The sequence below is a fragment of the Schistocerca nitens genome, chromosome 4 (assembly GCF_023898315.1).
Source record: "Schistocerca nitens isolate TAMUIC-IGC-003100 chromosome 4, iqSchNite1.1, whole genome shotgun sequence".
NCBI classification, from domain to species: Eukaryota; Metazoa; Arthropoda; class Insecta; order Orthoptera; family Acrididae; genus Schistocerca; species Schistocerca nitens.
The window spans coordinates 192,777,152-192,921,330 of NC_064617.1; positions in this window are offsets into that span (position 1 = coordinate 192,777,152).

Below are 144,179 nucleotides of genomic sequence, written 5' to 3' on the forward strand. Positions count from 1 at the left end.
TCCAGTTACAGTAGCACCTTCGAAGAAAAAGGGACCAAAAAATTTATTGGCTGAAATGGTACAGAAAACGTTCACCTTAGGCGAGTCACGTTCATACTGAGTTGTTTCCCGCAGATTCTCAGTGCCCAATATACAGACATTGTGACGGTGTACTTTCCCGTTAGTGTGGAAAGTTGCTTCATCACTAAACACAATCTTTGAAACGAAAGATTCATCTGTTTCCATTTGAGCAAGGATAAAATCACAGAAATCGATTCTTTTAATCTTATCAGCTGCAGACAGTGCTTGAACCAATTTCAGACAATAAGGTTTCATAACTAACCTTTTTCGTAGGACTCTCCATACAGTTGATTGTGGAATTTGCAGCTCTCTGCTAGCTCTGCGAGTCGATTTTCCTGGGCTGCGAACAAATGCTTGCTGGATGCGTGCTACATTTTCATCACTCGTTCTCGGCCGTCCAGAACTTTTCCCTTTGCACAAACACCCATCCTCTGTAAACTGTTTATGCCAACGTTTAATACACCACCTATCAGGAGGTTTAACACCATACTTCGTTCGAAATGCACGCTGAACAACTGTCGTCGATTCACTTCTGCCGTACTCAATAACACAAAAAGCTTTCTGTTGAGCGGTCGCCATCGTAGCATCAACTGACGCTGACGCCTAAGTCAACAGCGCCTCAAGCGAACAAATGTACAACTAAATGAAACTTTATAGCTCCCTTAATTCGCCGACAGATAGTGCTTAGCTCTGCCTTTTGTCGTTGCAGAGTTTTAAATTCCTAAAGTTGTGGTATTCTTTTTGAATCACCCTGTATTTCATTGCTACCGCAGTTCGTAAAACACTTCCAGACTAGGGGTGGCACCACTCTGAAATACAGCAGATGTCCGAGGACGACAGCGAGAAACTACGGTATAGCTCAGGTGAGAGCAAGTTTTGCACATTGCACGTACACATGTACCGTGCAATGTACAAAACTTGCACATGTACCGTCTAATAGCCCACGCCACATGGAAAGAGATACGTTATCGTCTCTGCGTTGTTGCACCGATTCTTATGTCATGTCTCCGTTGCTAGTTTCTATCTGCAGGCGTTATTATTAAAATGGAGCTGATCACTTCTCCCTATTTCTACAATAACGACAATTTCAAAACGGTGGAAAAAATTATTTTTTAAAAACCAAAACTTTTAGCTCTGCTGCAATGGAAAATTGATATGCCGATTATTTTTACCCATTTGCTAGTAAAAAATTGAAAAAAAGTGTTATAAACAAGATATAACAAACACTGAAAAGTCCCGGTTATTCAGTACTGAAATACCGGCACTGGCTTTATCGGTCAGTTTTTTCTATCCCTAGTTTCACGGCGTGCTACTCCGAGCTGCACGCGTATTTACTGGTCCCGATGTCAGGTGGCTGCTGAACAAAGGGGCTTCAAATAGGAAATTACATGTTATTATAGCTGGTCAAGTAACTTTCATTGAATGTTCGACTACAATTCAAAGAGGCGTAGGTAAATGGTCCTGTTTTTCAATATGGTCACCAAGTCTTTGTAAACAGCGGTCGGAACGTTCTAACAACCATTCAGCACCTCGACGATGATCATGAAGCCATTCAAAAACTGCTGTGTGAACTTCCTAATCGATGGAAGATCCCCTTTCACGCAAGAAATTCATCCGCATTGGAAAAAGATGGAAACCGTACATTGCAAGATCAGGAACTTCTCGATCGGCACTATCCACGTTTGCGCGGTCTTGGTCAAATGATTGGGTGTATTTAACTATGCCTGGATGCGACATAGCATTTGGTCCATACACCGCTAGCACGTTACGATCAATCTATGTGCAGTTTAGACGTTTTTGTCCTCAGGAATCGTACTGTCCCAAGTACTTCAACTTCGGAGTACGGTTACAGTTGCCTCGCCCTTTCACACTACGCTGTGACGCTCCTGTTACCCGTACCGCAGCAGAACTGTCTGTAGGAAAGCCGGAACACAACTCCCTTCTGACAAGGTGCCTTTCTTGTTACACCACGATCTTAGCACGGGAGGATGTGCATAACTTACTTCCTCAAGTCCTTACCTATCTTGCAACGGGCTGAGCTTCTCGTCCGGGCGACATATTACCTCACACATCTTCGTCCCGTAACTGAAACTGATGGAGAATTGATCGCTCACCTCCGGCGCCACCATATCTACTACCACAATCTCTGTGTCGTTGATTACTTTATTCGACAACAGATTGTATTAAAAAAATACTTACAATGCTATTTTTTTGAAAAAAGAAATTTTCAGCATTTTATACAGGTAGTTATCGAACAGAAGCGTAATGTTTGTCAAACACGATTTTTTAAAGAAATACTCGTAAGATATTTCCAACAAATATACGCAGGAATCAGATTCGCTTTTCATAATGCTAATAAATGAACCCGCACTCAGTAATGATTGAAAGCTTTGGTCCTGCGAATTTATCCACATACTGCATACGTTTCCCATAAACTCTTATCATTACATGCAACTGTCCAAACGAGCGTAAACATCACGCTCTGCTGCATATCACTTTTTGCACTGTAGATCAATGAAACATTTTGACCTGTTTCCATTCCATTACTGCAGGAAGGAGAATATTCAAGCGGAACTGCTCGACAAACGGAACCCTCTGTCTTCTACGGCTCGCCCTTTAGAGTGGACACAAGATTCTCCGTAACTGAGAAGAAGGAAGAAAATGTAGAGAGCTGCAGAAGGATGAAATATTTATCGACAAACAGGGTACTTCAAGTGGCAGCAAAGAACCAGCGAAAGCAGAAAATAATCACAGGGCTACCTCATGCCTGATTGATCCAGGTAAACGTCAGACGGATAAAGCGCCCAACAGTAAAAAGACGCATATTATTACTAAACTTGGAAATGTGATGTCAGTGAACATATTCTAAGTTAATGAACATGATGGATACACTAAAAATTAGTCGAGAAAATGGAAAAAAATTACGTAACGTTTGAGTTATGTATTATTATTATTATTATTTATTTTAAGCGCCAATTGAAAGAACTGGATAAGGCATGCTGATTATTTGTTCACAAAGGGAAAAGTTCTATTTCGCTTTCTGACGTAATCACAAAACATTGTGGTTGCGAGTATCGCTTTGTTTTTCTTCCTGATATTTCTAAAGCACACACACACACAAAAAAAAAAAAAAAAAAAAAAAAAAATGCAAGGGCAGTCTTGTCACAAATGAACATTGCGAAGTTCGTTATTCTTTTAAAACAAGATGTCAGCCTGATATATGTAACAGCTGCAAACTACGACGTTAGAATTAAGTTTATTTCATACCAGATTCACGTGGCATGTGTATATTCTTCAGTGAAGTTTTCACAGATACTGCTTTATGATAGGGTCTATTGTCACGCTGTCCGCCCCGATAGCTGAGTTGTCAGCGCGGCGGTCTGTCACGCCAAGGGGCCCGGATTCGATTCCCGGCAGGGAATGTGTGTTGTCCTCATTATCATTTCATCATCATCAGTGGAATGCAACTGGAAACCACCACTGGAATCACTTCCCCAGACGCTCATGCGGTTCACCTCTCTGACGAGGCATCCTCCATGACAAGAACTGCCGTAAGGCAGAACACAAAGTTAAAGTTATTGTCACGCTGATACAAACAGCCGTCATGCACGAACCATCCTTCCAATGTACGCAGTATGCAATGCTTTAAAATGTGTCCGTATCTTTCCGCATTTAGCGTCGTTAAGCGTAGTAAGAGGATCGTAACTCAACCCCAAAAAACACACCCATTCCGTAACATGACCACACCAGACTTCGCTGTTGGAACTACACGTGATGTTAGGTAAACACTTCCATACGGTTACTGCAGGATATAGCGTAGTTCATCACTCCAGATCACTCGTTTCTAGCAGTCCACTCTCCAGTGGCGTTGCTCTTTACAGTACCTCAAGCATCGCTTACCAATAACCACAGAAATGTGTCCCTTATAAGGAGCTCCTAGACGATTTTGTGCCGTTCTTTTTAACCCTCATCACACAGCCACTGTGGTCGTGGGACTGATGGTATCACTTTGGAGCTCAAGAGTGATTTCCTCCGCTCACTGCGAGCGGTTTTTTTTTTTTTTTTTTTTTTTTTTTTTTTTACAACTAACCGCCGCTGCGCTCCATGGTCCATGTTCGTCAGTACATGGATTAGCTGTGGTCTTCCTTCGCGTTTCCACTTCACAGTTGCATCACAAAAACTCTGCTTGGGCAGCTTTAGAAGTGTCGAAATGATACCCAGCTAACGTTCAGTGTCTAGTCCACGTTCGGAATCGCCGAGCTCCTTTGATCGGCATATTCTACTGTCATTATTTCTCTGCTGATGACACAGTACTCCCCACGACCTTCCATACTAGCGGGTCCGCCACTTGTGGCCTCTAGAGATCAGTTCCGCTTATCATATACACTATGTGATCAAAAGTATCCGGACACCTGGCTGAAAATAACTTACAAGCTCGTAGCGCTCTCCACCGGTAATCCTGGAATTCAACATGGTGTTGGCCTACCTTTGGCCTTGGTGACTGCTTCCACTCTCGCAGGCGTACGTTCAATCAGGTGCTGGACGGTTTCTTGGGGAATGGCAGCCCATTCTTCACAGAGTCCTGCACTCAGGAGAGGTATCGATGTCGGTCGGTGAGGCCTGGCACGAAGTCGGCGTTCCAAAACATCCCAAAGTTGTTGTATAGGATTCAGGCCAGGACCCTGTGCAGGCCAATCCATTACAGGGATGTTATTCTCGTGTAACCACTCCGCCACAGGTTGTGCATTATGAACAGGTGCTAGATCGTGGTGAAAGATGCAGTCGCTATCCACGAATTGCTCTTCGACAGTGGGAAGCAGAAAGATGCTTAAAACATGAATGTAGTCCTGTACTGTGATAGTGTCACGCAAAACAACAAGAACTGCAAGTTCCCTCCATGAAAAACACGACCACACCATAACACCACCGCTTCGGAATTTTACTGTTGGCACTACACACGCTGGCAGATGACGTTCACCGGACACTCGCCATACCCACACCCTGCCATCGGATCGCCACATTGTATACCGTGATTCGTCACTCCACACAACATTATTCCACTGTTCAATCGTCAAATGTTCCTTACACCAAGCGAGGCCTAGTTTGGCTTTTACCGCCGTGATGTGTGGCTTATGAGCAGCCCCTCGAGTATGAAATCCAAGTTTTTTCACCTCCCGCCTAAATGTCATAGTACTTGCAGCGGATCATTATGCACTTTGGAATTGCTAGTGATGGTCTGGATAGATGCCTGCCTATTACACATTACGACCCTCTTCAACTGTCGGCGGTCTCTGTCAGTCAATAGACTAGATAGGCCTGTACGCATTTGTGCTGTACGTGTCCCTTCACGTTTCCACTTCGCTATCACATCGGAAGCAGTGGAACTAGGGATGTTTAGGAGTGTGAAAACTTCGCCTACAGACGTAGGACATAAGTGACGCCTAATCACCTGACCACGTTCGAAGTCCGTGAATTCCGCGGAGCGCTCCATTCTGCTCACCTGACAGTAGATGGCAGCACAGTGCTCATATTACGAGAAACGTATGTTTTATCGGGTGTCCGGATACTTTTGATCACATAGTGTAAGTGTCTCGATACTTCTGGTCAGATGGTGTACCACAGCTGTATTTCTGAGAAACTGAAAGGGAATAAAAGCGCAGAGAGATATACTTTTACTTCTTACATGAAGGTGGGTTAGCGTCGGATTGCATAGGACAAAGGTTCAGGGTTGAATTCTTACTCGCTACTAGGACGGTATTTTTCTGTTACGAGTCACCTCTTTCACTTTCCCGAAATGATTTGTGTATGTGACAAAATCCAAGTTGCATCGTAGTCTGGAGTCCACGTTAGAACTGCTCATAACTATTCATCTCTTGGATCTGCAGCTCTTGTCCTTCCTTTCTGCGTTTGTAGTTACATTAGAGGATAGGAGTTCCGCATTTCTGGAAACACACTGTTTTTGTATTCAGTAACTTGTCAGGGCCTATTAGAAACTCTGTGAAGGTTCTAGACTGAATGAAGGAAATTTCTTGTGCAACTTCTTTTACTTTATTTACGATTATCTCAACAGAAACTCTTAAATTTAATATTTTAGGGTGTTTTATAATTATTATAATCAGCAGTGAAAATTTCTGGCAGATTCGAACCTTGTGCTGGGCCGGGTCTCGAACCTGAAACCGACTGAGCAATCAAAGTGCGACTCAAGACCCGCCGAATACGAAATCAAATTTTCGTTGGCAAAGTTCATATTGACTGAGCGAGCCAAGCACGATTCATGACCGCCCTCACAGGTACGCTTCTGCCAGTACCTTCATCTCCTAACTTCCGAAAATCACAAAAGTTCTCCCGCATAACTAGCCGGACCCGCACTCCTGGAAGAACAACGCTGTAGATAAAAGGCATATTCACATCCATCATGTACACCTATATACTTACATACTCCACAAGTCATCGTACGGTGCCTGGAGGAGGATACCTAATAACCCCGCAAGTCGTGCTGTTCCTGTCCATGCTATTCCTGCTGCAAATACAAGGGGCGTTCCATAAGTAATGCGACACTTGTTTTCTGAAACTACGTTGGTTTTATTCAGGATCCAATACGCCATATTATTCTCCACTCTTTTGGCTACGAAACCCCATTTTTCAATGTCATCTCCGTGTAATGCGACTGCCTTACTCCACCTTACTTGTCCGCCCCCGGTAGCTGAATGGTCAGCGTGACGGATTGTTAATCCTCTGGGCCCGGACTCGATTCTCGGCTGTGTCGGGGAATTTTCTCCGCGCAGGGACTGGGTTTTGTGCTGTCCTCATCATCATCCTATCATCCTCATCAACTGAAGGTCACCGAAGTGGCTTCAAATTGAAAGACCGGCACCCGGCGAACGGTCTGCCCGACGGGGGGTCCTAGCCATACGATTAAATAAATAAATAAACTCCACCTTACTGAGAGGGTCTGCCTGTCCGAATGTTACCACTCTACTGGTCAACGTCGGAGCCATCCTCCACTTACTGCTTCCCGCAGAGTGCATGTTTCACTGGGCCAAACAGATGGATGTCGGAAGATGCGTAGACGGCCCCAGCCGGCTCACACATTTGAGTATGCCAACTGGTGGACGAGTGTGTCAGCACTACCAACAAGATACCCAGTTTTGCAGCGAGGTGTTTGAGTGCCATTCGTCGATCACCTCGAATGAAAGTGTCCTCACTTTGCAAAATTGCACGAGTCACAGCTGTGTGTCGACGGCCGGGCTCGCAGGAGATGGACAGATTTGTGCGACCTCGTTGCGATGGCGACAGATGCCTCGCCCAACGACTCGCCGTGCTTTCGTTCGCTGCCAGGTCTCCGCAGACATTCTGCAAGCGCCTATGAATATCTGCAATCTGGTTTGCCGCGAAAAGAAATTCAATTGCAGCTCTTTGCTAGGGATACGCCTCCTGAACCTGACCTACGGACGCCGTTTTGAAGGCTAAGTACGGTGCTGACACCTTTCTGAGCTTCATGAGACTATAGAGGCTGAAGCGAGAATACTTCACAGTTTCCCGCAACAAATTCCTCATTTTATAACCTAAATTTGTCGAGAAAAAAGTTTCGCAATACTTATTGACCGCTTCCCGTAAATATTGAGATAGGGGAAAACGATTGTGTTTGTCCCTCCATATGAATGCTGATTTGTCTTATCTTGTCTTTGCGGTTCTTCCGCGAGTTCTGCATTAGTAAAAATAGAATTGTTTTGCAGTCTGTCGCAAATACCGGTTCTCTATATGATTTCAGTAGTGCTTCGCAAAAAATGTCTTCTTCACTCCAGGTGTTCCTGTTTGAGTTCACGGATAATCTTCGCAATACTCGCGTGTTGATAGAATCTACCGGTGTCTAGCAGCACACCCCTATTATGCTTCGATGTTATCCTTTAATCCGTCCTGGTGGGCATCCCAAACACTCGATCACTTCTGGAGAATTGGTCGTAAGTGCGTTCTGTATTCGGTCTCCTTTATAGACGAGCTACACTTTCGTAGAACTTTTCTAGTAAACGGAAATCGACCACTCGCGTTCCTTCCGACCGATCTGATTTGTTTGTTCCATTTCATGTCGCTTTACGATGTTACGTTTAAATATTTAATCGATGTGATCAGGCCAAGCAGCTCAAAACTAATATTCTATTATATATTTCAGGGTACTTTCCTACTCATCTTCCTAGGAGAGAAGTGTTGGTGCAAGTAAAATTTTGAACGTGGGGGGGAGGACGAAAGGAGTTAGCGGGGGTCCCCAGTCCTGTCTGAAGACCAGTCAGTAGGAGCATTGTAGTCCTCGTTGGAGACATTGTTTTAATTTACCAGAAAGTTTCAAAACAGCTCGCACCCACTGCAGAATGAAAGATCTATTCTAGATAGTTATCATTGCAAAATAAAGGGCAATAAGAAAGTTTCAGTCTGAAGGCGTTGTTACAGCGAATCTGCAACGTAGAACGTAGCGCGACTCCGATTCGAGTATATAAGCACCGACATGCAGGCAAGTAATTTGTGTGGCATTCGTGTCCTTCCGACGTGCATGAGTTAAACGCAGTAATGTGAACTATGGCGACGTTATTACAAACTGGGTAATAACGTGATAAACGCATTCTCTGAAAATTATTTCGAGCAGTTAGTTCATGAGCCCGCGAGCATTGTAAACGGTTGCGAACACACACCTGACCTCTTAGCAAAAAATAATCCTGAGTTAATAACGAGCATCAAAACCGACATAGGGGTTACTGAACACAGCGTTGTAGTAGCGAGAGTGAATATTGTAACCCCCAAATCCTCCAAAAATAAACGATAAATATACCTGTTCAAAAAAGCAGATAAAAATTCTCTTGACGCCTTCCTGAGAGACAATCTCGATTCCTTCCAAATTAATAAAAAAAGTGCATACCAGATGTGGCTTGAATTCAAAGAAATAGTATCGGTAGCAATTGAGAGACTTATACCAAATAAATTAACAAACGGCGGAACTGATCCTCTTTGGAACAAAAAACGGGTCAGAATACTGTTGCAACCGTTGCAGAAACAACGAAACAAACATGCCAAATTCAAACAGACGCAAAATCCTCAAGGTAGGTAATATTTTACAGAAGCTCGAAATTTAGCGCGGACTTCAATGCGAAAAGCTTATAACAGTTTCCACAATGAACCTTTGTCTCGAAACCTGGCAGAAAATCCAAAGAGTTTCTGGTCGTATGTGAAGTATGTTAGCGGCAAGGAACAATCATTGCCTTCTCTGCGCGATAGCAATGGAGATAGTATCGAAGACAGTGCTGCCAAAGCAGGGTTAATAAACACAGCCTTCCGAAATGCCTTCACAAAAGAAGACGAACTAAGTATTCCAGAATTCGAATCGAGAACAGCTGCCAACATGAGTAACGTAGAAGTAAATGTCCTCTGAGTAGTGTATCAACTTAAATAACTTAATAAAAGCAGGTCTTCTGGTCCAGACTGTATACCAGTTAGGTTCCTTTCGGAGTATACTGATGCATTAGCTCCATACTTAACAATCATATACAACCGTTCGCTCGACAGAAGATGCGTACCCGAAGACTGGAACGTTGGACAGGTCACACCAATGTTCAAAAAAGGTAGTAGGAGTAATCCACTTAACTACAGGCCCGTATCATTAACGTCGATATGCAGCACGATTCTGGAACATATATTGTGTTCGAACATTCTGAATTACCTCGGAGAAAAGGGTCTATTGAGACACAGTCAGCATGGGCCTAGAAAACACCTTTCTTGTGAAACACAACTAGCTCTTTATTCGCATTAAGTGCTTAGTGCTGTTGACAAGGGATCTCAGATCGATTCCGTATTTACGGATTTCCGGAGCGGTTTTGACACTGTACCACACAAACGGCACGTAGTAAAATTGCGTGCTTATGGAATATCGTCTCAGTTATGTGACGGGATCTGTGATTTCCTGTCAGAGAGGTGACAGTTCGTAGCAACTGCCGGAAAGTCATCGAGTAAAACAAAAGTGATTGCTGGCGTTCCCCAAGGTGTTCCCCAAGGCCCTTTGGTGTTCATTTCCTATATAAACGATATGGGAGACAATCTGAGCGGCCGTCTTAGGTTGTTTGCAGATGACGTTGTCATTTATAGACTAATAAAATCGTCAGAAGATCAAAACAAATTGCAAAACGATTTAGGGAAGACATCGGAATGGTGCGAAAAGTGCCAGTTGACCCAAAATTGCGAAAAGTGTGAGGTCATCCAGATGAGTGCTAAAAGGAATTCGTTGAAGTTCGGTTACACGATAAATCACCCAAATCTAAAGGCCGTAAAATCAACTAAAAGCATACGAATTACTATTACGAAGTACTTAAATTGGAAGGAACACATAGAAAATGTTGTCGGGAAGGCTAACAAAGACTACGTTTTCTGGCATGACGCTTAGAAAATGTAACAGGTCTACTAAGGAGACTGCCTACACTACGCATGTCCGTCCTCTTTTAGAATACTACTGCGCGGTGTGGGGTTCTTGCCAGATAGGACTGACGGAGTACATCGACAAAGTTCAAAGAAGGGCAGCAATTTTGTATTATCGCGAAATTATGATAGACAGTGTCACTGAAATGATACAGGATTTGGGCTGGACATCATTAAAAGAAAGGCGGTTTTCGTTGCGACGGAATCTTCTCGCGAAATTCCAATCACCAACTTTCTCCTCCGCATGCAAAAATATTTTGTTGACACCGACCTACATAGGGAGAAACGATCAGCACGATAAAATAAAGGGAATTAGAGCTCGAACGGAAAGATATAGGTGTTCGTTTTTTTCGCGCGATACGAGGTTGGAAAAATAGAGAATTGTGAAGATGGTTCGACGAACCCTCTGCCAGGCACTTAAATGTGATTTGTAGAGTATCCTTGTAGATTTAGATGAAACAGAACTAACTTGCTGTTATTCTTTTCTTGGCTGTCGAAGGACAAACACCAGTAGACATGCACTGGATATTGAAGAATCTTTATGGTGCAGCAAATCTGTCGAAAATCACTATTATGGAGTGGTGAACCAAGTTCCGTGCAACAAGGGGTGCTGTTGCTTCATGGTAACAGAGTCCCCGTATCGCAAATGCCGTAATGCAGACGGCCGGCCGGGGTGGTCTTCGGTTCTAGGCGCTACAGTCTGGAACCACGCGACCGCTACGGTCGCAGGTTCGAATCCTGCCTCGGGCATGGATGTGTGTGATGTCCTTAGGTTAGTTAGGTTTAAGTAGTTCTAAGTTCTAGGGGACTGATGACCACAGATGTTAAGTCCCATAGTGCTCAGAGCTATTTGAACCATTATCTTTGCCCGAATTCCAGTTACAGCACAGCGGTATTACAGGGAACTTGTTCTGGATTGTATCCGTGTGTATAGGGGTGCGGTCGGTCCTGACTTTCAATTTGTGAACGACAATGCCACCCACACAGAACCACTGAGCTATCGGACACACTGGAAAATGAAGATATTGGACATATGGAATGGCCTGCTTGCGCCCCGGATCTAAACCGTATAGGGCATAGCCTAAATGCTCTTCTCAGACGTGTTTCGCAACGAACACCCCATCCCTGAACCGCCCAGGAACTGAAAACCACCTTCAGAGAGGGAAGTAACATCCCCATGGGCTCCTTAACAGTTTGAGGACAGCATGAGGCCGGCCGCTGTGGCCGAGCGGTTCTAAGCGCTTCAGACCGGAACCTCGCTGGTGCTAAGGTCGCAGGTTCGAATTCTGCCACGGACATGGCTGTGTGTGATGTCCTTAGGTTAGTTACGTTTAAGTAGTTCTAAGTCTAGGGGACTGATGACCTCAGACGTTAGATCCTATAGTGCTTAGAGCCATTTGAACCATTTTTATGACAACTTGAATAATACGTACAAACTATACATTAGTGTCCTAGGAGCGCACGTTCCTTACTTAGCGTCCGATATCGATCTTTATGTTTCGAGTCTGACCTGTATCAAACATTAACGTTATCTATGTCTGCTGTCCTGCGTTCCCATGAGGTGAAATCTGTTTAGTTTTTCGTTACAAATAAGCCGCTCCGCCTCTGTTAAGTGAGTACTGTGTATCACTTTCGTCCATCACTGTCCGTGATTATTCTTGTCGAACAATATCTCTGTTCCTTAGCAAATGTCAGGCAGTGTAAAATTATCTTCCGTAATGTTCAGTTATTAGTATTAATATTCATCATTTGGATTTGCAACTCCTTGTGCTGACCGTGTTTGCAGTTAAAATTGTAAGATGTGAGGTCCGCCAGTTACGCAAAAAACGCCGTTTTTTCTGTGTACCCAAACATGTTTCAGCACCACTGTGCCATAATCAGAGGGTTTTCGTTTTATTTATTCTGTAATGTCAACATTTTTGTAAAATGATTACAAAATTATGTGGATGTTTAGTTCAAACGGTAGTTCGTTGCCTTTTTGTTAATACCTTTACACTTGGTGTGCATGAATTTCCGGATCACTTGTATATTTTTTACTACAGGTAGCTTGTCATCTGCAACCGAACGATGTTGTTGACAAAATTTTGCTGGGAGTTAAACTATCATCTAGAATGTAATTTGGTTTGTCGCGATGTTTTCGAACCTATATACGTTTTTACTTACGTTTTCGTGTGACAAGCCCTTTTATTCTCCGCATCATGGTGAGGTGTCGTGATGCACACGTAAATATATCAGGTATTTTCCACAAATAAGGTTGTAAAACACTTTTCACTTCACCGAAACACAGTGTGATTGTGGTTTGTTGTGTGTCCCAGCCGTCAGTGTTCATTTGTTCACCAAAGATTCCGGTGCCAAATATGAATTTTGTTTACATTTTATCTTTGTTTGTGTGTGTGTGTATGTATTTTCTGTACGGTTCTTAGCAAAATTTTGTCAACAACATCGTTCGGTTGCAGATGACAAGCTACCTGTAGTAAACAATAGACAAGTGATCCGGAAATTCATGCCCACCAAGTGTAAAGGTATTAACAAAAATAAACGACCTATCGTTTGAACTAAACATCCAGATAATTTTGTAATCATTTAACAAAAATGTTGACATTACAGAATAAATAACACGGAAACCCACTGATGATGGCACAGTGATGCTGAAACATGTTTGGATACACAGAAAAAACGGTGTTTTGCATAACTGGCGGACCTCACATCCTACAATATTAGTATTAAACTCAAATTTAATTAAATGCATATACTTGTCTGCGACGGATCGATGGAATGTCCCTAATGTAACGTATCAGAAGTAAACGGAGTTAATATTAGTAAATTCAAGGTGAGCACCTATTTCTCAAATATGAAAATTTCGCACGCGCTAAGGTGACATGAATACTAGTTTTCTCCACGTAATGTTCACCGTATACGACAGAAAAGTGCCGTCGTGTGTTAACTACAGAGCTACACAGAACGGTGTTAATTATCTTTTTTTTTTTGTTTTTTCAGCATGCTTAGTTGAAATCGTAGTTGATTGGTTCAAAAAATGGTTCTGAGCACTATGGGACTCAACTGCTGTGGTCATCAGTCCCCTAGAACTTAGAACTACTTAAACCTAACTAACCTAAGGACATCACACACATCCATGCCCGAGGCAGGATTCGAACCTGCGACCGTAGCAGTCGCACGGTTCCGGACTGCGCGCCTAGAACCGCGAGACCACCGCGGCCGGCCAAATCGTAGTTGAGACCATACCACTATAAAACAGTGTGTTAAAAACGACGGTACAAAAAACTCGATGGACACAAATTATAGTCGTCGGAAAGTACCGAAACGTATTCGAACAGTAGCAGGGGTTTGAAGCACCAGCACCGCAGTAACTGTAATCATACACCATACCTGCGTAGGCTGCATTAGTGAAAACGTGTGGCACTTTTTTAGCGACCACTTGTGCGGTGTAACCGTCACCTGACGCTTTCACCCTGCTACACTCGCTGGCGATGGCACTCATACAGCTGCAAATAGTGAGATTCATCTGCATTTAAACGGCGCAGTTTAATGTTAGCAGTGTTGTTCGGTGCATAAATATTCGCAACAAAGAGGACAGATGAGCAGGATAGTAACCAGGCACTACAATCTCTGGAATATGCAGAAAAGGTGATCGGTTCTCGGAAAACGTCCGGGGCATTCACATGTGAACTTATTCATTTCGAATAATTGTCTTGTTACATGAGTGGATATTCATATTTTCTCATCGGACGTTCTGTGTGTGGTGTGCGTACTGTAAGACCTTTCGTACACACACCATCAGATTATTTGACTTGTCGCTCTAACGAAGTAGGCGAGTGTCAGCAATATGTCTCGTGGTCTCATCGTGGCGTGTTTATCTTCTGCCGTTAGGTCAGACGATAGAAATGATACTTGCACGCTTAGAGTAGCAGATTGACGGTGACCAACTTTAAACAGAACTTTATTAATTTTCACACACATTTATTAAAATAGTAAAAAGCATAGACATTACGTAACTTGATTCTGGATGCTGTTTATAATTGACGATCTGAAGCTCCTTTGGTCTTGGTATGTTAATCTTATTTTCACATATTTCTGATACTTAAAGTGTCTATACATTTGTCTTCATGGCTAGGTACAGGAATATGATAATCTTATTAGGCGCAGACTGAAACTTGACTATAGACTGGTACAGACAAATGTAGACTGGTACAGACTGGTGCAGACAAATGCAGACTGACTAATCGGAGTTTTTTTTTTCCTTTATTGTATTTCAATTCCCCATCGGGGCGGGCTGGCAGCAGCATAGGCGCTGCTCTTCAGCCGAAAGACATAGAACAAAACAATAGAAGACATTTAAAAACAGCAAAGGAGAGAATAAGGTGAACATAGATATAAAAAAGGGGAACATAATGGAAGACAATAGACAAAAAACGGGGTGACTGTAAAATGGAGATAAAAAACAACTGTCTAAAAGTAGCACACACAAAAAGCCACACACTGCGACGGTTAAAAGAACACAAGGCACAGTATGACTGGAGCATAAAGGTAGCGACGGATGGCATAGCACATAACGTAACACTGACGGCGAACCTCAAGGCAGGACACAATTAAAAGCACACCTCTTGACGCACACGAGAAACAGCACTAAACAACACTGATGTGGCACACTGATGAAGAGCAATACAGAGGATCTGCCAGGCGCTAGGAGATGGGGGAGACCTGAAGAAGGGAGGGAGGGGAAGAGATGGGGGAGGTGAGCGGGGGGCGCGCGGTAGAGTGCCAGGTAGGGAGGGATGTGGGAAGGAGAGAGGCAAGTATGGGGTGCAGGGTCTCAGGGGAGGGGGGGACGGAGGAAAATCCGCTCTGGGAGAAGGAGGAAAGAGGAAAAGGGGGCCCCGGGGAGAGGGGGGGGGGAACAAGGCCAGGTTATAGTTGGAAGGAAGGGTAGATGTCACGGCGAAGTTCGTCATCCGGGAGGGGGAGGCGTTGGAAATTGCCCCGATGAAGGAGATGGAGGGTGTGGAGATGGAGAGAGGGAGGGATACAGTGATAGAGGCGCGGCAACGGGCAGGGGGTGGAGAGGAAGGAGGAAACCAGAGGGTGGGGGGGATCAAGCCTGCGAACAATGTAAAGGATGCGGAGATGTTGGTCTAACCGGAGGTCTGTACACTCGTTATAATACCTCGCGCGTTCATGTATCACTGCGTGAGTGTGATCCGCGAGGAGAAAAGGTTCTATGTTAGCAGCAATCTCATTGGCTGCGTTACATATTAATACGTGGATCGGCGGAAGCAGAATTTGGTCCGTCTCTAAGGCAGCGCCATCTCGTAGTGAGAAGACGGACGAGCACTGCGCCTGCACTGTTGTGCTTAGCGGGGCGCACTCTAGTGGGAAAGTTGCGTACGCACTGACTATGCGGAACTATGTACACAACACTGTATAAGCTTGTTTATGAGTAGCGGGAATGTGTATTACCTGCATAAATCCAAACGGATGTACATCGGCACATGAGTGCTTCCCGTTGGCAACAGTTCGAACCCCAGAGATTTGGGACGAGTTACAAATGTTATGACTAACATTGAGAGTTGTGTTGCTGTAATGAAACCACTCTGGAAGCTATAAATCTCGATCGGAAAAACCAGAAACATTCACAGATAAGGATCGATGATTCTTCTGATATGTGATGAACACATTTTGATTTATTTATTATTTTATTTATTTGTTGCTGTTTAACTGGCTGCTGTGAGCGAACGGTTCTAGGCGCTTCAGTCCGGAACCGCGGTACTGCTACGGTCGCAGGTTCGAATCCTGCCTCGGGCATGGATGTGTGTGATGTCCTTAGGTTAGTTAGGTTTAAGTAGTTCTAAGTCTATGGAATTGATGACTTCAGATGTTAAGTCGCATAATGCTTACATGTATTTGAACCAATTTTTTTGTTGCTGTTTCACCAAAACCTTCCGTCTAGAAACAGCACCTGTTGCAGAGCGTTTGACGCACACGTGGCACTATGTTAGCATCCAGTAACGTTATTACAATCAAAACGTTACATGTCGCAAAATAAGATGTTTAACGTAACGCAAATAGGTGATAAGTCATGCTGACAAACGTCGCTGTAAACCATAGCCAGAGACGTTCATTTCACTGAGAACCAAAAAGAGTTGAATTATAAACAGACTCCGCAGTTGACATCACTACCGTACGCTTGTGGCCTGGCGCTAGGCTCTGACACAACTCGTTCGAATCCTGGTGGTGGAATAAATTTGCACCACCAGTGTCTGACCGAAATTGGAGGAGCGACGTTGGTGCAAAGTTTCTGATCACTAGAAATTTGGAAATTTGTGGTACGTTCCTATGGGACCAAACTGCTGAGGTCATCGGTCCCTAGACTTACACACTACTTAATCTAGCTTAAAATAACTTACGCTAAAAACAACACACACACCCATGCCCGAGGGTGGACTCGAATCTCCGACGGGGGGAGCCGCACGAACCGTGAAAAGACGCCTTAGACCTCACGGCTGTCACGCGCGGCTTCTGATCACTAGACATTGCATCAACAGCCACCTTTAACCCTAGGACGCCTAAGGGGGGGGGGGGGGTTCGTTGAACTCACAATTTTTTTATGTCCCCTGCTTTTGCCCAAGTAACTTTTATACTTATTCCCTTTGAGTTATTGTTTGTTGGTTATTTTATGAAACGTTTGTGTCAATATATTTTATAGAAAATTCCTGCTTTGAAAGAAAAAATAAATAAACTTATTATGGGTCCAACAAACCCCTCCCCCTCTCTTTAGGCTTCCCTGCTATAGAGAATTTCCCTTAGTAGGATTTCGTATTTCTCATCTCTACAACAATGCAAGTTTGTTTCTTGTTGGTTGGTATTCTTGATATTCACAACAATCGGTTTACTTTCAGAGGAAGTGATTGTTGATGTCAGTCAGCTGTTATTTATCTTGTAAACTTGCAGTGAGTTAGTGCAGTTCCCAACAGGTAGGCCTCCAGTAACTTTGGTGTCCTACACAGCAAAAACGAAACAAGTAAAAACTTACTGATGTCAACAATCCACCAAGATGAAGGCACTGTTGGAGGAGAGCAGAATAAAACAGAGATAAATGCATATTATAATTCCACTAAAGGTGGAATTGATACCATTTATCAAATGGCGCGTATGTACACCTGCAAGAGGGAAACAAAGAGATGGCCTCTATCTGTATTTTACTCTCTCATCGACATTTGTGCTATCAATGCAACCACCATATTCATCCAGCGACATCCAAGATGGAATGAAAAGAAACACAACAAACGGAAACTATCTTCTGCTTTCTAGGATGGAAGTAGTGAAATTGCAGGTAGAAGAAAGAAGTGCCAATGCAAGAGGGTTATCTAACCAAATTGTTCGATCAATGGAGACTATTCTACAAAATAAAATCAAAGAAGTGACAACAGAAGCACGTCAGCACGTCACGCAGGGAAAGGTCGGTGCCATGTTTGTGTAAGAAAGGCTAAAAAAAAGAAGCAGAAGTACAACAATCTATGTAAACCAAAACAGTATTGGGGATAGTGTCATAAACATGTGTGTAACACACATTCAGAAAAAATTGTGAAGTGTGTCTCTTGTCTTGATGTAGTCTATTGTATATGAACACATCTGTATTTTGTATTGTAATATGTCAATTTTTTATTCACTCAATCCAATATTTATAACAATTAACAACATTTATAAACCGATGCCTTAGTTAAAATACATGAACCATTTTGAAAGTTGTGATTATTCGTCAGTAAACTTATTTAATACCTGTGGGCTCGTCGAACCCCCTCCCCCCTTAGGCAACCAAGTTAGAAAAAAAGGCTTGGGCCTCCTAGGGTTAATTCCAGACCTCTCTACAAGTATCTCAATGAGTGAGGGTACGTGATACTGTTGATGCCTATTTTCCTGTCGGATGAGGAATTTAGCCCTTCGGTGCCCTTGGTGAGAGCTGAATACGAGCAGCCGGTTTCACCCTTTTGTTCTCCTCCTCATACAACAAAGACACTACACACACACACACACACACACACACACATACCACTCATCTACACTTAACAGATATACCTGATATTCCATTTGGAAAGGTATAACTAACTCTCTACAATTATACAGCTGAACTACCTCTCGGGGTCTCCCACAATCTATTCACTTTCTGCTTGGATTATGGGCCGGCCGCTGGTGGCCGAGCGGTTCTGGCGCTACAGTCTGGAACCGCGCGATCGCTACGATCGCAGGTTCGAATCCTGCCTCGGGCATGGATGTGTGTGTTGTCCTTAGGTTAGTTAGGTTTAAGTAGTTCTAAATTCTAGGGGACTTATGACCTCAGCAGTTGAGTCCCATAGTGCTCAGAGCCATTTGAACCATTTGGATTATGGAAGTGCAGTTTTTGAAATTGGCAGTCGCGTGATTGTGTGTTCGGAGATGGCGAAAGTCAGTAATCGTTGCTTCTTCATGTTTTCGCTGCACAGTGACTGCTCCATTAAATTTCAGGTGTGCAGCCTCTCTCCTTCTAATATTCCGGGTGTAGGTCGTTTAGCTATCTTCAGAGTGGACCGAAAGATTAACACTCCAGCATTTGCCCCGTCCTCTTAAATTCGCGCTGCCGATCAACATCCCTGGCGACTTTGTATCTGTGGCCACATGCTCAGTGGCGCGGTCCGCGAGTTCAATAGGACGGACCGAGTGTGGGAGCGTCAGTACTTCGGATCACTCTGAACATGGCTGAACGATATACAGCCGAAATGTTACAATATGAAGCGAAATTTATGAGGCTGCACACGTGAAATTTAATGGAGCAGTCAGTCATCGTTGCTTGCCAGAATACATTATTTTTGTATAGAAATTTCATAGCACTTCGACGTTCAAATCCAATAGTTTTTGTGTGAATATACCCTATTGATGAAAAGCTTCCGGGTTTTCAGGCCGGTTCCAGCGTTCAAATACCAGGACGTTTCGAAGAGTGTTATACTGTGACTATGACACTCTTCGAAACGTCCTGGTATTTTAACGCTGGAACCCGCCTGAACACCCGGAAGCTTTTCATCTCTAATAGTTCTGTCCGCATACTTGTTAACTCCTTCAACAGAAACATATACGAGGGGTAGCAATAAAAATTCAGTTGTCTCATCGAAAAGATAAAGATGTGTCGTGAATCTTGCTGATGATATTATTTCCCATATATTAACTCTTTGGTGCGACTCATTTTTCCGAACTATGGATTAATGGTTCAAATGGCTCTGAGCACTATGGGACTTAACTTCTGAGGTCATCAGTCCCCTAGAACTTAGAGGTACTTAAACCTAACTAACCTAAGGGCATCACACAGGTTCATGCCCGAGGCAGGATTCGAACCTGCGACCGTAGCGGTCGCGCGGGTCCAGACTGAAGCACCTAGAACCGCTAGGCCACTCAGCCGGCAACGATGGATTACTTGGTGGAGATGTCGGTTTTGTAAGTCTGCGTTTTGGCTATTCATGAATCAACTAGTCGTGATTCTGGAAATATCTGCCTCGCAATGATTTCTTTATCCGAAAAAAGAAGAGCCACTTTGGGGCATACTAGGAGAATAGAGAGTATGATGCAAGATTTGACACACCACAGCGGCAGCTTTCGTGACTGTCATGTGCAGAATGACCTGGGGCTTTACCTGTGATATTAAAAACATCTCCTTGGACAGTTTCGCGTGACGCACCGTCTAGATATCCTTCTGAAAAACCTCGTCGCGAGGTTGCAGTAATACGTTCCTGCGACGTTTTGCCCCGCATCGTGGCAGACCCTCCCTCACATGTCCCCCCCCCCCCCCCCCACTCCCCCCTCCCTCGCAAAAAAATGTTTCCGCTACTTGCTTTCCTTCATTCTCTCTGGGTCATAGTTACACGCCCAGCACTTATTCACGTACGAGGATCCCTCCAAAAGAAATGCACACTATTTTTGTTAAAATACAGTTTTCATTCTGCATGTGTGAAAGTTTTACAGTGTGTAGATACATCCTTCCCGCTTGTTTTCAAACTTAGTTCAACCTGTTCCCGTGAGTGGCGCCGTCACAGCATGTCTTCAAGATGGCTGCTACACTTGACGTTCGTCAGAAGCAACGTGCTGTCATAGAATTACTGTGGTGTGAAAACGAGACAGTGGGAAACATCCACTAGAGGTTGAAAAAGTTGTATGGAGATGCTGCTCTCGATCGCAGTACAGTTAGTCGGTGGGCAAGCAGGTTACGTGATGAAAGCGGGCACGGCAATATCGAGGATTTTCCTCGCAGCGGCAGGCCTCGTACTGCACACACTCCAGACACTGCGCAGAGAGTTAACGAATTGGTGACTGCTGACAGACGCATCACAGTGAACGAATTGTCACGCTACATTGGGATAGGGGAAGGAAGTGTTTGCAGAATACTGAAAGTGTTGGCGTTAAAAATGGTTTGTGCCATGTGGAATCCCAGGATGTTGACAGTGGCTCACAAAGAAACAAGAAAAACGGTATGCAGAGAACTTTTGGAACAGTACGAGAATGGTGGAGATGAATTTCTTGGAAGAACTGTGACAGGTGTTGAAACATGGCTCAATCATTTTTCACCAGAGACGAAGAGCTAGTCAATGGAGTGGCATCATGCAAATTCACCCAAGAAAAAAAAATTCAAAACCACACGTTCTGCTGGAAAAGTTATGGCTACGGTGTTTTTCGATATGTCTGACTCAGCTGCAACACTCTCGCTGCTGCCACCGTTCGGCCTGCTATTTGAATGGGTATGAGTGTGTGTATAGCGCAGCCGGGGAGGGGGGGGGGCGCAGTAGTATTCAAAATGTAGTGCAAGATGTTAAAATCTAATCTACCAGTGATTCTGGTTTTGACTACTATCACCTCGATTGTTATAACGAGGAACAGCGCCCTCACTTCTCTTGTGATTGCCAGTTCTTCACAGAAATATGTTGTAACACATCGTTGTTTGTAATTTAAACTTTATTGGCCACAATGGAAGCGCCTGCTGCGCGTAACTAATGCGTCATATGTTGGAGCATTGCTCCTATAAGCGTCCACCAGTTCAGAACGGGTTGTCGCAGCGTTGTTCCCAATGAAATGGAGAACGCGAATAACCACACGATACGCTACTTTATCGACAGGCTCAACCATTTTGTTTTAGCTTCTCAAGCGGAGTGTTAACGATTTCAGTGCTCACAAGGATTGCAGACAGGTACTTGGAAACAAGCAGAAGGTTGATTACGTTAGTTATTTATTTCGAGGTGATGATTACAAGGTCATGACTATCACTCGTAAGTTAACAAACTTTCTGGCAGACTGAATTGGACCAGGAGTCGGATCCTTTCTATTTGCGGGTAATGCTCTTTTCGACAGAGCTATACAGCAATTTCTCTCCTTCCGCGGTGGTTAACTTACTAGACTCACATGTTGCAGGAAGGCGGTTGAAATCACAGTCGAGCTAATCGAAATCGCTTAAGGCAAATACCATCATGGTTCCTTTGAAAAAAAATACGGCCAATTTGTCCCCTCATCCTTCCCCATTTCTAGTTTTTACTACGATTGTAATGACCTCGACTTCGACGGTGCTTTAGATACTAATCCTCCATTTTTGCAATTTTGTCAGTACTTCCATCTTACTTTAGAAATTCACGGAATCTGTCTGTACACATTTGTGGATTAGCAAAGAAAACAGCCAAGAAATGGCTTACGTGGAGAACATGACAAGTGCCATAACCCGATTTCCCAGACACTTCGCTCAGTGGAAGAGGAATCAAAATAAGCTAACACGTCTCTCGGCTTATCACTAGATACTCCACGATTTCTGAGAAAACGTCGGACAAATTTTTCGTGGTACTTTATGTTCCTTTTAGACAATAACTAGTTCATCTGAAGCGGTAGTATATCGGCTAGCGTCGCGGCCTAAACACTTTTGCGCCTCGTTTTCGAATTATAATGACTATTTTTCTTTTTCAGTTACCTACCCATGTCTGTAGGAGATTACTACTCGAATTTTTTCCAACGTATATTGAAAGAACGTTGTCCTTATTCGTTTACTAATTGTATCTCTGGTGATTGAATTAAAAAAATAAAAAGAATAACTGAATGAGGAAATAATTTGAAACTGTTTTCTGTGAAATTCCTGCAGTGTATCTTGCATCATAATCAACTGAAAGAGCCAGTTTTCGATGAAGTAATCCATTATGGGTGATTTTCCGCGAAATTAATGCCAAGCCTTGAAATCTTTGGCAATGTTAACGTCGTTAATTTCCCGCGTGGATTTAATACGAAGAAATATCAATGTCGCAAACTTTCCTTTCCATGATACTCCTGGTGTTCGTAATTTCTATGATTCGAGTGTTTCATCGAGAGATATCATCCAAGGGAATGCACCAAATCTTCCTGAGGAATAAACATAAGAATAAAATATAACAACTAACATAAGAATATGAGAATTTAAAAATGTTGTAACCCCTGAAAATACCATACACACATTAAAACGATTGTAAGCCCTGAAAATAGCATACAACATATAATATACACTCCTGGAAATGGAAAAAAGAACACATTGACACCGGTGTGTCAGACCCACCATACTTGCTCCGGACACTGCGAGAGGGCTGTACAAGCAATGATCATACGCACGGCACAGCGGACACACCAGGAACCGCGGTGTTGGCCGTCGAATGGCGCTAGCTGCGCAGCATTTGTGCACCACCGCCGTCAGTGTCAGCCAGTTTGCCGTGGCATACGGAGCTCCATCGCAGTCTTTAACACTGGTAGCATGCCGCGACAGCGTGGACGTGAACCGTATGTGCAGTTGACGGACTTTGAGCGAGGGCGTATAGTGGGCATGCGGGAGGCCGGGTGGACGTACCGCCGAATTGCTCAACACGTGGGGCGTGAGGTCTCCACAGTACATCGATGTTGTCGCCAGTGGTCGGCGGAAGGTGCACGTGCCCGTCGACCTGGGACCGGACCGCAGCGACGCACGGATGCACGCCAAGACCGTAGGATCCTATGCAGTGCCGTAGGGGACCGCACCGCCACTTCCCAGCAAATTAGGGACACTGTTGCTCCTGGGGTATCGGCGAGGACCATTCGCAACCGTCTCCATGAAGCTGGGCTACGGTCCCGCACACCGTTAGGCCGTCTTCCGCTCACGCCCCAACATCGTGCAGCCCGCAGCCCGCCTCCAGTGGTGTCGCGACAGGCGTGAATGGAGGGACGAATGGAGACGTGTCGTCTTCAGCGATGAGAGTCGCTTCTGCCTTGGTGCCAATGATGGTCGTATGCGTGTTTGGCGCCGTGCAGGTGAGCGCCACAATCAGGACTGCATACGACCGAGGCACACAGGGCCAACACCCGGCATCATGGTGTGGGGAGCGATCTCCTACACTGGCCGTACACCACTGGTGATCGTCGAGGGGACACTGAATAGTGCACGGTACATCCAAACCGTCATCGAACCCATCGTTCTACCATTCCTAGACCGGCAAGGGAACTTGCTGTTCCAACAGGACAATGCACGTCCGCATGTATCCCGTGCCACCCAACGTGCTCTAGAAGGTGTAAGTCAACTACCCTGGCCAGCAAGATCTCCGGATCTGTCCCCCATTGAGCATGTTTGAGACTGGATGAAGCGTCGTCTCACGTGGTCTGCACGTCCAGCACGAACGCTGGTGCAACTGAGGCGCCAGGTGGAAATGGCATGGCAAGCCGTTCCACAGGACTACATCCAGCATCTCTACGATCGTCTCCATGGGAGAATAGCAGCCTGCATTGCTGCGAAAGGTGGATATACACTGTACTAGTGCCGACATTGTGCATGCTCTGTTGCCTGTGTCTATGTGCCTGTGGTTCTGTCAGTGTGATCATGTGATGTATCTGACCCCAGGAATGTGTCAATAAAGTTTCCCCTTCCTGGGACAATGAATTCACGGTGTTCTTATTTCAATTTCCAGGAGTGTATAATAATCTATGACAATTATTTTAGTGTAATTTTAAAATTAATGTGACGCTCTTGTGTCACCTATGATTCGCTTAGTAACGTAGTACGGACATGGTTAGATAAAAGTGTAAAACAAATAAAGACAATAATCAGATTTTGAACACGGGGTGCAAAAGTGAGACAGCGCGACCCTAGCCACTGTGCCACGATTTCGGGCAACTAAATTACATCATCGCTTTGAGCGTTATTTCCTCAGAAACAGTCCGCTATCAACTGCTACGACGAAACAAGTATTCGCTTATTTTCACTCCTCTTCTATTGGCTGAAGTTTCTGGGAAATCGAATTGTGTCACTTGTTGCGTTCTCCTCGTTAGCCACAGAATGGGCGCTATTCCCAGAACATCCATTTACTCTGCGGCGAGATGTACGCTATTGTCCAGCTTCCTGGAAGATTAAAGCTGTGTGCTAGACCGAGACTCAAACGCAAACCTTTGCATGCAGGGAGGATTTTCTCATCACAGTCTCTCACAGTTTTAACCTATTAGGAAACTTTACATTAGTGTATAATCCGCTGCAGTTAGAAAATTCTTTCTGATGTATCACGTAGTACTGGACGATTGCGAGCTCCTCTCATTGGGAGAACCGTGGGTAACTAGACGTTTGAAAACTACAACTCAACGATTCGAGGAAATAAAACAGGAGGAATCTACGTGGTTATGCTCTAGTCCTACCTGCCCTCTGCTAAGTATGCCTGCATCTGGTATGTATTGCAGTATTGGTCTATCACCAGAGAGCAGGAAAATGGACGCAGGGCTATTTTGTCAATGGAAGAGAAGAAGCGTCCATTTCTGAACAAATCAACTTTATCAAAAAAATGGTTCAAATGCCTCTGAGCACTATGGGACTCAACTGCTGTGGTTATCAGTCCCCCAGAACTTAGAACTACTTAAACCTAACTAACCTAAGGACATCACACACATCAATGCCCGAGGCAGGATTCGAACCTGCGACCGTAGCAGTCGCACGGCTCCGGACTGCGCGCCTAGAACCGCGAGACCACCGCGGCCGGCGACTTTATCATAGTGCCAAATTACAGACCTATACTATCTGATCAAAACCATGCGCGATTGACGACAGAATGTCAAGAAAGGCGGACTGATAAGTATAAAAGGAGGCAGGGAGTATCGTGTTGTGAGCAGAAAATCAGCACAGCAGAACGGCAGATTAGGTCGGTCAGCACCGCACAGTTACTTCGAACGTGGACTAGTGATAGTAGATCTATAGGGGGCATTTCAACGCATCTATAGCTGACCAAGTCGGCTCGGTGATGTGATTCTTGACGTGGAAACGCGAACAACCACAGTTAAACCGAGATCAGGCAGTCCTCATGCACTTACCGACAGTGATTGTAAAATATAGCATGAAAAATCCAAAAGCAAAACCTCGTGACTTCCAAAATGCTACCAGCACTCTAACTGGCACAATCACTGGGCGGAATAAGTTAAAAGAAATGTCATTTTAATTGAAACAACTGTGGGTTCTTGGTGAAACGTTGTAAATTAGTTATACAAACACTGTTCTTTGCCTTGTTTCACAAATTTTATTCTGGTTACTGCATAACCTAGGTTTCGGATTATTAGCCAGTTTCAAGTACATTACTGATTCCAAGTATAATAATGCAAAGATAAACATGATGAGAAGCCAAAGATAGTCATCTCAACTTCTTGATGTATCGATCCTTGGGTTAACGTAAAATGACTTCAGTGGCCACTTTTGACAAATAACGTATGGAATTACACAATTCAGCAACTACACTAACATGACTAAACATGCTGGACTGATGCATAACTTTATTCCTAGGTATGTTCAGTAATGTTAGTGTGATAACTGATGCATAAGTTTTTCCTAGGTACATTAAGTCATGTTAGAGTGATTGCTGAATTGTCTTACTCCATATGTAATTTGTCAAAAATGGCCACTGAAGTAATTTTACGTTAACCCAAGGATCGATACATCAAGAAGTTGAGATGACTATCTTTGCCTTGTCATGTTTATCTTCTTTGCATCATTATCTTTGAAATTAGTAATGTACTTTAAAATGGGCTTATGACCCGAAACCTAGGTTTTCCAGTAATCGTAATAAAATCTGTGAAAGAAGGCAAAAAACAGTGTTTGTTCCACATGTAATTTGACAAAAATGGTCCCTGAAGTAATTTTACGTTAACCCAAGGATCGATACATCAAGAAGTTGAGATGACTATCTTTGCCTTGTCATCATGTTTATCTTCTTTGCCTCATTATCTCTGAAATTAGTAATGTACTTGAAAATGTGCTTATGACTCGAAACCTAGGTTTTGCAGTAACCTTAATAAAATTTGTAAAACATGGCAAAAAACTGTGTTTGTTCCATATGTAATTTGTCAAAAATGTTCACTGAAGTAATTTTACGTTAACCTTAGGATCGATACATCAAGAAGTTGAGATGACTATCTTTGCCTCATCATCATGTTTATCTTCTTTGCATCATTATCATTGAAATTAATAATGTACTTGAAATCTAGGTTTTGCAGTAACCATAATAAAATTTGTGAACAAGGCAAAAAGTAGTGCTTGTTTAGTTAAAAAGAATGTGGTACGATGGTCGAGCAGCTCATCATACGCCACGCGTTTCTGTAGCCAGTGCTAAGAGTTATTTGATGCGGTCTAAAGAGGCACGTCACTGGATTGCCGATGTCTGTAAATGAGTGATTTGGGGTGATGTATCACGTTTAGCCTGTGACAATCCGATGAAAGAGTTTTGGTTTGGCGAATGCCATCATGTGTCGTGCCAACAGCGAAATACGGAGGAGTTGGTGTTACGGTATGCGGGTGTTTCTCATCGATAGGGTGCTGTCCCATTGTTGCGCTTAATAAATCACTAAATGCGGAATAATATAAACATATTTAACAGCACAGCATACTGAATAGAGAAGAGGAACAGCTCGGAGACGGTGACTGTTTATATCAGGATGATTATGAATCCTTTCATAAAACAGCATCTGTGAGGCAATGGTTTGTGGACAATAACATTCCTGAAATGGATTGGCCTTCCCAGAGTCCCAATCTGAACAAAGTGGAACACGTTTGGAGTGAGTTGGACTGTTGACTTCGCTTCATCGTCCAACATCACTACCTTCTATGGGTTCGGCCCCTGAGGAAGAACTGCCAGTCCTCCATAGACATACAGACACCACAATGAGAGTGTGCCCAGTAGAGTTCAAGTCGTCATAAAGGCGACGTGTGGACACACCCCATATTAACATCCGCTAATAGTTCTCTGGACGCTTTTGATCAGTGTATGAAAGAGATGGTATGATACCCCCACACAACGTTTTCTTGTGCCTCTGCTTCTATTGCTGCCAACATAGTGTACACCTTCTGATAGCGGTATCCAGTTCAATATTAATCGAACGAGTGTTGGAAACCATCAAAATTCCGCACTCATTATGTATAACATTAAGGTCACCGCTTCGAGCCTGATACCTCATAGTTTTGATTCACAACTTTCTCATCAGTTCGGAAAAATCAAGTTACGATTTTCTATGCAACGTGAGACGTATAGGTATAGCGGTGAAAGGGTATCTTCTAAGGAAAATGGGAATTTTTACTAAATGCAGGTACGTCAATTTGAAAGAAACGTTTACAGTAGAGAGAAAAAGTATAAACAGCGAGCAAATGTGACGTGGCGACAGTAATTTTATTGTTACAATTTTACTGCTAAAAGCAGGGGAGTCAGTACACTGAATGATCCTTAACATATTTGTGTGCAACTCGACTTTTATACGGGGTGTTCAAAAAGTCTCTCCGCAGTGCCGTATGATTGTTATACGCGCGTGCCGTATGCCGCAGTGAATATACCGAAATGAATCTCAGTGAAATACAAGTTATTAATTTAGTGAATATTCATTTTTACTGAGATAAACGAAACAATGGTATGTTGGAGAGTCCACTTGAAGGGAAGTAACCCAGGCAGGCGAACAATCATACGGCACGCGCGGCTAATAATCATACGGCACTGCGGAGAGACTTTTTGAACACCACATACTACAGTTCAGACAAGCAACGGTTTCCTTCCACAGACTAGAATAACGCAGGATAGCACAAACCTTTAGTTACAGATCCCTCCAGTGTGCAGTGACGGGTACTTCCGATATGAATGTCGTTTCCACACACTCTTGTTCCAATGTGAAATGTTGCTGGTTAGATCGTCTGTCGCTAAACATTCGCATGAACCCCAAATTGTGTTAATTCGTCGTCGTGGTCATTTCGCGAGAAGTACGTCGGATAAAATAATAAGTTAACTATGCCTCTTTATTAGAGTCAGCCACTGGAATTCGATGAGCGTCTCCATAACGCTGTTGCTTTAATTAAGTGAAGCCGTGAAAAAATGTGGTCACCTCCTTTGGAACTTCTCTGTCTGCTCTAACAGTCCTACCCAGTAATGATCCTAGGATGACGAGTACTACGCAAGAATCAGTCGCGCGTGTTCTCTAAGCCACTTCTTTATTGTCAGTGTTCTCAACGATTTATTTGCGATAATACACCCTTGGCCAGAAGTATTGATCAGTCTAGGTAACTTTGAATCATGTAAAAAATAGGAAAATTAAATAAAGAGGAACAATTTCTTCGAGGCTATAATGTTTAAAATCAATATTTCGTGAGCCCCTGTTTTGCCCTGATTACAGTAGAAATTCGTTTTGATTGGGACCACACTGGCTTTTCGCAATCTTCAGCACTTACGGTGTTCCACTCAAGGCGCTGGTGGTCTTTTAATTCTTAATTGTATTTCGCCTGACTTTTCACTTCAATAAACCCCGTAAATGCTCCATGAGGTTCAGATCTGCCGATTGAGTAGTCCATTCCTGAAGCTCGATACTATTTTCCCGAAGCCAAAGGTTCAGATCTGCCGACTGGGTAGTCCATTCCTGAAGCTCGATACTATTTTCCCGAAGCCAAGTCATTGTGCGGAGAGATTTATGGCAGGTTGTGTTATCCTGCTGGAATTTAAGACCGTCCATATTTGTATCGCCAAAAATGTTGGTAAAAGAGGACATTAAAGCAGATTCTAGGACTTCTATGTACTTTGTGTAATCCATACGGCCTTCACATCCGACCATTTGTCCGACACCTGCAGCGATCAAGCTGCCCCAGATCATGACGCTCACTCCTTCGTGTTTTACGGTAGATACCACACACTCTAGATTATGTTCCTCGGCCATCCGACGGCGGACGTAGATCACACCCAGTGCACCAAAAATCTGAAATATGAATCAAAAATGGTTCAAATGGCTCTAAGCACTATGGGACTTAACATCTGAGGTCATCAGTCCCCTGGACTTAGAACTACGTAAACCTAACTAACCTAAAGCCATCACACACATCCATGCCCGAGGCACGATTAGAACCTGCGACCGTAGCAGAAATACGAATAAATATTGTAGAGAATTGTTCGATGAATTTTTAAATTAATACATTTTGATTTCTATCCAAATTGATACGTGTTGTTAGACAATCAAATTGACAAACCCGCCTGAAAGTTTGCGTCATCAGATCACGCGATATTAGAATGTTTGGTGTTCTAGAGCCTGCTCATACCGTGCCTTTCTATTTTTGTCAAAGACCGATGGCTAATTCCTGTCTTTACAGCCTTTTAGTCAGGTTCCTGAAGTTGTCTACGAGTGGAGCGAGCGGATATTGTGTAGTTAAAACTCTCATGCAACTCAGCAGCCTGCTGAGATCCGCTTGCGCCCGGTTCTGGGCCTATTAACATGCGACCTGGTCATGGCGAATCGCTCAATAGCATGTTGTACAGATCGGAGCGAACATTTCACAGTTTTCGAATGTGATTTCGCTTGCTCATGCAAAAACTGTATCTGCGCTTGTTTTTCTAAACTACGTTCGCTTCTTTTAGTCATCATCTAGCAGTATCATGGATGTCACAGATTCAAACAGGAAAAGAGTACTAGATTATTGGTAAGTGTCGACAACGAGCGAATGTAGAAAACTGTCTAGTACACAGAAAAACACTCAAAGGACAAATTTTATTATACCAGATGTTTTATTGGTGGTTTTAAAATCGACCATGGTTTTTGGTCTTTATCAATGCCGACAAACTACTTCTTAAACCAAAAGGTTCATTTATTGTTATGTACGAGTATATCGCAGACGTGCAAAATTTCTAGGGTGCTCAATACTTTTGGCCAAGAGTGTATAATCGAACTGTAGCGGCTAATCCCGGCTATTTGTGCACAATAAGTTAAATATATTTCATTTAGGGTCAGGAGTCAGTACTCTACTAAGCGTTGATGTTCTGCGGGTCTTTTCGCATTTCATTCTGGAAACATTTAGGAAACACATTGCGAGATAAGCCATTGAAAATGTAAAATGCTGGTGCATTAATAACCGTTGTAACCGTCAGAATGTTGAATGGAAGTATGCAAACGTGCATGCACTGCATTATTTTACAGGTGCCAGATGTCAGTTTATGGGATGGGGCTCGGTGTCTGTTGCACTTGATCCGTCAATACAGGGAATGTTAATGCTGGTTGTGGGTGACGCTGGAGTTGTCCGATGATGTCTCATATGTGCTGGATGGAAGACAGATCTGGTGATCGAGCAGGCCAAGGCAACATGTCGACACACTATAGAACACGTTGGTTTACAGCAGCGGTATGTGGGCGGCCGTTATCCTATTGGAAAACATTGCCTGCAATGCAGTTCATGAATGGCAGCACAACAGGTCGAATCATTAGATTCATGCCCCAATTTGCAGACATGGTGCGTGGGATAAGCATGAGAGTTCTCCTCCTGTTAACGAAATAACCTCAGGTATAGGTCCAGCCTGTCTAGCACCCAGACTGGTTGGTTGCAGGCCATCATCTGGCCTTCTCCTAACCAACACAAAGTCGTCACTGGCACCGAGGCAGAACCAGAAAACACAAAAGACTTCCACGCTGCCCTAAAATGACATCTCGCAGAAGTCGAAAATGGCGATAGTTTGTGACCAGTAGAACGCATGTTACATGGGACCCGGCTCGCAGCTATCCTTGAAGTAACCGATTTGTAACAGTTCGTTGTGTCTCTGTGGCTGCAACTGCTGCTCAGATTGCTGCTGCAGATGCAGCACGATGTTCCAGAACCATACGCCGAACACGAGGGTCTGCCCTCTCGGTATTGCACATGGCCAGGCTGCTTGAGAATGCACAGTCTCGTGACTACGGCTGTCAGCAATCGTGCACAGTGGCTTCATTCCTGCCAAGTCTTTATGCAGTATGTAATATACTGATTATTCCTTGCTATTGTCGTGTTATCTTGAAGCTGTGAGAAAGGAGGACAGGCGTTCGAAGGCGCTGAAGCAGAGACGATGCTGAGGGCAGACGAAACTAGGAGAGATATTGTTATGTGAAGTAAACCGTAAGGGGAGAGCATTGCGAAAATGCAGACGCCCCCAGAAGCGGTCCTAGGGCGTTAGTTACTCTTCAAGGAATTAATATGTAACTACACATGTCGTCTAAACGCTGTAGTAGGTTGCAACCGTAGAGCTTTGTAACCAACAGGCACATAGTAGCGTATAAAGCCAGCTTGATACCAGCCCTGAGAACAGCAACGTCAGTAGGCTCACAAGGGCTAGAAAGATCGAAAACCCAAAAAACTGTTTACCTAGTGTTGTGTACATAGTTCCGCGTAGTCAGCGCGTACACAACTTTCCCACTAGAGCGCGACCCGCTAAGCACAACAGCGCAGGCGCAGCGCTCGTCCGTCTCCGCACTACGCGATGGCGCTGCCTTAGAGACAGACCAAATTCTGCTTCCGCCGATCTGCGTAGTAATATGTAACGCAGCCAATGAGATTGCCAATAACGTAGAACCTTTTCTCCTAGCGGATCACACTCGCGCAGTGATACCTGAACGCGCAAGGTATTAAAACGAGTGTACAGACCTCCGATTAGTCAGTCTGCATTTGTCTGCACCAGTCTGTACCAGTCCTCATTAGTCTGTACCAGTCTATAGTCAAGTTTCAGTCTGCACCTAATAAGATTACCATATTCCTGTAAATAGCCATTAAGATAAATGTATAGACACTTTCGTCAAGTATCAGAGATATGTGAGAATATGATTAAGGTACCAAGACCAAAGGAACTTCAGATTGTCAATTGTAAATAGCATCCAGAATCAAGTTATGTAAGGTTTATGCTTGTTACTATTTTAATAAATGCGTGTGAAAATTAATCAAGTTCTGTTTAAAGTTGGTCACCGTCAATCTGCTATTCTAAGCGTGCAAGTGGCATTTCTATCGTCCGACCTAACGGCAGAAGATAAACACGCCACAATAAGACCACGAGACATATTGCTGACACTCGCCTACTTCGTTAGAGCGACAAGTCAAATAATCTGATGGCGTGTGTACCGAAGGTCTTACAGTGCGCACACTACACCTAGCAGTCTCTGCTCCGGAGAGCCCGAGGGGCGGGGCTAAATGACGTATAACAATAATGTTGCAAGCCTTATTTGGCAGAGGAGGTACGTTTAGCTTTCAGCTGAACAATGTTGATACCAAATACGGACTTAGTGCAGCTGCATTAACATCCCCGCCTTAGGAGCAGCAGAGGGGACCTAACTAAACCGTGATTGGCAGGCACCTGCAAGAGACCTGCGGGATTGGCTGAGTGGCTTTATGCGGGAAAAACAGTGCCTCCACGCGACTCTTTAAAACCCCTAGATCCCTCATTTTGGAGGAATTCTCAGTCAGACGATCTGGGCGCCGAATCCACGTCAGTCGACTCCAGCCTCGGTCCAGCTCCGCGTAAGTCTGCTCTTTTTTCTCTCTTGGAGCTCTTCAGTGAACAGTTGCATGGGGGCTTAATTAAATGAAAATGCAAATAATTTTAATTTTTTGCGTCAGTAGCTGTCTGTTCGGCTACGAAGTCTCGTAACGGTTGGCCCTGACTAGTATTATTACGCTATCTGACTGCATAGAACAACAACAAAGAATGAAATGGAAATTTTCATTAACACAATTAATTAATTAAGTCCCCAGCAACTATAAAACCTACGAAACCAAAGCACAAGTGTAACTGTTCTGTGTGTGGAAGTATGACTCAACGTACGCATCTGGCACGGTTCTTCTTCAACAACACAAGAAATTTTAAATATCATTTATACTGAATTAATTAAAGAAAATAGAAATACCATAATTACTCAAGAAAACCAGAATTACACTCTAATACAAGAACACAAGCCAGATGCTTTGTTGACTGAACCTGTAATGACGCATTATTCAGGACATTGAAATAATGAAAAATAAATCAAGTTTCGTTACCTTCATATATTGACCAAAATCACTCTAATCATTACAATATATCTCCACACCGACTCGCTATTACCACATCTCAACAAGAACTTTTCAGTATCACATCTCAGCAAGCACTCTCTACTAGCACATCTCAACAAACACTCTCTGCTACGAGTTCTTAACAAGCACTACCCTCCGCTACATCTCAATAATCACTGCCAGTTGAGGTGGCAGAACAATACTCTCTAGCGCGATCTCTGGCGCTGTGGCTCAGTGTAGCCACCTTTCACAGTGTCACATTCAGTATGTTTTGTTTTGCAACTAAGTTGTTGCCTTAAGATGCTGCTAGTGTTTGCTACTGTGGTTAGCACCCACTCCTGGGACTTCTGCACTGGCTTCTGTTGTAACAGTGTTATTCATGCTTTTGCTAACCCTAGAATGAGCCTCCAGTGTATTAGTTAGTCCTGTCTCGAATAAACAACTATTTCAAAACCCTGTTTGTCCAAGAGTCTCCACAACGAGTTCCCTACCGAGTCTCACCACCTGCATTTCTAGTAAATGTCTGTACCAGTGTTGGCTCAGATAGAAGAAAACAATAAAATGCCTTCACTGTGAATTGCCCTTTTGCCTTCTGCTCTGTACCGCTCGGAAGCGCAGACTGACCAGCAGCCCCTTTTTCCCTCTCCCACCTATGACAGGACACGACAAAACTCTCAGCTTCTCGTAGCCCTATTACACGACGTCGTTCAAGCTCAGTGGGGTGTTGACAGTGGCGTCTTTGTCGCCTTAATGGCACTGTTGACTAACATCAACACGCTACATCCAACCCCAAAGGTAACTAATGCTCATGACCGTTACAGCGTGTACTTAAAGCAACCTGTTTTCCATCCTAATTGTGGCGCTACTAGCGCCGCTCTTATGCGACTGGTGCTAACTTTGAATAGGCATATCTTTCAAATGTAGAATACGATCTTTTCCGTCATCGTGTATCGTTAACACTAACGGCTCCGAAGCATTCCGTTCAGGCGACTGCACGAAGTACTGTCTCCTTTGGCGATCGCACTCTATTAAGGATGACCTGTTGAGTTCTATGTGCTAACAACCCGTTAATACGGTTACAGAAGTCGTCCGGCATTCCTTAACATTGCATTTTGTTCAATAAGTGACAGAACGAAAGTGTGGCGAAGGTTTTCCTGAAACAAAGTCACTCGGCGTGTAGAAATTTCAAGTAGAAATAAACAAAAATATGTAGTTGGACACGCCGGCCGCTGTGGCCGAGTGGTTACGCCGGCACGGTAGCTCAGCGTGTTCGGTCAGAGGGTTACATGACCTCTGTAATAAAAAAAACTGAGTTAATCGATCAACAACGAACTTCAATGGATGTCTTACGACGTCCGCCGCGAGCAGATGCAACGAACAAAAGCGAACAAAACAGTGATTTTAAAAAAAAGCTGTTCTAGGCGCTACAGTCTGGAACCGCGCGACCGCTACGGTCGCGTCGGGCATGGATGTGTGTGATGTCATTAGGTTAGTTAGGTTTAAGTAGTTCTAAGTTCTAGGGGACTGATGACCTCAGAAGTTAAGTCCCATAGTGCTCAGAGCCCACTCAAATCTCATTACGCTCGAGATCTGTTCGTTACAATATTTTCGACAGCATTCCTGAGAAATTTACTGTTTAGTACAGCAGATATGTCTCTGTGACAGAGTGCCTTTCCGTTGTATTCGTGTTCGTATTTTTCATTTCATGCTGTTTCTCACGTTGAATAAACTGTAAAGCTAAGGATTAATGTTGCGTAACAGGTGATAATGATCAACAAATAAAAAAAGAGTGTCTACGTTGGATCATACTCTGAGATTCCATTACGACCGATATCTGTTTGCTATAGTATTTAAAATCGCGTTCCTGTCAAATGTCGATGGTAGGCAATGAAAACCTCGTAAGTCCATTTCTAATATTTTACAGGAGAAGCAAACGTCGATTTTTTTAAAAAAATAATATAAAGCGATACATATAAAGTTGCTACATGTCTAACTATATAATAGGAGCCTAGCTATTAACATATTAGAGAAGTTTTCGAACTGTCAAATCTCTGTCTGATAATGGAATTACGAGGATTCCACAGACAGAAGTTGCGAAGTTTTCATTGGTGACCATCGATATGCTTTTGGGCAGCCGGATTTCCAGAGCGTAAAACTGTCAACGTGTATCCCTCTGTGCGTAGGAAAGCTAATATTTATTTTTTGCTTTTACTACTGTTCTATACCCACAACACACACAGTCTCAGTTTCAATTTAGTCAGTCACCACCCCCGTCCAAACCCCCCCACCCTTCCAACACCTATTCTTTAAGGAATCGAACTCTAGCGTATAAAACAACTTCAGATGGCTCATTAACTTTAGTGTTCGACTTATTGCGTTCAATATTTAACATAGGATTACAACGAAGTGACAAAAGTCGAGGAATGGAGATATGTACATACACAGGTGGCTTTAGCGTCGCGTAAACAAGGAATAAAAAGGCAGTGCATTCGCGGAGCTGTCATTTGCACTCAGGTGTTTCATGGGAAAAGGTTAAATGTTTCCGACGTGATTATGGCCGCAAGGCGGGACTTAACAGACTTTGAACCCGAAATGGTAGTTGGAGCTAGACGCATAGGACATTTCATTTCGTAAATCGTACGAGAATTCAATTTCACGAGATTCACAGTGTCAAGAGTGTGTGGAGAACACCGAATTTCTGGCACTACCTCTCACCGCGGACAACACAGTAGCCGACTGGCTTCACTAAACGCTGAAACCAGTGGCTTTGCGTAGTGTTGTGAGTCCCGAGAGATAGCCGCAGGAATCAATGTGGGACGTACGACGAACGTATCCGTGAGGACAGTATGGCGAAATTTGATGTTAATGGGGTATGGCAACAGACGGCCTACGCAGGTGCCATTGATAACAGCACGACATTGCCTGAGCGCTTCTCCTGGGCTCGTGGCCATAACATTCGGACGCTAGACGACTGGAAAACTATGGGTGGTCGGATGAGTCCAGATTTCGTTTGGTAAGAGTTGTTGGTAGGGTTCGAGTTTGTCGCAAACCCCACGAAGCCATGGTCCCAGGTTGTCAACAAGGCACTGTGCAATCTGGTGTTGGCTCAATAAAGGTGTGGGATGTGTTTGCCTGGAATGGTCTGGGTGCTCTTGTCCAACTGAACTGGTCATTGACTCGAAATGGTTATGTTTGGCTACAATTTTCAGACATTCATGGACTTCATGCTCCAAAACAAGAATGCGCCATGTCACCTGATCACGACCTCTCGGGACTGGTTTGAAGAACATTATGGACAATTCGAGCGAATGATTTGGATGGGACACGATCGAGAGGTCAGTTCGTGCACAAAACCCTGTACGGTCAGCACTTTCGCAGTTATGGATGGCTATAGAGGCAGCATGGCTGAATATTTATGCAGGATACTTCCAACGACTTGTTGAGTTCACACCACGTCGAGTTGTTGCACTACGTCGGGCTAAAGGAGTTTCGACTCGATATTAGGAAGTTCAAAAAATGGTTCAAATGGCTCTGAGCACTATGGGAATTAACATCTGAGGTCACCAGTCCCCTAGAACTTAGAACTACCAAAACCTAACTAACCTAAGGACATCACCCATATCCATGCCCGAGGCAGGATTAGAACCTGCGACCGTAGCGGTCGCGTGGTTCCAGACTGAAGCGCCTAGAACCGTTCGGCCACACCGGCCGGCAAATAGGAAGTATCCCATGACTTTTGTCACCTCAATGTTTACGTATTAATGAACAGATTATAACGGCATTTTTAATTGTTATGTCCGGTCAATAATTAAATGAAATAGTGGAAATCAATTTTTTGCCCTTATAAGTTGTTATATTGACTACCCGCAACTGGGATTGGGTGACAACTTCAGCAATTTCATGGCTGTAGACATCCGTTCTCGGCTGGCTGGAGTGGCCGAGCGGTTCTAGGCGCTACAGTCTGGAACCGCGTGACCGCTACGGTCGCAGGTTCGAATACTGCCTCGGGCATGGATGTGTCTGATGTCCTTATGTTAGTTAGGTTTAAGTAGTTCTAGGGGACTGATGACCTCAGATGTTAAGTCCCATAGTGCTCAGAGCCATTTGAACCATCCGTTCTCAGTAATGACAGTAAACATCTGTATCGATATCATAGTGTGTCTGCCTTCGAATATGAAACAAGTACAGTAGTAGACATTCATAATGCACGTCAACCGCAATGTTAAAAAGTCTATTGGCGTTATTAAGTAATTTTGAAGCAACCTTACAAAAATCACACTAACGCCGCTCAGGTAAATAATAAAGTTGTTGATAAAGGAAAGACGTATCTGAAGATCAGAGTATTAATCTTGTAATATCTCTTTATATTCGATGAATTATTCTGATACAATTCTACCCTTGAATGACGTTTACTAACTTTCTATGTTCATATTCTCAGAATTCATGCGCAAAGTAGTTTCATACAATAGCTATGCCATGAGCGCATAATTTTTCTTTGTAGTACTCTCTCTGGTGGTGGTTAGAAAAAAAAGCTTCCGGGATTGTCTTCGTGCCGATTAGCTCAAAAATGGTTCAAATGGCTCTGAGCACTATGGGACTCAACATCTTAGGTCATAAGTCCCCTAGAACTTAGAACTACTTAAACCTAACTAACCTAAGGACATCACACACACCCACGCCCGAGGCAGGATTCGAACCTGCGACCGTAGCAGTCCCGCGGTTCCGGACTGCAGCGCCAGAACCGCTAGACCACCGCCGTGCCGATTAGCCTGAGCATTGTTTGAAGAATTGTAATCTGAATATTGAGATTAATGACAAAAGATAACTGATACGAAATTGTACGATTAAAAGGGATATATATATATATATATATAATATATTGCTCCTTCATACAAAAGATGTGTAACAATTTCCATTATTTGACATTTGAGAATTAATGATATTCATCGATATATTGCGTAGTTGTTAATCAGAAGGGAACTTCCGAAAGACTGGATACGAATCTGCAGTTAATAATGCAAGAGCTCCATTACTTCATCGGAAGGTTAAACTTCATCAAAGCCAAATATCCGCTTGATCTGAGGTTTCCCGACTGATTATACAACGCTCCCAAAAATACGAGGCATTTTATTTGTACAGATTAGCAGACTGCCGCAAAGCACGAGCCTGCAGAGAACAAGAATCATCGCCTGATTTCATTCTAACAAGTAAAATTTCTGAATCATTTTGAGTGACTGAGTTATGACTGTGTTTCCTATTATGAATGATTGATTGCTCGAACGAATTGAGAACTACATAATTACATAGATAGGAGGAAAAATTACAATCTTCCAGCGCTGAGTGATGACTGCATATTTTGACGTTATAATTGCGAGAGTATACGACATAGGATGATAAGACCGAAAATTTCTGGCTGCGGTTGAAGCAGTGCGCGCCTTTGTGTGTGGGCGCAATGTAACTCCTTTTAATGCGCTCTTCTTATAGTGCGTGTGTGTGTGTGTGTTTTTGTGTGTGTGTGTGTGTGTGTGTGTGTGAGAGAGAGAGAGAGAGAGAGAGAGAGAGAGAGAGAGAGAGTGTATGGGCGCGCGCGCTTGCTAGAGAGCGAGCGAGTTAGTGTGGCGACAGATACAAAGCGGCAAAGCTTTAATCTTCCCCTCGGCGCAGAGAGTTTCAGAGCGGCGGCAGGCTGAACACCAACGGTGACTGTGGCCGTACGGTTCCTTTGCAGGGCTCCAGATGCGTTCTCGCCATTGAAGATCATAAAAAGCTGCTTACAGCTTCCTTTCCACCTACGCAGTATTTAATCACACAGAGAAATGGCCGTACATCCAATCCCTGACATATTTTCGTTTTTATTATTCTGCACGAGATGCCCCTTGCCTGAATCTAACTGCAGCAGAATACTTCTCTGCAAGAACAAACAAATACAAAAATAATCGTACATCAAAAATTCGAGCATTTCATCGTGAAGGGATGTGTGAAAAACACTGACGATGGCGACGAAAAAGTAATTTTTGTGGTGTCACCGCCAGACACCACACTTGCTAGGTGGTAGCCTTTAAAATCGGCCGCGGTCCATTAGTATACGTCGGACCCGCGTGTCGCCACTGTCAGTGATTGCAGACCGAGCGCCGCCACACGGCAGGTCTAGAGAGACGTCCTAGCACTCGCCCCAGTTGTACAGCAGACTTTGCCAGAGATGGATCAATGAGAAATACGCTCTCATTTGCCGAGACGATAGTTAGCATAGCCTTCAGCTACGTCATTTGCTACGACCTAGCAAGGCGCCATTACCAGTTTATATTGAGATTGTAATTATGTATGATCAAGAGCGATGTTCTCCAATTATGGATTAAAGTTAAGTATTCCAGAAGCTATGTACTATTTTTGGCTACTATAATTACGTTACCTTGTTCCAGACCTCACGCCAGTCTGCGTGAGCTTAAACGCGTGCATTTCGGCCTCCTCTAGCAACACGGTGTTGGCTCTTCTGCCAACACATCAATTTTCACACAAATTACAGCGTCTTACCATTACATAGAGTCACTTTTGGGTAATAACACACGACGTGAGTCCTTCTACAACTGCTTTTCCCTACTTACCGCTGTCAGTATAGGCTGTACTGCAACCATACTTTTTCCTAAATCAGCACGTTGAAAGTCTACCCCTTGTTTCTTAAGCTGATTAATTTTCATGTAAGAAGTATCTCCCTTTAATAAAAGCGGACGCAGTGCTCCATGGTTACCATTTCTACCGCTATGTGTCTAATTCTTTCAATTAGGCCAGATAAATGGAGATATGGGTAATCAAACCCGCTAGAAAAGATAGTATTCTAATTTAAAAATGAAGCAAGGGATAACGCAACATCGGTGAATGGCCATGGAACAATACGTGCACATTAGGGACGGTAAGACTTTGTTTTTCTGATACTTTGAATTCAGTTAGTCGCATTAAGTGCATAATGCATACAATGGATATGCCTGGATTGAAAATTCATAGAATATATTCATTATCTCAGTGGTATGGACAAAGGATACTAAATAATGCTAAGAGAGAATTTCAGTTATTATTCTGATTCATTTCAATAATATTTAAGAAAACTATTACTCTCTGTGACAAACATACATGAAACCTATTCACTATCTCTTGCATCTCGTCATACCGGAAACATAGACAACACTTCGTCGCCAGTTACATCTACTAATGATTAAAATGGGTGAAAATGAACGTTACTGAATGGTGGCCTCTTAACACCATTTAGTTATTGTCACACCTATTTAACGCGCACAGTAGAGAAGGATATTACCTTTCACTCTCTCAAACATTACTTGTGTTACTACTCATGCAGTACCATGCGAATACGTTCATGCTGAAACCGCGTATTATGCAGCCACAACGCAACGTTAGCAAACCAGCCCAGGTTTCATGACTCCACATTATTCATACTATGATCAGCGAATAGTAAATCCAGTGACTACCGTTATGAATGCTGGCAACACGTGGCCAAGTTCGACAACAAAGAAACGAGTAAAATAGACCGTTGAATCACGAAAAATTTATATTACTTATATCCAGAACGAAACTATGCAACGAATGAAACATTAATGAACCTATCTGATATTGACCTAAGAACAAGAACCGTTGGTTCATGCACTCAATCACCTCGCGCCTAAGTCCGCTAGTTGAAACACATTAATCAGAAAAATTTCTACAAATAAGATATCGATGAACGTTTCCCGGTATTAATTCACACCCGAACATGCTTCATAGTCAATGTTATCCCAAAAAACCTACATTATGAATAACTTTTTTCACCAACAATGACGAGCGCAGCACCTCTACGTCCGTCTCGTTCAATCGGCGGCCCCAGAGTGTCCTAACATGGCGCGTTCCAGGACCAACCGCCAACCGTTCAAGGAAACTGGTGGTGGGGGTAGGACCTCAGTGAGAACCAACCTCACCAACTCTGCCTTGCTCATCCCCACTATCTTTGGAATCACGAACACTCTGCCGAATCTGCTCGCGTTGTTATGTTGGTGCTAAACTACCCTATTGCTACCATCTTTGACTAACCCAGATTATTATACACTCCTGGAAATGGAAAAAAGAACACATTGACACCGGTGTGTCAGACCCACCATACTTGCTCCGGACACTGCGAGAGGGCTGTACAAGCAATGATCACACGCACGGCACAGCGGAATCACCAGGAACCGCGGTGTTGGCCGTCGAATGGCGCTAGCTGCGCAGCATTTGTGCACCGCCGCCGTCAGTGTCAGCCAGTTTGCCGTGGCATACGGAGCTCCATCGCAGTCTTTAACACTGGTAGCATGCCGCGACAGCGTGGACGTGAACCGTATGTGCAGTTGACGGACTTTGAGCGAGGGCGTATAGTGGGCATGCGGGAGGCCGGGTGGACGTACCGCCGAATTGCTCAACACGTGGGGCGTGAGGTCTCCACAGTACATCGATGTTGTCGCCAGTGGTCGGCGGAAGGTGCACGTGCCCGTCGACCTGGGACCGGACCGCAGCGACGCACGGATGCACGCCAAGACCGTAGGATCCTACGCAGTGCCGTAGGGGACCGCACCGCCACTTCCCAGCAAATTAGGGACACTGTTGCTCCTGGGGTATCGGCGAGGACCATTCGCAACCGTCTCCATGAAGCTGGGCTACGGTCCCGCACACCGTTAGGCCGTCTTCCGCTCACGCCCCAACATCGTGCAGCCCGCCTCCAGTGGTGTCGCGACAGGCGTGAATGGAGGGACGAATGGAGACGTGTCGTCTTCAGCGATGAGAGTCGCTTCTGCCTTGGTGCCAATGATGGTCGTATGCGTGTTTGGCGCCGTGCAGGTGAGCGCCACAATCAGGACTGCATACGACCGAGGCACACAGGGCCAACACCCGGCATCATGGTGTGGGGAGCGATCTCCTACACTGGCCGTACACCACTGGTGATCGTCGAGGGGACACTGAATAGTGCACGGTACATCCAAACCGTCATCGAACCCATCGTTCTACCATTCCTAGACCGGCAAGGGAACTTGCTGCTCCAACAGGACAATGCACGTCCGCATGTATCCCGTGCCACCCAACGTGCTCTAGAACGTGTAAGTCAACTACCCTGGCCAGCAAGATCTCCGGATCTGTCCCCCATTGAGCATGTTTGGGACTGGATGAAGCGTCGTCTCACGCGGTCTGCACGTCCAGCACGAACGCTGGTCCAACTGAGGCGCCAGGTGGAAATGGCATGGCAAGCCGTTCCACAGGACTACATCCAGCATCTCTACGATCGTCTCCATGGGAGAATAGCAGCCTGCATTGCTGCGAAAGGTGGATATACACTGTACTAGTGCCGACATTGTGCATGCTCTGTTGCCTGTGTCTATGTGCCTGTGGTTCTGTCAGTGTGATGATGTGATGTATCTGACCCCAGGAATGTGTCAATAAAGTTTCCCCTTCCTGGGACAATGAATTCACGTGGTTCTTATTTCAGTTTCCAGGAGTGTATATTCCATGCATAATTACGTTTATCCATCCACATACATCATGGGAACAAAGGATGAGAGAGGAGGTGTGACACCACAGAAGAAAAAATATACATGGAAGCATTCCTGAATCCAGAGGGTAATTAGCTAGACGATACACTGAAAGGACGCTCTCGGCGTAAAATGAATTATTAAACATGTCGAAATTAATCAGTCAGTTAACTGAGTCGTAAACCTGTGACGTTTCAACGTATCGTCTGGACCTTTCACATGGCCCTAAAGACTCCGTTAACTCTGCGGCTCTCCGGTGTCACTTCCTCTCCATTCTTGGCGTGTTCCGAGGTTCTGAAGTGGTTTACGCCGACGGTTCGAAGGCTGATGGTCACGTAGGCTTGGCATATGTTCATGGAGGACATACTGAGCAGCACTCCTTGCCAGATGACAGCAATGTTTTCACTGCAGATCTGGCAGACATATCTCGTGCTCTTGAGCACATCCGCTCATGCCTCGTGCGTCATTTCTGCTGTGTACCGACTCATTGGGCAGCCTACAAGCTATCGACCAGTGCTACCCTCACCATCCTCTGGTAGCGCCCATCCAGGAGTCCATCTATGCCCTGGAACGGTCCCGTCGATCAGTGGTGTTTGTGTGAACCCCAGGTCACGTCAGAATCCCAGGTAGGCTGGCCAAACAGGCGACGCGGAAACCGCTTCTGGAGATGGGCATCTCCGAAGCTGACCTGCGTTCTGTCTTACGCCGCAGGGTTTTCAGGCTTTGGGAGACGGAATGGCGTAACAGCACGCACAACAAGCTGCGTATCATTAAGGAGACGTCGAATGTGTGGAAGTCTTCCATGCGGTCCTCTCGCAGGGAATCAGTTGTCCTCTGCCGGCTCCGCATTGGCCATACATGGCTATCGCATGATCACCTACTCTGTCGCGAGGACCCATCTCAGTGTCGCTGTGGCTCGCAAATGACAGTCGTCCACCTCTTGCTGGACTGCCCACTTTTAGCCGCTCTGCGGCGAACTTTTAACTTTCCCAGATCCCTACCTTCGGTGGTTGGCGACGATGCCTCAGCAGCAGCTTTAGTTTTAAATTTTTATCCGTGAGAGTGGGTTTTATACTTCTATGTAGGTTTTAGAGCATGTCCTTTGTCCCTCTGTCTCCTCAACCCTAGTGCTTTTAGGGTGGAAGTTTTAATGTGTTGCAGAGTGGCTGGCTTCTCCTTTTTATTCTCGAGGTCGGCCAGCCACTGTAATCTGATTTTTGTTTTACTCTTTTCTGTTTCTAGCGTCTCTGTTGCTTTCTTGTTCTCTTCTGTTCCTTTTAGAGTTGTTGCCTTTCCTTCATTCTTGTGATTTTTCCTTTCTTTTCGTTTTGTGTTATATGTCTCGTCCGTTTTAGTCTCACACTTGTGGCATTGTTTTATTAGGAACAAGGGACCGACGATCTCGTAGTTTTGTCCATTCCCCCTCTTTTAAACCAACCCACTATCAGCACGTATACCCAGTGTGTCTCAGTCCCGTTATGACTGCTTGTGTCGAATTCCAAACCGCAATGCTATTTCGTCGATAGTTGCGGTATTACGATCCTTGAGGTTTCAAAAACAGCTGTGTAGAAACTCACGAGTTTTTGACGACCAAACGGATCACAGTCATGGATCACCCACCGTATTCCCCGAATTTGGCCCCAGTCGACTTCTGATGATTCCCCATATTGAAGTTGGAAATGAAAGGACACCCTTATGACACAATGAAGACATCCAAGAAAATTGTACGTGAGTATTATATGTAGCTCTGCTACAGTGACAGTTTCAAAACGCTTTTAAAATTGTTTAAGCCGTGTTTTGATTCAGGGGAAGACTGTTTAAAATAAATACATTGATTGTGTGAACATAATCCACAACTTTTGTTTTTGACAACCGCAGTCCTAACAGAGCCGGGACACAGTTTGTAGCGGCGTTGGTAGGAATTATTCTCTTGAATTTAATATCATCTTTCAGGGATTTTGGAATACGATAAATGTACCAGTTTCAGAAAAGGAACTCTGCACCAAAAACGATTGCGTTGACTATTACGAAGACAAATTTTGTACTGTCCGGCACAAACTAAGCATATAATTGCCGCGACATACGTAGTGCGTATATACCAAAATCGGCGCTAAGTCTATAGGTCGCCACTCCATCAAAACTATACACGAGTCTTCATGCAAAGTTATGAACATCCTTTGTGTCCTGAAAAATATAACCAGACAGTAAATGTTACCCAGTCATACAACGATCTGACTCTTTCGTAATATAGGAGACAGCAAGCTCTCTCAGAGCGCAACGAAAGAGGAGGGGAAGTTACTTGGAAGTATCACAATTTGCTACTGAACACGTATGTGAACTGCTAACCACATGCTATACATCTTCAAGGTGTATTAGATCGTACTTTATTGGCGAATTCCGATTTGTGCAAGGACAAATGTTTTGGTCCTATGTTATCCACATTGTCTAACGACCTATAAAATTTCAGACTCTGCGGTGAATAGAATGATTCACTACTGCCTAGTCACAGTCGCAAGAAATCTCGGAGAAACTGCATCAGCGCCAAATTACCTGGTCTCCTGAAAATCTTTTACAAAAGAAGGAATACTAGAAATATTAGATGGGAGCTCAAAGGCCACGTACCCCTTAATCAGATGCAGAACAAGAATAGGAGACCCACTACCCAATGAAAATACTCAAGAATTCTAAGACGGAGGCAAATATAAGTGGCGGAACTGGAAAATCGAAATGTACCTGAAGTTCAGTATGATTCACAAGTACATTACGCATGTAATTCTGTCATGGTGGCGATGAATAAACACCGAGCCAGGAATATCTAACATTCCTTCTGAACGATATGCCAGAATCACAAAAGAAATAGCATTAGACATGAGTGAGAAAAACATGAATTTACAGAGGCCTAGCGCAGAGATGTGTTCAGATCACCACGAGTTCTGAATCAATTGAAAATGCGAACAGATACGAAGTATCCTGCGCTCGAAATCCAGGTGCGAAAGATAATGTGAAAGAAACTCAACTTTACCTAAATTTGGTATTATTATAGTTCCCAATGATATGAAAACTATCGCAACGCTCGTGTCTTACTACAGTCTCACCATTACACCGAAGACTGCTGGTCGAAAAATGTGTGAAACACTGTCTGGTAGCGAGTGCTGGGTCTGACAGAGGACAAGACAAGACAAGACAAGACAAGACAAGACAACAGTGCCTTCTGCTTCGAATCACACTGGAACACAGACGAATTCTGCCGCCTAGCGTTCCTACCGACCGGCCCGAGTCAAACGTTCTTGACTTCGTGAGACGTTATACGAGTAATTGCTTCTATCAAAACAGGAGTCCCTCTCGAAGTCAGGAGAAGCATGTGGCCGACCGTTTTCGACAATTTTAACACTGCAGGTCCGCAAGTCGACAGAGGGCGTACATGTTATCACTACTGGGCATGCACCTGCGCGGCAGACGAGTGGATGGAGCAATATTCGGTGGAAGAAGAAGGTGTGAGCTTAGCTTCCCGTCAACAGTCCGGTCATTAGAGACGGAGCACAAGCTCGCGTTACGAAAAGACGGCGAAGGACGTCGGCTGCGCCCTTTTCAAAGGAACCATCCCGGCATTTGCCTGGAGCGATTTAGGGAAATCACGGAAAATGTAAATCTGCATGGCTGGACGGGTATTTGAACTGTCGCACAGTGGACAATTCACTTCAAACTCTGGATAGAATAAGAAAAAGGAAAAGAATACACTAGTGCATACTGTCTCCGTAACAGTTGACGGCAAACAGTGAATCGGACAATGAAACATTTTTTTCAAATGTTGTTTCGTGTGGCCTGTTAAATATTTAACAGCGATCCTGCCCATATGTGAGGATAAAATAAGATGGGTAGCTCTCCAGAAGGTATTTTTAATCGGTGTAACGACGTAAATCGGTTTAAAACCATACTACAATTGGCTAAAAAATTTCCTCTGCGTGGCTTCACTTTTTGAGATGGCTCTCCTATCACATTAATGGTGCAGATAACGATTTCAAATGTATCTGCCTGCACATGTTTGCACGTTTTAGTGGACGATGATATTTTTCTACTGTGCTGCAGTCCCACGCGGTAAAAATAGGTCCCTCATTATTGCAATTACTTCATAACCTATTATCTGCACAGAAAATATCTTCACGGTTTTCTGTAGAATTCTTGGAGAGCTATTCGAAATTGTGGTCATTATTTTTTTGCGTAATTTGGCAAATATCTATTTTACAACATTAAAATGCTGTAGAACTATTCAAATTTTCTACAGATAACTCTAGAACTAAAACATACATATCAGGAACTGTGGAAAAATGTGAATTTCTGTTAAGTCGGGTGCTGATTTCATCTAGCTCATAATATTCTCCAATAATGCTCGATGCCGCCATCAGTCCACATACTTTTGACGCACGGATATGCCATATCGAAGCTGCTCCGTTGCCGATTAGTCGGCTGGCTGAAGATGCGCAGGAAGCTAGCAATGAGGATACTTGGCGTTACTAATACGATTTTACACGCAAATATTCCCATGAGGAAGCGATGCATGTTGTATTTCGCCGTGCATCTGGCATCTTCAGATCCATTCATTTTCACAGTCCAGAAAATGACAATTGTAGAAGATAAACAGATGCCACCTGAGATGAAAGATCTGCTTTTTGAATCACCTCCGAGTCGACAATTCGACAGCGACCGTTCTGAAAGCAGAATGGGACAATGATTTCGATTGAAAAATGTAAAATATCGAATAGAAAATTTCAATACGGCAATGTCGACTTCTAATTCGTTATCGATGACCTCACAATACTTTATACACCAAGTTTTACTGGAATCCGCATTGAACAAAACATAAGTAATATCCGGCGTTCCTCAAGGAAACGCTGTAGGCCCTCTGTTGTTCCTGATCTATGTTAACGACATAGGGGACAGTCTGAGTAGCCGTCTTAGATTGTTTGCAGATTGGGCTGTCATTTACCCTCTTTCAAAGTCATCAGATGACCAAAACCAATTGCAAAATGATTTAGATAAGATATCTGTGTGGTGCGAAATTGTATGGGGATAATTGACACCGAATAAAGAAAAGTGTTAAGTTATTCGCATGACTGCTAAAACAAATCCACTAAATTTCGATTACACCATAAGTCACACAAAACTGAAGGCTGTAAATTCAACTAAATATTTAGGGATTACAATTACAAATAACCTAAATTGGAACGATCACACAGATAATGTTGTGGGTAGAGCAAATCAAAGACTGCGATTCATCGGCAGAACACTTAAAAAGTGCAACAGGTCTACTAAAGAGACTGCTTACACCACGCTTGTCCGCCCTATTCTGCAGTAACGCTGTGCGGTGTGGGATCCGCATCAGGTGGGACTGACGGATGACTTCGGAAAAGTTCAAAAAAGGGCGGCTCGTTCTGTATTATCGTTCAATAGGGGAGATAGTGCCACAGACATGATACGTGAATTAGAGTGGCAATCATTAAAACAAAGGCGTTTTCCGTTGCGACGGGATCTTCTCATGAAATTTCAATCACCAGTTTTCTCCTCCGATTGCAAAAACATTTTGTTTGCACCTACCTATATAGGGAGAAATGATCATCACGATAAAATAAGAGAAATCGGGGCTCGCACAGAAAAATTTAAGTGCTCACTTTTCCCGCGCGCCGTTCGAGAGTGGAACGGTAGAGAGACAGCTTGAAGGTGGTTCATTGAACCCTCTGCCAGGCACTTTATTGTGACTAGCAGAGTAATCAAGTAGATGTTGATGTTTTTCATTTCCCAAATGGATCCGCCATTTTGAATGTTGTAATTCCGACATCGGACACCTAAACAGTGACCCAAACAATCTAAAAAGGATAGGATTTGAAGCGTGTTGGTCCACTGTGCGTTGTTCTGAATGGATGTCATGTACGCGAACCATTGCGTCACCTTGTGCGGAAGCAGTACTGCACAGAGCCAGCAAAACTCGACAAAGGGCGGTTTACGCAACGAAAACATACATGAATATGTCACCACAAATTTCGGTATGAAGTCAGCGACGTGCACCAGTCATCTCCATTGTAAACTCACATGAAGATGGCCGAATAGTTGTTAGCCGAAATATGGTGGCAAGGAGACGGTGTCATCTAGCTGCATCCCAAAAGGTCGTGGAATAAACAAAGCAATACTTTGACAACTCCGTCCAAGTATCCGTGCGTTCTCAGAATTCTGCAGCTTGAAAGAGAAGTTTAAGGTTGGAAGTTGTTATAGTGCTATTAGTTAACGCTTCCTCCACTAGGTGGGGCCTCTCGTAACTCACAATTAACTGTATTCTCGGCCAAGTACAGCATTTCTCATTCTTTATACTAGGAAGGACACGAATTACAGCACTCACGAACCAGAGCAAAAATAGCTCTTCGAATTTTTTTGGAGGTAGCTTATAATTTGTCTCGACACTGGTTCACTAGTACAGATTCGGATGACTAAAGAGTGAGAACACCGATGTTCAAATGGTTCAAATGGCTCTGAGCACTATGGGACTCAACATCTTAGGTCATAAGTCCCCTAGAACTTAGAACTACTTAAACCTAACTAACCTAAAGACATCACACACACCCATGCCCGAGGCAGGATTCGAACCTGCGACCGTAGCAGTCCCGCGGTTCCGGACTGCAGCGCCACAACCGCTAGAACACCGATGTTCTCGACACGATACTGACTGGATGAAAAATGACAAATTGAAGAAGGGCGAATACGTTATGGCGTACCGAAACAAGCAGATGATGAAATAGGGAGATGGCGTGATGGCCGGCACTTCCCATTAAGATAGATTTCAATCAGTGAATTCCAAGAATGGCAGCGTGCAAAGTCCAAGTGTAGTCATGGATTACATAGGAAAGAGGGAGGCGTGGACAGGGGCGATTCACAGTAGTTAAGGGGCTCCGGAAAGGCTCAAAATCATGAAAAGTTCAATTTTTACTTTTTTGCGTTTTCTGAATCTGCAGGCTATTACCTTTTAATAGATATATAATTTATTCAATTCCGAAGACTACAACTATTTTTAAATTTTTTTTGAAATGTGTTCTACATGGGCGTGACCCACTGTGGCGCTGTTAAACTGCTGTCAAATGGTGTTATTATTAACGTCCGTGTTCATCAGGTACATTTTAGTGATGTGAGATAAAGTATGTGTTGTGGCTAAACTGTGATGGTTCAATATATATCGCTGGTGCGATTGTCGATTGTTTCATGTTTATTTACTCTGTCGTTATCTCGAAAATATTCGTAATTAATTCTGTTTCTTGAGTCTCTGTTTTGTTGAAGTATAATAATGAGTAAAAGTAAAGTTATTATAAATCCTCTGAAGGCTTTTAAGAAAAGGAGAAATGTTCGAAAGCCAAAGGTATGTGTTATTACTGTAAACAATAAAGACGATGAAAATCCCCAACATAGCTTGTGTCCCAAAGAAGAAGACAGTTGGTGTAAATATAACAAAGGATTGCTAACTGGTGAAGTGTACACTCATAAGCATAGTCTGCCTCATGCAATAATGGAGGTGATAAAACCTATTTTCAGAGACTTGGCAGCACCTGAACTGTTGAAAAAGTGTATTCACGGAAAAACTCAAAACCCCAATGAAAGTGTAAATAGTGTTATATGGTCGAGAATCACCAAGACTGTATTTGTTGGAATAGAAACACTTCACTTTGGTGTGTATGATGCTGTTGCGACTTTCAATGATGGCAACATTGTAAGGTGCAAGGTATTTAGAAATATGGGAATGAAGATAGGTTCTAACATGGTACGAGCGATACTTGCTTTAGACAAGGAACGCCTTCGGGCTGCAGACAGGGCTGTAAAGAGTCTAGAAATACAAGCAAGAGTAAACAGGAGGAGGAACAAGAGGAAGCTGGAGGAGGAGTTTGCAGAGGATGAAGATAATCCATCCTATGGACCTGGAATGCACTAAAAAGTTAATCCAATCTTTGTCGCTCGATTCCCAAAACTTTTATTTTCTCATACTAAATACATGTTTTCTAAGGATCTTCCAAACATATTTGTTTCAAACTTTCAGTAAATGTTACACAGTACCTTCTGCATAATTTAACACAGCCCTTTTCCAAAAAACTGTATATTTTTGAATATATAAATAAAAAAATTGCAAAAAAATGTTGTGAATTTTCATTACAATTGAAAAAAAATCATCTTTAATAACTGAACTAAAATTTTGTAAAATCCCTGTGTTACGTTGTAGCCCATATTCCAATAAATAATCTGTAAAAAGTTCAACTTCCTACCTCAAATACTTTGTGAGGAAAGATGTAATTTATAAGCGTTATTTTAACATTGCAAGTATAGGGCGTTCCGGAGCGCCTTAAGCTACCAGATGGGAAGAAGCAGACCGAGAAAGAAAGAGGTATCAGAAGGTTTTTCGCTACCTGTTCGAAGTTGACGGACAGGAAAAATGGTTCAAATGGCTCTGAGCTATAGGACTTAACATTTGAGGTCATCAGTTCCCTAGAACTTAAAACTACTTAAACCTAACTAACCTAAGGACATCACACACATCCATGCCCGAGGCAGGATTAAAACCTGCGACTGTAGCGGTCGCGCGGTTCCAGACTGAAGCGCCTAGAACCGCTCGGCCACCTCGGCCGGCGACAGATGAAAACAGTTTCACCTCATCACAACATAGCAGGTATGTGATATAGATATTTTTCAAGGCGTCGTTGGAAACGGAGGTGGTACGTGATCATTTTGAGCCACGACTGCAGTAAATTGGAGTTCAGGAATGACTTCCGAGTGACAGAAGCGCACGAACTGATGAACGTCGCCAGGAGTAAGCACTGGCAATGAAAGCTTCGCTTCGCGGGATGCGCGGTTTCCACACGACCCGCTAAGCCAGCAGAATTGCAGAAAGGAGGGCTCAGTAAGCCAAAGGCGCCCCTTGACAGAGCGCATGGGTCTAATGAAAAAACTTTCGCCTGCTCTCGAAACTTCGACCCCCAACAACCATCACTCAGGATTAAATATTCTAATTACGCTCTGAAATAGAAATACACTTTTTCCTGAGTTTCGTGGTGCTTCGAGTGCCCGAAATTATAGTGCTCTCTGAAAGAAGACTCTGAGCGACGCACAGAAAATAAACTGTCCTCTTACGTGGGTGGTTTCTACACGTGTAAAGTATTTGATCTTCCAGTCTTTGATGCTGCAATTATCAAGTCGCCTCTCATTAGTTTACTTAAAATGAACACCATTTCTCCGACCCAGCTGTTTAATATCATACAGAGTGTTACAAAAAGGTACGGCCAAACTTTCGGGAAACATTCCTCACACACAAAGAAAGAAAATATGTTACGTGGACGGAAACCCTTACTTTCCATGTTAGAGCCCATTTTATTACTTCTCTTCAAATCACATTAATCATGGAATGGAAACACACAGTAACAGAACGTACCAGCGTGACTTCAAACACTTTGTTACAGGAAATGTTCAAAATGTCCTCCGCTAGCGAGGATACATGTATCCACCCTCCGTCGCATGGAATCCCTGATGCGCTGATGCAGCCCTGGAGAATGGCGTATTGTATCACAGCCATCCACAATACGAGCACGAAGAGTCTTTACATTTGGTACCGGGGTTGCGTAGACAAGAGCTTTCAAATGTCCCCATAAATGAAAGTCAAGAGGGTTGAGGTCAGGAGAGTGTGGAGACCATGGAACTGGTCCGCCTCTACCAATCCAGCGGTCACCGAATATGTTGTTGAGAAGCGTACGAATACTTCGACTGAAATGTGCAGGAGCTCCATCGTGCATGAACCACATGTTGTGTCGTACTTGTAAAGGCACATGTTCTAGCAGCACAGGTAGAGTATCCCGTATGAAATCATGATAACGTGGTCCATTGAGCGTAGGTGGGAGAACATGGGGCCCAATCAAGACATCACCAACAATGCCTGCCCAAACGTTCACAAAAAATCTGTGTTGATGACGTGATTGCACAATTGCGTGCGGATTCTCGTCATTCCACACATGATGATTGTGAAAATTTTGCAATTTGATCACGTTGGAATGAAGCCTCATCCGAAAAAGAGAACATTTGCACTAAAATGAGGATTGACACATTGTTGGGTGAACCATTCGCAGAAATGTACCCGTGGAGGCCAATCAGCTGCTGATAGTGCCTGCACACGCTGTACATGGTACGGAAACAACTGGTTCTCCCGTAGCACTCTCCATACAGTGACGTGGTCAACGTTACCTTGTACAGCAGCAACTTCTCTGACGCTGACATTAGGGTTATCGTCAACTGCACGAAGAATTGTCTCGTCCATTGTAGGTGTCCTCGTCGCTCTAGGTCTTCCCCAGTCACGAGTCATAGGCTGGAATTTTCCGTGCTCCCTAAGACGCCGATCAATTGCTTCGAACGTCTTCCTGTCGGGACACCTTTGTGCTGGAAATCTGTCTCGATACAAAGGTACCACGCCACAGCTATTGCCCCGTGCTAATCCATACATCAAATGGGCATCTGCCAACTCCGCATTTGTAAACATTGCATTGACTGCAAAACCACGTTCGTGATGAACACTAACCTGTTGATGCTACGTACTGATGTGCTTGATGCTAGTACTGTAGAGCAATGAGTCGCATGTCAACATAAACACCGAAGTCAACATTACCTTCCTTCAATTGGGCCAACTGGCTGTGAATCGAGGAAGTACAGTACATACTAACGAAATTAAAATGAGCTCTAACATGAAAATTAAGCGTTTCCGGATACATGTGCACATAACATCTTTTCTTTATTTGTGTGTGAGGAATGTTTCCTGAAAGTTTGGACGTACCTTTTTGTAACACCCTGTATAACTGTCGGTGAATAACCGATGCTCCCCTGCACGTTCAGCATTCTTTAAGAGCCCAAACCCCACTCGGTAAGCGTAGGATAGCTTTGCTACTAAATCAAGAGGATTATGCAGTACTGAGGTGTTGTTTGCGTTATAAAACTAACAACAGGTTTGATGTGAGCACCCATATAGTCTTAGTTGTAGGTGAACGAGATGGCATACTTCCGCTGACTGGACGAACAATCGGGAAATGCAATCAGTCTGCAAAGAAGATAGCTTATAAATCACTAGTGCCACAAGTCGTTCAATATTGCTCAAGTGTGTGGAACCCGTAATAAATAGGACTTACAGGGGATATAGATGTCATACTGAACGTATACAGAGAAGGGCCGCACGCATAATCACAGGTTTGTCTGACCCGTGGGAGAGTGTGACAGAGATGCTGAAGAACCTGTACTGACAGAAACCTGACCAAGCGGTTCTAAGCGCTACAGTCTGGAACCACGCGACCGCTACGGTCGCAGGTTCGAATCCTGCCTCGGGCATGGTTGTGTGTGATGTCCTTAGGTTAGTTAGGTTATATAGTTCTAGGGGACTTATGACCTCAGTAGTTAAGTCCCATAGTGCTCAGAGCCATTTGAACCATTTTTTTTTTTTTTTTGACAGAAACCTGAAGACAGAGGCAAACTATTCCGAGAGAATCTACTTACAAAGTTTCAAGAACCAGCTATAAATGACTGTGCAGATATACTACAGCTCTCTAGGGATCGTGAGATGAAGTTTAGATTAATTACAGCGCGTACAGAGGCATTTAAACAGTCATTCTCCCCGTGCTCCATACCTGAATGGAATGGGAAGAAGTCCGAATGACTAGTACAATGTTAAGTACCCTCTGTGATCCTCTCCACAGTGGTGTGAAGAGTGTGGATTTAGATGTAGATGTAGATATAGAACTGTCCGAACGTGGTGTAAATCAACTGAAACTCATTTGTTGTTCCCGGTAAAAAATAGCTTTGAGGAATCACAAAATCTTCACACACACATGTCATGTTCTGAAGGAGCTTTATGTCGACTCCAGCAGTAGTTCGTTTCATTGGAATAGGTACAAAATTCGGAGAAAAATTGAATTTTTCCAGTTGCACTTTAACGGCGAATAATAGGTACGTTTATTCTGGATGAACTGCTTCTCAATTTTCCAGCTATGAATATTTTTTCTCTCTATGTAACATATAAATTTCTAATTTCTAATACTGTTTTATGTGGTAGAAATAGTGACATTGTGTCTGAAAGATGATGAAAAGAGAGAGGCTTTATCATTATTCAGAGCACATGTGGCGGCGGCGCTACTATCGCTTCTTACTCTTTGACTGCTCCCTCTTATTGAAACGTGCAGCGGTGTAAGGCAAATCGTGACTTGGTGCGGAAGATGAGTTCACGTTCTTGCTGCAGTAATAAAGCGCTGAGAGGGCGAAATGACCGTTTGTTCGGGATCGGACGACCTCTAACGAACCTACGTTTTATCAACCTTTGGGCAGTACAAGACGAAAATTAAGTGATGTAGCGTATTCAATCGCAAATGTGCTCTATTACAGGAAGAGTGATGTGCGGAAAGAGATCGATGCTGTAGTACACCCTTCAGACGAAATACGTACAAAGTTCGCGCAACGCAAACAGTATGGTCGTATTCTTGTTCATTCCTCCTCTAATACCAGAAAACATACGCGCTCTATACCAAACCAAGAAAGGGTTCAAAGTAGCGTCGTTGTTACGCCCGTATGGCAAAAAAAGCATTTGTGTATTCTTTTAGATTTATCAGCATGCCTTTTTGGGCTGGTAGCGAGTTGTGCAGCTTTTCATTCATTTCTGTAACTTTTTCGAAGACTGCTGTAAATTTCTTATAATCATTAATCAGAATTTAGAGAAGACACTTCATTCTCATGTGCTGTTTCTGGTTCTACAGTCGCTGACGTGGTAACATATTGAAAGTCTATCAGTATAATTGTTAGAAGTTCTCTCAGTAGCGAAGAAATATTAAAATAAATTTACAACAGTCTTCAAAAATGCTTTATACATACAAATACATACATACAAATACATACATACAAATACATAGATGTATACATGTACTATATATACATATATAAATATCAGCTGTAAAAATATGAATACATACTTACATATACATGCATACACACTCTCCACACATGTTATACACTATGTTATTAAAAGTATCCGGACATCTGGATCAAAATGACGGTAATGCTCGAATGCAGTATGGCGTTGGCCGACCCTTAGCCTTGATGACAGCTTCCACTCTCGCTGGCATACGTTCAATCAGGTGTTGGAAGGTTTCTTGGGGAATGGCAGTCCATTCTTCACGGAGTGCTGCATTGAATAGAGGTATCGATGTCGGTCGGTGAGGCCTGGCACGAAGTCGGCGTTCCAAAACATCCCAAAGGTGTTCTATAGGATTCAGGTCAGGACTCTGTGCAGGGCAGTCCATTACAGGGATGTTATTGTCGTGTAACCACTCCACTACAGTCCGTGCAATATGAACAGGTGTTCGAACGTACTGAAAGATGCAAACGCCATCCCCAAATTGCTCTTCAACAGTGGAAAGCAAGAAGGTGCTTAAAGCATCAATGTAGGCCTGCGCTGTGTTAGTGCCACGCAAATAAGGGGTGCAAGCCCACTCCATGAAAAACACGACCACACCATAACACCAAAGCCTCCGACTTTTACTGTTGACACTACACACGCCGGCAGATGACGTTCACTGGGCATTCGCCATGCCTGCATCCTGCCATCGGATCACCACAATGTGTACTGTGATTTGTCACTCCACACAACGATTTTCACTGTTCAGTCGCCCATTGTTTACGCTCCTTACACCAAGAGAGGGTCGTTTGGCATTTACCGGCGCGATGTGTGGCTTATGAGCAGCCGCTCGACCATGGAATCCAAGTTTCCTCACCTCCCGTCTAACCGTCATAGTACTCACAGTGGATCCTGATGCAGTTTGGAATTCCTGTGTGATGGTCTTGATAGATGTCAGCCTATTACACCTTAGAGGCTCTTCAGCTGTCGGCGGTCTCTGTCAGTCAACAGACGAGGTCGGCCTGTACGCTTTTGTGCTGTACGTGTCCCTTCATGTTTCCACTTCACGGTCACTTCAGAAACAGTGGGCCTAGGGATCTTTAGGAGTGTGACACAAGTGACACCAATCACCTGACTATGTTCGAAGTCTGTGAGTTCTGGGGAGCGCCCCATTTTGTTTTCTCACGATGTCTAATGACTACTGCGGTCGTCATTATGGAGTACCTGACAGTAGTTGGCAGCACAATGCACCTAATATGAAAAACGTATGTTTTTGGGGATTTCCGGTTACTTTCGATCACACACACACACACACACACACACACACACACACACACACACACACACATACACATACACACACATGCTGTTCTTTTTGGAACATAACCTACGACCAGCTTAGAGGCAGAAGTGATGACACTTTCTGCAGGACCTGACAATCATTTTGCAGGACAGTGCTCAAGCACGTACAGAGCAAGCTGTTACTGATTTGTTTGACTGATGGGGCTGCTAAGTGCTGTACCACCTACTGCACTCCCCTGGCTTAAGCCCTCTTAAGTTCAACTCGATATCTAAATTGAAGCTAACACTTCACGGCGTTCGCTATTCGTCGGGGAATTGACCGGTCCGCTCGAACTGTTAACACAAGTGGTACTACTAAGAGTATCCTACGACTTCCATATCGCCAGCAACGGGTTATACACGATGCTGGTGACTAATTTGAAGGTCAGTATTACTTCGAAACACGTATCTATTTTGTGCGAGCTGTAAATAAATAGGTGCCACTATTAAAGTTCCAACCCTCATTTTTCCCACTGCGTACAAAGTCTAGGGTTCTAATGAAAATATGTCCGGAAATGCATGGTTTCCATGCTAGAGACCATTTATTCAGTCATACATTGTTACAGAGACTGCGATCTAATACGCATGTATTGTTGAAAATGTTTCCCGTGTGTCTCAACGCATGTGTGTGCGCTCCGCAGCATGTTCTGTCTCTCACGTTCACATCGGCCAGGCTGCATCCTAAAAGGGTCAAAGGCAGCATGAATACCGCTGCTCCAGTGTCTCCACATCTGGAATGGAATGGGCTCTGCATACACGATAGTACTAAGATTGCCCCATAACCAGAAACCGCACAGGTTGAGAAAGGGTGAACGAGCAGGCCATGCAATTGGACACCCTCGTCCGATCCCTCGACCAGGGAAGACACGATTGAGATGCGTCCGGACGTTAACGGTGAAGTGGGCTGGAGCACCATCATATAGCAGGCACATAACCCTTCGAATCATCAGTGGCACTTCTTCCAGCAGGGGAGGCAAAGTTACCCGCAAGAAACGCCGATAGTTCCGGCCTGTTTGGCGACGTGGAAGGAAGACCGGTCCCAAAATACGGTCGCCAATTATGCCAGGCCATACCCACGCTGACGATTCGCTCTTACCATACCAGGGGATTCTGCATACTATACCACAGATGACTGTTATGAAAGTTGAAGATACCACTCCGCGTAAAGGTGGCCTCACCTGTGAACAGGATGGATGATACGAATCCCAGAATCGTTGTTGCCTGGCGAAGAAACAAGTGACAAAACTCCTCCCGTTGTGGAGTGTCTGTCGCTAGTAAGCCCTGCAGACACTGTAAATGATAAGGGTAGTAACAATTATCAAGGAGATTGTTCCACAAGGTCATCTGGCTTACACTGTTCTGGCTCACCCTAACTGCCTGGTACTGACTACGGTCGCATGTTCGAATCCTGCCTCGGGCATGGATGTGTGTGATGTCCTTAGGTTAGTTAGGTTTAAGAAATTCTAAATTCTAGGGGACTGATGACCTCAGCTGTTAAGTCCCATAGTGCTCAGAGCCATTCGAACCTGGTACTGAGTTCGAAAGCATCGTTGATGCGAGCTCGCAGTTCTGGCACGTTTCTTGGTAGAGGAGGTTTAAACACTGAATCTTTCACATAACCCCACAGAAAGAAATCGCATGGGGTTAAGTCGGGAGAGCGTGGAGGCCATGACATGAATTGCTGATCATGATCTCCACCACGACCGATCCATCGGTTTTCCAATCTCCTGTTTAAGAAATGCCGAACATCATGATGGAAGTGCGGTGGAGCACCATCCTGTTGAAAGATGAAGTCGGCGCTGTCGGTCTCCAGTTGTGGCATGAGCCAATTTTCCAGCATGTCCAGATACACGTGTTCTGTAACGTTTTTTTCGCAGAAGAAAAAGGGGCCATAAACTTTAAACCGTGAGATTGCACAAAACACGTTAACTTTTGGTGAATTGCGAATTTGCTGCACGAATGCGTGAGGATTCTCTACCGCCCAGATTCGCACATTGTGTCTGTTCACTTCACCATTAAGAAAAAATGTTGCTTCATCACTGAAAACAAGTTTCGCACTGAACGCATCCTCTTCCATGAGCTGTTGCAACCGCGCTGAAAATTCAAAGCGTTTGACTTTGTCATCGGGTGTCAGGGCTTGTAGCAATTGTAAACGGTAAGGCTTCTGCTTTAGCCTTTTCCGTAAGATTTTCCAAACCGTCGGCTGTGGTACGTTTAGCTCCCTGCTTGCTTTATTCGTCGACTTCCGCGGGCTACGCGTGAAACTTGCCCGCACGCGTTCAACCATTTCTTCGCTCACTGCAGGCCGACCCGTTGATTTCCCCTTACAGAGGCATCCAGAAGCTTTAAACTGCGCACACCATCGCCGAATGGAATTAGCAGTTGGTGGATCTTTGTTGAACTTCGTCCTGAAGTGTCGTTGCACTGTTATGACTGACTGATGTGAGTGCATTTCAGGCACGACATACGCTTTCTCGGCTCCTGTCGCCATTTTGTCTCACTGCGCTCTCGAGCGCTCTGGCGGCAGAAACCTGAAGTGCTGCTTCAGCCGAACAAAACTTTATGAGTTTTTCTACGTATCTGTAGTGTGTCGTGACCATATGTCAATGAATGGAGCTACAGTAAATTTATGAAATCGCTTCAATCATTTGTAATAGCCCTGTATGATTGAATAAATGGTCTCTAGAGTGGAAACCATGCATTTCCGGTCATAATTTCATAAATTCATTAGACCTTTTTTGTTCCGTATCCTCTCATACTCAACAGACGGCTGGAATACAAATTGATAAAGTAATAGGAGAGGACCATTTTGGATTTAGGAAGGGAAAAGGAACCAGAGACGCCATCGGTATGGTGAGGATATTATCGGAGACAGTTTTGCCTGTTAACGAAGATGTTTGTGTTTGTTTTATTGAGTGGCAGAAGGCCTTTGATAGAGCCAACTGGTCGTGCGGTAGCGTTCTCGCTTCCCACGCCCGGGTTCCCGGGTTCGATTCCCGGCGGGGTCAGGGATTTTCTCTGCCTCGTGATGGCTGGGTGTTGTGTGCTGTCCTTAGGTTAGTTAGGTTTAAGTAGTTCTAAGTTCTAGGGGACTGATGACCATAGCTGTTAAGTCCCATAGTGCTCAGAGCCATTTGAACCATTTTTTAGAGCCAACTGGATAAAATGGATGAACATTCTTAAGGAGAATGAACTGGAGAGACCGGAGACTAATTCTTAACTTGTACCTGACACAAACAGTAAAGGTGCGGCTGAAATATGGAGAAACAAGCAGGGCGGAAATAGGAGGAGACGTGAGACAAGGGTGTCGTCTATCGCCGAATCTCATCAACCTGTATCGGGAATGGCTGGCGAGAGAAGCTTTGAAAGGATACGAGAACGCCTCATAAATACCATCAACGTTGCAGATGACCTGGTACTGCTTGCTAAAAATCGAAGAGAACTGCAACACATGCTGAATCAGCTGGTTGAAACTGGAAGGAAATGCGGCATGGAAATCAACATCGAAAAATCAAAAGTGATGCGATTACCAAAAAACGGAGAAGCCGTTGAGGATAACCATCGACCATCGAGAGCAGGAGGATGTGAAACAGTTCAAATACTTGGGAAATTTGGTGAGAAAAGTGTCCAATGCACCAGTGAAATTCGACAAGAATCTCTACGGCCAAAACTGCAGTAAATAATAAGAGGAATCTGCTAACCAGCAAGCTAAGCTTAGAATTAAGGAAGAAACTGATGAAGTGCTACATCTGGAGCATTGCACCGTACGGAGCAGAGACTCGGACACCGAGAAAAAAGGAAAAAAAAATACTTTGAAAGCTTTGAAATGTGGCGCTGGAGAGACATTCTGAGTACAATTCTTCAGAGGAAGGCCAACTGGATAGGACAGAGACACGGAGGGCTCATACACGAAATAATTGAATGGAAAATTAAAGGAACGTTAGGACGGTGAAGAAGAGGAAATCAACTTTCGGATGACATGAAAGATGGAAAGAGATACAGCAAACTGAAGGAAGAAGCTAAAGAAAGGGAACATTGGCATCAGAAATTCTCCGTACGAAGACACAGACCTGCCATTTGGCAGAACACTACATAATAACAATCCTCACGTCGATCAATCCCTAGAGTTTGTACATGGTGGAAAAAACACACTTTATATAAGAGGATCAATATCCGCTAACCCCTCATTTACTGGTATATCATGGTGTTCATTCCTAAAGGTTGTTAACGTGGCGGCAGTGCCATGTGGCTTCGTTGACACTCGCGAACTTGTGTTCTCGCTCTCCTTTCTATGCTGGTAGACATTTCTATCCAACAAGACTCAACTGACGAGTTTGCTGCTGTAAACAGCCAGTGGCAGGGACTCGCGATTCAAGTCTCCTAGCATACGGAGACAGCGAGTTCGGAACTGACGTCATAGGACCCACTGGCAAGTCTAAAGCGAATATACGGATGTAAGAGAAATTCGGATCTCAGCCACAGTCAGGGACTGAAATAAGTCCAGTGGTGACAAGTAAAAATTTGTGCCGGTCCGGGACACGAACCCGGATTTCCCACTTTACGTAAGCGGTCGCCTTAACCGCTTCGGCTATACGAGCACGCTTTTCGTCCTGCCCAGATTCTCAATTTGTCGCTCACTAGGCATATAGCATCCACTATCCACGTCCTCATTTTCGCAGCTTCACCTGAGTCCCGTAACAGTTCAGAAGTAGTATGCATCTGCATCATTATTCGCTGTCAAAGGCATATATAGGTGTGGTGTCCGTTCTTTCAGAAATGTCCCAAAGAACAGACACCACACATGCGAGTATACGGAGCGCGTTTCTGATCTCTACAGTGCCACTACGAAGCATTGCAGGAAGTGATCCGAAAGGGTGCTTTCGCATACGACACAGTGCACAGTTACACATGCTGATTCTTTGGGCTATGAAATTTTGCCTACATTGTCCGTTCTTCTCCGGCCACGACACCTAGCGACTCGTCCCTCGGCTGAAAACATCATTGCGTGATAGACATCATTGCCTCTTCCGACGAGGCGACTTTCAAGATGGAACATTTCATAACATTGAAATTGAGACCCCTACAATCAACGACTGCACAAAGTCAGTTATCGTTGGGAAAAATGTGTCGCATCGATGTGTGAGTGCCAAGAAACATACTAACACAAAGTTCGTTTCATAGTCGCAGCCTGAGATTTTTTTAGGGGATAATTAAAATTTTAGTACTACACCTGGTACTGTTCTGTCTAGCATCCCAGTTGTAGCAGTGGCGCAATCGGTAGCATTGTCAATGCAGTTCAACTTCTTTCTGGTACTTTTCCAGGTATATATAAGTCAATCACAACTCATCGAATTAGTGCGAGAACACTCAAGCCTGCATGGGAGAGTATTGTACCTGGAGGATAATGTTCATAGGAACAGGTGATGTCTTTTGGTTGGTACTAGAATGTAGTTACTGGTTTTACAATCACGTGAAAGTACGTTCCGTAAGAATCGCCATAAGCAGTTACCGCCATTTTCTACTGTTTTTGTTTTTGTTAGACATGAGATTGTGTTTTGTGCGACATTACTAAATGTTTCGAATTCTACGTATTTTAGTGCCGTATAACATATTACAGTTATTTGGAATACATTGTTACTTCTACAGTTACAGCCTCTTATGGCAAACAAAATTCTGTATATTTTTAAAACCAGTTATATAGCGTGTGAATGGTGAAGCTATACTTCGTCGCTCATGCACCGTCTTGTACCTTGAAACAGAAGACGGACTTTTAGCGTGGAACATGTAATACCTGCAAATTAATTGAATTTCGTGATGGTCTTTACAGCCTTTCCTGTCATGGAGACGATAATTTGTGTTGGCATTCAAAAGATTCACTTTCATAATTTATTTAGTTTGTGACTGGTTGTTGATAGTACCTCTGCTTAATTTGATTTCAGTTACTGATAATCGGTGTGTAGTAGAGTAATAATGTAACAAATACATAACTAAATACATCATAGACATCATTCTCTCTATTACAACTGTTTTAAATTGCAGTAAGATATTTGTCACTAGGTACATTACCATTTTGTACCTTGGAATGTTTTCACATTTGGGAATACCTTAATTTTCGGAAGAAATTTTTTGTAATTTCAAAAAACGACTGCAGCTTATGAAAAGTGGATGTCATCATTTAAAAATAGAATATTAAAATATATTAAACTTCTGTTACAGGTGCTAGAGGCGAAAGTATGAAAAGTGTTCAAAGATACTGCAATCTCCCCGGCCATCAAAAACACCAAGAGGCTGAAATCGATGATAATGTATAGATAGATGTTGTGGGATCGAAGTGAATAGAATACTTACTTTATTACTCATTGTCACTACATAGTATAAATTAAATTCCTCGACACGCACTTCTGTCCGTTAGTGAACGGTAATCTCGGTGCTTACATTGAATCGGTTTTCAGTAGTAGACTGACTGATTCACGAGGAGGGTTTGTGTCTATAATTTATATTTCTTACAAACTAACTGAACTATGATGAATTAAAGATCACCACGTTTTTTTGTCTGTGTCTGAAGGACCAATCTCAAGAACTAGTGTAAGGGTTTTGATACAGCTTTCGCTAATTGTTGGACTGATACACGAGGAAGGTTTATGTGGTTTGTGCACACATTTTACAAGTTTTCCCCTCCGTAAATACTTAGTCTCACCTGAAGTCGGGCCTGGTCGCTCATTCGGTAATAACTAGCGAACCGCTTCGAACGGTTAGCACTAAGTATCAACGACCAGACATAGCAGTAATAATTTATATACACATACCTTCCTCGTGAATCAGTCCATCAGCTTTTAAAAGCAATATCAAAATCCTTGCAGTAGTTATCAGTTTATCCTTCACACACCGACGACATCTCATACTGTCGTCTGACGCGAAACGTCTTCTTGAAGTCGCGGCTGCAGAGCTCCATCTCTTTTCCTTTAAAGGTAGGGCCATTTCACAGACAGACCACACGGAAAAAGTCGATATCACAGCCACTATCAAATCGCATGTTATATTTAGTTTTAGTATTATAGAGAGTAAACTGCTAGCTAAACAGCCCCAGTAGGTGCTGTGAAACTGGAGAGCAGACATTTGTGAGTATTCCTCAACAAAGTTTATAGACCTAGCTGGCTATAAAACTTTTATTTCGACCATAATCCGGGTAACGAGAAAGAGTTAAAAGACCTTAGATTCATCATGTTCAAGTGATTCTCTGATTGCTGAAAAACTCGATCCGTAGATTTTGTCGCTAAGGACATGGAATATCTGCGACATCCCTGCATAACGCACGCGACGTGCACATATTACCTTTTGTTTTTTTCTTTTTTCTCTAGTAATGACTGGATCATGAAAACGCGTCCCATCCACGAAACACTCGCTGACCGGATGTCCCGCCCACCTCCACAAAATTTTTATAGCACTGGCCGTAACGCTTTCCACTCCACTCTGTCTTCTGATCCATTTTTTTTTATTATTTTTGTTTCGCCATGTAATTCCCTGCATTCACATCTCCCCACAAAAGATTATATAATTTTCTTTTCGTAGACTTCGGAATTATTTTTAGTTTATAAAATGTACTCCAGACCATTTCTACTTTTTTATTTGGTTCCTTTCTGTCCGTCTAATGGCTGGCTTTAACGGCTCTAAACACAAAAACTCATATCTGGTTCTTTGACGTCATTGTAAAATTGCTGTTTTCGAAACGATGTTTCTAAGTGTAACTTACTTTCAGGCCAATTCTATAACTACGTCTATTATATTCTTAAATTAATTGTTGAAATTTATATGAACTAAAGGCAAGAGTATGCACAACATTTTTCTAATGTGGAACAAAACATTATTGTGGCTAACCAAAATCAAATGGATGCTGCTGCAGCGCAAATAAGTGGTGGTTAAACGAAGGAATTTTATTGCTGGAATGCAAGCCACACGAAAAGACGGATACGGGATGTTCATGGAAAATTGTAGTGCGTAGATAACAATATAAAACATACATTATCAGCATGGATACATATAGCCCAAGAGTCTGGTACATGGATACGTCTGGAGGAGGCTTCTGTGAGCAGTGAGTGGCAAATGGCTGATCAGGTCTTAATATCTGCACAAAACTAGAACAAGCAGTGTCCTGGAAGCTCATGCCCGGAAATATAAGCATGTTGAAATGTAGGCCATTCTGTGTTTTGATACACTTCTATTTGTTCAAGTGACGAGTATATGACGTGTACATGTAGTTACCACAATTCTTGACATCATTCTCAAAGAATCACGAACTCGAGTGCAACTACCTAGCTGTCTGTGGTTATTTTCATACACGTGGAACACACGAACTTGTGACGTGCGCACGTTGCGGATGGGTGTGCCAAACACCAGTGACAAAGTGTTCTCACATCCTAATATCGAAGGGATTAGGGTCACGTGAATGGAAAGGCCATGCTACTGGACTTTCCTTACTGATGTTCCGCTCAGTGCGTGACTGAATTAAGTAAAGTCGCACGAGTGTACAAAATGAGCTGGAACCCTGTCGTTCACAAACCACCTTCGTTGTGTTTCTTCGAGGGTAGCGTTCTCAAAAAGTACGATTATTTGTTGCGCGGAAATTGGTGTTAACTTCATTAATCGCTCGCTATTAATGTGGCAATTAACTACTTCACTCTAAATCAGAAGTATTTGCTCGTGCTCATATGTTTACAAGTAATTCTCTTTTATCGATACAATATCTTGTAGCAATATGGGACACTTTCTCTGAAGCACTGTACCGTATCCATCAATATCATATGTTACTCCACACTGAGCTGAATTCTCAGGGTAAATAAGCAGGGGAACGTATGTACGATTAAGACTCTGAAAGGACTTAATGGAGCAACCAGCACGAGAGAAGAAAATTGGTACCAGGCTGCAGCTTGTACAAATTTTTGTTGGTCTCAACATTTTCAGTACATTCTGGGTTCTGAAATTGATCTGGTGTTCGCTGCCTTCATATCATTGCATGATCCCCATCATCTCTTCAATTCATTTCAGTGATTCTCATTCATTTCACATTTTGTACAGAGCCAGGAGCCCCGAATCATGCTAACTTAACGTGTGTTGTTCAACTATCAATTGAAAACCGCTTTTCATAATGCAACGAAATTTGTGATAACGGAAAAAGTCATAATACACATTACCACACAGCATTGGCACACGGATGTTATACGGCTTCACGCACTGAAAACGGGAACACACTGAAATTTCTTGTATATTTATAGAGATGGATTTGAAACAATTTTGCACAAGTTAATAAACTACATACTAAAAGCAATACAATATTTGTAAATATGGTTCTCGGGCGAGACGTCGGATGTTGCAGTGAAATTTACGCAATACTTCGTCACTGCAACTGATCAACAGCTTCAGATGCACAGACGAAATATTGTGGAAATTTCACAGCGATATGGGAACTTCCCCCGAGAACCATATTTACAACTAGTACGTCTGTTTTACTTTTTGTTGTCATAGTTCCAGAGAAGTTGTATAAAAATATTTCAAATCAAAGGTTAAAAAACTTGTAAGAAATTTGAAAGTGTGTATCTTTGTTTAATACACGAAGAGTGTAGAGTCCATAATGCTATGTGTGTGACAACGTGTCTAGCGAACTTTTGCCTGTAGCGGAAGTTGATTGCTCATACTAACCCTACGATTTATCTTAAACGAGAGATTGGGGAGGGCAAACCTGTATTTATAGCACTTGCAGATTTAAAGAAAGTTTCTGACAATGTTGTCTGGAGTACACTGTTTGAAATGTTCAAGGTAGCGAGGATAAACGACGGGTACCAGAAGCTTGATAACATGGAGTAACAACTTGCACAGAAACGAGACTTCAGTTAAGAGAGTTGAATAATATGAAAGGGAAGTAATAGTTGAAAAGAGAGTGACCCCGTGGTTGTAGCCTATCTCCAGGCAAAGGACTTGGAAGAGCAGTTGAACGGAATGGATAATGCCTTGAAAAGAGATTATAAGGTGAACTTCGAAAAAAATAAAACAAGAGTAATGGAATGTAGCCGGATTAAATCAGGAGAGAATTAGATTAGGAAAAGACGTATTAAAAGTAGTATTCTAGTGTTGCTTTCTGGAAGTTGTAATGGTACTTGAATTACGTAACCACTACGGCACCTCTACTCAACCTCTCGATACCAGCAATATTCTACTGTGTTTCTGTAAAGTAGTTGACATATTTCTGAGACAACACTCAGATTTGATTTCATTAATGTACAGGTACTTTGATACATCGATATGTTTATATTGCAATGATAATATTCTTATGTGAATTCTTTCTTTTGTCACTATGATCTTTGACATACTTGTAATTCCGATTTCTGGGCGCGTAAGCGATTATTAGTTAGAGTCGGACCTTGAAAAAGTCAAGTCTTGGACGTCATGTTGGAAAGACGCATAACATAGTCAACTTATAAAATATGAAATTTAACAGTGAGGAAGATGTTTTCAAGTATGTTTTGTATTGTGAAGCAATGTTTTGTGTGTTACATGATATTGCAATAAAAGCAATTAAAAGGAAGTGTAACTTAATTCGGAGTGCTGATTATTTTTTTTACATCACTATTGTGCTACCTTTGAAAGGTTTAATCTTCAAGAATGGTTTGTGAAGCGCATCTACAAAACTTTTGAATATAGCAGAATAGAACCTAGGCCTCTTTGCATCCGAGCTTGGAATCATCACCACCTAGATTTTCGACGATTGAGCCATGATTTTACAACGAGACCAGCGTGGGAAACACGAAAAGCTGAGTGCCTAGTTTATTCATTATTACATGAAATGACTTCATTAACTGTGCTCTAATGACACCTGCCACATAATAACTTTGTTGTTGCTCGAAAATGCAGTATTTAGCAGCGTGAGCAACATTACAATCATTATTAAATTTTGACCTTTGTTGTGGTAGGGTTGCTAGAAAGTCAAGAATCAAAGTACATATGATATAAAATGTGGGCTGGCAATAGCAATGAAAGCATTTCTCAAAAGAGAAATTGGTTAACAGCTAATATATATATTAAGTATTAGAAAGTATTTTCTCAAAGTGTTTGTCTTGAGTGTAGCCTTGTACGAGGCGAAACGTGGACACTAAGCGAGAAACTTTTGAAATGCTTTGCTGTAGACGCATGCTGAAACTTAGATGCTTAGATCGAATGACTAATGAAGAGATACTGTATCGAATGGTGGAAAAGCAATTTATTCCACAACGTGACTGAAGGAAAATATCGGTTGATGGGGCACATCCTGAGGTATCAAGGACACGTCAGTTTGGTAATGAAGGGAAATGGGGGGGGGGGGGGTCATTGTAGAGGGGAGACACGTATCATTTGTAGAAAGCAGGTTCGAAAGGCTGTAGGCTGTAGTTGTTACGCTGGGATGAAGAGGTTTGCTCAGAACAGTCCAGTGTGGAGAGGTGCATCAAACCGCTCTTAGGACTGAAGACTGCGACAACTACAACAATATAACAAAAGATTTCCAATTTATCGTTAAATACCACGCCAGGTTAGGACTCGTCGAGGTTCCTCGCTCCATCAAAACTATGTTTCTCCGTTTATTCTAACCAAGATGTCTGCTCATGCCGGATTTGCATATAATAATGAATCGTCTTATACAGAGTGTAAGATACCCATAGCGTCAAATTTCGAGCGGTCTTAAACAGCGTCATGAGGAAGAAATTGAAGTTAGGGAGACATTCCCGGTGACGTCATCCAGTTACGATACAGAGCCTCGAAGAACTGGGACTAACGACTGCGGCAAGACCACTTATTGTGTGTGTTTGTTCGCTGGCGTACCGCAGTGGACTTGACAGCGTTCAGGAGGTGATACGGTGCCTGCGCGTTCACGCCTGTCCCAAGTACACAGAGTTATCCGAGAGACTCAAGTTTCCTGGCGAAGTGTGGTCTAACGGCAGACATTAACCTTTGTAACTTCCACGTTCTGTAACGTCGTTGGACGACGTTCTTGGGCATTTTTCGTATAAATTCTGGTGTATCTGCCGGGTTTTATGGCCCTCTTCCATGAAAATCCATTACTCCCGACGTTTCGTCCGGAGCAGCGTACGGCGCCTTCATATATGCTGCTCCTGCGTCCGCTGAGCCCTGCCGACCATTTCTGAAGATATCCAACGCAGTTCTGGACGAAACGTCAGGAAAAAGGAAATTTCATCGACCACGACCATACAATCCAGAAGATTCAGCAGGAGCTGACACAGTCCATCGTGAAAGCCTTCACTGCATGTGTTTCTATCCTCAGATTGTTCCGTAAGACGCCGTCTACAACGCCTCGAGGTTTGTCGCTATCTTCTTCATGTACCCTGTATATATTGTAGCGAAGAGATGCTCTTCAATCTACCCTGAGACAACAGAGGCGAACTAACTAGTTTATACACTACACATATGAGTTCGTTTGACGCATCGCAATACACACGTTCTTGAGCAGGACGTACCTGGCACCAATATCAAAAGAACCGAGTTGAGCAATATTAGTTGCAGATTGTTACTAGTCTCTCTCGATTATTCTTATTGTGCAACTATACAACACTTTTAGAAAGTGAATTTTTGATATGTAACATTCGAAACTACTACTCAAGTAGAAACACAACGGTCAGTATACGAGTACATGCTCAGACGACAAAGTTACATAGCGGCAAAAAAAGTAACTATGTACTTTTGTTCATATTAAACGCCTTACTAGTATTCGAACAGGAAGACACATGTGCTGTGATAATATAACGGGACCATCTAACATTTGGCGAATCTGTAGAATTTGTAGAGCAATTGTTGATGTGACTGACGTTCAAACGAGAAAGTATCAATAGAAGAACCGGAATCTGACGGAGAAGGATATATTTCTTAATTGGAAATGATTAATTTCCCAGGAATTAATTTTCGCAGTGGAAAAGAATCTAAAGCGGAAATAAAAAGTAAGGAGTTTCCAAGAGAAGAGAAAGCAATTAATTAATAAAAGAGGACACTCAAAATCCGTCAAGTTAAATGAAAACGACATTTCTTAGAGAAATATTTATCATCAAAACGAGCTATGGGTTGAACATTTGATTAAGTTAGTGATTACGTTTGGATGGCGCAAACAATATTTAACGCTCTAAAACCCATATATCAAATCAGGCCATGTTCAGTTTGTTACCGTTTTCATATACATTCGTAGACAACAGAATACTTTTACCTTTCTAACAACTGTCCCTTAAAATTTATTGACTACCGTATCGACTTCTAAAATCATCGCTGCATCACTAATACAAGCTGTCAAGAACTTCTTCGGCAAGTTGCCAATAAATCCATTCGTCAGTAAGTTTCTAGATGTACATCTAAATAGCCGGCCGAAGTGGCCTAGCGGTTCTAGGCGCTACCGTCTGGAACCACGCGACCGCTACGGTCGCAGTTTCGAATCCTGCCTCGGGCATGGATGTGTGTGTTGTCCTTAGGTTAGTTAGGTTTAAGTAGTTCTAAGTTCTAGGGGACTAATGACCTGAGATGTTAAGTCCCATAGTGCTCAGAACCATTTGAACCATTTTGAACATCTAAATAAATACTTCACAGCCGGCTACACGGAAGTTTGAATTTAAGTGAGCATTTATACATTACTTTCTGATTAATAACAGTAACAGAATATTAAGTTCGGGACAAGAGACCATCGAAATACACTCCTGGAAATGGAAAAAAGAACACATTGACACCGGTGTGTCAGACCCACCATACTTGCTCCGGACACTGCGAGAGGGCTGTACAAGCAATGATCACACGCACGGCACAGCGGACACACCAGGAACCGCGGTGTTGGCCGTCGAATGGCGCTAGCTGCGCAGCATTTGTGCACCGCCGCCGTCAGTGTCAGCCAGTTTGCCGTGGCATACGGAGCTCCATCGCAGTCTTTAACACTGGTAGCATGCCGCGACAGCGTGGACGTGAACCGTATGTGCAGTTGACGGACTTTGAGCGAGGGCGTATAGTGGGCATGCGGGAAGCCGGGTGGACGTACCGCCGAATTGCTCAACACGTGGGGCGTGAGGTCTCCACAGTACATCGATGTTGTCGCCAGTGGTCGGCGGAAGGTGCACGTGCCCGTCGACCTGGGACCGGACCGCAGCGACGCACGGATGCACGCCAAGACCGTAGGATCCTACGCAGTGCCGTAGGGGACCGCACCGCCACTTCCCAGCAAATTAGGGACACTGTTGCTCCTGGGGTATCGGCGAGGGCCATTCGCAACCGTCTCCATGAAGCTGGGTTACGGTTCCGCACACCGTTAGGCCGTCTTCCGCTCACGCCCCAACAACGTGCAGCCCGCCTCCAGTGGTGTTGCGACAGGCGTGAATGGAGGGACGAATGGAGACGTGTCGTCTTCAGCGATGAGAGTCGCTTCTGCCTTGGTGCCAATTATGGTCGTATGCGTGTTTGGCGCCGTGCAGGTGAGCGCCACAATCAGGACTGCATACGACCGAGGCACACAGGGCCAACACCCGGCATCATGGTGTGGGGAGCGATCTCCTACACTGGCCGTACACCACTGGTGATCGTCGAGGGGACACTGAATAGTGCACGGTACATCCAAACCGTCATCGAACCCATCGTTCTACCATTCCTAGACCGGCAAGGGAACTTGCTGTTCCAACAGGACAATGCACGTCCGCATGTATCCCGTGCCACCCAACGTGCTCTAGAAGGTGTAAGTCAACTACCCTGGCCAGCAAGATCTCCGGATCTGTCCCCCATTGAGCATGTTTGGGACTGGATGAAGCGTCGTCTCACGCGGTCTGCACGTCCAGCACGAACGCTGGTCCAACTGAGGCGCCAGGTGGAAATGGCATGGCAAGCCGTTCCACAGGACTACATCCAGCATCTCTACGATCGTCTCCATGGCAGAATAGCAGCCTGCATTGCAGCGAAAGGTGGATATACACTGTACTAGTGCCGACATTGTGCATGCTCTGTTGCCTGTGTCTATGTGCCTGTGGTTCTGTCAGTGTGATCATGTGATGTATCTGACCCCAGGAATGTGTCAATAAAGTTTCCCCTTCCTGGGACAATGAATTCACGGTGTTCTTGTTTCAATTTCCAGGAGTGTATGATTCACTGCTGTTTTTGTGTGAGAGCCATATGTCTTCAGAAAAAAATCATTGCTTTCGACGACTGAAAACATTCCAGAAGTTTTTAAAGGGTACATACAAACTGTGTGAATGTGTTCAGGTACATTTCTCAAAAGTAGGCTGATTCGCATTACACTGCGTGATCAAAAGCATCCGGACACCCCTCAAAACAAACGTTTTTCATATAAGGTGCATCGTGCTGCCACCTACTGCCAGGTACTCCATATCAGCGACCTCAGTAGTCATTAGACATCGTGAGAGAGCAGAATGGGGCACTCTGCGGAAATCGCGGACTTCGAACGTGGTCAGGTGACTGGGTGTCACTTGTGTCGTACGTCTGTACGCGAGATGTCCACACTCCCAAACATCCCAATGTCCACTGTTTCCGATGTGATAGTGAAGTGGAAACGTAAAGGGTCACGTACAGCACAATAGCGTACAGCCGACCTTTTCTGTTGACTAACAGAGACCGTCGACAGTTGAAGAGGGTCGTAATGTGTAATAGGCAGACATCTATCCAGACTATCACACAGGAATTCCAAACTGCATCAGGATCCACTGCAAGTTTTATGACGGTTAGGCAGGAGGTGAGAAACTTGGATTTCATGGTCGAGCGGCTGCTCGCAAGCCAGACAACACGCCGACAAATGCCAAACGACACTTGGCTTGGTGTAAGGAGCGGAAACATTGGACGATTGAACAGTGGAAAAACGTTGTGTGGAGTGACGAATCATGGTACACAATCTGGCGATCCGATGGCAGGCTGTGGGTATGGCGAATGTCCGGTGAACGTCATCTGTCAGCGTGTGTAGTGCCAACAGTAAAATTCGGAGGCGGTGGTGTTATGGTGTGGTCGTGTTTTCATGGAGGGGGCTTGCACCGCTTGTCGTTTTGCGTGGCATTATAACAGCACAGGCCTACATTGATGTTTTAAGCACCTTCTTGCTTCCCACCGTTGGAGAGCAATTCGGGGATGGCGATTGCATCTTTCAACACGATCGAGCACCTGTGCATATTTCACGGCCTGTGGCGGAGTGGTCACACGACAATAACATCCCTGTAATGGACTGGACTGCGGAGAGTCCTGGCCTTAATCCTATAGAACACCTTTGGGATGTTTTGGAACGCCGACTTCATGCCAGGCCTCGCCGACCGACGTCGATACCTCTCCTGCTGCTATTCCCCAAGAAACCTTCCAGCACCTGATTGAACGTATGCCTGCGAGAGTGGAAGCTGACTTCAAGGCTAAGGGCGGGACAATTGAGTTCCTTCATTACCGATGGAGAGTACCACAAACTTGTAAGTCTTTTTCAGCAAGGTATCCGGATACTTTTGATCACATAGTGTATCTACAGTTTTACGGACTTAATTATGTACTGAAAAACCGGAGATAAAATTAACACTGTGTTGCGATACGCTTGCTAAATTTTGTACCTTAGAGCTCAGTTCTTGATTAATTCCAGAAAAAGAACCAGGGCGTGTTGAAAAGTAATTCTGTTCTCAACATCGGCTGAATTAAGACATGTCATGCATATTTACTCAGCCGACTTCCTCACTTCGCTGACAGAAGTCGCATTACGCTGCCGGTAGAGGGCCCCGTGTAACGTGACGGTGTGTAAAATAAGTTTGTAAGTGTGTAAGAAATAGCGTGCTGTACTTGCTGGGAAACTTGAAAGCACGAATTTGAGGAGTACGTCCACATACGTACACCCTGTTCTTCATCATAACAATACTAGACCATTCACGAGCACTGTGATATTTTCAACAACCCTTGGGCTCATTGTCATCGATCATCCTTCCACAACTAAAAGAACACATTAGAGGACTTCTTTGATTGTAATGAAGCGATGCGAGCAGGGGTGAGGTTATGGCTCCGTCAGCAAAGTCAAACATTCTACAGGACAGTGTTAGCAAACTAGTCTCTCGTTCGGAGAAATGTGTTCATCGCCAGGAAATGTTGAGAAATAAATATGTAGGCACGAATGATAAACAAGCAAAATATCAATAAAGTTTGTTTCGATTAAAAAGCTGTATGAGGTTTCACAGAAATCGGCGGCATTACTTTTCACACGCCCTCGCAGAAAGTCAATAACCTGTTTCGTTTTTAGAATATTGTGATGTTATTCTGTGTAGAAGGTAGAGTAAGGTATCACGTTGGTCAAGTACATGCAAATTATTCACGTCGGCTGAATTTTACTGCATGACTATCAGCGCTTAATGATCTATAAACTGAAACAACACAATAAGTCAGAGTATGGTCACAGTTTCAGAAAAGGTAACGGAATTTACGCCGTATATTTGGCAGGCTTTCTGTGAAGCACTACAAAACTTCAACACCTGATGTGGGCGGACTATAGAAAAGTCGGATTAATCGCTTGTTACGAAGTACTGTGAAGACAACGTTTTACTTCATTTAGGTTACAGCTTTTCGACTATTAAAGAAAGAGAACCTTCGAATAGTGCAGTACTAAATAATCCTGAATCACGCTAATGAAACATAAGACTGTGGACCTTTCATAAGTTATTAAACCCCCTTGAAGAGAATCAAATCTAAAGCGAATTTAGTGCTCAGGAAGGATACCCTATTCCCTCTCTTTTCCTCAACGAGCAAAGTTTCTTCCACCGTTGGGATTCAGTACGCATACTAAGCAGCATATGAAACCATCCACCGCCTTGTATAAACGTTTATTTTACAACTGTGCGCCTTGTACTATCAAGCTACCAGGAATACTACACTATTGTTACACATAATTTTCTATCAAATGTACAATTCGGTTTTACAAGTGGTTTAACAACTGTATCCTTTTTTCTCTGTGAGGTACTTGATGGATTAAACAAAAGGCATCTTTTTTTTATTTAAGTAAGGCGTTTGTGTTGATAACAAACTAGTGCTCCAGAAGTTGGACCATTATGGAATACGGAGATTAGCTCACAATTGGTTCACCTCTTACTTTAACAACAGACGGCTGGAGTGGGGTACACTCAAGTGGTGGGTGCCTCAGGGATCAGTGCTTGGGCCACTTCCGTTCCTTACTTATATAAATGATATGCCCGCTAGTATTACAGGTTATTTTAAAATATTTCTAGTTGCTGATGACGCTAGCTTGGTAGCAAAGGATGTAGTATGCAACACTGGCACTGTTTCAAATACCGCAGTTCATGTCTGAAGTTCATGGCTTGTAGAAAATAAACTAACGCTTAACCACAGTAAGACTCAGTTTTTACAGTTTATAACTGACAGTTCAACAAAAGTCGACGTTTTAATTTCACAGAATGGGCATATGATTAATGAAAATGAACAATTCAAATTTCTAGGTGTTCAGATAGATGGTAAACTGTCTTGGAAAGCCCACGTTCAGGATCTTGTTCAAAGACTTAATGCTGCCATTTTTTCTATTCGAACGGTATCTGAAGTAAGTGATAGTTCGGCGCGAAAAATAGTGCTTGTTTTCATTCGCTTATGACGTATTGTACTACGTTTTGGGATAACTCTTCCCAATCTCAATGGATATTTTTGGCTCAGAAACGGGTGGTTCGGGCAGTAAAAAAAGATGTAAGTTCGCGAACCTCTTGTCGACCCCTTTTCATTAGTCTCGGTATTCTGACATGAGCCTCCCAATATACATATTCTTCACTGTCGTTTCTTATTTCCAAGAATTAGCATCTTTCACTCAATTAATACTAGGCAGAAAACCAGTCTGCATTTGGATCGCACTTCCTTGACTCTTGTGCAGAAAGGTGTGAGGTATACTGCTGCATCCATTTTCAGTAAGTTACCACAAGAATTCAAAAATCTTAGCAGCACTCCACGCGCTTTCAAATCGAAACTGAAGAGTTTCCTCATAGGTCACTCCATGTATTCTGTCAAGGAACCTTGAAAAATTAAGCTGATTCTTGTAGTATTGTTGATTGCTTTTACTTAAAACTTTTTTCGGTTTCATAAACATTCTATTTTTATTTGTTATTACTTTTATGTTGTAATTTCATGTACTGACACGTTCCACGACATTGGAGACTTGCACCTCAATTTGGTCCTACGGAAGTTGACGTGTAAAATAAAAATAAAAAACGTCAGTTTGGGGACTTGTGCGAGAAAGGAAGTAAATTTTACCAAGGAAATAATCTCAGAAGCATGCGAGTGCCTTACTGCAAAACTTTTGGAAGGCTTATTTACTGCTGCGTTAAGCAGCAAGCATTTCTTCCGCTTGCCCAGCTTCATAAGCGTCTTATAGTATCTTCTGTGCGCCGACGTCTTAGATGGAGAACCCTCACGACCCTCCCCAGTTTTATACGCCTTACGTAATTTCTGTTATGTCGGGCAGAGGCAGGAGAGAGGCGAAGTGCCGCCGAAGCCACAGTAACTACGAGCCTTATTCAGCACAGAAGAGAGGAAAACCACCAAGCACGCAGTATGAAGCTAAGCGACAAAAGTCTAGATATCCCCTTCACAATATGGCGTAACAGTTGCGTATCTACTAGATCTATAATCCGTATCTTGTTTAAGCTGGGCGAAACGTGTTATTAAAAAAAACCAGCACAATTTGTTACAGACTTTCTTCGGAGTGAGAATTTTCCCCATACTGGGACATAGCTGTAATAGTTCTGCTTTATGAGAAACTATATTGACAGGACATTAGAAAAACTATTTAGGGTGTCTCAAAAAGGGCTCCGTTATTCTTACAGGACACAATATCGCTCAAACATAGGAAAAAACTGTAAAATAACTCTGGAAGGAAATATCTGTTGAAATACGAGCCCTTCTGTCTGGCACTATAAAAAACTAACTCCGTCCGAACAGGTCTCGAAAGACTCAACAGTACCGACCGACCGCCGTGTCATCCTCATCAGATGCGGATATGGTCAGCACACAGCTCTCCTGGACACTGTCCGTTTTCGTGACCGGAGACGCTACTTCTTAATGAAGTAGCTCCTCAATTGGCCTGACAAGAGCTGAGTGCACCCCGTTTGCCGACAGCATTCGGCAGACCCGGATGGTCACCCACGAAAGTGCTAGCTAAAAAATGGCTCTGAGCACTATGGGACTAAACTTCTGACGTCATCAGTCCCCTATAACTTAGAACTACTTAAACCTAACTTAGCTAGGGACATCACACACATCCATGCCCGAGGCAGGATTCGAACCTGCGACCGTAGCGGTCGCGCGATTCCAGTCTGTAGCGCCTAGAGCCGCTTAGTCACTTCTCCCGGCTGCTAGCTAAACCCGACTACTCTTAACTCCGGTAATCTGATTGAAACCAGTGTTACCACTGCGGCTATGCCAATGGCATCTGATACTATAGATGGTGTTTAATTTTGTTGCCGCTTTTTCTCAAAAATCCTCCAGAATTCCTTCCCAAAGAATCGGGAAATCCTTCGGACACACCTGGCTGATCGCGTGCGTGGGACACACATCCCTGTAACGTTTGCTTGTTTTCGAGGGTTCTGAAATGCACCCGTACCTTTTAAGGGCTCCGTAAGCAGTACTGTACGGGAGTGAGATTTTTCTGCAGATTACATTACATTTCAGAAAATAAAAAGAAAAGTGAGAAAACGGTTATTGTGGTGGTGAGATCACATCAAATGCAAGTATCTTACGCATGGGAAAACATCCGCACCAAACCACAGGAAAATCCCTAACTTACTATATTTCCTTTGTCGACAATCGTCCGGTTGAACTTACTATACTGGTCACTATCTTGGAATGAAGACAGCTTTGGCATATTCTGCGACGTGCACAGTTGTATTGATGGTCATATTTAAAATGTGAACATCAGTACAACTCTTCAATCACACAATTGTCGACAAAAGAAATATAATAAGTCAGAGATTTTCCAGTGTATTGGTACGCACGTTTTTCCGTAGATAAGTTAGGCCTGCTTGTACTTGATGTGATCTCGGCACCACAATCACCGTTTGGTCTCTTTTCTACAAACAAAACATAACTTGAGAATCTGAAGATTCACAGTGGTCAAAATAAGTTTTGCATATTGCCGAAACTTTAACATAGAACGTTCTGATCCAAAACTACGTCATGGTATCAGTACAATGAATTGTTTGTAATAAAATTATAGTGCAAACCGACCATATTTGTACCGTTTGGGGTCGGATGTTCAGTCTGTGGCAACCGCGTCACCTGAAGTCACTCTAGTTCTTACAATGTGTGTCATTACGAGAGTTGTGTTGTTTCAGAATAATTCGGTCAATAACAGCGTACGGCCGGCCGGTGTGGCCGAGCGGTTCTAGGCGCTTCAGTCTGGAACCGCGCGACCGCTACGGTCGGAGGTTCGAATCCTGCCTTGGGCATGGATGTGTGTGATGTCCTTAGGTTAGTTAGGTTTAAGTAGTTCTAAGTTCTATGGGACTGATGACCTCAGATGTTAAGTCCCATAGTGCTAAGAACCATTTTTGAACAGCGTACTATCGGAGGCTCCGTATAGTCACTCTAATGGAGCAGGAAGGGAGACAGGTGGACGTAGCAGCAAATGCCGCAGTGAGTCATAATGATGTCTCTAGAACTAGGCAATTCGAGCAGGACAATGCGACACCCCACACGTCCAGAATTGCTACAGCGTGTCTCCAGGACCACTCTTCTGAGTTTAAACACTACCGCTGGCCACCAAACTAGCCAGACATGAACATAATTGAGCATATCTTGGATCCCTTGCAACGTGCTGTTAAGAAGAGATCTCTAACCCCTGGTACTCAACGGATTTATGGACAGCCCTGCAGGATTCATGGTATCAATTCCCTCCATCACTACTTCAGACTTTAGTCGAGACTATGCCATGTCGTTTTGCGGCACTTACGCTTGCTCACGGTGGCCCTAATCGATATTAGGGAGGTGTACCAGTTTCTTTGGCTGTTCTGTTTATATCGGACGGAAATCAGGGTTAGAACTGTAACATTCAGCCACTGGTTAATAAAAAGACCATTTATCAGAAAGAAAATGAATCGAATATCATGAAAGAAGCCTTACAGATGAAGCGGATCCAGTGAATTAAAAGAAATATTTACCACGAAGAAATCTAAATTTTGACTATCTAGATCAAAAGGAGACTCCGTTAAAAACTTACAAAATTTATCTATCAGAAGCAATGCCTATAAATGACATAAAACCACTGTACTTTTTCGCGATGATTATCACTAGTCAGTATAATTGTCCGTTTTGGTCGGTGTTCATGGTTTTTTTAAATATACATCTTATCGCGTTTCGGCCATAGCCATCATCAGAATCTGTCATATAAATGACCAAAAGAGAAGTAAAATTTCTACCGGAATTACAATAATACTAGGGTGAGTCTATAAATAAGTTGCATACGCGAGAATACGGCGTATTATCTTAAGTTTCGTGCCTATACATATCTAGAAGGTGGCAGCATATGTCGCGTGCAAGTTAGGGGATATAAAATATTTGGCGGCCATCGATTAATGATTTGCAGTCAGACCGAGATAGCAGATGCGCTATAAGTGCGCACCGAACAACGCGATTTTTGTGAGCCGTGGGATGTCCACACAGTCCGCCCATAGTGAAATTCGTCCCATATTTGGCTAGAATTGCATTTAAAGGGCATTTTTTGTTTATTTGGATTCAGGAATTTAGCAAAGGACAAAAAAAATCACCAACAAGGAGCGTCCTGGCCGTCCTGGTTATCCAGTGACGGCAAACTGTTTCACCGCCTGCAGGACACACCACCATTCTGGTTGCAGAAATTTAACAAATGTATCTCCCGAGAGGTCACTCGTTAGATGCGAACGCTGCCACAAGAATTCTGTACTGCAGGCTTTTAATACGAGGGCAGTTCAATAAGTAATGCAACACATTTTTTTTCTGAAACAGGGGTTGTTTTATTCAGCATTGAAATACACCAGGTTATTTACCCAATCTTTTAGCTACACAACACTATTTTTCAACGTAATCTCCATTCAATGCTACGGCCTTACGCCACATTGAAATGAGGGCCTGTATGCCTGCACGGTACCATTCCACTGGTCGATGTCGGAGCCAACGTCGTACTGCATCAATAACTTCTTCATCATCCGCGTAGTGCCTCCCACGGATTGCGTCCTTCATTGGGCCAAACATATGGAAATCCGACGGTGCGAGATCGGGGCTGTAGGGTGCATGAGGAAGAACAGTCCACTGAAGTTTTGTGAGCTCCTCTCGGGTGCGAAGACTTGTGTGAGGTCTTGCGTTGTCATGAAGAAGGATAAGTTCGTTCAGATTTTTGTGCCTACGAACACGCTGAAGTCGTTTCTTCAATTTCTGAAGAGTAGCACAATACACTTCAGAGTTGATCGTTTGACCATGGGGAAGGACATCGAACAGAATAACCCCTTCAGCGTCCCAGAAGACGGTAACCATGACTTTACCAGCTGAGGGTATGGCTTTAAACTTTTTCTTGGTAGGGGAGTGGGTGTGGCGCCACTCCATTGATTGCCGTTTTGTTTCAGGTTCGAAGTGATGAACCCATGTTTCATCGCCTGTAACAATCTTTGACAAGAAATTGTCACCCTCAGCCACATGACGAGCAAGCAATTCCGCACAGATGGTTCTCCTTTGCTCTTTATGGTGTTCGGTTAGACAACGAGGGACCCAGCGAGAACAAACCTTTGAATATCCCAACTGGTGAACAATTGTGACAGCACTACCAACAGAGATGTCAAGTTGAGCACTGAGTTGTTTGATGGTGATCCGTCAATCATCTCGAACGAGTGTGTTCGCACGCTCCGCCATTGCAGGAGTCACAGCTGTGCACGGCCGGCCCGCACGCGGGAGATCAGACTGTCTTGCTTGACCTTGCGGCGATGATGACACACGCTTTGCCCAACGACTCACCGTGCTTTTGTCCACTGCCAGATCACCGTAGACATACTGCAAGCGCCTATGAATATCTGAGATGCCCTGGTTTTCCGCCAAAAGAAACTCGATCACTGCCCGTTGTTTGCAACGCACATCCGTTACAGACGCCATTTTAACAGCTCCGTACAGCGCTGCCACTTGTCGGAAGTCAATGAAACTATACGAGACGAAGCGGGAATGTTTGAAAATATTCCACAAGAAATTTCCGGTTTTTTCAACCAAAATTGGCCGAGAAAAAAAATGTGTTGCATTACTTATTGAACTGCCCTCGTAGTTTTTCGAATGACGGGATGAGTTTAAGTTAGAAGAGGAATAAGTTCAAAAGGAAAATAAACTTCAGGCTGGAACATGAGGCTCTAATGTATCTCTATTCCAGTTTGCAACTTACTGTGCATATTGACTCGCCATCGTACATTGTATAGAATAAAACGTGTCTATTCCACTTCATAATTTTTACACAGGGTGTTCCGAAATTGTTCGTTCAAATTAATAGTGGAAGTAGAGAATGTCAAGACAAATATATTTAGTTATGGTACGTACGACCCCTGACAGCAATTCTAAGGCTAGGGATGGTTTGCACATAAGGTAATTTGCACTACTGGCCATTAAAATTGCTACACCAAGAAAAATGCAGATCATAAACGGGTATTCATTGGACAAATATATTATACTAGAACTGACATGTAATTACCTTTTCACGCAATTTGGGCGCATAGATCCTGAGACATCAGTACCCAGAACAACCACCTCTGGCCGTAATAACGGCCTCATTACGTCTGGGCATTGAGCCAAACAGAGATTGGATGGCGTGTACAGGTACAGCTGCCCATGCAGCTTCAACACGATACCACAGTTCATCAAGAGTAGTGACTGGCGTATTGTGACGAGCCAGTTGCTCGGCCACCATTGACCAGACGTTTTCAGTTGGTGAGAGATCTGGAGAACGCGCTGGCCAGGGCAGCAGTCGAACATTTTCTGTATCCAGATAGGCCCGTACAGACCCTGCAAGATGCGGTCGTGCATTATCGTGTTGAAATGTAGGGTTTCGCAGGGATAGAATGAAGAGTAGAGCCATGGGTTGTAACACATCTGAAATGTAACATCCATTGTTCAAAGTGCCGTCAATGCGAACAAGAGGTGACCGAGACGTGTAACCAATAGCACCTCATACCATCACGCCGGGTGATACGCCAGTATGGCGATGAAGAATACATGCTTCCAATGTGCGTTCACCGCGATGTCGCCCAACACGGATGCGACCATCATGATGCTGTAAACATCCTAAAAAATGACGTTTTGCCATTCGTGCACCCAGGTTCGTCGTTGAGAACACCATCGCAGGCGCTCCTGTTTGTGATGCAGCGTCAAGGGTAACCGCAGCCATGGTCTGCGAGCTGATACCCCATGGTGCTACAAACGTCGTCGAACTGTTCGTGCAGATGGTTGTTGTCTTGCAAACGTCCCCATCTGATCGAGACGTGGCTGCACGATCCGTTACAGCTATGCGGATAAGATGCCTGAACAAGCTCCAGTGGCGGACACTTCAAGAAAGGCGTTACGCAATACGGAGAGGTTTATTATCGAAATTACGAGAGAGCACATTCCGGGAAGAGATGGGCAACATATTACTACCGCCCACATATATCTCGCGTAATGATCACAACGAAAAGATCCGAGAAATTAGAGCAAATACGGAGACTTACAAGCAGTCGTTCTTCCCACGCACAATTCGTGAATGGAACAGGGAAGGGGGGATCAGATAGTGGTACAATAAGTACCCTCCGCCACACACCGTATGGTGGCTCGCGGAGTATAGATGTAGATGTAGATGTAGATCTCGACTGCTAGTGATACGAGGCCGCTGGGATCCAGCAGGGCGTTCCGTATTACCCTCCTGAACCCACCGATTCCATATTCTGCTAACAGTCATTGGATCTCGACCAACGCGTGCAGCAATGTCAAGATACGATAAACCGCAATCGCGATAAGCTACCATGTGACCTTTATCAAAGTCGGAAACGTGATGGTACGCATTTCTCCTCCTTACGCGAGGCATCACAACAACGTTTCACCAGGCAACGCCGGTCAACTGCTGTTTGTGTATGAGAAACCGGTTGGAAACTTTCCTCATGTCAGCACGTTGTAGGTGTCGCCACCGGCGCCAACCTTGTGTGAATGCTCTGAAAAGCTAATCATTCGCATATCAACGCATCTTCTTCCTGTCGGTTAAATTTCGCGTCTGTAGCACGTCATCTTCGTGGTGTGGCAATTTTAATGGCCTGTAGTGTAGCATGCTGATTACAGCAGTGGCATTCACAGAACTGATAGAAAGAGCGATCTTTGGCGTATATGCATGGAGTACGTCGTCGTACCATTGACTGTCGTGTCAGTTTGAGATTCGTGGCATGTCGCATTGGTACCAGCAGTGACGCCAATTCTAGTGACGAGATCTTCTTCTCTTTTCACAATGATTTCACATACCACTGTTTCATATGGCCCCAGAAGACGAAATCCAGACACATGAGATCAGGTGACCTATATGACCAGAGCCACTCGGCCGATCCATCGGTTCCCGAAGATGGCTCTGAGATGATTTCTCAAAGAAATGGTCAAATGGGCTATAGCCCCTGGAAGTAAATCCTTTGTCAAATATTCAGAGGCACAACCTCCTACAGTTCTGGCAACATATGGTCTACGAAGATGCGATGTCTCAGCCCATTGACGCGGAATGAAAGAATGTATGGTCCAACAACATATCGCCAAGAATGTCGGCTCAACATCAACACCGAATCGCTGTCGATGAGCACGAGGTCGTACCTCGTGGATTCACATGTGCCCAAATGTACGAACTGTGGATACTTGAAAATCAATACAGATTCATATTCAGCGGCACAACAGGTTACGTCAGACCACTAACAAAATGATCCGTAACACCACAAGTTGACTTCAGAAACTATATATCCCTTATCGAAACATATTTGTTTTGATGTTATCTGCGTCTTGTATTAATTAAACTAATAGTGTCAGAGCACTTTATAGTTTATTTTTTAAATAACTGTTTACTAAATTCGTAGTCATTGTGTATTGTGTATTAAACCGGGGACAAATAAACGTCCCGCCGGAGCCTTCAGTGGTTCACAGCCCAACAGCAGGCCACAGAAGTCCACCCACTCCACCGCCGCCCCACAACGAACCCAGGGTGATTGTGCGGTTCGAGAATCCCCCCCCCCCCCCCCCCCCCCCCAAGAACGTCTCATATCAGACGCGTGTAACGCCAAATATTTACTTGGTAGAGTAATTTTGGTGTACGTGTACGTAGAGACAGTGACTGCGCAGCAATTGCCGACATAGTGTAACTGAAGAGGAATAAGGGAAACCAGCCCGTATTCGCCGAGGCAGATGGAAAACCGCCTTAAAAACCATCTACAGGCTGGCCGGCACACCTTACTTCGACACTAATCCGCCGGGCAGATTCGTGACGGGGACCGGCACGCCTTTCCACTCGGGAAGAAGCGCGTTAGACGGCGCGGCTAGTCGGGCGGGCTTCGTAGAAGTTAATTCAATTTTATTTGATAAGTCGAATCGCATTTAACTGCACCTAAAGGCCACGGATTGTTGTTTAACTTACGCTGCCTAAACTGCAGATTAAACAGCGTTAGCCATGGTACAGGTGTACAGCTAAACTGACTAGATACAATGCATCGAGGTTTTAAATCTTGTATGCCTGTTCTGTTCTATACAATGTATTGCTGTACTTCGGGTAGGAATATTACTTCACATTTTTTCTGTTGATCTGACAAATTCTGATGAGGGCTGTGGCCGAAACGCGTTAAGGTGTATTTTTAAAAACGATAAAAATGTGCATAGAAATCAAAACGAATAGTTATATTAATATCAGAAGTAAAGCGAAGCTTTTATTGTAGAAATAAGTGGAACTGTCTATTGTAAAGGAAACGAATCGAATACCCTAAACAAGCTGTGAAGCTAAAATGGAAACAAAGATACGCGTATTAGCAAAAACGCAATAAGAAACACCACCACAGAGAAACACGGTTCAAAATGAGGTCACTGCAGCTAATACATCTACAGCTACATAATTATTCCGCGAGCCAGTGTACAGTGTATGCCGGAGGGTACATCGTACCAATATTATCGATTGTTCCATTTACGTATTGCACGACGAAAGAGATGAGTGCCTACAATTTTTATGAGATCGCTTATTACCTGCATTCATTATGAACATAGCTGATAATTTCCTTAACCTAACCTTACAGATCGAAAAATATATTTCGAGCTTCAGCAGAATGGGAGTGGGGTAGTCACATATTTACGCGTTAACAATAATTTTTTATTATTTTGATTTGTATTTGCGCAGAATAGAGGTGTTGTTTTGTTATGTCGCTACATTGTAAACTGACGTATACAAGGGAAACTCCCCATAGCAACCCCTCAGATTTATGGTAAAGGTCCCAGTGGACAGCCCGTCAAAAACACAGATAAAGCATGAAAACAGGAAGAAAGTGTACTGGACTGTTAAAAAATATAGAAACGGTGAACGGTCCAAGCTTAACAAGTGCAACTTTGAGGGAAGACTAAAAGCGATGACATCGTAGTAAAGTGGTCACGGTGTTGAACGACAAATCCGGCGAGCCGTGTTCAAAACACCCTCGTGCCTTCATTTATTTTTTCGCTGTTCGCTGTATTCAAATTTTTGTCTGTGTCTGGTGTAACGTCCGTTTGCAACAGCGAGGTGTAAGAAAGGAAACTATAATGAAAGTTGATCATGCGCAACTACTGTTTTAGCAGCCAAAAAGGAAGTGGCTTTCGAATAGGAGCCTCAAAAGTTTGATGACAAAGCGCCAAATCAATCGAATCCTCCACGGGAAAACACGTCTGGTGTGTCAAAAAAATGGTTCAAATGGCTCTGAGCACTATGGGACTCAACTGCTGTGGTCATTAGTCCCCTAGAACTTAGAACTACTTAAACCTAACTAACCTAAGGACATCACACACATCCATGCCCGAGGCAGGATTCGAACCTGCGACCGTAGCAGTCGCACGGTTCCGGACTGCGCGCCTAGAACCGCGAGACCACCGCGGCCGGCTGGTGTGTCATACACGGCATCAATGACAGTCCATGTTTCATATGAGGACCTACTCTGTATGCCTGGTGAGTGCATGAGACTGCTTCCTTGTCCGATTTAGGTGTTTATATGAATGTTAATGTGATCAGTCCCGAGGAAATAATGAAAACATAATACTTTGTCACATAACAAATGAACGCAATTGTTTCACAATCACGCAGTTTCTCTGTGCTCTGTGGAAACACAAATTTTTAACGTTTTTGAAGTTGCGTTCCGTTCTGGAAGTTTCGACTCTTCAATTCCCTTGTTGTAGCATAGTTCACACCCGTTCCGTGAGACGCCTGTGTGGTATCTCGCCTGCTCTCGCTATTCATCACATTTACTGGCGACGGTAACGTATTCATTCCATATAACTCACATTCATTAACCAATGTATAGTATGGCAGCTGCCATGACTGTAGAATGAGAAGAAACATTTCAGTGACCGGACAGACAGTTCATAAAGTTGTGAAAAAATAAAGACAAATCACAGAGGGGGTTTAGAACCCCTCTCGGTAACTTCGCAGTCCAACAGCTAGATCACTTAACCACAACGCCATAGCTCAAACATTCGACTAAATGTTACACTTGTTAAGCTTGCGCATTTCACTGTTTCTATTTCGCTTATTTTTCATAGTTCAGTAAACTTTCTTCCTGTTTTCATGTTTGATCTGTGTTCAGCTTTTGACGGGAAGCATACCCTTTTTGCCGTAACCTGGGCAGACTCTGCCTATGTCACGGAAAAATATGCGTCAACTTTCCTTGCAACCGCAATTTATGGAAATATAGATACTGAAACAAGTGGAGTTAGTGTCTTTCTCCTGGACGCCCTTCCCTTTATGGAAGATTTCACTGATTTCCTCAGCCGATCGATGTTCTGCGTGTGCACACTGAGGTCATCGGAAGACACGAACTCTATAAAGTGGTTGACGAACTCATGGTTGAACCCTTCTGGTATTTAATCACTTTGCTACCGGGCAGTATAAAATGCTTTATCAGACTAAAGTTACCTTGTATCTGGAGAACACTATTACCACAAACCACTTACGGGACTCTCGTTGTATACCAACGAATACCCTAATATGTTTGATTTCGACAAACTGCCTATTGGCTTCTGTCTCGGGTTCTTCGGCCGACGTTCATCTAATGATTTTTCTGACGTTTCGCCAGCACGAGTGGCTGGCATTGTCAAAGCTTCACCCTCCATTGCCGGTGGTGAACTGGAGGCGAGCTCGCGGCCGCAGACTATATGTACCTGGCGCGCCAACGTCCGAGGGCTTCTCCGCGGTCATTTCCGGTGCGGTTCTCCTCTTGCTACCTGCGACGGTCGTTCGCTGCAGTACGGGAAGCCAGGATCCGTTTACCTTAAGGTAAACGGATCCTGGCTTCCCGTACTGCAGCGAACGACCGTCGCAGGTAGCAAGAGGAGAACCGCACCGGAAATGACCGCGGAGAAGCCCTCGGACGTTGGCGCGCCAGGTACATATAGTCTGCGGCCGCGAGCTCGCCTCCAGTTCACCACCGGCAATGGAGGGTGAAGCTTTGACAATGCCAGCCACTCGTGCTGGCGAAACGTCAGAAAAATCATTAGATGAACGTCGGCCGAAGAACCCGAGACAGAAGCCAATAGGCAGTTTGTCAACAAGTGGCCACGAAAGCCTTAACAATTTTGTATGTTTGATTTCATTCGTTAAACTCTGGTTTGTTCTTCTTGTTATGTGTGACTCGTCGACTTCAACAACTTTATTTGGTTCATCGATCGGTACACAGTCGTTCGTCACTTTTACATTTAACACACTTCTCTGCAAAACCCGAAGTAGTCGCACACGGTATTGATAGATAAGTCAGTTTCCGATGATATTGCTTGCAGGGTGTAGTCCGTAATCCAGCAAGATACAAGAATTATGTTGGTCTTACTGGATAATTTGGAATAGTCAAACCATGTATTCTTCCTGATAGTTGTTCGTTTACCACAATTTCCACAATCAAATTGTAAAGGTATTTCATTTACAGATCTCTTCTTAAGAACTTTTATCGATGGTTCAAATGGCTCTGAGCACTATGGGACTGAACATCTAAGGTCATCAGTCCCTAGAATTCAGAACTACTTAAACCTAACTAACCTAAGGACATCACAAAACCATGCCCACGGCAGAATTCGAACCTGTGACCCTAGCGGTCGCGCGGTTCCAGACTGAAGCGCCTAGAACCACTCGGCCACTCTGGCCGGCAACTTTTATGGACTTCACCCCACCGCAGTCTACACAGTTCCTCCTTTCGTAATCCGTTATTAGTCTATACTGTATTTCCGACAAAAATTCAAACAATTTTCTACATTGCATAAGCATGGAATTAGATTCCTCCAAGTGAGTCAATCGGCCGAAGAAACGTCAACAACATCACACATCCCAACTCACTACCAACGTAAATCATTTGCGTTTCCCTAGCAACTCACAAATAGAATGAGATTTCCACTCTGCAGCGGAGTGTGCTCTCATATTAAACTTATTTGCAGATTAAAACTGTGTGCCGCACCCAGACTTAAACTCGGGACCTTTGCCTTTCGGGATCAACTGCTCGTCTGAGCTTCCAAAGCACGACTCACGCCCTGTCCTCACATCTTAGCTTCTGCCAATACCTCGTATCCTAGGTAGGAGACGCGGTAGTGGCACAAGTAAGTTTCTGTGAAGTTTGGAAGGTAGGAGACGAACGAGGTAGTGGCAGAAGTAAGGCTGTGAGGAAGGGTCGAGAGTCGTGCTCGGATAGCTCAGACGGTAGAGCACTTACCCGCGAAAGGCAAAGGTTACCATTTCGAGTCTCGGTCCGGCACACAGCTTTAATCTACCAGTACGTTTCGACTTACAAATAATTTATCATAACGCCCTTCACCACAGTCGCGTGATCGATTTAGAATCGCACGTTCGATATCTATAGTTCGTAGCCTGTGGCTTAGATAGGCAAAAATTCTTGGAAATTACTACTTTTGCCCGTTCTTGTAGATATTATCTTACATTTATCCACATTTAAACAAAGTTCCACTGATTGAAAAAAGTGGAAATTTTGTACAATAGCATTATGTCACTGGTCAAAGGAGGCATCTAATATAGCAATATTTCTCTTGACGGGCGGTGTTATTTCGGCTCTTTCTCAGTGCTTCGAAGAATTTTAGTTCGCTGTTTGAAATCCGAAGTACAGGGTGACACACGGGAGACGGACGGTTTTGGACTGCATAGTACTGAGGTCGCGGTGGTGGGAAGTGGTCGTGGTGGGGATAGTCCTGATCCACACAAGACGCCATTTCATTTACTCAGTCACTGTGGAGCAGTGGGACTTGCAACGTCGAGTGTTTGTCTATGACAGTTTCGTGAAAAGTGGTGAGTCTATTATTGCTACGCAGCGATTGTTTCGTGCACGGTTTAATGTCGGTCGACATGGAGCTGTTCCGAGCCGTAACACAATCCTCAATTGGGTGGAAAACTTCAGATCAACTGGAAACATACTGGATAAGAAGCATCCTGGCCCGAGACGCAGAGTAACGACACCAGAAAATGTTGAAAGGGTAAGGCAAGCGGCAGTCAGAAGCCCCGGACGGTCAGCTAGGCGTCATGCTAGTGAGTTAAGAATCAGTCGTGCATCGGTTAGACGAATTTTGCATAAAGAATTAAAATTCCATCCCTACAAAACGCTCATTGTCCAACAACTTGAGGAAACTGATTTTGCTGTACGAGAAGACTTCGCTTACAGAATGCGAGTGATTTTGGGATCGAATGAAAATGAAATTTTATTGATGAGCGATGAAGCTCATTTTCATTTAAATGGGGCCGTGAATAAACAAAACCTACGTCACTGGGCTCCAGAGCATCCACACCTTATCCACCAGCGTCCTCTACACTCAGAATAAGAAACAGTCTGGTTTTCTCTTGGCTCTGTTGGCATTATTGCACCTTTTTACCTTTTTTTTTGTTTTTAAAGAGAACGGGGCCACAGTTACTGTTAATTCGGTTCGTTACATTCGCATGCATTCTTGAAACCAGAACTAAGAAGACAACGAATCCCTTTAAAACTTGTTTGGTTCCAGCAGGATGGGGCAAAATCACACATTGCAAACAATTCAATGACAGTTCTTAGACACATGTTTCCTGGCCGGATTATCTCACGTTTTGGTAATGTTCCTTGGCCTCCCAGGTCTCCCGACTTGTCAGTATGTGACATTTTTTCTGTGGGGGTACCTTAAGAACTGTGTCTATAACCACAAACCACGAATTTTGGACGAGTTGAATAATGCAATCATTCAAGAAATTGCTGCCATTCCTGCAAAGATTTTAGTCCGTGTGATGGAGGATTTTGCGAAGAGACTTGAGTCCTGCATTCGAAATGATGGACATCACCTTGACAACATTATTTTTCAGAAATAACTTTGTTAACTAAAATGGCAAATAATGAGCTTTGATTTTGTGTAAATAAACATGCAGTAATTTTAAAGTTGGCTGAGCATTATTTCATTAAAAACCGGGTAATTTCCAAGAATGATTACCTATCGAAGTTGGAGGGCTTCAAACGATACATACCGAAGATGCGATAGTAAATCGATTATGGAAGTCTCGTGGTGAGCGTTACGAGTAAGTTTGAAGGTGTCACTACAGAACGACAAAAGAAAAGCGTTAGAGAAGCAGTCGTCGTCGGTGTTATTGTCTCGTGACAGTCCGCGTGATATATAAGCTGTGGGGACAATTCCTTTTTTCCCGTACCCAGGGTAAACTCTGCCAATATCGCGCAGGAATATCGGCAGAGTGTCGCATGCGTCGACTTTCCCCTGCAAACGCAAGTTGTGGAAGTATAGGTACTGGAACAAGTACAGTTTGTCTCTCTGTCCTGGACGTCCTTCTCTTTTTATGGCTGACTTGACAGACTTCCACAGTCGTTCTACGTTCTGGGTATGGACACTGGCGTCATCTGAAGAGACAAACTCGACAGAGTGGTTCACGAATTCGTGCTCGAACCCTTCAGCTTTGAGAGTCTGGTACGACTGAAATCCGTCTGTGATGACTTTTGTTCCAGTCAGTACGAAATGTTTTATGAGACCTACTAAAGTCACCTTGTCTCGGGACAATACCCTCACAACGAAACACTTGCGTGACTCCCTTTAAACCCCACCAAAACCCAAATGTGATCTTCTTCACTTTTAGAAGGTCGTCCTCTCTGATTCTTTCGTCTAGCAATGTGAGACTCGTCTACTTCCACTACTTTATTCGCTCCACCAATTGGTACACTGTCATTTGTCACTATCACGTAGCACACTTCTCCGCAAAATCCGAAGTAGTCACAGACGGTATTCGCCGATAGCTCAGTTTCTGATGCTGTGGTTTGCAAAGTATAATCTCGAATCCAGCACGTATTGCGAATACATAGAAAGAAGAATCCTTTATTGTATGATTATATGATAGCGGAACAAACACTGGTAGCAGTTGCTTCTGTAAAATAACTGGGAGTATGCGTACGGAACGATTTGAAGTGGAATGATCATATAAAATTAATTGTTGGTAAGGCGGGTGCCAGGTTGAGATTCATTGGGAGAGTCCTTAGAAAATGTAGTCCATCAACAAAGGAGGTGGCTTACAAAACACTCGTTCGTCCTATACTTCAGTATTGCTCATCAGTGTGGGATCCGTGCCAGGTCGGGTTGACAGAGGAGTTAGAGAAGATCCAAAGAAGAGCGGCGTGTTTCGTCACAGGGTTATTTGGTAAGCGTGATAGCGTTACGGAGATGTTTAGCAAACTCAAGTGGCAGACTCCGCAAGAGAGGCGCTCTGCATCGCGGTGTGGCTTGTTGTCCAGGTTTCGAGAGGGTGCGTTTCTGGATGAGGTATCGAATATATTGCTTCCCCCTAGTTTTATCTTCCGAGGAGATAACAAATGTAAAATTAGAGAGAATCGAGCGCGCACGGAGGCTTTCCTGCAGTCAATCTTCCCGCGAACCATACGCGAGTGGAACAGGAAAGGGAGGTTATGGCAGTGGCACGTAAAGTGCCCTCCGTCAGACACCGTTGGGTGGCTTGCGGAGTATAAATGTAGATTTAGGTGTAGAATTATGCTCGTCCCAATCGATAATTTAGAGGACTCGAACCACGTATTTTTCCTGATGCTGGTTCGCTTTCCACAAAGTCCGCAATGAAATTGCAACAGAATCTCAGTGTCCACACTCTTACGCAGTTTCTCAGACTTCTCAGCACCACAGTCTACACAGTCTCTTCTTTCGTCGTCCGGCAGAAGTCCATATTTCCGCCAAAAAGTCAAACATTTGTCTACATTGGATATGCATGAAATTAAAGTTTTCCATGTGAGGCAATCTGCAGAAGAAACTTGAGAAGCAGCACACATTACACTCGCTATGAAGAACGGAATGAACAGTCTAATGAGTACATAGTATGGTTTGAGAGTAAATCGGAGAAAGACGAAGGTCATGAGAAGTAGTAGAAATGAGAACAGCGAGAAACTTAACAAATGGTTCAAATGGCTCTGAGCACTATGGGACTTAACATCTATGGTCATCAGTCCCCTAGAACTTAGAACTACTTAAACCTAACTAACCTAAGGACAGCACACAACACCCAGTCATCACGAGAAACTTAACATCAGGATTGATGGTCACGAAGTCAATGAAGTTAAGGAATTCTGCTACCTAGGCAGTAAAATAACCAATGAAGGAAGGAGCAAGGAGGACATCAAAAGCAGACTCGCTATGGCAAAAAAGGCATTTCTGGCCATGAGAAGTCTACTAATATCAAATACCGGCCTTAATTTGAAGAAGAAATTTCTAAGGATGTACGTCTGGAGTACAACATTGTATGGTAGTGAAACATGGACTGTGGGAAAACCGGAACAGAAGAGAGTCGAAGCATTTGAGATGTGGTGCTATAGACGAATGTTGAAAATTAGGTGGACTGATAAGGTAAGGAATGAGGAGGTTCTACGCAGAATCGGAGAGGAAAGGAGTATGTGGAAAACACTGATAAGGAGAAGCGACAGGATGTTGTGGCGTAACAAGCTAGTCACGCCACACTGAGGAGGAAGCCGAAAGGCACGCGTACACACACGCCGACTGGCGTCACGTCTGGAACAGGATAAGTTATGACTGCTATAAAGAAAATACGTAGCTTTGGAATATACTTAACTTTTAATGCTTCCTTTGGTACATCTCTCTTAACTATACAAATGAGACTCGTAAGATACATGCACTGATACAATTGGCGCCTTGCTAGGTTGTAGCCATTAACTTAGCTGAAGGCTATTCTAACTGTCTCTCGGCAAATGAGAGGAAAGGCTTCGTCCGTATAGTCGCTAGCAACGTCGTCGTACAACTGGGGCGAGTTCTCGTACGTCGCTCGAGACCTGCCGTGTGGTGGCGCTCGGTCTGCGATCACACAGTGGCGACACGCGGGTCCGACATGTACTAATGGACCGCGGCCGATTTAAGCTACCACCTAGCAAGTGTGGTGTCTGGCAGTGACACCACACAGGATGATAGGACATCTGCTAGGACATGAGGGAATGTCTTCCATGGTACTAGAGGGAGCTGTAGAGGGCAAAAGCTGTAGAGGAAGACAGAGATTGGAATACGTCAAGCAAATAATTGAGGACGTAGGTTGCAAGTGCTACTCTGAGATGAAGAGGTCAGCACAGGAGAGGAATTCGTGGCGGGCCGCATCAAACCAGTCAGTAGACTGATGACCAAAAAAAAAAAATGGAGAGAAACTGTGTCGATTTCCCAATGGAATCACAAACAATTACGGCGGGAACATAATGTACTCCAAGTGAAGGAACAACGAAGAACTGATAAAAATGACGATCACAAGTAATTTATCATAACGCGCGCCACGATACTTCCATAATCGATTTACTACAGCATCTTCGATATGTATCGTTTGGAGCCCTTCAACTTCGATAGGCAATCATTCTTGGAAATTACCAAAAACCGTCCGTCTCCCGCGTGTCACCCTGTACTGATAATGGACTCGAAGCAAACAGAAACCAATTCACTTACTGCGATTCGGTGGCCGGCGTCTGTCTTCCGTCACCCCGTGTGGGTTTGCTCGCGAGTGCTGCTGCTGTCCCAGTTACCGAGGCCTGTGCGAACCGGCAGGTTTGCGCGGTCGGCCCGGCTGACCGCGTCCCACAGCCAGACTCCAGAGCCGCCGGCACCGCGCCGGTCGCTCCCCCTCGGGGCCGCGGACACAAAGGCCGCAGAGTACATACGGTGTAGTATTTACCTTCCGGCCTCCGGGTGACGTGGAGAAGAGACGCGGTCCTTGCCGACCCCTGGCTATCGATCCCCCTATCTGCACGCCAAGAAGACCGCCGCCTGTTGCCTGGCGACGGCGGAGGAGCCAGCGGCAGTGGCGAGTGCAGCGGGCGGCCGACACCGCAGGGGCGGGGATCTTCGTAGCGGTTACGAAGGGGCAGGCACTAACTTAGATCACGTGGTCCACATCTCTCATCATACTATTGTGTTTCACATAACACTTCAATAACATATAACCTTTCACTATGTGATAACATAATACATCGACGGCAAACAAGAACAAGTTTAGGAGATGTTGTAATTGTTTTTCAACTGTGACCCACACGAAGACATTTGCGAAGAGTCACTTCACGTCACATCAGTTCAGCTGCAGTGTTTGGTGAAAGTGAATAGTACGATGAGTGGTGTGACGTACTAAGTCTACATTAATAATACCGGGTGACCAGAAAGTCAGTATAAATTTGAAAACTTAATAAACCACGGAATAATGTGGATAGAGAGATAAAAATTGACACACATGCTTGGAATGACTTGGGGTTTTATTAGAACAAAAAAAAAAAAACAAAGTTCACAAAATGCCCGAGAGATGGCGCTGGACAGCAAAACGTCAGTGACTGAGCATGACAATCGTGTATAAAAGGAGCTGTAATGAGGGAGAGAATCAGATGCGCCAGCAGTCGCAGCATGTTGACGTTACCTGAAAAGGCGCTTTTTTAGTGAAGCTGTATTATCAGAATGGGGAATATGCTAGTTGTTTTGGTTGGCAGGAGAGCCAACACCGTGTTACTAGAGGAGGCGGAAAGGCACGCGTTTTACCTCACGCAGGCTGGCGTGAGGTCTGGAACAGGAAAAGGAAATTAGAATTTAGAAAAACGGACGTAGCTGGTGGAATACTTAACTTTAATCCGTTAATGGTGAACGTCGGTCTCGACGGTACATGATTCAATATCAGTAGTAACTGATAATGGTGCCTTGCTAGGTCGTAGCAAATGACGTAGCTGAAGGCTATGCTAAACTATCGTCTCGGCAAATGAGAGCGTATTTGTCAGTGAACCATCGCTAGCAAAGTCGGTTGTACAACTGGGGCGAGTGCTAGGAAGTCTCTCTAGACCTGCCGTGTGGCGGCGCTCGGTCTGCAATCACTGATAGTGGCGACACGCGGGTCCGACGTATACTAATGGACCGCGGCCGATTTAAAAGCTACAACCCAGCAAGTGTGGTGCTCTGGCGGTGACACCACACAATGAATCTGACCACATCCAGGAATTAAAAGCGACAGATCATAGCGCAGGGAAAGAAGAGGAGGAACAAACACGACGGCACAGATCCTGCCAGTACCAAAATCTTCAAGTTGTTCCTCTCAGAAGATCGTGGTTTTGATATGTGATGCCCAGTTCAAAAATGGTTAAAATGGCTCTGAGCACTATGGGACTAAACTTCTGAGGTCATCAGTCCCCTAGAACTTAGAACTACTTAAACCTGACTAACCTAAGGACATCACGCACATCCATGCCCCAGGCAGGATTCGAATCTGCGACCGTAGCGGTCGCGCCGTTCCACACTGAAGCGCCTAGAACCGCTCGGCCACAACGGCCGGCGTGATGCCCAGTAAATGAGACCTAACGTCCATTGCAACGATGCACTTTCCTTCATGGTGACCCATTGGTAAGACAATGCACTAGTAATACAGAGGACGATAGTTCAGATCCCTATGTGTACATTCAGATTTAGATTTTCCGTGATTCCCTTAAGTCACTTAAAGCCAACGCCAGGATCGTCTCGTTTGGAAGTGCAGGACGCATTTCTTTTCCCAGCCCGAGGTTACAATGCGTCTCTAATGAGCTCGTCGTCAACGGGACGTTACACTCTGGTCTGCCTCGCTTTTCCCATGACAGTATTTTGCCGTTCAGCGTAACGAGACAGGTCTCAGGTGCAACCCAAATTGTTCATGCGACTCAACATCGGAAGACAATTTTAATCAAAGATTCTCTTTGTCTACATATACTACTAGCCATTAAAATTACTACATCAAGAAGAAATGCAGATGAGAAACGGGTATTCATTAGACAAATATATTATACTAGAACTGACATGTGAATACATTTTCACGCAATTTGGGTGCATAGATCCTGGGAAATCAGTACCCAGAACAACCGCCTCTGGCCGTAATAAGGGCCTTGATACGCCTGGTTATTTAGTCAAACAGAGCTTGGATGGCGTGTACAGGTACAGCTGCCCATGAAGCTTCAACATGATACCACAGTTCATCAAGAGTAGTCACTAGCGTATTGTGACGAGCCAGTTGCTCGGCCACCATTAACCAGACGTTTTCAATTGGTGAGAGATCTGGAGAATGTGCTGGCCAGGGCAGCAGTCGAACATTTTCTGTATCCGGAAAGGCCCGTACAGGACCTGCAACATGCAGTCGTGCATTATCCTTCTGAAATGTATGGTTTCGCAGGGATCGAAGGAAGGGTAGAGCCACGGGTCGTAACACATCTGAAGTGTAACGTCCACTGTTCAAAGTGCCGTCAGTGCGAACAAGAGGTGACCGAGACGTGTAACCAATGGCACCCCATACCATCACGCCGGGTGATACGCCAGTATGGCGATGACGAATACACGCTTCCAACGTGCGCTCACCGCGATGTCGCCAAACACGGACGCGACCATCATGATGCTGTAAACAGAATCTGAATTCATCCAAAAAGGTGACGTTTTGCCATTCGTGCACCCAGGTTCGTCGTTGAGTACACCATAGCAGGCGCTCCTGTCTGTGATACAGCGTCAAGGGTAACCGCAGCCATGATCTCCGAGCTGATGGTACGCATTTCTCCTCCGTACACGAGGCATCACAACAACGTTTCACCAGGCAACGCCGGTCAACTGCTGTTTGTGTATGAGAAATCGGTCGGAAACTTTCCTCATGTCAGCACGTTGTAGGTGTCGCCGCCGGCGCCAATCTTGTGTGAATGCTCTGAGAAGCTAATCATTTGCATATTACAGCATCTTCTTCCTGTCGGTTAAATTTCGCGTCTGTAGCACGTCATCTTCGTGGTGTAGCAATTTTAATGGCCAGTAGTGTGTTATGAACGAAAATATATCAGAAAAGGAAGAAAAAAAAGGATACTGACGTAATATGGTTCAAATGGCCCTGAGCACTATGGGACTTAACATCTGACGTCATCAGTCCCCTAGAACTTAGAACTACTTAAACCTAACTAACCTAAGGACATCACACACATCCTACCCGAGGCAGGATTCGAACCTGCTTGCCGTAGCGGTAGCGCGGTCCCAGACTGTAGCGCCTAGAACCGCTCGGCCACACCGGACGGCTGACGTAATATGTATGGTATAACAACGAGTACGAGAAGAAAACCTTGTTCTATTACAAACCATTTACGTCACAAAGTGTACGTATCATTGCAAATACGGCAAACACTAAAGAACGGTATGTCTTGAAGAAAGAAAACAAAAACTGTTGCCGGCCTGGTGGCCTAGAGGTTCTATACGCTCCAGTCCGGAACCGCGCGACTGCTACGGTCGCAGGTTCGAATCCTGCCTCGGGCATGGATGTGTGTGATGTCCTTAGGTTAGTTAGGTTTAAGTAGTTCTAAGTTCTAGGGGACTGATGATCTCAGATGTTAAGTCCCATAGTACTCAGAGCCATTTGAACCAAAAACTGATGCAAAGCAGCTGCAAAGTGTGAAACAGCATTAAAGAAGTGCTGCGAAATTAGCTGCTGAAGCGCGATGTTTTGACGGCCTGTCGAGGAGCAGAGAGGAACGCAAGAGTGCAGCAGCAGCGTCGTCTCGCTGGGTGTGAGTGAGAGAATCGTGGGTGTGGACGTGGCCCCCGCTGCGGCGTTGTGTAAGCGCGCGTCTGCGGCCGTCAGCGGCGAGTGTTGCGGCCGACCCCCGGCGCGCGGTCAGCTGCGGGCGTAAGCCGCTTACGGCTGCCCAGCGGGCGTCATAGCGCGCCCGAATCCCGCAGCCCACACGCAACACGCGATACTGCTGTGTCGGCCGCAACCACGGCCGCCCGTCTCCTCCTCCGCGCTCTGATTACACGCGAGACAAGACGAACACATAGCGCTCTCCTCGTGTCTCGAGAGGAACAGCAAGCGCTGATCATTATATTGTCGATGATGACAGTAACAGCTTGACTCCCAATTCTTCGTTGTGATAACATTATGAAAGCCTCTTTAAGACAGTGCTGTATTTTCCAAGTGCCGTGGTTGTTTTCATACTGTTACTGGTAATCTCGTTCTTACCTACTTGTTCATCTACAGTGTGGATCACAACTTCACCGACAAACTTTCAGAGGTTGTTTAGCGATACCTTCTGCGTATTTTGCTGTGGGACCCACTGTCAAATGGCTCTGAGCCGTGGTAAAAATTGCTCTTTTGAAGAGCGCGCCGCAGCGCGTAGTGTGAAGCAGTCGCCCTCAGTTTCCGGCGATGTTGCCGCTGTGCGAATCGCAGCTTTGGTGTCTCCCTCTGGTGGGAAAGGGGAAAAGTTGCCTGTTCACGTGCATTTAAGGGGCGCTATGAGCTCGCCAGTCGGGGTCAGTCTCTCGTCCCCAGCTTGCTGGTCTATCTTTCGTCCGCATTTGTTAGGTAGTTAGTGTCTGTCTGTCGTTCGGAGTGCTAGTATGTCTGTCGTTCGGATCAACCTTCAAAGCCGGAAAAATGAGAGTCTTTCCACCCCGCCAGTAAGAGAACTCAGTGAGTAGTCGGTTGGTCGGGGCTTGGTTCCTGCATCTGAGTCTGCGCGTTAGGCCGCCAGTCTGCTCCAGTTTGCTCAGGCGATGGTCATTGGCGGTTGGATCGATCGGTTGGTCGGTCGCGCACTGAGACACAAAATGACTTGTCCGTCTTGAGCGTCGGCGCATGTGAGATCGCCACGTGAGTCCAGTGGGCCACGGCGTATAGCGACGGGTAATGACTTTGCGGTCGACACGAGAGCAACAGGAGTCAACCCACGACATCAGTCTGGCTGGTGTGAGCTGCGACTGCGTGAGAAGGGGGATCGGCGCGCCCTCCTGCGTCTGTTGAAGCGGCTGGCAGCGGACGGTTCGGGAGAGCGATTTGGGGGTGCGGCGCTAGGTCTTCTCGAGAAATCGCAGTTTATTAGAAGTTAACTGATTGGTGATATCTTGTTTGATTTACTCTAGTTAAATTCTACCTGTTTTCTTGGTGAGGTCACCAGCCCTTTTGCTTTGGGGTCGTCCCACCATTCTTCTACGTTTGCCCACCCGCGGGAAGGTGGTTGTTTATAAATTCGGTGGTCCGTTTTTCCCTTGTGGAGTAGGGGCGGGTTAGAGCAACCTGCGGTTCGGGTTGTTCGGTAATCTCCCTATCAATCTACCGTACGTTAGTAGCTGCCTCTCTCATGTTTTTCTGATTTGGTGTGTTAACGAATTTATTGCTTGGAGTGTAACGGCCTAATACCTGAAATATGTTTTTATTTTTGGAAACTTTGATATTATTGCCTATGATCTTGAGAGGCGGTATCTGTGTACTGTAGAGCATCTTTACTATTGTTTGGCCAACCTTGTAGAATTTTATGTAAGATTGCATTTCATGGCCTTTTATTTAATTGATCATTTTAGTATATAAAGTTACCACCCGTTCACCGTAAGACATTTCTTAGAAGTTAAAATCAACTTGCACCTTCGGTGGAAAGGTAAATATTTTAATTGTTAGTGTTTTGTACCATTTCCATCCCCCCTAAGGGGGGGAGGGGGGTGCATGGTTTGTGTGCTTGTGTAAATTGTTAAAATTCTTAGTTTAAAGTTATCTGGTGTGTTGCAGATTTGCACCAGTGTAGTCTTTCAGAGCCTGTTGTGAACGGTCGTAACTACGGCCGTGTCAAAAGGGAGCGACAAGGTTCTCTTCTCAAATGCTCATACAGTCAAAACGTGTTTCTCTCGCCCGCGTCCGGCCATCCTGATTTAGGTTTTCCGTGATTTCCCTAAATCACTCCAGGCAAATGCCGGGATGGTTCCTCTGAAAGGGCACGGCCGACTTCCTTCCCCATCCTTCCCTAATCAGATGAGACCGATGACCAAGCTGTCTGGTCTTCCCCAAACCAACCAACCAACCGTGTTTCTCTCTGTCTCCGAATAAATTGTAACTTTGATATTTAGAGGGTGCTTTCTGATAATAATTTTAAATCTGTTTCTTTTAAAAAATGCTTTCAGGCACTGTTAAAGTGAATAAAATTCCCATTTGTTAAAAGGAATTTGGTTACGATTTCATCAGTTACTCCCTGGCAACTACTTCCATGCTTACATAGTGTGATTAACTGTGTTAATGTTCTTGATGAATCGCTAGTGAATAAAATAAATTCTTAAGAATATTCCTTGAAAATAAATCACGGTTCGGGCTCGTTTCAGAGTTGACCGAGACTTCTGCACGTACATAGTTTTAAATAATGACAGTATTTGGAGTATGTGTAGAGTTCGGAATGAGGTTAGTTGTGAGAATGAGGAGAAAACATCTTTAAAAAAAGAAGTAATAATCATGAATTTATGATACATACTTGCATATACATTTCCATGTACACAATTTTGAACAAAAAATTTTACAGAGCATTACAATACCTCGGTGTAAACGATATTTAACGTAAGAATATTGTTTCTGATTTTCTTCAAGCGGTAAAAAATGTCGGTTGATTTATTTTACCCCTGAAAAGGGTGCTTACAGTTCCCCATGAGTAAAGATGGGATGCTCTTTGAAAGGTTTTTCCCTCCGAAATGTGTAGATTAGAATGTACTGTTCGCTTCTTACCTGGTATATCATTAAGGCCCCATTAACCTCTAAATGTATTTTAATATTTTAATTGCAGTTAGCACCTTACTAGTAATACGTAAGTGCAGTATAGAAGCAGCAATTACAAATATATATTTGTGCAAAAATGTGTCCAGATATGAGTTTTGCATTCGGAATGTATGCCCCGATCTTTACTATGGCAAGGATGAGGGACTGTATGCATGCTCGACAAACATTTTCAACTGCAGTAAGTACGACAGGCCGTAGCAGAAATTCAAGGCGACAATGACAAATATGTTTGTCGTTTCAGAAAGAATATTCGTTTAGAAAAGTCAACCTTTAAGACAAGCGGAGATAAAGAACTATAACGGTGGTCGCGGCTATTACACAGGCTAACGGAACAGTCGCTACACTCCATCTCTTTTTGGTTACGCCCTGAGATTCTAGCACGCCAAGCGGCCAGCAAGTTACACTTTTGAGTTTGGTGAGGTGTTGTGAACGCGAAATGAAATCGTAATTGTTAGTATTGGTCTGTAAAACGGTTTTTACAATTGGGAGCGTCTGTTCCAAAATAAATTGCAGGAACAACAAGAAGAAGAGAACATATTTGTCTATTCTTAGGTTTCCTGATAAGCCTAGGAGGTGTGAATCGCTACATTACAGAACAGTTTATTGTGATTTTCTTGTAATGTAGAGATATTTAGCGGTTAATTTTATGTTCTTTAAGAACAAAAAATCGCTAGTAAAAAGAAAAAATATGTTTTGCAGAAAGGCGTCATACATGTAATCAAATCCGTGAAGTTTCCTGCGCTACACTTACAGTCCAATCAGTGAATGTGAAAGACAGCAAACACGTAATGCCTACATTATTTAACGTAGCAGATAAGCTACCACGTATGTAGGTGATGGAAAAACAAAATAGACGGGATAATAAAAAGAACAAATGCAATAGAATTGTTTCCCAACACAGGAGAAACCAATTCCACAATTGTTGTTGCATTTGAGCGACAACGCCAAGAATCATCAAGAAGAAGAAAAAGTAATTATATTTACAGAAATGTTTCTGTATTAGAAAATAGAGTGAACTGTAAGACTGTGCGAAAGATTAGCCCTTCTACAAAGTTCTTATGAGTCAAGGAAAGTGCCTGCCATTACATGAACAGACAACATAAGAAATATAGCCTTTTCATGCATGAAATATGTGTTTATATTAGTTAGTTTTCAGTGGAGTAAGCTGCAATTGTACACATATTCGAAAGTATTTCTTCATCAGTAAGTTGCAGCTTACGTCAATGAATGAGGGAAATCAGGCTGTTTTTACATGAATTTCATGAGAGTTCATCTCGCTTGATAATTTACTAATGCTTCGAATGCAAAAGTGTAATGACTATTTTGCTAATTAACTAGAAAAATAATTAAAGACAAATTTTAATTTTACGGATGCTTTCTCTCCGCTTGGGGCGCTAGTGTCGCATCAACTGTCAGACGGTTACAATTTTCACAGCAGTGAGTGTCACGACTGTATATATTACAATGCGGCTATTATCTGTGACAATACTGTATAAAAATTATCATGTTAATACGCGCTTTAAAGCAAATAATAAGGTATTTGTAATGGTATAATGTGAATAGGAAATCTATTAGTGATTAGTAAATGGTTCAAATGGCTCTGAGCACTATGGGACTTAACTTCTTAGGTCATCAGTCCCCTAGAACTTAGAACTACTTAAACCTAACTCACCTAAGGACATCACACACATCCATGCCCGAGGTAGGATTCGAACCTGCGACCGTAGCAATCGTGCGGTTCCGGACTGAAGCGCCTAGAACCGCTTGGCCACCGCGGCCAGCGGAAACCGGTTAAAAATCATTAAAACAATACCTGATTCATCTATGTATGATTAGTATGTGTTAAGAAAAACAGACGTTGACTTGAGAAATAATATATGTGATGACTGATTTCGCATGGTTTCCTACCCCCAATTAGCTTTGTACAAGTAAACCCCGATTCTTTGAAGAATCGAACTTCCGTGTATAAAACTGCTTCAAATGTCTGATTACTTCACAAAATGTGTTGATGTGTTAAATGTTTGACGTTAAGCGTATAATAGAGGAGGCAAAGTCTATAAAACATTTGAAATTATGTACAAAGTGTGTTGAAAGTCGCGAAGAGCTCTCATTATGAAACAGTGGATGAGTGCAGTCTGGGTAATTTGCGCTCCATTTTAAGCGAAAGCAAATTCTTTCACGCGTCTCAATGCTTATGACGTCATATATTCTGAATTACATATCAAGAATGATATAATTTTTCAGATGTATTTGGGCACATTCACCCAACAGTGTTGCGAGCAGAGTTGGCAATAAACAAATAATAACACTGACACTGAAGTTTCACGACATGAACAGCGAAAATGTAGTAAGCGATAAACTCTTATTCCTTCGATCGCTTTGTGGGTGGTGTCACTGAGAAAAAGTTCGCTAAAGGTTTGAAATTATGTGTGAGGTTTGTTGGAAGTCACTAAGTCCTCTCGTTCTCAAATACTTGATGAAAGAAGTCCAGCCGGCTTCTGTTGGCGAGCGGTTCTAGGCGCTTCAGTTCGGAACCGCGCTGCTGCTACGGTCGCAGGTTCAAATCCTGCCTCGGGCATCGATGTGTGCGTTGTCCTTAGGTTAGTTAGGTTTAAGTAGTTCTAAGTCTAGGGGACTGTTGATCTCAGATGTTAAGTCCCATAGTGTTTAGAGCCATTTGAAACATTTCGAATGAATTCTAGGTAGTATTTAGGTGGCGTTAGTTACACTGCCTCAAGACAATGACAGTTTCCAACTATAACTATATTTGTTTCTGTCTTGTATTAAAGTTTTAAGGTAACATTACACCTCTAAATGAGCAGATTATGACAGCATTTTAAAATTTTTCATTCTGTCAATAATTACTCGAAATATTGAAAATAAATTTACGTTGCCCCTGGAAGCTGTTATATACGCAACCTACAACAGGCACCGAATTCTGGGATAGTGGATTAGTAATGTAGATTCCTATTGCAGTAACCAGTTTTCATCAGAAGTGCTGAACGAGTCCATATGTTTGTTCCGAAGCGGAGGCCGACGGCGTTTGCCCCTTTACGGACGGTCGGCGATAACAGAATCGAGGCGCAAACTGCTCATAAACCATCGAAATAATGCAGTACACTGATGTGCAGAGACACAAACAACTCGTAAATTGTCAAAATAATGCATGTAAAAGACTCTGCAAACACGCTCACCGTCGAAATAATGCATTGCACGCCTACAGACCTGTTCACAAAATAATGCAGCAGACATGAAAGCCGGCCGATGTGGCCAAGCGGTTCTAGGCGCTTCAGTCTGGAATCGCGCGACCGCTACGGTCGCAGGTTCGAATCCTGCCTCGGGCATGAATGTGTGTGCTGTCCTTAGGTTAGTAAGGTTGAAGTAGTTCTAAGTTCTAGAGGATTGTTGGCATCAGAAGTTAAGTCCCATAGTGCTCAGAGCCATTTGAACCATTTTGAACCAGACATGAAAACAACTCTTAAATTGTCGAAAGATAATGCATGTGTAACGCTATGCAAACACGCTCACAACGCTTAAACAGCCGAAAATAATGCAATATACAAATACTCATTGCACATAAAAAAAGCTTTTGAACTTTTGAACTACCGTCAACCATGATGTATCAGCGAACTGCCCCCTCTACAGAACTCCAAGGTGAACACGCGAGATGTCTCTGAGCCATGTGCGCATGTTTACTGTTGCTGGAACGATACCTCTCTCCCTGCAGTCCAGTGAAGACCTAATTGGATAGTGGCTCACTGTCGCAGACACAGCTGAAAGGTTCTCAATGTTATGCTGACGTCACAGGTCTATGTAAATAAGTCTGCCCTCTGAATGCGCTATAGAAATGTGTTGCAATACTTCCCAGAATAGCACAGGGCACTTTGTTCCTAGCGATCCTAATGGGACACATGAGATGCGTCGGCTGCGTGCACGTGTTTACCTACCCAGCAAGGCTGACACATCGCCACGAGATGTGTGCATAGCGTGGCTGGAATTTTCTGTGTCCTGCAGCTACTGGTCTGAAGATGTCCTAATATCCCAATGTCAGAAGAGGGACAGCATCACACCAGAGATGGATGGTCCGCTTCAACATGTCTTTGAACACCTGAACAAAGAATACATCACCTTCCACTCAGAACTTCCCGAAGATAACTTGCCACCCCATCTTGTTCGAACCAGTCTGCAGACGCTCCAATGTCCCAGCACGAAGGATGTCTTTCCACCTTTTTTTTCTCGAGAAGAGACTTTCAGCGACAAAACTATTTTGTACAGATAGCCATATTGCACCGGCAGTTAAACCCTGAAACAGTGGTCTACATATCGTCAAATACATCCCACATACTTACCGTGCCACTGTGCAGCACCAACGGAGGAAACTGTGGTACAAGACAGCAGCTGCGGAAGAGCGTATCAGCCAGAGACAGGCCAGCCGGCAGTGGACGACCCCACGTCCCAGGAGGACCTGTGTGGTAGGATTTCGAGTGCTATCAATATTCCCAGCAAAAACATTCGTCCTATTGAATCTTCTCAAATTTCCGCGGAATATACACACGATACACGTGGTCCCGAAGGCGACTCAATGCAAACTGGGTATTATTTCTCTATTCACCCATTCAGGGGAGCCTCGAGCCAAATCATCAAAAGCCAGAGGATTTCTCGGACACTCTGAACTGGTGTACAAAGAATGATCAAACCCCAACTCGGAACAATGGTCTCCGATGAGATGCTGTTTCCGGCCCCGACCTGCTTGCTTGCTGCTGTGCTTTCTACGGCCACCTCCAGACTCGCAAGAATGTTGGGAACCAGGCACATATTTATCAGTGTAACTACTACTACGTGATCAGGCCCAGTGGACCGCACGCATCTACAAGTTTCCTCCTCCCCTGTATTCTGTCCGTTGCTGCTATCCCCCATCCGTTCACATCTATTGACACTTGGTTTAAATCTTCATGAAGTCCATCCCTCCAACACTTCTTGGGTCTTCCTGGCGGTCTCTTTCCTTTAGGTGTGAAATCCAGGAGCTTCCGAGGCCATCTGTGATCCTCCATCAGGGCCAAATGGCCGGCCCACTGCATTCGTTTGGCTTTGACAGTTCCTGCTATGTTGGGCTGCTGGTATATTTCCTCAAGCGCTTGGTTGTATCTGATCCTCCATTCCCCTGTATCTGCATCCAGAACCGGACCGAAGATCTTCCCAAGCACTTTTATTTCAAAAACAAGGAGCTTATGGAAGTCCTGTTTCCGGATACTCCATGTCTCAACAGGCTGGATCAGGGTTTTGTACACTCGATATCTGGACCGAATCAGTTTTGCTAGGCTGTGGTAAGATCGGTTTCCTGCTTGTGTTCTGGCATTGATCTCTGCTTCATCCCCTAGGTATTTGAATTCTTGCACTCTCTTGTAGGACTGGTCCCCAACCTGCAGTGATTGTAGATGATCAGCGGTCTGAAAATGACCACGTGTCATAACGAGGTTTATGTTTAACCCAAATTAACTACAATTAAATATTAGAATTGCTGCTGCAGTCTGACACCGAGCAATGTACTGGATATGTCTCCTCTTCACGACCGTGTTGCTGGAACGAATCTCTGTATCTATAGTGCACATAATTTTCTACGTAAAAAAAAAAAAATCTTTCATTCCTCTTACAGCTATCGATGTGCTAAATCTATACCTTCATCACGATAGGACACGCAGTAGCGACCACCAGACACTCGTACGTATACCGCGAAGACTGTTGCACAAAGGCACGGTCGGTTCCCGTCGTCACAAAGGCGTCACTGTATCTCCCCGAACTATTTGCTTGCTTACTTGCTTTCTGCACCCATCTACAGACTCTGGAATTACAAGAACACATGTATTTCCACGTGATTTGCCAGAATATTACACCACTTACGCGATACTTCTCGACATCAAGCACAGAGAAGTATGCTACCGATCGCTCGCGCAACATAATTCCGAAGATATAGACTGGAAATTATTTCTCTAGAAACCTGAAACTTTCGCGAGCTGGAGCGTGCTGTAAACCACTGAGTAACTAGAAACTTATACCGTCTGCGAAGACCTTTACGAGAAAACTCGAAAAAAAATAGAAGAAAGTGATATTTCCACTCGCGAATACCAATTTCGCTGATGTAATAGATTCCAAACCATCCCTATAATTTACAAAGTCAACTAAGGTGTGTAAGGGAAACACAGTATACTTCAGAGTCGATCGTTGCTTCACGAGAGAGTATGTTGCTGTGGTCTTCAATCAAAGGACAGGTTTGATGCAGCTCTCCATGCTATATCCTGTGCAAGCTTCATCATCTCCCAGTACCTACTGCAATCTACATCCTTCTGAATCTGCTGAGTGTATTCATCTCTTGGTCTCCCTCTTTTATTTTTACCCACGACGCTGTCCTCCAATACTAAATTGGTGATCCCCTGATGTCTCAGAACATGTCCTGCGAACCGATCCCTTCTTCTAGTCAAGTTGTCCCACAAATTTCTCTTCTCCATAATTCTATTCAGTACCTCCTCATTAGTTATGTGATCTATCTATCTAATCTTCAGCATTCTTCTGTAGCACCACATTTCGGAAGCTTCTATTCTCTTCTTGTCCAAACTATTTATCGCCCATGTTTCACTTCCATATATGGCTACTCTCCATTCAAATACTTTCAGAAATGACTTACTGACATTTAAATCTATTTTCGATGTTAAACAATTTCTCTTCTTCGGAAATGCTATCAAATAGAATAACTTTATCGGCTGAGGGCGCGGCTTTGAACTTTTTCTTTGGGGGGGGGGGGGGGGGGATGGTGTGGTGTCACTCCATGGATTGCTGTTTTTTTCAGTTTGAAGTAATGATCCCATGTTGCATAAGCTGTGACGATTTTCGACAAAATATTGTCACCATCAGCCTTGTAACGCGCAAGCAATTCCGCACAGTTGGTCCTTCATTTCTCTTTCTGGCCTCCTGTTGCCGGCGAGGAACTCACAAGGGAACCTCCCCATCGCACCCCCCCCCCCCCCAGATTTAGTTATAAGTTGGCACAGTGGATAGACCTTGAAAAACTGAACACAGATCAATCCAGAAAACAGGAAGAAATTGTGTGGAACTATGAAAAAAATTTGTAAAATATACAAACTGAGTAGTCCATGCCAAGATAGGCAACATCAAGGACAATGGGAGCGAGAGAGCGCCGTGGTCCCGTGGTTAGCGAGAGCAGCTACGGAACGAGAGGTTCTAGGTTCCAGTCTTCCCTCGAGTGAAAAGTTTAATTTTTTATTTTCAGTTTATGTGACAAACTCTTATGTTTTCATCAATTTTTTGGGAGTGATTATCACATCCACAAGAAAACCTAAATCGGGCAAGGTAGAAGAATCTTTTTACCCATTCGCTAAGTGTACAATTTAGGTGGGTCGACAACATATTCCTGTCATGTGACGCACATGCCGTCACCAGTGTCGTATAGAATATATTAGACGTGTTTTCCTGTGGAGGAATCGGTTGACCTATGACCTTGCGATCAAATGTTCTCGGTTCCCATTGAACAGGCACGTCCTTTCGTCTACTAATCGCACGGTTTTGCGGTGCGGTCGCAAAACACAGACACTAAACTTATTACAGTGAACAGAGACGTCAATGAACGAACGGACAGATCATAACTTTGCGAAAATAGAGAAAGTAAAATATTCAGTCGAGGGAAGAATTGAACCATGGACCACTCGCTCCACAGCTACTCACGCTAACCACGGGACCACGGCGTTCTTGAGTTTACATGCTGTTAGATGTTGCCTATCTTGCACATGGACTACTCACTTTGTATATTTTACTAATTTTTTTGATAGTTCCACACAACGTCTTCCTGTTTTCTCGATTGATCTGTGTTCAGTTTTTCAAGGCCTATCCACTGTGCCAACTTATAACTATATCTGACGGGGGTGCGATGGGAAGGTTCCCTTGTGAGTGAGCACGTACTTTTGAGTACACCAACTGGTGGACGAGTGTGGCAGCACTACCAACAGTGAAGTCCAGTTGTGCACCGAGGTGTTCGTGATTTATCGACCAGCCCAGGGGAAAATGTCCTCATGTTCCAACACTTCGTGACTCACAGCTGCGTACGGCCGGCCTTCACGAGGGTGGACCAGGGCTGGTTTACGCGGCTGTGAATATCTGCCATGTTCTGGCTCTTCGCCACAAGAAACTCAACGACGGCTCTCTGCTTGGAACACACGGCCATTACAGACACCATTTTTAAGGTTATGTGTAGCGCCGACACCTATGGGAACTTCATGACACTATAGGAGCTGAAGCGGGATAATACCATGAAATTGTCTGAGAAAAAAATTGCAATACTTACTGAACGCCATCGTAGTATGTTAACATAGTGACTACGAAAATAAACAGCTGACGAAATTAAATTTTATGTAATGCAAGCATTACGATACCTGTATTCTCACACCTCACCTCTCATATTCAACTGCGGTAGTCAGCTGTAATGTTATTGTGTACACTACTGGCCATTAAAATTGCTACACCACGAAGATGACATGCTACAGACTCGAAATTTAACCGACAGGAAGAAGATGCTGTAATATGCAAACGATTAGCTTTTCAGAGCATTAACACACGGTTGGTGCCGGCGGCGACCCCTACAATGTGCTGACATGAGGAAAGTTTCCAACCGATTTCTCATACACAAACAGAAGTTGACCGGCGTTCTCTGGTGAAACGTTGTTGTGATGCCTTGTGTAAGGAGGAAAAATGCGTACCATCACGTTTCCGACTTTGATAAAGGTCGGATTGTAGCCTATCGCGATTGCGGTTTATCGTATCGGGCCATTGGTGCTCGCGTTGGTCCAGATACAATGACTGTTAGCAGAATATGGAATCGGTGGGTTCAGGAGGGTAATACGGAACGCCGTGCTGGATCCCAACGGCCTCGTCTCACTAGCAGTCGAGATGACAGGCATCTTATCCGCATGGCTGTAACGGATTGTGCAGCCCCGTCTCTGTCCCTGAGTCAACAGATGGGGACGTTTGCAAGACAACAACCATCTGCACGAACAGTTCGACGACGTTTGCAGCAGCATGAACTATCAGCTCGGAGACCATGGCTGCGGTTACCCTTGACGGTGCATCACAGACAGGAGCGCCTGCGATGGTGTACTCAACGACGAAACTGGGTGCACAAATGGTAAAACGCATTTTTTCGGAAGAATCCAGGTTCTTTTTACAGCATCATGACGGTCGCATCTGTGTCTGGCGACATTGCGGTGAACGCACATTGGAAACGTTATTCGTCATCGCCATACTAGCGTAGCATCCGGCGTGATAGTATGGGGTGCCATTGGTTACACGTTTCGGTCACCTTTTGTTCGCATTTTCTGCACTTTGAACAGTGGACGTTTCATTTCAGATGTGTTTCGACCCGTGGCTCTACTCTTCATTCGATCCCTACGAAAGCCTACATTTCAGCAGGATAATGCACGACGGCTGCCATGGCCAGCACATTCTCCAAGTCTATCACCAATTGAAAACGTCTGGTCAATGGTGGCCGAGCAACCAGCTTATCACAATACGCCAGTCACTATTCTTGATGAACTGTGGTATCGTGTTGAAGCTGCATGGGCAGCTGTACCTGTACACGCAATCCAAGCTCTGTTTGACTCAATGACCAGGCGTATCAAGGCCATTATTACAGCCAGAGGTGGTTGTTCTGGGTACTGATTTCTCAGGATCTATGCACCCAAATTGCGTGAAAATGTAATCACATGTCAGTTCTCGTATAATATATTTGTCCAATGAATACCCGTTTATGATCTGCATTTTTCTTGGTGTAGCAATTTTAATGGCCAGTAGTGTAGAATATCTATTCATGCTCAGTCCTTTTGTTCTGGATAACTTCTTTATCCTCTTCGTATGAGTATAGTCGTCATTGCAGTTGCTACTCATCTTTTTATTTTGTTCCTTCTTTCCGTTAGTGTTTTGTGGATAAGTCGATCTTCTGTCCTTATATCTTCCGTGTAGTTGCCAGTGTGTCAACAAAGAAGTCCTGGAGATATTTATGGGTTTCAGATATCGAATATTTTCTAGATTAATAGTTAGTCGTCCATTCCTGCTGTATTTACGCAGACTTTATGACATGTTTTCGCTTCAATGAAACTAAGTCGGTCCATCAGAAAATACAGTTCTTCTGAAGTTTCAAACAACGTTTGGATTTTTATTTCGGAATGATTTCCACAAAACATCTCGTTATATTTCTTCGATGTACAATATTTGCGTATAACGGGGTTTCCTGCGAGGAATAATCAGTATTAAAGAACATGACACGAGCGATCATTTGAAGCAAAAGTGTCTAGGAAACGTGGGGATTCCTTAAGAGCAATGAGCACTTTTTCATCTTCCATACTGTGAAACAAATCTCTTCTACTGCTAGCTCTTTGCTTTACAGGTTTTAGGAGGAAGTAGTATGGACGAAAAGAAGAAGAAACCGTCAAGTAAACATGGGCTCTGAAATTCATACGTTATGAGCTGTGAGCACTTTTCCAGTGGAGGAGATGTGTTTTACTGTAGCGAAAATGAGCAACTGTTCGTAGCTGTTAAGGTATGCATTTCGGGGACCGTGTTTACCACACTTCTTTGCTTCGAATGATCTTTCTTGTCATGTGCTTGAATATTGATCATTCCTCCCTGGCACCAACACTCCGTCTTCAGACCTCAAGTGGCCTACTGGGACCATCCGACCGCCGTGTCATCCTCAGTGGAGGATGCGGATGGGAGGCGTGTGGGTTCAGCACACCGCTTTCTCGGCCGTTATGATGGTATTCTTGACCGAAGCCGCTACTATTCGGTCGAGTAGCTCCTCGATTGGCATGACGAGGCTGAGTGCACCCCGAAAAATGTCAACAGCGCATGGCGGCCTGGATGGTCACCCATCCAAGTGCCGACCACGCCCGACAGCGCTAAACTTCGTCGATCTCACGGGAACCGGTGTATCCACTGCGGCAAGGCCGTTGCCCATTCCTCCCTGGACCCCCTGTATTTATTTTCTTGGTGAGACACGTAAAATATTTTACTACACTAGGAAAATTTTCCCGTTAAATTCAGCTTATCAGGATAAAGGTTGAGTAAAAGGAAAGTATCAGAGGAAGTCCCAAATAAGGACATTTTTAGGAATTATATTTCAAATAACTCTTCAGCATTATTGAACCTGGCGAAACTCAAAACACTAAGGGGCTCGTACAATAAGGTCAGGTATTCTACGGACAGCATGGATAATGAATTAAAAATGAGAAAGAAGTTTACGGTTTAGCGCCTGTCGACATAGAAGATAGAGCATTAGGTCATTTGAACATTGAAGAACTAGGAAACAAGCCTACACTTCTCGGTGAAAGTGTCTTATTGCCCAAGTCAAATGAACAGTTAAACTGCGAAGGAAAACCAACATCACTGAACTAAACTGGTTCCTACTTTCCCTCAAACATGAGTCTGTAAAGTAAAGGATTATAACGAATCGTCACTTACCATTATTTCAGAATAAAACACGTTGCTAGGATTACCTATTAGTTTTTGTATGAAGCTATTTGATCCGGACGTCATTAGTACCGTTAAGGGACATCTATTTTTGCAACTTGCGGATTTGTGTCCTAGAAGCAGATTGTTAGATGAGCTGAGACTCTCATTACTGATATTCAGATGGTGGGAGCAACTAAGGTAATCTGCGTTAGAGATGTAATGTAAATGGTCCGCGGCTCGTTAGCTGGTCGTTACGCACGGCTGGGCGACATCGGAATTCCCCAGACTGCCGGCAACCGAATCCGTTTAACCACCCAGGCAGAAGTTTTCGCAGAGTTCAGGGGAGAAGAAAAACAGAAAGGCGCACTTCAGCGACTCCGTTCTGAGATTACGAAGAGGAGGAGAATGCTGTTTTATTATTAAAGACGCTCATGTCTTTCGCCTTTCGTCTATCTTGAATGTTGGGTGCAGGCAAACGTTTGTCTGTGCACTCCAGTAGCTATTGCATTAAATGTGTGAAAAATTTATGTACGGGTTCTCCAACTACCCGTCACAACTGTTATTGTAGAACATCTCTTTATGTTAGGTTTACACGACTACATCTCTTCACCACTGACTTTCATAGCTCATAAACTAGCTGACACACTCGGCATTCGTTTTGCCAGTTCTCTGTTAGGAACGAAAACAAAAAAAGAACTATGTTTGTAGTGTAATATTGGAAAAAATTAATTTCCTTGTGTTCGTGCAAACCCCTCTGAAATCATGAAACATTCGTAGAAATAAATATGTATAATGTACAAACGTATAAGTATAGCACCCCAAATTTTTTGTAAACGTCTCTATGTGAACTTCTCTTCATAGCTCTAGAGGCGGCTACTGTTTTCGCCAACAGACGTTAGCGCTTCGCAGCTGAAAGCTCTCAAAAGCGCTGTCAGGTGTGTGGGATTTCCTGACGTTAGTTCGACTGCAGGAGTGTCTTACAAGGGAACCTCCCCATCGCACCCCCTTCAGATTTAGTTATAAGTTGGCACAGTGGATAGGCCTTGAAAAACTGAACACAGATCAATCGAGAAAACAGGAAGAAGTTGTGTGGAACTATGAAAAAATAAGCAAAACATACAAACTGAGTAGTCCATGGGCAAGATAAGCAACATCAAGTAAAGTGTGAGCGAAGGAGCGCCGTGGTCGTGTGGTTAGCGTGAGTGGCTGCGGAGTTGGAGGTTCCTGGTTCGAATCTTCCCTCGAGTGAAAATTTTACTTTATTTCCGCAAAGTTATGATCTGTCCGTTCGTTCATTGACGTCTCTGTTCACTGTAATTAGTGTCTGTGCTTTGCGACCGCACCGCATAAGCGTGCGACCGTGCGATTAGTAGACGAAAGGACGTGCCTCTCCAATGGGAATCGAAAACATTTGATCGCAAGGTCATATGTCAACCGATTCCTCCACAGGAAAGCACGTCTGACACATTCTATACGACACTGGTGACGGCATGTGCATCACATGGAATATGTTGTCGTCCCACCTAACTTGTACATTTGGCGAATGGGTAAAAAGATTCTCCTACCTTGCTCTTGTGGTTGTGATAATCACTCCCAAATAAGTGATGAAAACATAAGAGATTGTCACATAAATTGAAAATAAAAAATTAAACTTTTCACTCGAGGGAAGACTTGAACCCAGGACCTCTCGTTCCGTAGATGCTCTCGCTAACCACGGGACCACGGCGCTCTTACACTGCCAGTGCCCTTGATGTTGCCTATCTTCGCATTGACTACTCAGTTTGTATATTTTACTAATTTTTTTCATAGTTCCACACAACTTCTTCCTGTTTTCTCGATTGATCTGTGTTCAGTTTTTCAGGGCCTATCCACTGTGCCAACTTATAACTAAATCTGAAGGGGGTGCGATGGGGAGGTTCCCTTGTTAGTAGTAAAGAATAAACGTATTAGAGCTTTCATGTTATAAACAAAAAGCGCCTTTTACTTTCTGCGATGTATTTTAATTGTTCCAGACGTTTTCCGCCTTTTACTTTAAGGAATATTCAGTGCAATCTAGGATGATACAGTTTTGGTTTTATATCCGAGATTTGTGAATGATAAAACAGTTCACGTCTTGTTTTTTACGTAAATAAATGATTACTTACATATTCGAACTGCTGGCTACATCTACGTTTCCTCTCGCGATCACATACTAGAGGTCGCACTATAATGTCTTACGAAACATAAACGCATTTCACATTATGAACGTTTTTCTCACAATTTTCATTTTCTTCGCGCTAATTGCTGTGGACCACTATTATTCTTCTGTCACTAGTTGTAAATATTTTTATGAAAACTGTGATTTAAAGTCGTAGCTACTGTATGTTCATTTTAAGTCTCTTCCTATTTGGTACCGAACGAGGTGGCGCAGTGGTTAGCACACTGGACGCGCATTCGGGAGGACGACGGTCGACGGTTCAAACCCGCGTCCGTTCATCCTGACTTGGGTTTTCCGTGATTTCCCTAAGTCGCTTCAGTCAAATGTCGGGATGATTCCTTTCAAATGTTACGGTCGACTCCCTTCCCCATCCTTCCATAATCCAATGGGACAAATAACCTCGCTATTTGGTCCTCCCTCTCCCCCACCCCACCCTACAAATCTACCAACCGTCCTATCTGGTTCGTTTACGCAGGCTACACCGAACGTAAATTTTTCAAATGGCTCTGAACACTATGGGACCGTAGCGGTCGCGCGGTTCCAGACTGAAGCGCCTAGAACCGCTCGGTCACAGTGGCCGGCACACCGAACGAAGTATATGCTGAAAACTAAAGTCTGTTCATTTTTTGTATGTGTGTGTGTGTGTGTGTGTGTGTGTGTGTGTGTGCGTGTGTGTGTGTGTGTGTGTGTGCGTGTGTGTGTGTGTGTGTGTGTGTGTGTGTGTGTGTGTGTGTGTATATGAGGGGTGGGGGGGGGGGGCAGTTAGGCAGGGGGAGTAGTAGAAAGTTGAATGTGAATGCAATAACTGTTAGAAAGTTTTGGGTATTTGGCTGACATGAGTTTTGGTTTAAATGTTTTGTGAAGGGGTTTATGGAAGAGTGAGCAGAAAGTGGTTGGGTGATTTTATTATGTTAATAATCATCTGTTGGAGTGTTACTCTAGTAGTTTGACTACTAATCCAAACAGTGAGTTGTTTGTCATGTGTACCCATCGACGAGGAAATGATTATATGGAAAACATTGGCAAGAAGAAGGGACAAGTAGACGTCAGGCAGTAAGCTCCATGGTACTAGAGCGAGCTGCAGAGAGTAAAAGCTGTGCAATAAGACAGAGACTAGAGTACAGCCAGCAAATAACTGAGGACGTAGGTTGGAATAGCTACTCTGAGACGAAAGGATGAGAAAGTTGACACACAAGTGGAATTCGTGGTGAATTTCGTGAAAGAGATTGGAAGCTGTCGAAGTCGAGGTGAGCCGGTCGCCAGTCCTGGGGCGGAGGTGGTGTGGCGGTGCGTGTTTCAGAAGTGTGTAGTCAGAGACCATCAAAGTTGTTTTCTCGGTGTGCAAAGTTTATCAGGTGTTTGGAAATGCGTTCCCGTGTGCGGGTGTCGGAAGCCCTTAGTCAACTGTATTTTTCCAAGGCAGGTGCTGCTGTTTAGCAAACGTACACGAACTGTTTAAGACGATGCTGCCTAACAGAGCGTGGAGTGACTGCATACCCGCAGATTGTCTCAAGAACGAAGCAGGCTTCGCGTGTGTCATTAGAAGACAATAATCTGTGTTTTGCTCCGGTAGAAATTTGAAGTATGGATCCCTTTTGTGTGAGTACTCATCCTCTTTGACTGTAGACTGTGATCCTGCGTTGTTTACAGAGGAGAATGCAACCGTTTGGTGACGGTGTAGTGGCTGACTGCTGTGCTCGTTGTCCAGTACAATCGTCGCATTTGAGAGTTGTCCGCCCCCGGCAGCTGAGTGGACGCCGGCACGGTAGCTCAGCGTGTTCGTTCAGAGGGCTGCGTGCTCTCTGTAATAAAAAGAATAAAAATAAAAATAAAAAAACACTGAGTCGTGGAATCAACCATCAACTTGAACGGATGTCTTGTGATATCCGCCCAGACCAAACGCAACGAACTATGTCGAACCAAAAAAAAGTGGTCAGCACGACAGAATGTCAATCCTAAGGGCGCGGGTTCGATTCCGGCTGGGTCGGAGATTTTCTCCGCTCAGGGACTGGGTGTTGTGTTGTCCTAGTCATTACCATTTCATCCCTATCGACGCGCAAGTCGCCAAAGTGGCATCAAATCGAAAGACTTGTACCCGGCGAATGGTCTACCCGACGGGAGGCCCTAGTCACACGACATTTTATTTATTTGAGTTTTTTTGGAAAGTAGTCTGATTGCTACAAGGTGATACAGCAGAAGTGAATATTTTAACTCTGTCTCACGGGTCCAAGCGAGAGTCGTGACTATTATTTAGCCTGGTAGTACAGGAGTAATAGTGCACAAAAATTATCAAGGTCCGCCAGGAGTAGTTTCAGAGGAAGTATGCAGGGCACCGCGCTCATAGCTTGTGTACCCTAACCGGGTGGCGAGCGGGACTCCGCCACCTGGGACAGAAGATCCGAGAAAGAACGTTTCAGTATCACTTGAAAAATTTCTCCCAGTGCTGGTAGCTGTGTACGTCCGCCTTCCATTGTACCGAATGAAAGAAGCACAGGTTGACGTTAAGATCATTAGAGACATAGGAGAAGAGTGGTTTGGAAAAAGGTGGTGAACAAATTGGCTGTGCCTTGCAGAGGAACTATCCAAGCGTTTCCCTTAAACGATTTTCGAAACAATGAAAAATGAAAATGTCGATGGCTGGGGAATGGAGGGAGGAGGCATTTCTACATTGATCAACCCAAAAGCATGCTAATGCATTATTCTCGAATTATGTTGATGAAACTAGCTTAATGTCTCGAACAGAGTTTGAAGTACACATGAGGTACACATCTCCTTTTGTACCAGTAAACTCATATTAAATCATTAAATTCTCAATTCTTCTAGTACATTCTAAACATCTCATTTAAAAGAATATTGCTGGAAAATTACTACTGAGTTGCTTAAAAGATTCGAACACGGATGTGGAGCTAACGCCGTGTTTGCTTTCTCCCTTTATTCTGTTACGTTATTTTGCTGTCTTACTCGATAGTAACATCGTTCAGAATACCATGAAGGCGGCGGAGCTGCGTGTGCCCTGGAGCACTGAAGCAGCAACGGATTCGTATTAGTTCGGTTCACAGATACCGTCACGAAGAGTACTTGTCGGCGAAATACTTACATACGGAATGGAACTCACTCGTATCTAAAAGTAGAGCCTATTATCAGTAAGCAAAATTAAGAATCCAAGGGCAGCATCCTTAAACAAAGAGACGTCGTGACGCAGTCTATACGTCAGATACTGATGCGTTCACACACGAACACTGCAACTTAGTAACGGGGCCGCATTATATTGCCATGGGCGTCACTTCCGCCTTACTGGTTAAATCTACGTCAATGAGGAGAGGTGAAAATGTATGGCCCCCGATCGGGACTCGAACCCAGGATGTCCTGCTTACATGGCAGAGGCTGTATCCATCTCTTTTTTTTTTTTTTTCTTCATTTAGTTCTGTGGTGTTCATTGCGTTTGGTCTCGGCGGACGTCACATGACATCCGTTCAAGTTGATCGTTGACTCCTTTACTCAGTTTTCTTTATTACAGAGAGTCAGCGCTCCTCTGACCGAACATGCTGAGCTACCGTGCTTTTTGCCGATTCTCGTAAGAGTTCGGGCGCTGTTTGTGCATCCGTACAGAAGAAGACTGTCAGATGACCGATGAGACTTAATTCGAGAGTAATGAATATAATGGGCAGCGGCACTATGAATACAGTGCGGGACAATAAGTTGAGAATGTGGATCTCACGGGAGGCGTGACAGAGCTATGTCCCTGCAGTCGCGCTATCCGCTGTGTCATCGGTGGATCAGACGGGCGCCGGTACAGTAGCTCAGTGTGTTCTGTCAGATGGTTTAGCTACTCTCGGTAGTAAAAAAAAAAAACACTAAGTGAATGGATCAACGAATAACCTGAATGGGCCGGCCACGGTGGCCGAGCGGCTCTGGCCTCTTCAGTCTGGAACCGCGCGACTGCTACGGTCGCAGGTTCGAATCCTGCCTCGGGCGTGGATGTGTGTGATGTCCTTAGGTTAGTTAGGTTTAAGTAGTTCTAAGTTCTAGGGGACAGACGACCTCAGATGTTAAGTCCCATAGTGCTCGGAGCCATTTTTTGAACCTGAATGGGTGTCATCGGACGTCCGCCACGAACAAATTCAACGAACAATATAGAACAAAATGAGAACAAAAAACGCTCAATCGTGCAATTATTTAAAAAATGAGAAAAATATGGATAGAGCGTCTGCCATGTAAGCAGGAGGTCCCGGTCGGGGTATACATTTTCACCTGTCCCCGTTGACGTATATGAACGCCTGTATGCAGCTAAGCGTAGTGATTTAATTGTAATTTCATTCTAAAACAATGAAGGTCATCGATGGTATCTGTTCTTTCGGACATGTCCAAAATAACAGATACCATCTTCATATATATATAATAAAAAATTGTTCAATCAGATTGTATCAGTGTGCTTTTCCTTACTTCCCCTGTATCTTTCGTAGATCTGAAGATGGTTGTTCAGTTGTTCAACAACAGAAATTTTTTGTCTAACCACTTACACTGCCTGACAAAAGAAGTGAACCTCTTCGAAACGGCGGAGTAAACGAAATGAAACTAGGCAGGTTGAGAAAGTATGACGTGTTAAGAGTCAAATTTACAAAACACTGGGCAGTATGAGCCCACTTGTCAGTACTAGGTAGCGCAACCTCTGACCTAGATGGGCTCAAATGGCTCTGAGCACTATGGGACTCAACTGCTGTGGTCATAAGTCCCCTAGAACTTAGAACTACTTAAACCTAACCAACCTAAGGACATTACACACATCCATGCCCGAGGCAGGATTCGAACCTGCGACCGTAGCGGTCGTGCGGTTCCAGACTATAGCGCCTTTTCGCCTAGATGTATGCACTCATTCGGTTGGAAAGGGTGTCATCAACTTGTTGTATACTCTTCGGAGGCAGGCTGGCGGACAACTATAGCAACTGATCGTTGATATCTCGTATACTGGCACCAGGGACATAGTTGACGAGTGAGTCCCACATGTGGGCTATCAGGGGCACATCTTGCTAACCACGAGAGTATCACATCATCACGCAGACAGATCATAGAGGCATGTGCCATACACTGATTAGTCAGAAAATTATGAGCACCGACCCACTGTCGATATAAACCCGTCCAGCGAATAGCAGCCTCACCCAGACAGGAATGACTGCTAGTCAGACGCACGCACCGTGCACGTAGTATCAGTGAGCGTGCTGTCCGTGTGTAGAATGGGGAAGGCACGCGATCAGTCTGTTAGACCGAGGGTAGGTTGTGATGGCCCGAAGGCTGGCACGAGCATTTCGAAAATTGCACTTCTTGTCGGGTGTTCGAGGAGTGCTGTGGTGAACACACTCCTGGAAATGGAAAAAAGAACACATTGACACCGGTGTGTCAGACCCACCATACTTGCTCCGGACACTGCGAGAGGGCTGTACAAGCTGTGGTGTCACCGCCAGACACCACACTTGCTAGGTGGTAACTTAAATCGGCCGCGGTCCTGTAGTACATGTCGGACCCGCGTGTCGCCACTGGGTGATCGCAAACCTAGCGCCACCACATGGCAGGTCACAAGACACGGACTAGACCTCGCCCCAGTTGTACGGACGACATTGCTTGCGACTAGACCTACCAAGTCTTCCTCTCATTTGCCGAGAGACAGATAGAATAGCCTTCAGCTTAGTCCATAGCTACTACCTAGCAAGGCGCCATTTGTATCAGTGCTTATAGCTTACTAATATTCAAGAGAGATGTATTCCAACAAGAGAAATAAAGTTAAGTATTAATAATCTACGTACTTTTCTTTAGTGCATTAATAAGTCTCCTGTTCCAGAACTTCAAGCCCGTCTGCGTTAGTTTAGCGTGCACCTAGCTACCTCATTGTGTCTAGACTGTATGAACTAGACACAACACAAGCAATGATCACACGCACGGCACAGCGGACACACCAGGAACCGCGGTGTTGGCCGTCGAATGGCGCTAGCTGCGCAGCATTTGTGCACCGCCGCCGTCAGTGTCAGCCAGTTTGCCGTGGCATACGGAGCTCCATCGCAGTCTTTAACACTGGTAGCATGCCGCGACAGCGTGGACGTGAACCGTATGTGCAGTTGGCGGACTTTGAGCGAGGGCGTATAGTGGGCATGCGGGAGGCCGGGTGGACGTACCGCCGAATTGCTCAACACGTGGGGCGTGAGGCCTCCACAGTACATCGATGTTGTCGCCAGTGGTCGGCGGAAGGTGCACGTGCCCGTCGACCTGGGACCGGACCGCAGCGACGCACGGATGCACGCCAAGACCGTAGGATCCTACGCAGTGCCGTAGGGGACCGCACCGCCACTTCCCAGCAAATTAGGGACACTGTTGCTCCTGGGGTATCGGCGAGGACCATTCGCAACCGTCTCCATGAAGCTGGGCTACGGTCCCGCACACCGTTAGGCCGTCTTCCGCTCACGCCCCAACATCGTGCAGCCCGCCTCCAGTGGTGTCGCGACAGGCGTGAATGGAGGGACGAATGGAGACGTGTCGTCTTCAGCGATGAGAGTCGCTTCTGCCTTGGTGCCAATGATGGTCGTATGCTTGTTTGGCGCCGTGCAGGTGAGCGCCACAATCAGGACTGCATACGACCGAGGCACACAGGGCCAACACCCGGCATCATGGTGTGGGGAGCGATCTCCTACACTGGCCGTACACCACTGGTGATCGTCGAGGGGACACTGAATAGTGCACTGTACATCCAAACCGTCATCGAACCCATCGTTCTACCATTCCTAGACCGGCAAGGGAACTTGATGTTCCAACAGGACAATGCACGTCCGCATCTATCCCGTGCCACCCAACGTGCTCTAGAAGGTGTAAGTCAACTACCCTGGCCAGCAAGATCTCCGGATCTGTCCCCCATTGAGCATGTTTGGGACTGGATTAAGCGTCGTCTCACGCGGTCTGCACGTCCAGCACGAACGCTGGTCCAACTGAGGCGCCAGGTGGAAATGGCATGGCAAACCGTTCCACAGGACTACATCCAGCATCTCTACGATCGTCTCCATGGGAGAATAGCAGCCTGCATTGCTGCGAAAGGTGGATATACACTGTACTAGTGCCGACATTGTGCATGCTCTGTTGCCTGTGTCTATGTGCCTGTGGTTCTGTCAGTGTGATCATGTGATGTATCTGACCCCAGGAATGTGTCAATAAAGTTTCCCCTTCCTGGGACAATGAATTCACGGTGTTCTTATTTCAATTTCCAGGAGTGTATTTTCAACACGTGGGAAAACCAAGGTGAAACCACTTCCAGACGTCATAGGGTTGGGCGACCTCGCCTCGTTACAGATATGGGGTGTCATAGGCTGTGCAGACTGGTAAAACAGGATAGACTGCGAACTGTGGCCGAACTAACATCAGAATTTAATGCTGGGCAGAGTACAGGTGTGTCTGATCACACTGTGCACTGAACACTGCTAGCGATGGGCCTTCACAGCCGTAGATCGATTCCTGTGCCAACGTTAACACCACGACATCGGCAACTACGACTGAAATGGGTCCGTGACCATTGGCACAGGACGTTGGTGCAGTGGCAGAGCGTCGGTGCAGCGGAGCTCATGCAAGGCACCGTGACGGGCAGGAAGTATCGTACACTAGTTGCAGATCACGTACACCGTTTCATGAAGATAATGTTTCCCAACGGAACTAGAATTTTTCAACAATTCAAAGAACTATAACTGACACCCGAATAACAGGGACTTACATGTATTGAGAATAGGAAATAGTGCATTGAAAATGGCTAGCTACTAGCCGAAATCTGGATTTGCGTAATAAAATCTAAAAAAAGGACGACTCTGCTGCAATTAATTTATAAGTCACATAACAGTCGCTGAGTGCACCCATTTTCCGAATGGAAGGTAGCCTGATTTTTCAACAAGATAATGCTCCATGTCAAGGTCAGGAGTGTGATAGGGTGGTTCGAGGAACATAGTGGCGAGTTCCAATTGATGTGCTGCCCCCCCCCCCCACACACACACACACGCACCACCCCACCCCCCAGCTAGCCAGATCTGAGCCCAGATGTGATCGATCCGTCATAATGTTCAGGTTGATTAATGTATGTGGACGAGCATTGTATGGTGAAAAATGGCACCTCGACTCTGTCACATGAGAGGAAACACATGAGGACACAGACACAGCGCTGTGTCAAGGTAATTCCCATCTGTGATCTAAAACTTTCTCGATGGGTCCCCACACCACATGAGGAGCACTGCTATGCCTCTCCAAAAGGCTGGAAGAATGTGATCTCTTCCCAGCTCGCGCCGTATTCGCCGACGACAACCATCCGGTGTAGTACAGGACCGCAGTTCATCAGTAATTCATGCTTCCCTGTCACTGCATCACTCATAACACACCCTTTTGTATTGTGATATTAATGGCAGCTTACAAAAAATGGTTCAAATGGCTCTGAGCACTATGGGACTTAACTGCTGTGGTCATAAGTCCCCTAGAACTTAGAACTACTTAAACCAAACTAACCTAAGGACATCACTCACATCCATGCACGAGGCAGGATTCGAACTTGCGACCGTAGCGGTGACGCGGCGCCAGACTGTAGCCCCTAGAACTGCACGGCCACTCCGGCCGGCGGCAGCTTACACACAGGATGGTAATTCCCTAGTCCCAATGGTGTGAGATGAAACAGAATATTCAAGGAGTTCATTATTTGTTCCCAGACGGCAGATGCAGATGTGAAGGAGTTACGATGTGCTTGATGCAGAATACAGCGATCCTCCGTTGTAGTAGTCACACGTGTTCGGCTAGAAGCTTCACAACGAGTGTGCCTGCCATCGCCTTCCCACGCAGTCCAGTATTGGGCCACTGTCAAATCTGAATGCGCAGCAGATCAGAATACTGCACGATTCGAGCTGCTGGATAAATGGAAACCCATAATGAGTACCCTTTCAAACTCTCTTACGTGCTGAAAACGCTGCATTATACGAATATGCGCCGAATTCAACTCCGTAACAGTCATCATTCAATAGCTCACTACGCTCACAGCAGTTTTATGCCCTACCAGGCCAGGTTTCAACACTAAGCACAACACCAATGTACTGGAGCCGTTCTACCCGTCAAAGACGAGCAACTCTATATTAACTTACATGCCTGTTGATGGCGTTTACACGTACGAAGTTATGTTGACATACGACCATGCGTTCCGGATCCTACATTATTTTTGTTAGCCAGTGTATTTGTATTTCGATCAAGTCAAATAAATTTACGGGTATCTGTTACATTTATACAGTCCTCAACGACTGATAGTTTCCAGAATGAATCTTCAAAACCGCAGCGGAGTGTGCCTTGCTCTGAATCTTTCGGACATATTAAAAACGTGAGTATAAGCTGGGCACGAACCCGGAACCTTGCTTCCATGGACAGTGTTCTTACCGATTGAACATTCTTTCTTTGTTTCTTTCGCTTATGCCACAGTCCCGCAGGGTCGGCGTGGTTACAACGGATTTGGCAATGTTAGTATTAGGGATGGCCGGATGCCCTTCCTGCCGCCACCCCGTACCCCCCAGGACTGAATCAATGTACCCCAACTGTCTGCGTCTAGTGTAAATCGTGAAATAGTGCGGACGTGTTTCAAATGTCTGCGACGCGTGTAACTGAGGCGGAACGTGGGGACCAGCCCGGTATCCAGTTCCATCTCTTATCAATTTATGAAGTGTGAATCTCTCAATTGCTGTTGCTACTATATCTTTGTATTTGAGCCACATCTCGTCTACATTTGCATAGTCAGTTCGGATGGAATGGAGATTGTCTCTTAGGAAGGCTTCCGGTGGCACTTTATCCGCTTTTTTAAATAAAATTATTTTGCGTTTGTTTCTGGTGGATTTGGAAGAAACGGTATTGAGCCTAGCTACAACGACCTAGTGATCTATCCAGTCACATGTCAGCCAGTCCGGTGCAGCAAGAAAAGACGGGAAAAATGAAGGTTGTAGTTTTAAATTAGGCGTTTAAAATATAGTTCACGTAGGAGGAACATGCTGACATACCATTGTTTATCCGTCGCACAGTCTTCCGTGTGGAGGACATAGAAATAGGCATTCCTGGTGTTGGGAAGCAACTGAAAGACTTGAAAACAAACAAGCTGCCACATCCGGATGGAATCCCAATTCGGTCTTACGGAGAGTACCATACAGCATTACCCCTTACTTAGCTAGCATTTATTACGAATCTCTCGCTCAGCGCAACATTCCAGGCGACTGGGAAGAACCTCAGGTGCCTCCCATGTATAAGTATGGTTAAAGAACGAACCAGCAAAATTACAGATCAATATCCTTCACATCGTTATGCTGCAGGATTTTTTAATATACTCTGAGTTCGAATATGATATTCCCTTGAGACAGAAAAGTTTCGGCCGGCCGTTGTAGCAGAGTGGTCCTATGCGCTTCGGTCTGGAACCGCGCGACCGCTAGGGTCACATGTTCGAATCCTGGCTCGTGCATGGATGTGTGTGATGATGTCCTTAGATTAGTTAGGTTTAAGCAGTTCTAAGTTCTAGGGGAATGATGACCTCAGATGTTAAGTCCCATAGTGCTCAGAGCCATTTGAACCATTTTTTTTTTTTCGAAGGCATATCGACAATCGTTTATCCTTCGCTCTGTTTGCGAGAGGAACAGGAAATGAAGTGACTAATAGTGGTACAACGTACCCTCTACGATGTGCTATACAGCGGCTTGCGGAACATGTACACTCATGCTCATAAATTAAGGATAATTGCAGAACGTGGTGCCACACACATAGGGAACACACACGACACAGATGTGTAAGTCCACGGTATTCGTGACAAGTAGCAAAAACCGTCTCGCAACACATGTGCTACAAAACGCCACTGTTTCCTTCGCGTGTACCCCGACCCCAATATGGGCTATGATCACCATGCACACGTACACAGGCCGCACAACGGGTTGGCATACTCTGTATCAGGTGGTCGAGCAGCAGCTGGGGTATACCCTCCCATTCTTGCACCAGTACCTGTCGGAGCTCCTGAAATGTCCTAGGGGTTTGAAGACGTGCAGCGATACGTTGACCGAGAGCATCCCAGACGTGCTCGATGGGGTTTAGGTCTGAAGAACAGGCAGGCCACTCCATTCGCCTGATATCTTCCGTTTCAAGGTACCCCTCCACGATGGCAGCTCAATGGGGCAGTGCGTTATCATCCATCAGGAGGAAGGTGGGACCCACTGCACGCCCGAAAAGGCGGACATACTGGTGCAAAATGACGTCCCGATACACCTGACCTGTTACAGTTCCTCTGTCAAAGACATGCAGGGGTGTACGTGCACTAATCATAATCTCACCCCACACCATCAAACCACGACCTCCATAGAGGTCCCTTTTAAGGACATTAAGGGGTTGGTAACTGGTTCCTGGTTCAAGTCAGATGAAGACCCGGCGAGAATCATTGTTCAGACTATACCTGGACTCATCCGTGAACATAACCTGGGACCACTATTCCAACGACCATGTACTGTTGTTGACATCAGGTTTTACGGACTCTCCTGTGACCAGTGGTCAGTGGAATGTACCTTGCAGGTCTCTGGGCGAATAAACCATATCTCTTCAGTCGACTGTGTGTGTCTGGAGACAACTGTTCCAGTGGCTGCGGTAAGGTCCCGAGCACGGCTACCTGCAGTACTCCGTGGCCGTCTGCGGGCACTGATGGTGAGATATCGGTCTTCTTGTGGTGGTGTACACTGTGCACGTCCCGTAATGTAGCGCCTGGACACGTTTTCTGCATGCTGGAATCGTTGCCATCATCTTGAGATCACACTTCGTGGCACACGGAGGACCCGTGCTACGACCTGCTGTGTTTGATCAGCCTCCAGTCGCCCTAGTATTCCACCACTCAAAACGTCATCAATATGTGTTCTTTGAGCCATTTTAAACACACAGTCACCATTAGCACGTCTTAAAAGGTCTGCACACTTACTCGCTGCCCCGTGCTCTGACATGCACCAAGACACCTCTGCGTATGTGGACTGCAGCCAGCACCACCGTGCGACGACCGCAGGTCAAATACACCGCATGGTCATACCCCGAGGTGATTTAAACCCGCAAACCGCCCACTAGAGCGTTGTTTCACCATGTATCAGCGTTATCCTTAGTTTGTGAGCACGAGTGTATGTAGATGGATTAACGGCTAACAGAGATTAGCACTGCGTTTATTTTCTTGCCGTGGGCCAAGGCTCGTCCATGCGCTGCTATCACTGCAATGCAAAATGATCTAACATTCCTGACCCTGTCAAGAAGAAACTATCGACGACAAAAGGGTCTTCTGAAAAAAAAAAAGGTACAGAGATTACCTAATGAAGAACTTCGTCTGTTCTCAACTAAATGGCGAAGTATCAAATTATGGACACAAGCTGAATGCTTCTTTAGTAAGTGGAAAGATGGGTCCAATGTATCATATTTCCCTATTTGAGTGATATCGCGAATCTACCCGACCGTAAAAACCTGCGACTACAGTGTTGACAGAGGAAGAAGCCTCCCGCTGATGCGTGGTTCCCACCTCCAACAACGAATTGTAGGTTTTCAGGGCCAGCATTGATGGTGCCGGTTATCTTGAAACATAGGGACATATCAAGCACCGGAAAGTAGACAAAGGAGGTAAAAACATCTGTGATCTTGCAACTTTCAAACAGGAATCCTCGTTAAAATCACAATAAAGTTACCCTGTCACGTGATTGTCAGATTTTGAAAAGTAACGCACCGAAATGCTGAGTGATTTCGATTCATTTAGGTTCCCTGAGAATTCAAGAGGTATCAGGCGAGCTGTCACTTGACTGAGGGGAGAAAATGTGTGGTGCTAGCTGACTACAGTCAGTGAAATGAATGATTGGTATTGACAGCTCACACGGCCAGGTGGCAATGTTGCCTTACGTGTCTTGCAGCACGCTGTGCCCAGTACCCACTATTGTAGCTGAGACGGCGTAAGAAGCTCACTGACAGCTGGCACCGTTTATTTCCAACATTGAACTACGAAGGGCAGGCGAGGCAATCTCCTATAGAACTGCAACGACAACGAGGCGTTCCCACAGAGACGTTTCGAAATCGAGGTATCTAACTGGTTGAGGTAGGTGTGCGAAGCTGCCGCACCCAACCCATTATATCTGCCAGAGATCTTACTACGTCATCTCGACTACAGCGTACTCAAGCGGCAAAAATGAAAACCTCAGTAACATGCATTCGTATTTGAATTACTGTGTGCTGGAAATTGTGTTTTCTTTTGTGCCACAGTTTCGAGTGATTCAGCTGTCTTCAAACCTACCCTTAGATCCACATTTCTTCTCTTCGTCCAGTGAATAATTTCGTCTTTTATTGTTGCCAAAGTTGGTGTTTCATTATGAACAACTGAGTGAAATGAGACATTATCCGCAACAATAACTGATACCCTTTTGAGATGCGTCATAAGCGAGGTTTCGAAAAACTTCTCAAAAACTGCAGTATTTATCACTACATAATAATTGCCTGTCTCTTTCTAACGAAACATTAACAGGCAATTTCGTTCAAAACTCTCCAGAGCGGTTGTACTTGAAAGAATAATTAACCTTCCTTTTCCAACAGTCACTGCTATTGTGCCCCCGGCGGGTTCAATCACTCTAGCTTTTACGTAATGAATGACTGGCATTAACCCAAGTTTCATCACGCTTCACATTCGACTGTCACAGGCGTGATCTTGCGCAGAAATGTGCAACGCCATGCAAAAAATCGTGTCGTTTCCATTAATAATTTACGTCCATTAGTAACTGAACAGTTGAAGCCTATGCCTTTGAACACTGTACAAAATGAAACTTCGCTGTCTTTAAAAAGATCGTCGTTCAGAAGCAACATGAGCAGCTTCAATAACTCGGGATGTTTCTTTCTCATATAGTAGGACTACAACTTTGCTTCCGCCGTTTTTTCTCTAAGTTCGAGACTTTATTGTGAAAAACGTACAAAAAATTTACGATTCAAAGTATTTGCCATCGTTGGTCACTGCTTTCTCCTAGCTTTAGGGCAGTATATGAATCCCGAAGTGTACAAACTAGGCATCTTTTGAGGGGAGCCATGAATCGATTCAATTTTCCACTTGTTCAAATGACCGCAAGTGCTAGCTAGGTCGGTGTCATAGATCGAGAAAGGTGGCAGTCAGAGAGAGGAATATCTGGAGAATACCGCGGGTGGGGTAGAACTTCCCATCCCCACTTTTCCAAGTATGTTTTGATGGGGTTTTCTACATGTGGTCTTGCACTGTCTATCACTGTAGTGTGGTCGTTTGTCTTTCAGTGCTCGACTCAAACACATCAGTTGCTTTCGATAACAATCTCTGTGATTGTTCCCGTCGGTTGCAGTAACATCGAAAGCTTTCTCTCTTTCACAACCATGCCGGCCTTGTCAAAATCACCATTCTTGAAGCATGGAAACAATTCCTGCGAAGTTCTGTCACTAACAGGCGTCTGATCACAGGTCTTACCCAGCTTTTTATGAGCCTCATTCGCAAATTTCTTCATACCAAAGCAGAAAGCCGGCCGAAGTGGCCGTGCGGTTAAAGGCGCTGCAGTCTGGAACCGCAAGACCGCTACGGTCGCAGGTTCGAATCCTGCCTCGGGCATGGATGTTTGTGATGTCCTTAGGTTAGTTAGGTTTAACTAGTTCTAAGTTCTAGGGGACTAATGACCTCAGCAGTTGAGTCCCATAGTGCTCAGAGCCATTTGAACCAAAGCAGAAAATTAAAACCTTCCGCAGATGACGAGAATTGTGCTCATAAGTTCAATCGACAATAACTTTATGATGCAATCAAAAATCGATTGATATTTTGATGGCGTTATGTTCTCAAATGCCTAAGCTTACTGTATGACATTTACGACGAACGACTTGCACCACTACTTTCCACTACTGCCGTCTATTGCAAAACGGCGAATGCAAAGTTGTAAACCTAATATACAACGACCAACAGTGGATGTTTCTTCCTCATATATATAACGATGAACAGTGTCTCTCTGAATAGCGTCCAAACTCGTCACTTGTTTCTTCTCTGATGGCTCTTTTCTGCATCCATGTTCTATCCGTCTCATAAAAATCTGTACTGTGTATTCTTTCCCTATCGTTACACCAGGGTTTTCGCTTACTTTCAGAGCTGTTGCAGTCCTCTTCGAAAACACGAAATAAGAGCTCACCTTTTGCATTTCCTGAATGTAGTGCCTCACCGAACATACGAATTCGCAGGCTTCGCTGTACAGCAGTTATGCTACTTCTGTTTGACTTAGTATGTTGAGCTTGTACCAACCGTTGCATTGGATACGGATTCAAATGAAATAGAAATGAGTAAAGGCTAAACACCAAACATAAAACTTACTACGAACTAGACATCTAGTTCGACGAAAGAAAGCGACAGCATCACTTATACATAAAAAACATCGTTAAGTTTCGCACAAACGCACGTAAGCTTTGTTGCGCGGTAACGTGGCTCGTTTTACCTGTCATGACTGGCTTTCTATGGTCGCTAGGCAATCAAATTACGCTGCTGAGCTGTCAGTAACTATGACTCGTGTTCGAGACTATATCTGGTTAATTGGCTATGGCACGTGAGTATGTAGCGCATCTGCCTCTAATCATGCAGTGTCTCGCATCGTTCGGTCGCCAAAACAACACGGCTGTCTCTGGCTATAGCCAATCAGCCGAAAATACAGCTCTGGTCGATACATCGAGTCTGGCACATCTGATTCGCATAGCTCTCACGACTAATACCGTAACGCGATGTTGTATTTGTCACTATGACAACGCCTTAGTTTTCCCGTATCTCTACAGGGTGGTCCATTGATAGTGACCGGGACAAATATCCCACTAAATAAGCATCAAACGAAGAAACTAAATAGAACGAAACTTGTCTAGCTTGAAGGGGAAAGCCAGATGGCGCTATGGTTGGCCCGTTAGATGACGCTGACATAGGTCAAACGGATATCAACTGCGTTTTTTTAAATAGGAATCCCCATTTTTTGTTACATATTCGTGTAGTACGTAAAGAAATATGAATGTTTTAGTTGGACCACTTTTTTTGCTTTGTGACAGATAGCGCTGTAATAGTCACAAACGTATAACTACGTGGTATCACGTAACATTCCGCCAGTGCGGACGGTATTTGCTTCGTGATACATTACTCGTATTAAAATGGACCGTTTACCAACTGCCGAAAAGGTGGATATCGTGTTGATGTATGGCTGTTGTGATCAAAACGCCCAACGGGCGTGTGCTATGTATGCTGCTCGGTAGCCTGGACGACATCATCCAAGTATCCGGACCGTTCGCCGGATAGTTACGTTATTTAAGGAAACAGGAAGTGTTCAGCTACATGTGAAACGTCAACCATGACCTGCAACAAATGATGATACCCAAGTAGTTGTTTCAGCTGCTGTTGCTAATCCGCACATCAATAGCAGACAAATTGCGCGAGAATCGGGAATCTCATAAACTTCGGTGTTGAGAATGCTACATCAACATCGATTGCACCCGTATCATATCTCTATGCACCAGGAATTGCACGGCGACGACTTTGAACGTCGTGTACAGTTCTGCCACTGGGCAAAAGAGAAATTACGGGACGATTACAGATTTTTTGCACGCCTTCTATTTAGCGACGAAGCGTCATTCAACAACAGCGGTAACGTAAACCGGCATGATATGCACTATTGGGCAACGGAAAATCCACGATGGCTGCGACAAGTGGAACATCAGCGACCTTGGTGGGTTAATGTATGGTGCGGCATTAGGGGAGGAAGGATAATTGGCCCCCATTGTATCGATGGCAATCTAAATGGTGCAATGTATGCTGATTTCCTACGTAATGTTCTACGGATGTTACTACAAGATGTTTCACTACATGACAGAATGGCTATGTACTTCCAACATGATGGACGTCCTGCACATAGCTCGCGTGCGGTTGAAGCGGTATTGAATAGCATATTTCATATAGGTGGATTGGTCGTCAAAGCACGTTCACCGCATCTGACGTCCTCTGATTTCTTTTTGTGGGGAAAGTTGAAGGATATTTGCTATCGTGATCCACCGACAACACCTGCCTGACAACATGCATCAGCGCATTGTCAGTGCATGTGCGAACTTTACGGAAAGCGAACTACTCGCTGTTGAGCGGAATGTCGTTACACGTATTGCCAAATGCAATGACGTTGACGGACATCATTTTGAGCATTTATTGTATTAATGTGGTATTTACAGGTAATCATGCTGTAACAGCGTGCGTTCTCAGAAATGATAAGTTCACAAAGGTATATGTATCACATTGGAACAGCCGAATAAAATGTTCAAATGTACGTACGTTCTGTATTTTAATTTAAAAAAACCTACCTTTTACCAACTGTTCGTCTAAAATTGTGAGCCATATGTTTGTGACTATTACAGCGCCATCTATCACAAAACAAAAAAAAGTGGTCCAACTAAAACAATCATATGTCTTTACGTACTACACGAATATGTAATAAGAAAATGGGGATTTCTATATCAAATATCCCAGTTGATATCCGTGTGACCTATGGCAGCGCTATCTAGCGGGCCAACCATAGCGCCATCTGGTTTCCGCCTTCAAGCTAGATAAGTTTCGTTCTTTGTAGTTTTTTCGTTTGACGCTTATTTCGTGAGTTATTTGGCCCGGTCACGGTCAATGGACTACCCTGTGTATTCAACTTTTAATAAAGTGGCTTCGCCGCCTCCAGTAGTCTTACCCGCATCGCAGTTGAAAGCAACAGAGCTACCAGCAGCCAGGGGTCTTCTTTCACCGCACGAAGTAGAGCACTGAGTAGTGTGTTACATCTTCTAAAGATTACGCTGAGGTAACAAAGTCAGGGATGTCTCCTGATATCATGTCGGACTTTCGTTTGCCCGGCATAGTGCAACTCGACGTGGCATGTACTCAACAAATCGTTGCAAGTCCGAAAGTGTTGGGATGCATGATTTTGTGCACAAACCGACCTCTCGACTATGTCCCATTAATATTTGATGGGCTATCTGGGTGCCCAAATCATTCGCTCGAATTGTCCACAATGTTCTTCAAATCAATCGCGAAAAATAATTACCTGTTGACGTGTAGCACTGCAATCCATAAACATTCCCTCGTTGTTTGGGGGCATTAAGTCCACGAATGACTGGAGATGGTCTCCAAGTATCTGAACATAGCAATTTCCAGTCAATGATCGGTACAACTGGACCAAAGGATCCGGTCCATTCCAAACAAAGACAGCCTACACTATTATGGAGTAACCACCAGCTTGCACAGTGCCTTGTTGACAACTTGTGTGCGTGGCTACATGAGGCCTGTGCCACTCTTGAACCCTACCATAGCTCTTACCAACTGAAATCGGGATTGATCTGACCAGGCCACAGTTTTCCAGTAATCTAGGGTCCAACCGATAAGTTCACGGTCTCAGCAGAGGCGCCACAGTCATGTCGTGCTGTGTGAAACGGCGTTCGTGTCGGTTGTCTGCTGCCACAGCCCATCTACGTCAAATTTCACTTCACTGTCTATACGGATACGTTCGTCGTACGTCCCACGCTGATTTCTGTGGTTATTTCATGCAGTGTTCTTTGTCTGTTACCAGTGACAACTTTACGCAAACGCCGCTGCTCTCGGTCGGTAAGTGAAGGTCTTCGGCCGCTGCGTTGCCGTGGTGAGAGGTAATGCCTGAAATCTGGCATTCTCACCACACTCTTCACACTGTGGATCTCGCAGTACTGAATTCACCAGCGATTTCCGAAATGAAAGTCCGATACGTCTAGCTCTAATTACCATTCCGCGTTCAAAGTTTGTTAATTATCGTCCGACGGCCATAATCACGCCAGAAACTGTTCACATGTGTACATTGCTATCCCATGACTTTTGTCACTGCAGTGTATGTACAAATTTGGCCGGTGAGCTGAAGAGCAGAACTTACAAAGACAGCGAGTGTTTACGACGAGGTAGATGTGTTACGTTTTACTGCCACCCTGCCCAGGGGTACCATAAAACGGTCTCTCTCAGGAATCAATGCACTGACAGATTCCTTTTAGGTTGTCCTGCTCTTTATTGCTTTACACACTGAAACAATTCGCAGTAATGTATCCGTTCGCTAAAAACGGACAAGGAGGACGTTTTGAATGAAACAACGATCGTAGGGTTTGGCAGCCATTCAGTTTAATAATCACTCATAGATACCTGTCTGAAATTCTGTACTACAACACCTAGTCATCACTTTAATAACTCCTTTCGTTTTCTAAAGAGGTGGCAGCATACATAAGATCAAAATTGATGATTTATGGAGCAGTGAAAATCGTCTCACACCGAGCAAAAGGACTGAGATTGGAAAGAAGAAATAAGGAGGCTGAGGGTGTAGCCTACTGTCCACAGTGAAATTCCCATAGGTCGTCGAAGTGACAAGGGTATCTTCATAGATTTCTCAAAAGAACGATAGTGGCATTCAACTTAAGCAATTTAAGGAAACCACTAAAAACGTTAAATTTAGAAACCAGACAGGAATTGGAGCATTGTCCTTTCCAAATGCGTGTCCAGTCCTTTAACCTCTGTGCCAGATAACTTTCCCTGCCAGCCTCTGTGACCGAGCGGTTCTAGGCGCTTCAGTCAGGAAATGCGCTGAAGCTACGGTCGCAGGTTTGAATCCTGCCTTGGGCATGGATGTGTGTGATGTCTTTAGGTAAGTTAGGTTTAAGTAGTTCTAAGTCTAGGGGACTGATGACCTCAGATGTTAAGTCCCATAGTGCTTGCCGGCCGCTGGTGGCCGAGCGGTTCTGAGGCTACAGTCTGGAACCGCGCGACCGCTACGGTCGCAGGTTCGAATCCCGCCTCGGGCATGGATGTGTTTGTTGTCCTTAGGTTAGTTAGGTTTAAGTAGTTCTAGGGGACTTATAACCTCAGCAGTTGAGTCCCATAGTGCTCAGAGCCATTTGAATTTGAACCATAGTGCTTAGAACTAGTTGAACCAGTTGAACTTAATTTTCACTTGGTAAAACGAACGGTGTAGTACTCTGAAGCACTGGTCAACTGCAAGACGTACATCATTGGCTTGATGAATGTGAATATTTCATCTGCTGACATATAACTTTCTTCTACAATCACTTTATTACAGGATACCTTTAAGAAATATCCCTTTTAGTGTCGTAAATCAAAGAATGATTACATTGACACTCAGTGAACGGAAGTTTTCATAACTGAATTAGTAGGCGTGGCAACTAAAATGTAATACATAGAAGTTATTAGATGTGCTAGCACAAAGGAATTTGATTATAATTTGAATGTGCTAGCGTCCAGGAGTTTTAGAAAACTGCAGGCTCATAACGGAATCGAATAGTCTTCATTCAGCTGGAGTGAGTGAGAGATAAGACGAGCATGAATCTTCACATAGCTTGACGGATATCCCTGAAGATGGCGGATACTGCCTTGCTCAATAATACACGTGTGCTCGGTACGTACAGGCATGGAGCGATCACTTGAGTGTGCCCACATGCACATAGCTGACTTCTAAATATAAGAATGGTAAAAGAACTCCGTCCGAACAGACCTTGGAAGGCCCAACGGTACCGACCGGCCACCGTGTCATCCTCCCGGCCCAGGGGTGTCACTGGATGCGGGTATGGAGGGGCATGTGGTCAGCACACCGCTCTCCCGGCAGTTGATAGTTTTCGTGCCCGGAGCCGCTACTTCTCGGTCAAGTAGCTCTTCAGTTTTCCTCACAAGGCCTGAGTGCACCCCGCTTGCCAACAGCCCACGGCAGACCGGATGGTCACCCATCCAAGTGCTAGCCCAGCCCGACAGTGCTTAACTGCGATAATCTGACGGGAACCGGTGAGGGTAAAAGAACGGACAGGCAAAATTATAGACCAATCTCATTAACATCGGTTGGCTGCAGAATCCTTGAACGTTCGAATATCATAAATTTCCTTGAGACCGAAATGCACGGTTGTAGAAGCATCGCTCGTGCGAAACTCAGCCTGACATTTTCTCACCTGATATACTGCGAACTATGGATGAAGAGCAACAGGCAGATTCCATATTCGAAGATTCCCGAAAGGCACTACGTGGTGCCACTGTAGTCTGTTAACAAAGGTAAGAGCATATGGAGTACGTTCCCAGATATGTGACTCACTCGAAGACTTCTTAAGTAAATGCAGTACGATGTCCTCGACGGCGAGTGTCTCGTCAAAACTGCCCCAGAAAGGTGCGATAGCACCGCTTTTACATTCGGTATGCATAAATGCTCCGGCGGATAGTGTGGGCGGCAATCTGCGACTGTTTGCTGATGATGCTCTAGTGAATGAAGATAGCAACTGTTCCGAAAGAACAGATACCAATTATGACCATACAGCTTCTCTAGAAAGAAATGATAATTAATCGAAATCCTCAGCTGCCAACAGGTGTTGTTGATATACCTCAAAGGGGACAGGTGAAAGTGTGTGCCCCGACCGGGACTCGAACCCGGGATCTCCTGCTTACATGGCAGACGTTCTATCCATCTGACCCACTGAGGGCACAGAAGATAGCGCGACTGCAGGGGCTTATCCCTTGCACGCTTCCCGTAAGACCCGCATTCCCAACTGTCCACAACTTACATTCGTAATGTTCCTAATGGATATTTGCCCATTCACTCATTACTCGTGCCAACTAAGGTGACGATTCCCGTAAGAATTCGGGCAAAGTGTGCGCATTCGCACAGAAGAAGGTCAATGTCCGGGTAGCCATTGTCAGCTGTCCCAATTAAGTATATCAACAACACCTGTTGACAGCTGAGGGTTTCCATTAATTATCATTTCTTTCTAGAGAAGCTGCATGGTCATCATTGGTATCTGTTCTTTCGGAACAGTTACTATCTTCATATAGTTAGAGGCTACCCGGCCATTGACCTTCTTCTGTGTGAATGCGCACACTTTGACCGAACTCTTACGGGAATCGTAACCTTAGTTGGTGCGAGTAATGAGTGAATGGGCAAATATCCTTTAGGGCCGGCACGGTAGCTCAGCGTGTTCGGTTAGAGGGTTAGCTGCCCTCCGTACTAAAAAAACTGAGTCAACAGCTCAACACTGAACGTCATCGGGTGTCATAGGACATCCGCACCGAACAAATGCAACGAACAAAATCGGCCGCGCGGGATTAGCCGAGCGGTCTTAGGCGCTGGATTCATGAACTGTGCGGCTGGTCCCGGCGGAGGTTCGAGTCCTCCGTCGGGCATGGGTGTGTGTGTTTGTCCTTAGGATAATTTAGGTTAAGTAGTGTGTAAGCTTAGGGACTGATGACCATAGCAGTTAAATCCCATAAGATTTCACACACATTTGAACATTTGAACAAAATCGAACAAAATGAGACCAATTAAAACAAGGGAAAAAAAGGTGGATCAGATGGATAGAGCGTCTGCCATGTAAGCAGGAGATCCCGTGTTCGAGTCCCGGTCGGGACACACATTTTCAGCTGTCCCCATTGAGGTATATCAACAACACCTGTTCGCAGCTGAGGGTTTCGATTAATTATCATTTCTTTTGATACTGTAATGTACGAGACGGTGTGCAAGTCGAATGACTGTAGGATAATACAAGATTATTTAAATAAAATTCCTAGTCGGTGTGATGAATGGCAGCTAGCTCTAAATGTAGAAAAATATCAGTTAATGTGCATGAGTAGGAAAAAATCCGTAATGCTCGCATATAGAATTACTAGTGTCCTGCTTGACGTAGTCACATCGTTTAAATATTTGGGCACAACTTTGCAAAGCGATATGATAAGAAACGAGCACGTGAGGATTTTGGTGGGGAAGGCGAATAGTCGACTTCGGTTTATTGGGAAAGTTTTGGAACGTGAGGCTTATCTGCTCTTTTATTTCCGTCATTGCCTCTTCGATGTATTGACTTCACAGTAAGAGCGAAGTACTACATCCCTGTCTTACAACCTTTTTAATCTGAGCACTTCGTTCTTGGTCTTTCACTCTTATTCTTCCCTCTTATTGTTTATTACCCGTCTTTCCCTACAGCATATCTATTTTTCGCAGAATTTCAAACATCTTGCACCATTTGACATTGTCGAATGGTTTTTCCAGGTCGAGAAATCTTATGAACGGGTCTTGATTTTTCTGTAGTCTTCTGCTGTATATCATTCTTGTCAGCAACTTGGATGTGTGACCTGTAAAGCTGACTGTGCGATTATTCTCGCACTTCTCAGCTCTTGTGTTGGTTGTGCTGGCAAAAAGGGGATTCCTGGCCAAGATAAGTAGGCCTTAATTTGAGGAAGAAATTTCTTAGAATGTATGTTTGCTTCAAAATGGCTCTGAGCACTATGGGACTCAACATCTTAGGTCATAAGTCCCCTAGAACTTAGAACTACTTAAACCTAACTAACCTAAGGACATCACACACACCCATGCCCGAGGCAGGATTCGAACCTGCGACCGTAGCAGTCCCGCGGTTCCGGACTGCAGCGCCAGAACCGCTAGACCACCGCGGCCGGCAATGTATGTTTGGAGCACGTCATTATACGATAGTGAAACATGGACTGTGGAAAAACCGGAAGAAGAAAGAATAGAAGCATTTGATATATGGTGTTACAGAATGTCGGGAAGCCGGTGGACTGACAGGGTGAGAAATGAGGAGGTTCTCCGCGGAATCGACGAGGAAAGTAATGTATGGAAAACACTGACAAGAAGGAGGAACAGGATGGTAGCACATCTGTTAAGACATCACGGAATAGCTTCCGTGGTACTAGAGGAAGACGTAGAGGGTAAAAATTGTAGAGCAAAACAGAGACTGCAATACACCCATCATATCACTGAGAAAGTAGGTTGCAAATGCTACTCTGAGATGAAGAGGTTGGCACATTAGTTGTATTCGTGGCGGGGCGCATCAAACCAGTAAGAAGATTGATGACTAACAAAAACGTCAATTTTTTTCTCCTGAGTATTGCTCAAGTATTTGCGGTCTATTCAAGGTCGAATTACGAGGCCTGTTCAGAAAGTAAGCTCCGATTGATTGCCAAATTGAAACCACAGTGAACATCAGAAATATTTTACTTGTAACAATTAGCTATACCTTTCAGCTACTTCTCTACGTAGTCGCCGTTCTGACTTAGACTTTTGTCATAGCGTTGTACCAACTTTTCAATAGCCTCATCATAGAAGGCAGCCGCCAGTGCTTTCCGCCAATTCTCCACGCTGGCCTACACCTCGTTGTCTGTGTCAAAATGTTGTCGTCAAAGACAGCGGTTCATGTGACCAGAGATGAAACTCAGGGGGAGACAATTGCGGACTGTATTGTGGGTAATCTAACATTTCCATTTGCAAACGATGCAGGAGCATCTTCATTGCCCCTGCAGAATGCGGCTGAGAATTGTCTTGAAGACGAAACAGCACGACAGTTATGTAATGTTAGCTGCATAGCTTCAGGCGAAATTTCTCACCAGGCCCTCGTACTTGGCGGCAGACACTATTTTCTAGACATCTTTACGCACTCACTGCGAGCTCAGAAATGAGAAGAGCGACGTGATGCTAACTGGGGTTATACTAGAGACACTACCCAACACATCTGTGCAAAGCTTTATCGGATTTTCATAGTCGTTTCCATTTCGCGACCGATCGGAGCTTACTTTCTGAACGCCCCTCGTAATTCAGAGGCGAGCTACTAGATTTGTTACTGTAAAATTGGAATAACACGCAAGTATTACGTAGATCCTTCAGGAACTCAAATGGGAACCCTTGCAGGGAAGGTGAAGCTCTTTTCGAGGAATACTACTGGGAAAATTTAGAGAACCAGCGTTTGAAGCTAACTGCAGAGCGTTTCTTCTGCCAACAACGTACATTTCGCGTAAGAGCCATGAAGACGAGATATGAAAAGTTATGCCTCTTATGGAGGCATATAGACAGTAGCTTTCACCTCGCTGTGTTTGCGAGTGGAACAGGAAAACAAGTGACTAGCAGTGGCAAAGGATACCCTCCTCCACGCAACTCATGGTGGCTTGCGGACAATGTATGTAGTTGTAGATAGGTTTAGAAGTTTCAGAGTATACATGTGCAACACGCTGCCTAAAGAACGTCATCTCGTGTTCGTCTGCGTCTACAGATTTTTCTGAGAATGTTGCGTTGGCTCGCGTCATCGTCCGTTATCGCACACTCATACGACCGGTCGTAAGTTGAATTGTAAATGTCTATACGCGCGATTTGAAAACTATGTCAGAAGTTCAACTGAACTTAGCTTTAGTCAGTACAAGGCGTCGCATTGCGTTGTGACGTAGCTTCAAATGGTTCAAATGGCTGTAAGCACTATGGGACAACGTCTGAGGTCATCAGTCCCCTAGACTTAGAACTACTTAAACCTAACTAATCTGACATCACACACATCCATGCGCGAGGCGGGATACGAACCTGCGACCGTAGCAGCAACGCGGTTCCGGACTGAAGGGCCTAGAACCGCTAGGCCACAGCGGCCGGCATGACGTAGCTAACCTCCATTCTTCTTGTTCGTGAGCTAGTTCCACACGCTTTCTGCGTCTCACTCGGGGGATGCTAAACAGCGTGACGGCCAAGTGAAGTCGCTACGCATGAAAGCGAGTGGCGGTATACGAAAGCTCACTCCGCGGCTTCGTCACGTGGATGCAAGGCTCCATTCAGTTCTACGCCATTTGTTGTGGGCTAGACCGGTGGCGTTATTGCCACTGGGTATGCTGCCGGTATCTAGAAATCACCAACTTCGCACACTGCATGAGTTGGTGGTGGCCTTTGCTACTTTACAAAGTCTCTCTTCAAGTTGCTCTACAGTGGTAGCTGCGTGTGCATTAGATACTACATTTCCGATCTGACAGTCCGCATTGCTGACCCACATAGTGGAAAAACGCTTAGCTTATAGCTTGTGTCGTCACTTCAGCCAAAACATTATGAGCACCGTCCATCGCGACGTTGGATGCCGCCTCGTGGCGTTGCGGGCACATAACACGGCTACAAAGTTAGGTAATCGGAGCAGACACGGAAGAGGTATCACCCTAGGGAATATATGGTCTGCCAATCGGGAAATCCATCAAGATAAGCGACTCTGAAGAAGGGTAGATATTATTACGCAGAGCCTGTGAATATCTCGAAAATGGCGAGGCTGGTCGAATGTACACGTGCTACTGTCGTGAGCAACTATGGAAAGAGCTAGAAGGAGAATGGAACTACCACCAGGCCTAAACGGTTGGACATTCTCGACTCATCACAAAAAGTGGGGTTCGGAGGCGTGTCTGCTCTGTAAAGTAGGACAGACGGTGATCTGTAGCGTCTCTGCCTTAACAGCACAATGCTGCTGCTCGCACAAGTATTTCGGAGCACACCGCTCACCGTACATTGTTGAAAACGGAGCTGTGCAGCAGACCACACCTACATGTCACATGTTGACCGAACGACATCGTCAATTACGACTGCAGTGAGCACGAGACGACAAACTGTCAGATTCCTGATATGCATCATCAATGATGTATTTCGTTCCAAAGTGGGACAAAAAAGCTATCAAGCAGGTACTCATAATGTTCTGGCTCATCGGTGTATGTGATATATGCCCTTCCTCACAAGTATTGATGGTAATGTGAACAACAATAATTCCATCACGATGGTTTTACAACTATAGGTTTTCTGGTTTATTTTTGGTATTCAAGGAATGTGTTGTGAGCGCTATTTTTCATTCTATGTGTCTTACTTCACCTTTCTTCTCTAGACATTTTTGAAATAATTGTCTTCAATAATCGATATATTACGCCACGGAGGTTCTAATTACAAGCATCGTGATCTTCAGTAACCCGTAGCGTTGTAGTTTCAGCAGCATTCTTTAAGAAGTAAGAGAGGGATTCGGGTGTTGCTCACACAACTCTACAGACTAGAAATAGGTTACAAAACAGAGAGAAATATATAGAAAATGTTGAATTTTGGAAGTGTAATCTGGTAAAGATTAATTCGAGAAGTGTGAAGATATACGGGCAATACTGTTGTTGCATTGCTTGCCTTTTACTAATGTATGATGTGTGTGGAAAACGGAAAGTTATAGTGGGCTTTTCGTTATTAATTAGGGTTGGTTAGTTTCATTGTTCAGACCTCAATAAGTAAAGTTCTCTATTAACATGGCTTGCACTCACCAGTTAAAGACTTACAGCTTCTTTACCCGACTACTAATTTGTTTCATGGCAGTCACATTTTTAGAAGTAATTTTTTTAAAGATGATTTTAAGCGTTAAGAAAGAAATTAGACTTTCAAAAAGATTTTTAAATGTCATTCTCCTTTCAGTCATTTAGTAAATGCAGTATCCTCCATCGCCAAGCCTCCGGAACACGGCGGTCAGAAACGAAGCATGATCTGCTTAGAATGGCTGCATTTCCTTGCATTACACTGTACAGCGCTTTCTTTTCTTTTAAATAGTTTGCTACTCCGCTGTATTTTTGTGTTCGTAATTTTCAGAAGTACCGACTTTCCGTTGCCACAGGTAACCCATGAAAATTTGCTAGGGCCAGTTTTACATCACAGTCATGACAATATGATCATTCATAGTTAGGTGTTGCATTTCAAAATTAATATCAGTTTCAGATTAAATAAAGTTGAGTTTAAATTACATTTTTTGTCAGATAATCTCATTCTTACAGTGCAATGTTACATCTGCGTGTGTATGAGCTAGCGTTCGGAATTCTTTTACTCAGTTGCGAATACAGAATCATATGGCATGTTTTAGGACAATTCGTTGTGTAATTTTATGAAACATATTTCTTGTGTTAGTTCTGTATATTGAAACTGCAAGTCACGTACTGTGACGTCACGCATTGTACTGCTGTTTGATTGCAGCGCACAATGAAGAATTTTACAGGACCATTTCTTTAATTTACACTTTTATGTTTGTGATCATTTTAGTAAACGTTCATTCAATTACAACTATACAGTTTCAGGTAGTTTTCACGACTTATTGTATCAGATAACGTTTCATAATTACACCACTTGCATTCTTTAGGATTACAAGACACACACACACACACAAACAAAGTTAAAGGCAGGAAACTAGTTCAGTCCAGTACAGTTACAGCTTACAATATGCAACTTACTGTATTATTTATTTATATTCAGAAAAGTTAAATAGCTCGACATACAGTCCCAACCCCCCTTCCTCCCACTGAGGCAGCTGCACATCTCACACTTAAGTTGACAACTGGCTTGTCACATGTCTGATCGCTTCTGTGGCCTGCAAGTTTGTCTGATGTGTTTGCCATCGAATACTGTAAAACTGGTCAGAAAATTGTTTCCCACATCTGTCCACAAAGCACTGCAGATGCACTGCGACCTGACATACACAACGATACTACCAGGGAGGGGACTGGAAATGTTATGACGAAAGTAAATTTGTGTCAGACCGTCATCAGAGCTCAAGTTGCCTAAACTGTTCAGCACGTCCCTAGCGCCAACCAAAACTTCAACTTCGATAATCTTCCTTTTTTTTGTATTTTTCAGAACAGACAAGTTTCTGAGTACAACCAC